The sequence below is a fragment of the Myodes glareolus genome, chromosome 5, assembly GCF_982192425.1.
Source record: "Myodes glareolus chromosome 5, mMyoGla1.1, whole genome shotgun sequence".
Taxonomy (NCBI): domain Eukaryota; kingdom Metazoa; phylum Chordata; class Mammalia; order Rodentia; family Cricetidae; genus Myodes; species Myodes glareolus.
This window is the reverse complement of record NC_142030.1, coordinates 798,668-940,620: the sequence shown is the minus strand read 5'-3', so window position 1 is coordinate 940,620 and position 141,953 is coordinate 798,668. Positions and strand designations below refer to the sequence as shown.

Genomic DNA, 141,953 nt, shown 5'->3' with positions numbered 1-141,953 from the left:
CTACGTGACAAACATTGTGCTGAGTGCTTGATATCCATTTTCTTATTTGCTTCTCACAAACCACTAGGACATGTGACTATGATGTGTTCATTTACTAGGTTAGAAAACTACAAAGCTGCAGTCACAAGTGGCTTGCCAAAGATTACAGATAACAGGTGTTAAAACTGAAATCCATTCCTTGGTGCAAGGAGTCCAAAGACCAAACCATCAACAGTTGGATTGTGTAGTCTTCTTTCATCTTACCTAAGGGTTCTACAGAATACTTTGCCAAAATAACCACATTACAGATTTTGGAAAACCACTAGAGATGGTATAGATACCAGCTGTGGAGGCCTCTCCCCGCCTGGCTAAGATCCCTCCTATCTATGCAAAAAGCTTGACTATAGACACGTCTTCTCACCAGTGGGTTTGGGGAAATGAGCTCAGCAAGTTTCAAACTCGAAAATCAGCAGTTCTGAACATTATACTAAAATGTGGCCCAGATTGAACCCTCTATCATTAGGAAGGGGCACTCCCTCAAGGAGGAGCCAGAAGAACCCACATCTGACCCTTAACTGGAGAAGAGAAAGACAAAACTGAAATAATGGGTACCACAGATAACTGTTTATTCTTTCCCCAGCACAAGCGAATAAACTGCATTGGAGCCTCCAAACTTCATAGAGGGTAATATTCCTTTAATGGAATGCTTTTAGAGAAGAGTCATAAAAATAAATTGAAAAGTGCTTTCTGCTGGCTACAGCTGGCGTAAACAGCATCTGAGCAAACAGGATAACACAAGGCTGAATGCCGCATCGCCATTTTTATTACTCACCCTCGACAGGCCTTATAATAGTATAAATTCACTTAAAAAACGGACTCTTCCCCCATTGGCACCCTCCTCCCAATACCTCACACCCAACAGCCTTCCCTGTTAATTCTAAGCAGCATAATTACAGGTCTTTTTATGATTTAGGTTTGAGACCAATTAGCTGATACTGCAAGCCCTTCAAATGCCAGCTTCCCTCTCGGCAGACACTCCCTGCTCTGCTGGGATTTATCTCTGTGCTTGGAAAAGGCAAATGTTTTGTGAGGCGCTGAGAAATCAGGTTTGTTTGTGGGTGGGTTCCCTCCTCCCCTCTCCTCTCCTGTTCTCATCTGCCTGTGTGTAGGTGCACCTGGTCTCTAAAATTGTCATGGTGTAAAGGCAAACATTGAATATTCATGCAGGGTCCCTGCCTGGTAACAGGTAGTCACTTCCTGGAGCTGGTGGCAGCTTCTCCCCAGGTGAATCTGGGACTACTAGCTGCCACCATTTTGGAACCTGCTCCAAGGTAAGGAGTACTATAGAAAGGGAGTATCCAACAGCCCCATCTCCTCTGTTCTATCCATGTCGATATCTAACATCCCATACTCACCATCGAACAAGAAGAAATGATCCATGAAATCAGATGTTCAGTAACGATCTACAGTCAGCTAACAAGAAGGAATCACAACCTTCCCCAAACACTAGGAGCCTCAGGATGTACAAAATAGCTTCTACTGTGGTATACTTTCAACAACCCATAGGGCTGGAGCTGGAGTAACCACTCAGGGAGCATCTACTCAGTAACCACAAACCCTTTACAGATAGTGTCTTTAATCCTCACACAGTGCTTCAGGGCATTAATCATTGTGATTATTTCCCAACTGAAGCTAACATATTTAAATCACTTAACAAAAGTCAAAAGATCACCAAACTAGTAATGACAAACTGGAAGCACCAAGGCCACAGCTCCACACCCTACCCCTCCCTGCAATCCAGCAGAGGGGGCTAAACTGGACTTCAGCTTGTACAGATGGTTGCAAAGGGAAGCATCAGAACATTTGGGAAAGAAAAACTAGACTAATTTGTGCAGAATAGAAGGATTAGAGTGATCATAAAATATTGGTTCAGAAAAGGATATACAGAGCTAATCCCAGATATATTACTAAATCAACAATTCAACAGTATATTGTGTTATTATGCCGCCATTTAAATAACTGCAAGGCCAAGGCAAAAAAAAATGTAGAAAACACTCGAACTACAATGTTAAGTAAAAATAAAAAATAATCATCTCAAAAAATACAAATGGCCTTCCAATTGCAACTCTGAAAAATCGGTATCAACAGTGGTCTCACATAAAACTTGTAGTTAAAGTAGTTTAAAATGAAAAACAAGTTCATTCTTTCGGCGAAAACCTGACGATATTTACACAGTCCCAAACATATGGTTTTCTCTCCTCTTCCAACAGGTTTTCATGGAAATCCAATATTCCTTAGATCCCTCCACACCCCTCTCCTCAATCCCCACCTCCAGCCACCCCTGTTCCTACAAAGTCACTCTTCTTAAGGCCCCTCACCACCCTCGCAGGGGCGATTCCAGACCACAGGAGGCTTCTGCTTTTCCAAAGAAGAGCGCTGCCAGTCTAACACATTGTAAGCTTTGGAATCCTGAGACAAAGTGTGATCTCATTCTCTCTGCTTTACCACATCCTGCACACCTGCTTGTAATACTTTTGATTTGGTTAAGGGGCGTGATGACTAATAATGACTGTCATCTTCACAAGATCTAGAGTCACCAATAAAACAAACCGATGGACAAGCCTGTGAGGAAATATCTAGATTGGGTTATCTGGGATAAATAGATCCATTGTAGCTGTCAGTGGCGCCATTCTATGGGATAGATGGCGTTCCAGACTGAGTAGAAAGAAGAAAGCACATTGAATACCAGCATTCATCTCTCTCTGGTCCCTCACTGCGGATGCATGTGACCAGCTGTCTCGTACTCCTGCTGCCATGCCTTCCCTACCATGATGAACTGGGCCCTAAAACTGACACCCAGAATAAGCCCTTCCTTCCTTAAGGATTCTCTGGGTAATTTGTCAGAGCAAAAAGAAAAATAACTAATAAAAGAGGCACTGTCTGAAGAAAAATCCAGAGTTACAATTACCAAGCCTACTATTTTCCTGTTTTACACTTCATTTTCATGCTACTCATAATGATTCCAGTTCATCTGCCAATAACATACATATCCAATTATTTGTAGAAGTTCCCAGAACTGTAATCTACACCTCTCCTTACCTATTTAACAGTGTCCCATGTGCCTATTTTCAGATGAAGTTGCTGTTGTGTTCACTTCCCTCCCTATTCTGGCTTGCATGGCCCTGTGTGAGGTATCATCAACCACATTCCACCTTCTGGAGCTCATATCAATGGTCCCTATGACAACAAGCCTTGGTTGGTCCTCTCTTGTATCTGCTTCCAGTATACAAACCAGCATCATCGCACTTGGTTATTGCTCCCAAAAGCAGACTCTTGGCTGAAACAGGATCCAACATGGGGTATAATTAGATCATCACATCTTAAAGGCAAATGAATAAAAGAAGACAGGTCTGAGGTCATGAAGAACCTCAGATATCAAAAGTACCAACCCTGAAAGCAACAAGCATAAGGACTAGAGTTCTGATCCTTACACCCCATGCAAAATTCTGGGTAGGCATGGCAGCCCACCTGCAATCCCAGTGCTTGGAAGGCAGAGAAGAGATTCTCCAGAGCAACCTTGTTAGCTTGGCAAGCTTTATCAACCAGTTCTGGGTTCAACAGAGAAATCCCGCCTCAATGAATAAGCTTGAAAGTGGTCAAGGAAGACTCCTGACATCAACCTTGGGTTCTCACATGCACGCACACACATGTACACAGGCACAAACACACACAAATAAAACAATAAAGAACACAGATCATCTAAATAGAAACAGGAATACTAGAACAAAGTACTAAGTCAAGCTCCTTGGAAGGTCCCACAACTGTGGCAGCAAAGTAGATCAGCAGTCCTGATACAGAAACTTGAGCTGCACATGTTATTGAGAGAGAGAGAGAGAGAGAGAGAGAGAGAGAGAGAGAGAGAGAGAGAGAAAGAGACTGGAAGCCTGCACAAGGTCAGTCAGGTTTACTTGGGGTTTTATCTTCAAAAGGTCCCTTCTGAAGGTCTATGATCTTGCTCTGTCTACCAGGAAGAGGGCACCTTGAGCCCAGTTTTGGTCTCCATTGGGAAGAGTCCTAACACTGTTTTTATTATCCATTCTTGGCTTTCTTCATGACTTTCCTGTCACACTCCACCCTTGTCATTCCTCATGCTTGAGGGCCACAAGCATCTGGGTGAGGGTTTGCTGTCTCTACCCAACACATGTATGACCAGATGCCCACAGGGATCAGCCTTTGCAGTGCTGCTCCCATACTGCCTGGGAATTTATAGTTCCATTGCCTGGCCTGCCATGTCATTTTGTAGCGACTTCTATCAGAGAACAGACCAGTGTGTTTTAATTGCTTGTTCACATGTCTCCCTAGGAGGAGGACAATCTCTGTATCCCCATGCCAGGCACACCAATGGACACATCCTACACCACCGACACCCAGAATATGCTTCCTGAATGAGTGAATCAATGAATCAAATATTCTATTTTAACTCATTCTCTTCAATCTGCTTTAGAATTTTGCAAACTCAGAGAACTCATGTTCTAAAACAGTGTGACACCTATGTGTGCACGAAGAGTCAGCTAAGGCGCTCAGTCAGAAAAAGTGACTAGCATGCCCAGATGCTGGGTAACAGGGTGGCCCCTTGTTCAACAGGGTTATTTGTCTAGGTAAGGGTTTTGTCTCTCTCTAAGCTTGGAAGACAGAAAAAGACATTTTCCAAGACTTGCTCGGTGGTGCAGAGAGACGCTGTAGGATTCAAAACACACCTGGGAAATTCAGACAAGATCTCAATAATAAAAGCTGTAATCAAGAAAGAAACCCTTACTTAAGCAAATAATTTGCCTTGGGAGTAAAAGGCTGAACACGGTGTTCTTTACATGCAAGGACTTTAGCTGGCGTTTCATCTTCTGTCTGAACAGACATTGCTGAACAAATCTCAAAAATAAAATATTTATACTCCTCCCAACCTCACTAGAGATGGCCTTCCAATCAGAAGAGCAGGCAGTGGGGTGTGAATAAAATATGCGAAACCAAATCTGGTGAGGGGAAGACTTGAAAGAGGGAGGTAAAGGAAAGAGGAGAGAAGGAAGGAGAGAGGGAGATAGGAAAGGAAAGAGGGTGGGCAGAAAGGCGGGAGGGAGATTAAAATCAAAGTACTATTCAGGGGATGATAAATCTGACCAGAATCTTCTCCCAGTGAATGTAACAGGAATGGTGATGAATTTCATCTTATCTCTGCAGTTCTGGGAATGACTTTCCATCATTGGATTCTGTTATAAGACGTGTAGTCCCCAACTTGAAAGTAGGAGCAAGTTATGGGGAATTATATATTTGCACTGGATAAACAATAGCCAGACAACTGTATACCACAGGGATATACAGTTTCAGATTTAGAATCATATGTATTTCATCCAATCATGAAAAGACAACTGGAAAGAAGCTGGAAAGGCCCAAGTAGAACGAGACAGTGTGTGGGGACTGTAACAAGTGGACAAGTTAGTTGCTGCTTAGAGAGTGTGGGACTCCTTTCCAGAGGCAAGCAGAAGTCCAGCCTCCTGAACTTACCATCTTGTGCATTGATGGTAAAGACAACACGTAAAGACACGAGGAATCACAGAGGACTGAGTCTAAGAACCATCACAGTGACCTAGAACATTTCCCTTCTATGCTTCCACTCACCTGTTACTCTTCGACTTCTCATTCTCAATGCTAGGGCGGCATTCCTCTTCTCCAGGAACACATCTCTGAGAGACCCCATCAAGTTGGCTGGATTTAGACATCAGAGAACGACAGAACATGAGGACATCCACATTTGTATTCTCTAGGCTTCTCTCTCTGCCACCTGACCTCTCCACACGCTCACCCAAGTGTGCCCGTCTTATCTCCACTTGAATGGCTTACAGGAGTTAAAGATATAACTTGTCAGGACTGGAGTTCTTCACTATTATTGACTCATCAAACATTTCCTAAATTTATTTGAGGAAAACACCTTATCTACCCATTTTTAAGTCAAATGTATGTTGGCAACATCTCCCCTTTCTCCTTTCTCACCCATCCCTCTCTCCTGACTCTTTCTCTTTTGCAAGTCATATCTCACCTATTGACAAGCCAGGCCATTTATTTCTCAGAGACAAAGATATGTCTCCTTTCCATCTTCATAGCCACCGTCTTAACTTCTGTCATTACTGGGTTTCACCTGCCTAAATTTCTAACTATTCCTTCCATCTATTCTTGCTCCCTAAAGTTCACTCGCTACATAGCTGTCAGTATGAACCTTTGAAATGGTCTTCAATAGTAGATGCTTAGAAAGCATTTCTCAATATATGAGAGAAAAAAGTAGGTGGGCAGAACTTTTCTAGTGTGATTGTTGTGAGTGAACTCAGCATCATTCCACAAAATAATTCCAGGGTGGAATTATTGCCTTGTATATACCTTGTATGTCCACTAGACTTCCAACAGTCCTCAGAACCACCCTTTATGAGGACCCAAATTTAACTCCCTGCATCCTTGTGACAAACCTGGGTGCAGTGGTAAAGGGAACAGAGTGTTGTATCGGTCAGTTTATGTTTGGATAATATAACACTGATGTGGATCTTTGGCATTGACCAAAATGGCTATTGCTGGACATCCAGGGAGTGATAGGACAGCCCAAAAGGGCTGACACCAGATGTTGAGAAAATCTAAAATAAACAGTAATATAATCTGTAACATAACTATTTTGGCAAAATTCTACTTTCATATGAATCTGTATAAATATGGTCCTGAGTCAGAGCAAGCACCTTTATCCCCTGCCTTCACCAGCATGCATGTGTATTTCTATCTATAGACCTATGTGCATACCTCTGTGAAAACTGTGTTCTAGTCTACACCTGTTCTTATGCCCACTATGTGCAGCCCATGTGGGTTGGCATGTACCTGCTAGGGGCTGCCTACTTAACAACCTGTGTGCTGGTGAATGAAGTATATCCTTCTGTCTATTACTTCTGCAGTTGCTTTCCATCTCTCAGCCTTCTGCCATCCTCTTTAGCTCCTGCCATTGTCACTTGGACCTCACAAGTGAGCATGGCTTTGTAATCCCAATGCTGGGAGGTAGAAGTAGGAAGAATGCTGGTGACTGAATCTAGATGAATCAACAAGCTCCAAACTCAGCAAGAGCCTAAGGAGGTAGAGGGTGACTAAATAAAATGTTCATTTTCCATCTTCAGCATTGATCTCTGATCTCTACACACATATGCATGACTGTGCACACACATACAAAGAACATTTTCTTCCGTGTCCTCTTCACCTCTCTGTCCTTACTCACAGAAGATTATTTTTGAATCATCATGCAAATGATATCAGAAACCTGAACCTTGGGAAACATGGATGTCTGACCATGCTGCACATTACCTTTTGGACAAGAAATACAACCCAGTTGTAGCTGGAGGCTTAGCTGACTTGCAGTTGAACAGAAAGCAGAGGCAGCTCTAGACTTGGGAGTCATTACTACCATCTCCCAACTGGAGCGTGAGGATCAGGGGTCGTATTCAGAGCTGCATTAAAGCCATTAAACGGGGACAGGATGGGTAGATGAGGAGACTGTGCTTGCTGGCTTGGGAGGAGTGCTAGTGTCGGGTTCCGAAGTGCCCCTAAGGACTCCAGATTCTGAATAATGTAATGGCATGCTCTTCTCTGTACCATCACATCCATTATGCTGTTACTCGGCTCATAATGCCAGCACTTTAGATTTTAAGGTCTGTGCTTTACAGGGGAAGAAACTGAGGCTCAACGGGAAAAGTACCACAACAACAATTTCAGGGCCATGTTGTTTTCTGACAAATCTAGAATGTGTTTTAACATGAGCAGGCAGTGACATCATGCCATATCTCTCTGAATGGGATCCTGTTAGGATGAGAAGCCCAGAGGAGCTCTGTCTCCTTGTCAAGAAAGCACTCTGGCTGATGTAAATACCAGAGGGTTCTGAGTTACTCCATCCTTCACCCCTCGGCATGCTCACTTTCCACTGCAACATTTCCGGGAGGATCTACGGCTTTCCTTCTGTCCTGGCTCCTCACCTCACTGGAACTGCCTCTGTAGGTGTGTGGCGTGGGTGTCCTTGCTGCAGGAACAACCTCACTTTCACACTCCCACCCCTCCAACCCTCTAGGGAGTGACTGCTGATTAAATGCAGCTCTCCCCACCCACAATCCAATCTGAGGCCTGAGGTGTTGTCAGGAGGTCTGCTGTCATCTGCAGAGCTCTCTGCCTTGTGTTACTGTGCAGACAGGGGAAAATGACAGTGTTCATCACTTCCTCTAAATGATTCTGTGCTGATTCAGCCAGTTTCAACTCCAGAGAAAAGCAACAGAAAAAAAAAAAGAAGGAAAAATAACCAGAATAGGAAAGTGAACACTCACCCACTGTTCGGAGGTATTGTTACAGGTGGGCCTTTTCAGAAAAGTCCTTGTCATCTGTTCCAAGGACACACAGCTATATGCTGGAGAGCAGCCTGCTGGGTTTGCCTGTTATCTGTGCTGCTTATTTTCCAGAGGTGTACAGGGGACTTTCTTGGAAAGAGCCCAGTGTTCCTAGCACTGACAACCACACGCAGAACCAGCCCACCAGTAATAGGCCAGTGCTAGCTCAAAATCTAGCCACAGGCTTGGGCAAGCCACTTCCTGTCTCTGAATATCAGCTCCTCTTGTCAAGAATAAAGGTAACCAAACCCTTTGAACATAGGTTTGAATATTTGACAAGCTGCACAGCAGTAATTATTTGACCAGTAGGAAATAAAAGCCCATGGACAGGCTGGCCAACCTTAGTACATTTTATTTACTTATTCTGGGGTGTGGTAGCTCACACATGCCTAAGAGTACCTGCAGACATCAAAGGACAGTTTGCAGGATAGTCTCTCATTTTACCAGGTGTATCCCAGGGATTGAACTCAGGATCTTAGGTCTGACAGCAAGTACCTTTTCCTGTTAAGCTATCTTGTTGGCCCCAAACTAACAACTTTCATGAATGAAGGATTCCTAAGAGAGAGTTCTACTGTATGACAATTCTAGGAAGAAGGCTGGCCTTAGCAACATTTTGCCAGTTTGAGAAAAGTTCATTGTTTGTGCCTCTCTGCCCTGATAGTTCTGAAAACTTCCTGCGTTGCCCTCAAAAGCTCATTAAATTCTCCTCTCACCTGCCCTCAAACCTCCAGGCTTTTATTAACAAAATTCTGCTTGTAAGAAATAACCCCCACTTTTTAATCCCTCCTGGAATACTATAAGCCACATCAAGACGTATTTATTTCTGTTCTGCTTTCCCTACCTGGACTTTTAATTAAATAAAGTTAATTAAGCTGTGTGAGTGAGTGCATGTAAGGTCCTTCCTAAAACTCAGCATTTGTTCTGTCCAGACAGCAAAGCTACAAACCAACTCCCATGTGGGACTCACCATTACTTCCCTCAGTGTTTCCATTCACACTATTCTTCTGCACAGGGACATTTTCCTTCTTTTCCAACACTTCATCTTCTCTGCCTCCTAGGTACATCATAGGTCTACTTTAAAGCCTCTCTGGGAAGTCTGTATTTACTCCAGCAGGAAATTAAGCCACATATGTACTTCATCTAACAAGCTTACATGAACTACAGTCTCTTAAAATAAGATAAAAGTTAAGTAGCCCATGAGAGGACCTTTGTGGGTCCCTCTGAGGATTTGCCACCTACCTAGGACAAGGGACGCTCTGATGTGCACACACTGAAAAAGAATGGCAGTATCTGAACATACTCTACACTTATCACTTTTCACATATACATATGTGTGTTTGTGTATTTGTGTATACTTATGTGTGTATATGTATGCATTGTGTGTACATGTATGTGTGTAGATGTATTTGTATGTACATGTATACATATGTGTGTACTCTTTTTGCATCACTGGCATGTCTTCAAATCTACCAGCACACCCATCACTCATAGATATTCTCTATCCTCCCAAGAAAGTAGTAAATGCTTGAGAGAGGGAGGTGTTTGTGTTGATACTGTCCCTATGGCCCAGCATATAGCAGGGGCTTACTACAAAAATGCTGAATAAATCACAATGAAAAGAAATACATTTTGTGACAACTTAGAAACTAGAAGATCCTCAAGGGTCACATAGGCAGGTTGCTGCACAAACCTGGCATTCCCCACACAGATCCCTGGAGTTAGTGGCTTCCTCATAATCAGGAACGAATACAAGACATTCCTTCTTTCCTTTTGTCTTTCGACTGTTCTTGCCATTAGCCTGATATCATTCATACTAGTACAACACTCCGGTTGCCTCCTTCTGACTCAGATGATGTGCAGCAGCAAGTTTGCAGCATGAGCAACAGCAGCGAGAACCTTCCTGATGGGCATCTCTGAATACTTCTGGAGTCGTGTGCTGAGTCCCATGATGCGGGACCCCTCATGTTACAGTCCCATGTTCCTACTTCCCTCTGCCTGGTTTCTCATTCCTCCTTTCTACCCAGAACGTATTGGTAGAGACTTCAATAGGGCCAGGGTACTTCACGTCCAGATTCATCCCTGACTTCCACATCTCTGACTTGGTCCTCCGTGGTCTACACCAGGTCTAGGTCCTGAACTGCCTGTGGAGTGCAGCATCATTTCGTCTCCTCTGCCTGGTGAAGCAGGATATTGCTTACACAAATATTTGGCTTCTACGATGCAGACATGGGTTCAGTTAGTCCTCTGAAGCCTCTCCCCTCTGACCATTCCTGTCTCCTTGCACTCCTAAAACTGCCCCTTTCTGTGTTAAGTGACCTCAAGTTTTTAGGTTTTTTCTTTGTTTTTCCTGGGGCCAGTGCAGTCAATTCCAGCCCAGCTTCTCTGTAGGATGCAGACTGAGATCATCCGAACCCTGCTCTACAAATCACCAGACCCCAGTCCTGAATTCACCATCCCCTCTGAACTCCCTTGGTATCAAGATAGTGGAGACAGTGGGCAGGTTTTTATATACATGCATCCAACAACAGGCAGGGTGTCCCTCACCGTCAGATAATTATTCTTCATCGCAGGGGTGTATGTTACATTTGGCAAGGCATAGTTGCCCTGGGAAAGGAATAGAATGTATACAGTCTGCTCCATAATTTTAAAAATGAAGAAAAAAAATCCCACGACTTCTCCCTTTTTTGTGCTGTTAAGACAAACATCCTTTTCGTCGGTTACACACACAAACTGATGGGGAATGCGTCTTCCCTCCAGAAATCATTGCTGAAAAGCAGACATTTAACATTTCCAATCTGTCTCTGAAGCCAAGACTAAATTACATTCTGTTTGGAAAGAATCGAAAACACACTTGTTAATACAATAAACGCCTTCCGTTAGTTTGAGAATTTTTCTTTGTTAGGTACATAATTCAAGAATTATCTATTGTGGTTAAAATAAAGAACAAAAGAAAAAATTTGAGCCATCTGGGTCTGTGCTAATATCTGTAAGTGATAAGTCTTCGGTTTCCTTCATTCTTCATTACTGGAGGTACACGGAGAGTGATCGCTCCAAAATCAGAGTTTGTTTTCTGTTGTCTGACTATTGTTCATCAGAATTTATGGAGCAACAAAAAGGCATTTTCTTGATTTTCATACTTTAGCTAACAGTCCAGTGGTGACAACCCATTTAAAACTCCGCGAGTTGAAGGCTTAAGCTATGGAGTTTGATAATGTATCCATCATTTTTACAAATAGGCTCTCTTTCCTCCTCCAACTCTCTGTAAAGTATTTTATAGATGAAAAGGACAGAAAAAATGCTTATTTGCCATTTATCTGTCAGGCCAATGGCTTAGCAGCGCATCCTATCTGACAGTGTGGAGAGGGAGTCGTGCATCATCATCAGACACTCTGATGATGTGGAGCAAGGAGGGAGCAGGCAGAGGGCACTCTGCACATGGACCCTGCCTGTTTGGGCCTTTGCTGATGGATCTCTCTGAAGAGTAGGGTAAGGTTAAAGGTGCAGAGGTGAGGTAAAGAGCAAGTCCTGTTCTAGCAATAGCTTCCGGGTCCTCTGGAAGGGGATGCATGTGGGAAAGAATCTTCATGAAATGGAGATTTCCTGATTTAAAAATCTACATCCAGGAATCTTCCAGGACTAATAAGGGAACCATGGTAGGTGTGTCAGTGTTTCATTCCCTGTCACTCATCCCTTTCTTAGGACGGCCTGTTGTATTTATTACCCATACTTTATCCAAGGCAGAAAGGAATCATGTGTCTTTTAGCTTCATTCCATGTGGAGTCAGCCAGCAAGTTGGTAGTCATGATCTTAGTAGAAGTCTTCAGAGACTCCTGGGCAAACTGCTGGGTTGCAAATATTTCATCACAGGAAGCAAGCTTGCTGAGCCTTGTGAGTTAATGATAAATCTCTTTGGAGTCAAGATGGGCTAAAGCCAGAGTACTGCAAGATCTTGTCTCCAGGCCTGTACATATTACTGTTACTTTAACAAATACAAAAAATAATCAAATTGTAAGGAGGAAATGTCTCTATGTCCATAATACTGCAGGTCCATCCCATGACCAGGAACCCATGGTCTCAGGTCTCAAGGGGGTGTGATATGCCTATGATGGAACCATGCAGCAGGACAAAACTGGTTCCTGCCTACCTTACTGTAAAAGAACCAAAGATGAGAGAAAAAGACCAGAGTTCTACAATGCTCTCTGAGGACTGACATAAAATCTGCCTCTAGCTCCACCTCTTAAAGATCCTACTCTCTCCCATAGAGGCAGGCTCCAGACCAAACTTTTATTACATATGGCTTCACTGTGCTCTTAGAGCCCTACCATAGCAGCATTCTCTATAAGTCTTCTCCTTGGAGATACAGTGAGAAGGGAAGAGGCCAGATTTTGTTGGGACATCATATTCTGTTCAATGTGCAGGCATATTTTGTAGAAGCGTCTTTTAAAGAGTCCAACTCTACAAGGTCCACCTGCAGTGGTGAAACGTGGTGAACCTAGGTCCACTTGAACTCATTTTTGGCCCCATGGAAAGTGACCAATGTAGAACTAGCAAAAATATAAGCACTTGAGACATGACTGACTTCTCAGGACTCTGTTTCTAAGAGTCTTCCTTTGGGATCACCCACAGTTTCAAAATGCCTGAGTTTTGTTTCTTTCTCCATCATTTGTGGCTTGGTGACTAACTCCCTTTCCTGACATGAACACCACAAAAGCAGCTACCAGACATATCTGGCTGGGCTCCTTGGCAGTTGGATCTCCTGTTCACTAATTTGTGCTTTCTGCTCTCAAACCCTGGTGGATGAAGGTTATAAAGTTAATTTCCATTCATTCTAGGATTACCCTTGGGGCACCCAACAGAATATGGAAACACAAGCTTCTTTTTAAAGAGAATATAAAACTGGCTTATAATAAAATAATATTTTAAATGATAGATTAGATCTTAAGTATAGGAACAGATTATATTATCGCTTGCCTAGGAAACTTCACCCTTCTGGAATGGCTTGACTCTGTTTCTGATTAAAGAAAAAAAACTGCTGTTGTGAGCATTTGGCTTCTGATTGTCTGTAATTCTTATTTGTAAGCACTTTTGCATTGGTACCTCCTTATAATTTACTAAGTGCCTTGCTCTTAAACAGCACTTAGAAGGGAGAGGTGCAAAGACATTACATATGGAAATTAGGCCAGTAAATTTACCTCCAAGACCCGAGCCTGCATAGGTCACTCTGCACTTCAGGTTTTGTGCCCCTGTCACTGGCAACAAGTTAACCGTGAGTTGCTCCTGACCATGTCAACAGAAGCCTGGGGTGGCTGTCTCTACTAAGCTGTCACTTAGGGCTCTGAAAGACCTCAGACTACATTATCAGGGCTCATTCATGAGCAAGAACAAAGATAGCACAGTCCAGAGCAAGAAGTCTAGATTCCCACAAGTCATGTGGTCTTATTTTCTGGTGGCGCCAACTAGCACAACCCTCAATAAAATAATGTTACCAGAATTTTTTTTCCCTCTGCCTTAGAGAGTAGGCCAATAATAACCTTGCCCATGACTTTCACTCCTCTCTTGTCTAAACAATTCCCAAGCATCTGTGGGGAGCAACCATATAATTTATCTCTAAACCACATTGTTCTGACATTGAAGGAGAAAAGAAGGTGCAAACAGAAACCCTCCTGGGCATATCAGGGGTGAAGACACCCTAGGTCATGAGTCTCCCATTTCCAGAGTAGAAAGAAACAAAGATATAAACTAATTTCAAAGCATGGTCTAAGTCCTTACTCTAAGTAAACATCTCCACAGTGCTTCTATCTAACAGCCAGGAGTAAGAGCTTTCTGACTGCACAGAGAGGGGGGATACTTGATATCATGTGTATTTTGTCCTCCACGCAGTTGGTATGGCAAGGCATCAAAGTGTGTGGGCTCCAAAGCCAGACTGCCTGGGTTATAGCTTCACTCCCTACTTACCATCTGTGAGACCAACATTCTAGCTGATTTTGTCTGTCTGCCAGTCTGTACGTATGTGTCTGTGTCTTTGTGTGTATCTGTGTGTCTCTGTGCATCTGTCTGTGTTTCTCTGTGTATCTGTCTGTGTTTCTCTGTGTATCTGTCTGTGTATTGTATCTCTCTGCACTGTGGGACAATGGTCTTGTACCCTATAAAGGTTTGTCACTTTTATTAGTTTAATAATACACTGATTGGCTAGTAGCCAGGCAGGAAGGATAGGTGGGGCAACCAGAACAGGAGAATTCTTGGAATAGAAAATGGCTCAGCCTGCAGTCACCCAAATGCAGAGGAAGCAACATGAGAATGCCTCGCTGATGAAAGGTACCAAGCAACATGGCTAACACAGACAAGAATAATGGACTAATGTAAGATGTAAGAGTTAGTTAATAATAAGCCTGAGATAATAGGCCAATCAGTTTATAATTCATGTAAACATCTGTATGTTTCTTTGGGACTGAATGGCTGTAGGACCAGGTAGGACAGAAACTTCTGTCAACATCTCTGTGTCTATTTCTGTGTATATCTGTTTGTATGTCTATATTTGTGCATCTTTCTATCTCTGTATATTATCTGCCTACATCTGTGTGTGTGTGTGTGTGTGTGTGTGTGTGTGTGTGTATGCATGATGTCTCAGTCACTGAGTGAGTAGAGAAGAATGACTTCATCAATGGAAATTCATCCGCCCAGAAGCAAGAGTCAAGAAGAAAGGGGGCCTCCTAGCAAAGATTATCACTTATTTATATATCACCTACTATTTTACTTTGCATACTTTCAATTACTAACAGTCAACTTCAGCTCAAGTAGCTTAAACAGAAAACTTCAGAAATAAACAATAAAGTTTTAAGTTGTATACTGTTGTTAGGGCCAAGTGAACAGAAGCACCGAGATGCAGTGTCTGCTGACTAATGACCAAGATGCCAACTATGTGACTAAGGGTGGACATTGTACACAGTATGAATGTTCTACATAAAGGGGACATTCCTGACTTGGGTGAAGAGAGAGAGCAGGATCATACTTCTTAGAACGGCTCCTTGAGGATGGACAAAGGGGGTTAATAGTAGCCTTATGTTGTCTGCATGATTCTTTTCTTCATTTCATCAGTAGGTGATATATCCCCCGACCAATCACAAGGAGGGGAAATGCTACTAACAGAATATTTGGAAGTAATACTACCTGTATATAATTTATACCAACCCCATGACCATCATCATTATGGCTATATATATTCTACAGATTTGCCAATAGAAGTTTTAAGATAGTGTTTCCCCTAGACTGCATAGCTAGCAAGAACTGTAAGTTCTTTCAGTGGAGATTCTATCATTTCCAGTATACAGAGCCTCTTACCTGCAATAGAGAGAAGTTCTCTCCCTGTTCAGATCTTCATTAGTTGAACTCTCGACCAGAAGCTCTTCCCATTGAGGTATTTTTCCTCCTGGGTCTTTGGTGACATGGACATATGACCTGGAATAATTTTCTCAATTTCTCCTTGCTCCATTTTCTTGTCTATGAAAAGGAATTAATATATAGTGACCTCACTGGAGCTTTGTAAGTACTCAATGTGTTTATCTTTGAAAAGTCCTACATATGTTGCTCAGCATACAGAAAATATATCTAGTAACTGATAGTTGTCAGAATCATGCTTAAAACAGGGAAGGTTAAGTCAAAATCTGGTTTATCACTGGCTACATCTCTGGGCCAAAAGAAACATAGGAATGCTGGGATTCTTTAATTGAACAAGAATGAGTTAGATATGACAGATGGTTTTCTTTTTCTTTTTTAAATCCATTTTCTTTTTCTTTCTTTTTAAGAAAACAAACTTTTTTCAAGAAAACAAACTTTTTTCATTTTACATACCAATCCCAGTTCCCTATCCCTACTCAGTACTCAGTACTCAGTACTACTCAGCTGTATAAAAACGACATCTTAAAATTTGCATGCAAATGGATGGGTCTAGATAAACCATCCTGAGTGAGGTAACCCAGACCCAAAAAGATGACCATGGTATGTACTCACTCATAAGTGGATACTAGCTATAAAGCAAAGGATAATGAGCCTATAGTTCATGATCCTGGAGAAGCTAAGTAACAAGGTGAACCGTAAGAAAAACATACCTAGATCTACCTGGAAAAGGGAAATAGATAAGACTGCCTGACAAAAGTGGGAGCATGCGGGTTTGGGGAGAAAAGAGGGCAAGAGGGGATTAGGAGGGGAGAAGGTGAAGGTTGGGGAGAACTTGAGGGAACGGGATAGTCAAGATGGAGGAAGGACAGAGATGAGAGCAAGGAAAGAGATATTTTGGTTGAGAGAGCCATTATGGGACTAGCAAGAATCCTGGCACTACAGACAGTCCCAGGAATTCACAAGGATGACCCAACTAAGACCCTAAGCCATGAATTTCTTTTTCTACTCAGTAAGGAAAGTCCTCAAAGATGCATCTCAGAAGCAGCTGCCCATCCCCCCAGCTAACACAGCAGGGAGCAGATTTTCCATGTGTAGCTGCACTGGCAACCCAGATCTTCAGTTTCTCCTTTACCTCTTTCCCACAAGCTCAGGATCCTTGCAAGCATGTTAATTATTTCACAGCCTGGCTGCTCTGAGCCTGAAAGAGTCAATGAGAATCTGCCTCCAAGTCTGCAGGGCACACACCTGAAGGAAGCTCCTCATGTGTAAAATGAGGAGGCTGGCCTTGTTTGATGACCTCTAATGTGCTCACCAGCGCTAACACTCTGTGGGTCTATGATTTGGAGGTGCCCCTGGATTACCAGGGCGCCAGAGGGTGAGCTATGTGCATTTCTCATGCATAATGGGCTGGAGAGAAGCAATCGGTGGGAATTCAAGTCTCAAGTCTCCAGCACTGTCGTTTGTCCTTGCTGCTTCTCTGGAGGCCAAGGTCTTGCTTCACTGATGTCTTAAATATTGATCCCAGCTCTAAAGCTTCCTCAGACTGCCTGAAGAGCCAAAGGGTCACTTTTCTGAGGAGAAAACAAGGCAGGGAAAGGACAGGAGATAGTGAACCATTTCAGTAAAGCCTTTGGAGTCCAATGGCCTTGTTTTAAGTTCTCTGCCACTGTCTGCTGCTGGGTTCTATTGCTGCTGGGTTGAAAACTAAACACACTTCACTTTCAAAGTTCCATCATGTATGGAGTTCCCACCAACCAGCTTTCAGGAGGCATCAAGTGACTGCCAAACTTCAATCGCTGGGGCCATGAACTAAAATTACCCAGGGCCACTGGTCCTGGAAACAGAAAATAAATGTCGTTCTGTCCAGCCTTAGAAGTACCAATCTTGGGTAGATGAAGGCCAGGGCATATATCTGGATTCTCTACCAGGCAAGTTAACAGTTTTCTAGTTATCCCATTCTGCATGAAGCTCACAGAAAGAGAGAGATTTCTCCCAGCTCCCATGAGACCTAATGTAATTCCTCTTGCTGATTAGTTTTCACTGGCTGTCATGCCAGTTGTATCTCCAATTTTACAATGCCCTGTTTAACAGCAACCTTCCCAAGGATCTTTTGCCAGGTACTGAGGGGGTTAGCTAACTCCATCCAACCCAGTTGACTCTCTGATTGCATCCCTGACTTTGCTCTGAGAACACACCATCAAGGCTTGTGTATGATTTAGGGAAGTTGAGCCCAGGTATGTGTGACCAGATCCTCAAAAATTAGTGTCACACATGACTAAGCACAAAAGTCACAGTTAATCACCTGATCTAACCTCAATTCAGTCAGACCAGCTGTGATGCATGAACACACTTTCAACTTGTCAGTACCTCCATTAAATATATTTTACCTTGGGACATTGTGGAAAGTATATTGTGAATTTACACCCACATGTGCATGTACACACATATACACATATGCACTAGTTTTTCCTCTTTATCAATAAGCACAGACTTGTGTCTGGCCTTCAGAAAGGAGAGCCACATAAAATATTCCTTCAGCACCTAAAAGATTTATCCTTTTAGCAATTCAAGTTCAATTTCACTTATTGGTGCCACAAACAGAAATGGTTAACAGATAAGTAAAAATATTCTAAATCCTGTCTTGTTTGAAAAGGAAGAAAGAAGAAAATAGAATGAAAGGGCATGCTGAGAGCAAGTGGTGAGGGCACAGAAAGGACAAGTGGCCTAACAGAGCTGGCCAGAGACACAGAAAAATCTCCATGATGTCACAGATTAACTTTTCCTGTTACTGGTTCTCTATCCGTCACCAGAAATTCTATGTCCATGCCTGCTCCTGTTCCTGCTCCCCTGCCTACAACGTAATGCACAGTTCTCTGACTCCTAGGGCTCCTGAGAGTTCAGAAAGAAAATAGGGTGTGACAACATGGTATTCCTATGACTCTGTGGCCACTTTTCTCAGTAGAAAGTCATGCTAGTGATATTTAGAAGTCTCAGAACACTTGAAAATAGGCTAATGTGGACCCAGAAGCTATCCTTCACATAGGGAGAGCAGAGAGGACCTCTGCTATCTTGTTGAGAGAGTTCCCCTCAATGGAAAACACAGTGTTTCCTCTACCATAGTGAAGTTTATTTTAGTTCATGGAAGTTCTAGGGTAATGGGGGGTCATACTGAAAGTATAGCTTACAACTTAAGAAGAAATGCTTTCCTGGAAAAGTTTTGGAGGTCTAGGAGCCTCCTCTTCTGTGCTTCTCTTCCTCCTCTGATTTTTGTTTCTCCTCTCTATGGAGAAAGGGGCACCTGAATATACAAGGGACTTGAACATTCCAACACAGAATGTTGTCGTCAGCATTCTGTGAAACAATACAAGAAATAGCCTACTTAAAAGGAGAAAATATTTATTTTGACTCATGGCTTCAGTCTGTGGTCACCTGACCTATAATTTCTAGCCTGTGATTGGCTAAAAAACATGTGGTCTTGAAAAACTTCTCATTAGACAGCCAGGAGAGACAGAGACAAAGAACCTTCTGGAGCATTTTCCTGCTAACCTCCAGTTATACCACACCTGCCAAAGAAGATTCAACCACCCCCAATAGCACCATTATCTGACAAGCAAGCCCTTTGCATTAGGGAGACAATGCAGGGCCAGGTCATTAAGAGGGAGTAGACTCAGTCATAATATGCTCATCGGTAAACAAATTAAGAATGTATGAAGAAGAGAGACACTTCATCATGTCCCAACCTCTTAATTTCCCCACTCTTGATTGCCTTGTGGATTTCCTTCTAGAGTATTTTCTATGTACAAACATGCATGGGAGAATATATACAGCATTTTTTTCTGAACAAAATAAATTTACATTGTATTTATTGTCTACCACCTGCATTTTACCCAATGATAGATCATCAATGTCTTAGTTTCCAAAGATTGCTATAGCAAAGTACTAAAAACTATGTAGCATGAGCTATGGGAATTTATTTCCACACCGTTTTAGAGAATCAGAGTCAGAAATCAAGTAGGACTGTGTTCTCCCTAAAGCTCTAAGGCTCTTTTGGCTTCTAGTTTGTCAACAACTTTTGGTGTTCCCTTCAGTTATAAGTTACCTTTCCTCTGTCTATCCTTTACTTTTCTGCCTTGGTCTCTAAATTTTCACCTTTTTAGGGCTACTCGTCAGTCACTGGGTTAGGGTCTTAGCTCATCTTGAATGCCCTGGCTTGTAAGACTTTGTATAAATCCCTATTTCCAAATAAAGCTCCCATTAGCTACTTTTCTCTGACATGACCATACTAACTTACTGATTTATTTTTGCTCATGGTTTCAAGGTTTGTTCCTTATTTCATGGCTCCATATGTGTGGGTAGAACACACACAGTGGAAATGTGTGGCAAAGAGTTCCCTTACCTTGGTGTAGACAGGAATTAGAAGTGGGGAGATTGGAAGTAACAAGGATACTACTGCCAAGGACCCAAGTTCAGCTAGGTTCCACCTCGTGAAGTTGTCAGACCCACTCAAAATAGCCCCACCTAATAAAGATCCCGTGTATCACAGACGATCTGATCATATGGGACATTTCATACTCAAACCACAACAGGTCATATGCTGAGGTACTAGGATGTAACTTCAATGTACTTTTGGTGGCAATATAAATTAGTCAATAGCAATATCAAAACAAATGTCCCCTGCTGGATACACTTCAGTTTCTCAGTGTGACATACTATCCCCCACGGCTTTGACTTGACCACCCATCAAATAATATGCATTTAGTCTTCTTCAATGTTCTACTGCACCAACAAGTACTGTAATAAAATTCTTAGTTAGAGGCTGAGGAAATGGCTCAGTCAGTAAGCAAAGTGGTTAACGCACAGGCATGAGGATCTGAATGTGGATTCCAGCACCCATTATAAAAATCAACATATGATGGTACTCACCTGGAATCCCAACATCCAAAAGGTGGAGATAGGAAGATCCCATGGGCTTGCCAGCTACCTAGTCCAGTCACTTAGTGAACTCTAGGTTCAGTGAGAGACCCTATCTCTAAATTTAAAATGGTGAACAATAGAAGAATACACCCTATGCAATCAATCCCTGGCCTATCATACACACACGTAAATACACACACATATAACACATACAGAAATTCATAATCTTGTTATCTATATAGTTACTTACATATTTTTCTGCAATATTTTTAAGTCAAGAGGGCAAAGCCCTGACCTCAGTCTTCTTATAAAACAGTCCAAGGGGCACCCAAGTACCTTCTGCCCCTTCCATCAATGAGGGCAAAGTCTATCCTTGCCGCCTGAAGCAGAGCATAACCCTCCCCAGACATCACATCTGCTATTACTTTCATCTTAAACTTATCTCTAGAATTTGAGCAATGGATTTTTGTTATTTATAAATTGCCCAACCTATGGAATTTTGTTGCTGTATCCCAAAATGACTAAGAGAAGAAGTGAGGAATATGGGTCAAAGGATATGTAGATATTAAATATTGATAAACATTTTAAAGTTGCACAAATTTATATCCATTTTTACAGTCACCAGTGGTATACAAGAGTGCCTATCTTCATTAAAACTGGATGCCTGTTAATACTGTATATTTATGCTAATATGAAAAAGGAAGAAAACTTTACTGTTTCAGAGGCATTTCTCTGATCTCTACTGAAGTTGAACATAATATGTCTATCATCTAATTTCTTTCTTCTTTGGTCACTGAATTACCCAACAATTTAAAGGGCACCCACAATGTGCCAGTCAGAACACTGTTGCTTAAATGGTAATTATTTTCTTATTGGGTTTGAATGAGTCTTAGTTTGCTTTTCTCTTGCTGAGATAAATACCAAACAAAAATCAACTTGAAAAGAGTAATTATTTGACTTACATGTCCTGCTCACAGCACAACAGTGAAAGAAGTCAGGGTAGGATATCAGGCAGGAGGAAAGGCAGGGACCATGAAGGAAAACTGCTTGCTGGTTCCCTCAGAGGTTCATGCTTAGTTAGCATTCCTATACAGTCCAGGCCCTCCTGTCTAGGGATGGTTTGCCCACATTGTACTGGGCCCTCTTACGTCAATTGACAATCAAGAAAATGCCCTATAGATATGCCCAGAGACCAATCTGATCAAGTCAAACATGCTTCAGATGATTCTGGGCTGTGCCAAATTGAGGCTAAGAAAGATGTTTTTATAGGGAATTTTTGATTCTGAAAATTAGTTCACTTCCTATAATATTTTTAAATTCTTTTCTTACATTGCTTTTTATTTTGTGGTGATTTTTTGCTCTATGCAAACTATTAAACTTTAATTATTTCTATCATTTTTTATTTATTTGAAATCTCTACTTAGAAGGCTTTTCATAGGCCAAGATTATAAAAAATTCTGATATTTTATTCTGGTGCTTTTACAGACTTGCATTTAAAAATTGTGATTAAATCTTTAATTCATGTAGAATTTCTATGTGCTTGATGTAAATTTCTTCTTTCCAAAATGGTGTGCTAATATTTAAATGCCACTTATTAATTATTCTCTCCTTTCTCCTTCTAATTAGGAATAGAGACATTCCCTAACATTTTATTCTAAGTCTTGCTTTTAGTCTATATTCTCTGACAGCAGAATCCAAAACAGAAGTCTGAAGCATTTGTAGATATAAATCAGAACCTCTCTCTCTCTCTCCAAGAAGCAGAGATTCCAAAGTGGAGCATGAGACCTGGCAGGAGGGAAAGCCAAGACACGTGTGTGCTTCTAGTCATCTATACCATGAGCAGTTGTTGTCTTGTTCCCTGAATCTTCTGAAAACTTCTCTAAACACTCTAGGAACACCACAAACGCACTGAGAAGCATTTATCCTTGACTCTCACTTTGTATTAATCAAAGAATAACCCACAGACATCACTCTCCCAGGGCTCCAGACTAGACATATTAGAGTATGGAATACTTGCCTGGGCCCCTGGGGAAAAAAAAAGATGTATTAACCCTCTGCAGAAAATGAGAGGTAAGTGGTGGCAACCGAAGGCACCTGAATGTCCCATGTCGTCATTTTTGAGTGCATCAGGCTGGTTGCCATGGGAAACTCCTGGACATGACATCCATCTCTCCTATCATGCAGAGTTTGAAACAGTCCGTATCTGCACTGGCTACTATTTGGAGTCCATAATCCAGGACCCAGGGTCTACCATCCAGGGTCTATCATTCAATGTCTACTATAAAGGGTCAAAAGTCCAGGTTCGTCATTGGTTATGTGTATCTGTGCATATTTTTATAATGCTTATGTGAGACATTTTATAATATTTTTGTGAGCCTTTTAGGATTAAAGATTAATTACCATAGATTACATTTATTACATTTCTTTAATCATGTGTGTCTGTGTGCATTTGTGTGTTTAGGTCAGACATAAGTATTAGGTAGCTTCTTCGACACAATTTTCATCTGTGTATGTGTGCGAGTGTGTGTGTGTGTGTGAGAGAGAGAGAGAGAGAGAGAGAGAGAGAGAGAGAAAGAGAGAGAGAGGAAGAGAGGGAGAGAGAGAGAGAGAGAGAGAGAGAGAGAGAGAGAAATGGGGTTGTTCCTATAACCTGGAACTCACTGATTTGGAAGTCTACATCTCCAGAGGGATTACAGTCATGTTCCATACCACTCTGCCCATTTTTATTTTTAACATGGGTGCTGGGAATCCAAACTCAAATCTTTATGTTTATGCAGCAAGCACTTTACCAGCTGAGCCATCTCTTTAGGCCCACTTTTGCATCTTTTGTAACATAAAATTTAAATGAGGATAAGGACCATATTCCAATGTAAACAAGCAGTTCATAACTTAATCTTCAAATAAAATATTGTCACATCCTCTAAATCACAGCCCAGTCAATACTATAATTTCACTTGTATGTTTTTTACTCATAGTTTAATGTTTCTGCATACATATCCATCCTTTTCCAAGGATAAAGATACTAAATGAAAAGATTTTAACCTTCTTAAAGTAGTTAATTAACTTTTCTACATTATCCTCCGAAAAGGCTGCCCTGACAGACACGGTTCAAAGAGTTACAGGTCAGAGCCTCTGCTTTCCTCCTCTCTGGACTTCACATGAGGTTATCATTCAACATAATTGCAACCAAGTGTGCCAGACTTTGTAACTGTTACACTTGCCCCTGTGACTACAGTTTTACTTATCCCCTTTGTGGCTACCATGAGTTCTTGCCTTGGTCAAGGCCACTTGAGCGTGTCTGGTCTTACCTGGTGACTCTAATGGTGATTCAGAAGAGGATAAAATTCAGAGTAATGTTCCCTGGAGAGACCTGCTCACAGTGGCCTATGAGGAGGGACAGGGGAAGATAGTAACTTCCAGGAGTGCCAACATTTGGGGAGGGATGGCAGCCTTAAGAACTTTTCTCTCTGGCTAGATCCTTCCTGCACTTACACCTCTTGCAGAAGCTCCTTTGAATCTTCTCCCAGTCTGTTGGTGGTGGTCACACAAAGAAAACCCGGGAGCAGACTTCACACACCAGCAGGAGACACTCCGGCGAAGCTTGCTATTAGCGGAGCATCACATTCGCTCCTAAATCAATGCAAACAATGGGGTGCTTTATATCTTTCCACATGAGCTTTAATAACCTAGCCCAGCCATAATGAATTCCGAGGCTGAATTAATGTAAAAGAGTAATGGTGATTAGGTAATTACCAAGTAGAGAGCGTGTTTAACCTTCCCAGTGACAAGACTCAAAGACCACCTGACATCATGTGTGAGTTCTGGAAATAATTAATAATTAAAATTATCCAATCTCTACTGTTAATCAGAAGTTAAGAATCCCAGAGCAGTGCCAGTCAAGCCGAGTTCTTCCCCCACTGATGTCTGCCAATGTGTGCTGGGCTCTTTGGGCTTTGAAGGTGTCAGCCTCTTTGATTTTTATTTCAGGCTGACTAGACTTAAGCTGTTACAAGTCTCTCAGAATATTTCAACAAGCAGAGACATCACCCTCTAAAATTATCCACCCGGAGTGAAATGCCAGGAACTGACCTTTGGCCCCTTCCTTTTTTAATTGCAACTCAAGCCATTTTAAAGCCATGGCTGTGACAGCCCCGTGCTCCATTTCCTGCCACCCACCCTCCCCTCCCTACGTTTCTTTTCAGCTGTTTATATTCTTGAGAGGTTATGTGTATGAATGTGCACTGGTATGTGCATGTGTGTTTATCTGTGCTGTAATTATGTATATGTGTTCATACACATATGTATAATGTGTTGTATTCTGATGAAAAGCCCACAGTTCTCCCTCCAACACATAGTTTGAATTCTATAGTAGAATGCAGTCACACCTAGAAAGTCCTTGCACTCATGGGTGCTCCCACACATAGACCTATACATACCTACATACCGATAACACAGCAGAAACATCCAGTTTGCTAAGTGACAAGGTGCATACTGCATGGAGATTCAAAACAGAAAACTGGAATGAAAGAAACCGAGATACTAAGGGAAAAAAGAGAAGAGACTCTTCCTAATTCACACAACAAATTACAAGTGAAAAGTAAATAATTACTCCGGATGGACAGAAACTCCACCCTAAGTGCAAGAGCTGAATATAAGGGAACTCAGATGAGAGGAGAGAAACTTAGTTGGAAAAGGTTGTTTCTATGTACATCCTGTCCTCCATGTTGATGCCGGTCCAGCTTGGTCTTGTCTGGAAAAAGCAGATCCAGAATGCTTCCCTTGTACTCAGGGTTGATAGAGGTTCTTTGGTGAGCTCTTAGAGCATTTTTTTGCTGATTCTAGCACTAACCATTGCTTGCACTTTTACACAGACTAGCCCATGTTGGTCTTTGTTCCTATTTTCCTTCTTAGCTGATGGGATAAGAAGAATGCAGATTCCTCACTTTGCTGTCCCCAATCGCAGCCCTGTGGTTCCTTAAGTGATGAAAAGTCTTCATGGTTCCTAGAGGCCAACAGGGGCAAACGGTGAGTTGACCGCAACTCAAATGAGGTGACTTGTCAACAGTCTGGGACAAGGAGACAGGGACAAAAGGTCCCTGTGGAAAGGTGTTCTGAAAGGTCAGCACAGCAACCTCGAACCAGCATCAGCCTTCATGAAGCAGAGGCATTTATCAGGATGTAGTCTTCTACTAAGGGCCAAAGAGGACAACAAAAGAAGTCAACTAGCAGGAAGGGATCTCAAACCATGCATAGTTAGCCACCAACTTGACATAAACCTAGAGTCACCTGGAAAGAGAAGAATTCAGTCTCAAAAATTATTAAATGACTGGGATTTCATGACCCAGGATGTTTGCTCCAAATTTATTTGTTCACTTTGGTTTTTTGTTGTTGGTAGTGTTTTTGAAGAGCATTTAGAATTATTTTTTTCCTAATGAAATATCATGGGCAGCTTAATACACACTATATAAAGAAGAACAGCTCTGGACAGACAAGGAGGGTCATATTCCTGCTTCTCTCTTTCCTGTTTTTTCCTCAGGGTCCCTACCTCAAGATGCTTTAAGACCCTGAGAAAAAAAGCTTGTTTGGGAATCACTGATATGTTCTCCCAAGTTTTTTGTTCTACACATGAGGAAACTGAGACTCAGAGTGGAAAGGTCTATTTTAAGCCTTATTAAAGGCAGCAGAGGTAGAAGGACCTTTAGTCTCCTGATTCCCAGTCCTGACCACCGATATCAAATGTCATCCATGAGCTCTTACCAGAGGAAGACCACTCCCAGCTTCCTGCATAGGCTCCCTCTCAGTCTTAAAGGTTATAAACTAAATCAAGGAAAAACAATGGTCATTTAACCCTGTCTGAGCCAAGAAGATATCCTCAAGTAAACAAACTTTCAACTGCAGTGTCTGCCCACTCCAGACCTGTCTGTGGAAGAGACAAAGGCTCAACTATCTCTGTGCATTCCTTCTTTTGCTGTGGCCATTCCTGATCCAGCCTACATCTCTACATCTCCACCTGTCACTCTCTGTCAAGATCCTTAGCTCCAGTCCAGTTTCTCGGCCCTGTCCTGGAGTGTCTCCCCCTTCACCATCAGTCAATAAGGTATTAATACAGTAGCTGCCTCCAAGTGCACCTTTAATGAGGACTGTGGCCATCCATTTAGTGGAATTTGATAGTGACAACACATTGACATTGGTAAGGTTAATGATCCAATGCTTTATTTCATTGAACAAGTTGAACAACACTTAGCACATTGATCCACAGTGTCCTACAATCCATCTCTGCTATTGCTTTAATGGTGCCATGGCATTGGTGCCCTTTAAGTAATTGGCACAGTAGAAATATGGACTTGGCCTTGTCATGTCAAATTAGCACTATGCTGAACTGAGAACGATTTTTGTCATTTCTGTATTCTTTCTTTCCTCTCATTTGATATCTTTCTGATTTAATAAAAATACTGGGGTTCACAGAGGCCAGAAAGGAGTCTCTGGCTACATAGTGAAGAGAAAGAACTAGGCTTGAGATGGTATGCTCCCATTCTCTTTCTAGATCAACTGCCCTACAAGGTCACAGGCAAACTTCCAAGCCCCTCATGTCTCTGTGTCTTCATATGACAAAGAGGGAATTTATGAGACCTGTCTTCCCCATCTGCTTCATTCACGGTGGATCTTGGCCATAAGACGTGATTCTCTGTGAGAGAGGAAAGAGAAAAGAGAAAAGAATGTGTTAGAATTTCACCAAAGTCCTCACCAGAGCTCATAGAGACCCTGGAACACTGCCCCAGAAACCAGCTCTGGAATGACAGGTGGGACAGGTAGACACACAATCTAAGGTCTAGATAAGTTCATGAATTTTCCAGGAGAGGAAAATAAGATCCTGACCAGTCATGCCTCACACCCTGGTGAAGAAGATGGTGCATGATCAGCCATTCGTACTTGGGAATAAGTCCTCACTGAGACACAGTTGTCCAGTGGTACTAAGTTCAGGGCATGTGCCTCGACCTAAAGATGGTCTTGAACAGGTGGAAACTTTGAAAGAGGATTCTGAAAAACAGGGAAGTAATGTGTTGTGTAGCCTATACACTGCCTGAGGTTGCCTTCCATAACAGTAGCCTTCCACAATTCCCATAGTGACCAACTGAACTCAGGTATATTTTAAAATCACAAATTCACTGGATGAATAATTAAGTTCTTCAAGGTTCCTGTCATGGTCAGGATTGTCTGAGAACTTGAGGGGTGAAATAGGAAAAGAGAAAGCTGTAAGTCAGAGTGGAGTGGTCCACAGCACACCGTGGAAGGGTGAGACAGTACTGAATCTGGCTTTTCCACAACTTGCTGGCTGATAAATAACTGTACAGGTGACCAAATAGCTCAGGTTCTTTTTCCCCATGCAGAAGATGAAGGGAAGTCACTTCCAGGGTCACTGTTATATTGCTTTGAAGAGCATACATGGGTGGTATAGAACCTGGAATGCTGAGCAATAACCTTCTGTTTAAAAAGAATGAGATGAGGCAGAAGAAAAAGACACAGAGAGTATGTCTAATGTCAGTAATTCAGCAGACCTGCTATGTACCAGACACGGAACTTGGAGTGGAGCAAACACAGACTGACCATATGGTACTATGCCCCCAAGTTGCCCGGAATCTACCAGAAGAGACAGATTGTATATTTTGATGACAACTCTGAAATATTTAGCCCTAAAGAAAGAAAATGTTACTAAGCTCCTGGATGAAAACGGTAGAGACCTTGTCTCTCCATCATTTCACTCAGTCCCCCGGAACATGCTCTGATCAGTGTGCTGCTGGGTGGGTGAGTCTGACTCTGATGGAAATTATGAGGGATCTGCCCTTGGCTGAAGAGCTGAAACATATTCTACAATAAATTTTGCCAATAAAGTTTACATTTGTATTTCCATGTGTTTGACAACTGTGTCTTATTTCTCAATTGATTCTGCATTCAATAGGGGAAGAAAAGGATGTTATTTATTGTTTTCCACAAAACTAAACATGATACAGGTTACTGTTCAGCAGAAATACATGCAAAGCATAAGAATAGCTTACAGTGTGCAGTCGTGTATTCTATTTGAGGTGTGAGTGTGTGTGTGTGTGTGTGTGTGTACACTCCAGTCCAGAAATGATTTACAGAAGTAGAGATGAGACTGTTATAAGAATAGTGAATCAGAAAAACAGGAAACCTGAAGGTAATAAAGAATGTGTATGAAGCCATTCAGAAAGGGCAAACATTGGGTCACCTGTCAGTAGGAAGAGATCTTTCTTTCCAAGATTGTATTTTGTACCAAAGAACTCACTTCTCCCAATATAGTATTTCCCAGAAGTCTCCCTGCCTCAACTGGCCTAGCCCTAGGCACTGAGTTGACTATGTGCAAATAGACCAGACATAGCTACATCCTTTAAGTACTCACTCCCCTGCTTGGCATGGGTATCAACATATTCATAAGACTCAAGGCGGGGCTTTCCCAAATGTGAAAGGAACATGACTCCATAGTCTCTAAGTTCCTTCCAGCTCTGACATGCTTCTTCCCAAGCAAATCTTCTGCAGCTTTCTGGCTTTTACCAGGGCACTCTGCTCTCAGCATCACTATTTCAGATCTCAGGTTCGAAGACTGGAAGCAGCTTCCCATACAGTATCACCCTCACGAATCCATCATTTCCTTAGAACCCACACAGAAGAAAAGGTGTATGTTTTTTAAAAATGAAGAAGGGTTTGCTGAGCCATTGTTTAAATCAGTACATTTACTGAGGTCTTTCTCTTTTTCTTAAGAACATCGCTGCTCAGTAGTTAACACCTCATAAAAAGACCAATGGCAAGATGTCTGTCCACACTGAATGTATCAAGTGTAAGCCTGTTGACCCCTCAGAGTGGGCCTCTCAACCCAGATATACTGACTTTCAGACTGGATGACTCTTTATCAAGGGAGCTGCACCTTGTAGGATGTTTAAGGCATCTCTGGTCCTTATACATTAGACTCGGCCCCTGTGTTTTCATGTATTGTCTGATTACCCCAGGAGTCATATCACAGAGCATCTGATTTGGATGTCAATTTCTTTTATTTAAGGTGAGTAAATTGATTGTAAACACATGTTCCCTTTCTCAGAAAAGGGGCTAATGCATATGGTTTTCACATTCATTCCTTAGCTCATTTAGCTAGTGAGGTCTTTCTACATATCTGCTATGTTGCCTTGAATTTAAATTCTCATCTCGCCACCTCTTATTCTAGCTATCATAGCCCCCACAGTGTGGGCTTCCTGCTGTATTCCCTCAGCTCTTTCTAAGAGCTATTTCCCAGGCCCAGAAACCTGAGTCTGGTTCCTTCCCTCCTGTAACTTTTTGGCAAACTATGCAGTGATGAAAACCCTCATCCTGAAGGCCAGGTTCTGAATTCTAGTCTCACCTCTACTGCCTCTCTGATGTATGATATTAGACACATATCTGTCTCTCTGTGTAACTATTAAATGGAAATGCTGGTAGCCCTTACATGCTGGTGACCCAGTTGTGATGAAGAGAATAGCAGAGGAGTTGATCTGAATTATAGGAATCATTGTTCAAAAGAAAGAACTTGGTATCACAATGGTCAATGCATATTAAACAAAAGACTCATAACAGAGAAGAGAATTAGTACAGAGTACCTACCCAGCATCAAGCTATCAGGTGAAGGAACAATGCTTCTTAGGGTAGGCTCCAGACAGGATAAGGATATGTTTAAGAAGGATATGTATCTCTGCTCTTCTGGGACACTAATTTATGTCTTTCTGAAGCATAAGCCTACAGGAAAGGGTCCACCAGGAACCTGGCAGGGCAGTTCAGCAAGGCCTGGACTAGACCGGATTCCCAAGGACAACTGAGACAAGTTCAGCTCTTTTCATGTATCAGGTACTTACTATGCTCCAGGCACTGTACCAGGGTTAGAAGATGACCTCCAAGCAATAAGTCTAGATAGAATGGGAAAGTCCAAATCCCCACCCTGCGTGCACGTGCCTGCACACGCATGGTGTGGGAGAATTGTCTGTATTCTGTCAATCATGTATTTTAATAAAATGCTGAATGGCCAGGCAGGAAGTATAGGCGGGTCAACCAGACAGGAAGTAGAGGTGGGGCAATGAGGACAGGAGAAGGCTAGGAAGGAGGAAGCTCCCTCTGCCATTCCTGCCCAGATCACCGAAGACGCAACATGTGAGCTGACAGCTGAAAAAGTACCAAGCCATATGGCTAACATAGATGAGAATAATGGGTTGATATAAGCTATAAGAGTTAACAAGAAACCTGAACTAATGGGCCAATCAGTTTATAATCTTATGGAGTCCTGTGATTGATTTTCTTTGGGGTTTGCCGACTTGTTGGGGTGCCGGGCAGGACAGAAACCCCAACAAACTGGCCCCTCATGTTACACACGCACACACATGCATGTGTGCATGTCGTGTACACACACGCACACACACACACACACACACACACACACACACACACACACACACACAGAGTTGAACTTGTTCTATTTATACCAGACCTGCATCCTAGTAGGCTATCTCCACATTGTGCAAGGAGAAAAATCAGCACCCTTAATTAATGTTTTAAGACCAAGGTATCAGAAAGTCATCTGAGAATCATGTACCAAGTTTCTATTTTTTAGGTATAATGATAGTGATAGATAATTGTGCCAATGATGCGCAGTGAATGTTATTAATCGTGCTACAGGGTGTCAGACACTCCCCCTTTGCACATTAAACCTCATTCATTAACTAAAAGAAACTCAAAGGCAAACATCAACAGCATTGATGAATAGGGACACTTCCTCCCAACCATCCTTCTCTATGTCCTACGTGCTTGGATGTTCAAAGCAAGGAAGAAGACACCCAAAATGGACAAAAGCCCAGGGAATGCCCAGTGAAGGCTCAACCAGCAACGAAAATAACGTCATCATAGTAAACTATGAGTAAAATTAGGTGATATGGTCAAAGTCATGGATGACTCCTGTCCATTGCTAGGCTATAAATAACCATGAGGAGAAGCAAAGGGGTAAATGTGGAATAAAAACCTATGCAGGTGGTTGAAGAAGATGCCAGTTTACAAGACACTCAGGGGTTTTTCCTTTTCCTCTAAGGCTGTAACTTTAGATTTTTAGAGTAGGAAGGAAATGGTTGCACAACTGTCCTGTGCTCTCGTTAATGTTAACATGAATGATTCATGTATCTGGTGCTGTAAAGAGACATTTTCTTTGACAAATAAGCAAACATCCCAACAAGAGCATTATAGTATCCCAGTGACTATGTTCCTCTAGTTTTGACTAAAAAAAATTCCAGTGTCTAGAGAGCTCCACTTTCATTAAAAGAAAAAAGAAAAAGGCCAATACAAGTAATTCTGATACCTGGAAATAGCAGATTTTTATTTACTTTGAGGTCAAGCCCTCTTTTTCCAGCCAGCACACATTTCATTTCTACTGAGGTGAAACAGGAGAGCAAGGCAGTCTTAACTGGGTCCTGGCTGCAGCGTGTGGGAACCCCGTTGGTTCTCTATGGTTTAAATCTGAAAGAAAGTCTCTGGTCACTAAAGGGTGGTCTTTAACCTTTTACCACGACCTGATTTGCACTTGTTTTGTACGTCCAATGAAACACCTTTGGTGCTAAAGATTTTTTTTCTTGACCAATGTTTTGCCTCCTGTGTTTGTTTGTTTGCTTGGTTTTCTGAGACAGGATTTCTCTCTGTGTCACTCTGGCTGTCCTGGAACTTGCTCTGTAAACCAGATTGACTTCAAACTCAGAGATTCACCTGCCTCTGAAGTGCTGTGATTAAAGCAATGAGCCACTACCATCCAATTGCTTCCCGTATTTACATCCATCTGCAAAGTTACCTTGCCCTAGATGGGGCTCCTCAGCTCTTAACTTTATGTATCTTTCCACTTGGAGTTCCCAACAGTCTGAGAAAGCAGGCACTGCTATTACCATCTTTTTCAATGAGGCTTTGAGTGAGCACCTGTTTTCACAACCTGAAGCAGCAAATGTAGACCTGGCCTCCACAAAGCTGTAGTTCTCGGACTCTTATAGCTATGTGTAGTGCATTTCCTTCTTGATTCAGGTTTGGGAACTTGCAGGCCTATTCTGTATGGCCTGGAACTGAAGGGCATTTCTAGTAGCGGTAATTGGATTGTAAGGCATCTGCAGAACCACAGTCACGTGTTTTACATGCATTCACACAGCATCCTATCAAAGAGGTGCCCTGGCTTCTGATACAGCTTCTTAGGACACAAAAGCCACCCAAGTATTTCAGGAAGGGCATAGAAATAACACAAAACCACACGATATGAGACTTTATATCTGTTTTTGCTCTCCTCCCTCCTTATACCGTTTGTGTATTTGCAGCTCTGAGAAACTGTTTTGTGTCACACAGAAGTAAATTGTAACTGCAAACTCAGATGTAGATCTTTGGGAAGAGCAGTAGCTCAGGCTAGCAGACAATGCTGTCTCTGTTGGATGCCTGGAATCCTTCTGATCCTCTAGGTCCCCACAACAAACATCCATCAAGCAATGAGCCACTTTGGCTTCTTTGACTTCTGCCACTAGATGTATCTGGGGACAGCAAAGAAAAAGAGCCTGGACCATCAGGATGGACCCACAAAAACTTGAAAGAGGTAATCAGGATGCACTTGTCTCTGTAAATCTCTGTAAGTCCATCATCTGAACCCCATTCCACCACTGGATGTAGCCATTGACATCTTATGTATTAGGAGGTCCTTATAGGCTCAGGCTCTTTCCCATGCCTCTTGTCTTCTTTTTCTCTTTGCAGACTTAATGTGTGTTGTGCCTCAATACGCAACGATATAAAAAAAAGTATTGGTAGAGTTGTTTTGAGTTCCATGCATACTTTTTCTGTGCTGGTAGTCGTAAGGAAATTCACAACAAAATCAATAGTGGAGAAATAATCCTGCAAGTCAAGGTCCCAAGAGGATCTCATGTGAGGAAAGAAACATTCTGAAAATGGGAGCATAGGTGCTAGAAAACTTGCCTGACATGTACTGGACCTGGGGGCCAATTCCTACCACTGCAAAAGAAAAGAATGGAAACAAGGAGAGAAAAGGAATAAAGGAAAGGAGGATAGACAACCAGCTTGAAATAGCCATTGCAGACACAGGGGGGTCATTGCCGACCCCCTTTCCCTAACAAATTATTCTGGGGAGAAAGTGTCACCCAAAAACCATTCAGCACAGTGTCTCAGAGGCCTCTCCAGCCAGGTGGGATTCTTCTGTCTATGATTTCATTGTCTGGAGCCGGGAGCAATTAGAGAAAACAAGCTGTTACTGCAAGCCAGGAACTTTAAACGGATTATCTTTGTCTTAACAGTTTTATTGAGGTATAATTGACATACAATAAACCATACATACTGAAAGTATGCAATCTGATAAGGCATGACATATGCATACATCCATAAAATTATCACCACAATCAAGATAACAAACATATCTATTTCCCCCAAAATTTTCCTTGTACCCACCACATACTTGCCCTCCCTACTCCCTAGGCCACCAATGTCTGTTTTTCTGTTGCTCCGGGTTTGTTTGCATTTTCTAACATTTTTCAGAGACATGGACTCTGGCCATATGGACCTCATACCATCATATAACCAAGCATCAAATACCAGCCGTGTTTACCTGTCTACTCATTGATGGACATCTGGATTCTGGCCAGTTTTGCACAGTCACAAATAAAACTGCCGAGTGTCTTCATTCCAGTCTTCCTGTGGACATGTTTTCATTTCTGTCAAATGGAATAGCTGGGTCAAGTGGTGGAGGTATACTCAAGAAACTCCAATAAAGTGACTGGGAGCCTAGTACTAGCTGCCCTTCATCGGATTAGGAGCACTTAGTATTCATGTACTCTCCAGCAGCTCTGGGAAGCCAGCCCCTACAACCCCACCATGTCCATCAGCTAGCTGATCACCTGGGTCTCAGTAATTCCCAAGGCAAGTGGTATGCTGATCTAGTTTCATTCCATTCTTTCCTAATACACAAGGATTATTTTTTACTCAGGTGGTTATTATTATGATTATGATTATACTAAGTTAGATTTGACTACTTTGTCTCTGTATGGTATGACCAAGGTCTCAGCTTTGCAGAGCAAGTTCAGAAGAATTCCCTCCAGTGAGGCTTCCTGACTCTGTTATGTAGATTTATTCACTCACTAATCGAGGCCTCTCCATGTGTTTGTTGCCATCTGTGTATCTTCTCTGATATTACTCCAAATCTTTTGCCCGTGTTTAATTGGGCTATTTTTCTTTCATTCTGAGATTTTTTTTAAAAAAATAGACTTCATAGTGAAATAATTTACATACATTTCAATGCGTTTTAGCAAATTTGGTCACCTTAATACCAGCACAATTGACACATAGATTTCAATCTTACCACCTTCCTTCCTCCTTTTGACAGCTGATCCTTCTGTTTCTTTATGTGCATTCATGTGTAAATTTGCTTGTATGAGTGTGTATATTGAGTGTGTATGTGTGTGTGAATGTACATGTGTGTACTGTGTGATGATTTTGTGTGTGTGTGTGCATTTTTGATTGTGTGCATATCCATTGACAGCTTTATTTGTATACATTCACATATAACACAATGCCCCCTTTGGGATCTATGAGTGATGTTTAATATATTCAGCAATCTCATACCCATCACAACTAAGTTTAGGAAATATGATGCCTTCACATGTTAGTCCGTACTTACCATCTCATGTATTACAACTTACCGTTCTAGACCTACCAAGCACTGGACAATCACTAATATACTTTCTGTCCCTAGAGGTTTACTTATTCTAGATATTTCAAATAACTGCAGTCATAAAATAGCCAGCATTTTGAAAATGCCTTCTTTCCTGTAGCCAGAGTTTCCAATGATCATTTGTATTACAATGATTGGTGGTACTTCATTCTTCAGTACCAAATTACATTCCATAGTATTGCTGGAGAGCAAAAGCTTCATTACCTGCTCATGGATGATTTAATGAACAGTTGTATTGTTCCTATTTTTGGATGTTTAGAGAAATATACTGTGAATATTTATTTAGAAGTTTCTGTGCAAATATATTCTTTCATTTCACTTAGGTGTAGACCAAAGAGTAAAATTTTGTGACGTTGATTGGCCGTTTTCTAAAGACTTAAATCATTTCATAATTCACACTCTGAAAAGGACTACTTCTGAATTGCCTGGTTCTGTTTGTCCCTTGTGTTTCCTTTCTCACTGTAGGCACATCAGTGACATGATCTAAGAACTTCTTGCAATGTTGTTTTGTTTTGAAGCAGAGACAAAGGGTTTTTAACAGATTCAAACATGAAGAGAAAGGGAGAAATGAAGGGATGGGAGAGGGAGAGACATAAAAAGTGTACGGTATTTGGAAATGATAGCACACATCTACCCAAGTGGAATTCCCAAGAGAGCTTCTCTGAAGTCTTGATTTGCATTTTCCTGATGGCCAATAGTGTGGAACATCTTTATTTTTCATGTTTACTGATCATTTTAATATAGTCTTAGAAAAGAGTCCTTTGTCCATTGTTAAATTGGGGTGTTTGACTTTCTTTATGGAAATGTACGTGTCCTTTATATTAAATATAAATCCTTCATCAAACATACGATTTGTGAAAATTTCATGCTATTTCAAGAGTTATATCTTAGCTTTCTTTGAAGCACAAATGTTTCCAAGATATTGAGGTCTTACCAAGATTTAAGGCTATATGCATATCCCAGATGAAAGTCCTTTCTCAAATATAAATATACACTTCACAAATATTTTCTCTGAATTTGTGTTTTTTCATTCTCTTAGCAATATCTTTTGGAGAAAAAGATTTTAATTTTCATGAAGAAAACTTAACTATTATATAAAGAATATACTTTCAGTATTTTATCTCTGCAATTTAAAAATTATTTTTATTTTTAATTATGTGTGCGTGTATACATGTATAGGTATGTGCACATGAGGGCAGGTGCCTACAGAGTCCAAAGCAAGGCATCAGGTCCCCTGAAGTTACATGCATTTTTGCATATCTCTCAGTGTGCTGGCAATCAAACTTGGGTCCTCTGTAAGCACAGTACCCACTTTTAACTGCGGCATCATCTCACTAGCCTTGGTAAATTCTGCCTGAGATCACAAATATTTTGTTCTACAGTTTTGTCATGAATTTTGTACATTTTGGCCTGTGATTAATTTGAGTTCAATTTTCAGAATTGTACAGAGCTAAGGTTGAATCTTGCTTCTTTTGCTAAACACAATTTACTAAACTAAAGGTAATCTTTTTTTTTCTTTATTTCTTTCTTCATTGAATAGCCACTTTTTCTTAAAACCAAGTGGTGTCTGCCCTGACTTCATTATAAAATCTGCTTTGGCTGTTTTAGATCTTTGACATTTTCAGCTTGCACTTTAGAAATAGTTGACAATGTTACCAATATGAGTCTTCTAATTCATGATTAATTGTGTTTTTCTATGTATTTAAATCTTCTCTAATGTCTCTCAACAATACATTTGGTTTTCAACATATATATTTTTAGGTTATTTTTTCAAATTTTTTTATGTTCCATACTTTCAAAAATGACAGTTACTTAATTTCAATTTTCTTTCATTACTAGCATATCAAATACAGTAACTTTCCATATTGATCTTCTATCACATAAGCTTGCTATACTAACTTATCAGTCTATGGATTTTATTTTTTATTTTTATTTTATTTTATTTTTGTAGGTTTCATCCAATTCTCTGTTATCAGTAGTTCTCAACTAGGAGAAGATTTTACCCTCATGGGCAGACAAGTCGTATTGCCTGGTGACATTTCTTGCTGTCACCTCTTGGAGAGGTGGTAATACGTTTAGCCAGTGGACAAAGGTCCACGGATGTTGGAGATCTCCTGTCACATACAGAGCAACCACCAAGTCAAGGAGTCCGTGTGTGCAGAGTGGAGTGTGCAGAAAAGGTGGGAAGGTTGTTTTACCAGATCATCACATCTGGGAGAAACAGTTTCAGCCTCTTTTTCTCAAGCTGCTTTGCTTTGGTTCAATTCAGCTTCAGCCTTTTTTTTCCCCTGTGTAGTCAAAATCTGTGATGTTGAACAAAAGAGGCAAGAATGGGCATTTCTGTTAGATTCTGATGGGGGAGCACTCAGTCCTCACTGCTAAGTAGCATGCTGTCAGGGCTTTGGCAGAGGCTCTTTCATCCGGCAGAAGTCACTCCTGTACCTCCAGCTTGTCGAGTTTTCTCAGGAATGCACGGGAGCTTCGTCTCATGCTTTTTCTATCCTTGTCTGCAGGATTATGCACTTTTTTCTCTGAACCTTGGTAACTCATTGATTGACGCCAAATATTAAAACTTTTTGCCTCATAAATTCCTCTTGTTCAGGTATGTCTTAACATATTGTCCAATTGTACTTAACAAAAAATCTGTGTTAATTTTACAAGTATATTCGTATTCGATATTAATCTATTGTTTCCTTTACCTCTTGTACTTTTGTCTAATATTGATACAATTATAAACTTTGTCCTCAGAAAGTGAGCTGGAATTATCTCTTCCTCCGTTGGGGCAGTTTATATGGGTGTGGTGTCCATTCTTCGGTATTTGAGTGAGTCAGTAGTGATCCTCTCTGTGTCAAAAGAACAGAAACTAGAGTAATAGGAAAAAGAATAAACAGTTTTCTTGGTATGGGACTATAAGGGTCATTCATCTCAATTTATTTTGTTTTGTTGTGGAACTGAGGATTGGACTATTCAAGTGCCCTGCTGCTGAGCTGTACCTAGTCTGAGGTTATTTAGATATTTTTGCGTGAGCACCTTTTAAGGAATTCGCTGTTCTCATTTGAGAATAAACTCGTGAAGCTGTTCGCTGTATTCTTTTGTTCTTCTCTCTGTGACTACGTATCTGAGGTAAGTGTTCTCTTACACTGATGCGGGAGCCTGTGTCTTCTCGCTTCCTCATCATGTGGCTCACAGAGATAAAACCCTCTGGTTAGACTCTTCTCGCTTTGCTGGCATTTCTCTGAAACTTAGTGTTTCCCTTTTTGTTGTTGTTGTTGTTCTTTTTTGTTTTTGTTTTCAGCTTACTTGCCTTATTTTTATGTTTTCTACTTCATCCTGCCTTTCATTTTCTCTAGTTTCTCTTTTATTTGACGTGGTGGCCTTTCAATATGCAGACCAGGATGAGCCTTAAACTTCTAAGTTTCCTGTCCCAGCCTCTCGAGTACTGTGAAAAAGAAGGCACCACCACACCCAGCTCTATTCTCTTAACAAGAGAATAAAATCCATTGATTGACAGAGGATTTTGGATGAAAGAGCAGACAGAGGATAGCAGGAGAACAGGCCATCTAAAACAACTGAGCAAAGATCATATGAACTCATGGAGATTGGAGTAGCGATCGCAGGGCCCACACAGGTCTGCACCAAGTCCTCTGCATACATACTATAGCTTTCAGTTTAGTACTTTGATGAGACTCCGGAGTGTGTGAATGAGTGGGTCTCTGATTCTTGTGCCTTCTCTTGAGACTCTTATTTTTCTGTTGGTTTGACTTCTCCAACTTCAATATGATGATTATTGTTTTGATTTGTTATATTTTATTTTGTTATGTTTTAGTATCTCCTAGAAGTCTATTCTTTTCTAATGAGGGCTAGAAAGAGAGTAGGTCTAGATGGAAGAGTAAGTGAGGAGGAACTGGGAGAAGTAGAGGGAGGAGAAACTGTATTCAGATTATGTTGTATGAGAAAGGAATCTAGGTTTAATAAAAGGGGTTTAAAATAAAAATATTGTTGATTGAAGACTACTCCTTCTTAATTAAAGGGTTTAGCTATAATATCCCCCATACTACTGTAGGCAGCATCCTATAAATCCAATGTGCCTATTTTTACTCTATTAAAAATACTTTTGGCATATGGCTGGACCCAATGCACTATTTAGAAGTAGAGTTTTTAGTTTCTAAAGGTTTGGTAATTTTCCAGATATTTTTATGTTATTGATTTCAGGTTAAATCTATTGTAATCAAAGACACGTTTTCTAGGATACAAAACCTTTTAAAGTAACTGAGCCATGTTCTAGGTTCTGTAACTAGGTTTTAGCAATCTTCAGTAGTAAGCTCCCCATCCATAAGGCTTCTGTTTGAGGACTGTCTTTAATCTCAGAGAGAAACCTGGTGATGTCCTGTGGACAACAGGGAAGAGCCTATATCTTGCTGCTATTGGGTGGAATTGTTCTATGTTTTCAAGCCAAGGTGGTCAATAGCACTGTTCAAGCCTACTAGATACTTGAGGGTGTTCTGCTTAGAATCAATCTACGGTTCCCTAATTGTCATCTTACTAAGAAAATAAATTAACAAAATGCCTCCAAACATTTTGTTTACGACTCCCTTCTATCTGTTCTTTAGGATCTCCAACTGTGAAAGCACCCAAGTGTTCCTTCTGGGTATGACCTAAAACCTTTAGTGAGTCTCAATTCCCCATCTTTCCTTGTGTCGAGTCTACACACCTTTTAATCCATCCACTTCTCATATCAGATATTCTTTAATTGGTTTTTAAATCAAGACATGATTATTTTCTAACATAATTTATAGAGTTGTAATTTGAACCCAAGATAAAGGAAAGACTCTATTCTCAAAAAACATGTGTGCCATTAATAAAGGGATGACAGTTAGAAGAGACAGAGAAGTCAAAAAGGAGAATCAGGGACCAAATCCTTAGGTAAAAGTCAGAGGAAGAATGGTTCATCACTGTGCTTACAGTATGCTGGGAACCTTGGAAGATTCAGGCTAGTAAGAATGGATAGACCCAAACAGATGTACAGAACTAAAGGGTTTTAAGAACCTCCTTGACCCAGACAAACTGCCGTGGTTACATTACAGCCATTGGTGGAGAGAGTCATTTTACTTAAAGAGCTTGGGGAAAATAGAGTCAGTAATGGACAAGCAGACAGTCCAGGCATTAAAAAAAAATAGTCCATGAAGATGCGATGAGTTAACACCCATTGAACTTCTCACAAAACTGTAAGCTTTTATGGCTTCTCCATTCAACAGACCAGGGCCCTTTACCCCAGCTTTTTTGTGTCTGTGGGTCCAGCTTTTCTTCATTTCCTCTCTTTCTTCCAAAATTAGGTGAATCCTTGGAGCTGGGGCAGCTGAGAAGCCCAAGTCATCACCATTGTATGGCTATTAAGCTTGAAGGTGTCTGTGGAAGCAGAATCTGATACCAACTTCATTCACAGATAGAATAAAGGACTAACAGGTCAGTTCCCAGGATCCCCTTCTTGCAGGAGTTATGAACAAAAGGCAATTCCTAGGGATAATCAGGAATGGCAACCCATGGGATATGTGTTCTGTACCCTAAGAATGAGAGTCCTGGGTGTCCTCATAGGCTTGAGAGTGATTGACTGAGACTAGCTGCACTTCTCAGGGTCATTTCAAAGCTAGATCACTATCATCCTTGAGGTCTTGGCTCAAATGTCTTTCTTTGAGAGCCCTTTCCACAACACACATTCTAAAAGACTACCCCCCTTATCCCATGTGGCTGATCTGATGGTGAAGAGCATGGACTAATTGAAATTGATTAGCTCCCAAACTTGTTCTGCGAATTCAGGCAATGTTTTTGTTTGTTTGCACTCCCTGCCAATTACAGGGCTAGAATGATAGCTTTCTCTAAGGTTGCTAGATTAACCAGCTGATAGAATTGTCTTTTACAGTCATGTGTGGTCAGTCTCCAACAGTTTTTTAAGGATCAACTTGAAATATATGTACTACCTCAAAAGAAGGTATAAGAGGTAACAGTGTACTTGTTCTGCTGGTTGATACATTTATTGTCTATGTCCTTGTTAGAATGCCAACCCTACACAGGCATGCCATTTGGTCTGTCACTGCTGGTATTCCTCTGGAAATGAATATGACTCAATGCAATGAAGAACCAGAACAACAATCTTACACTCTTTGCCTAGCAGCAGCCTCATTCTCCAGCAATGTGTTTCGATAGGGAGTAAGGGAAAATGGGTCTTCTGGTTCTGAATTAAACCTTTGCAACTTTTTTTTTCTCTTGTTCACAGCCTTCTTCAGTCTAGCGAGGTCTGGAAAAAAGCAGATTAGAGTGTTGCCTCTGACCTTTAGCACAGTCGTGGGCAACCAAACTAAATACAACAATCTCTACTTTTCCAAAGGAAGTGGGATTGAAAAATGAACAAATAAACACACCCTTACATCTATGTTTGTTTGATGGTGCAGATTTGTGTTTCATTCTATAATGATAGGCCTGCATTGGGCTTTGGAGCCACATTCCTCTCTATGGGGTTAGTATGGGAGCCAGTCTGATGAAACTTGTCCAAGGCAGGAGGGCTTCTTGTCAAAATGTGGCTCAGTATGCAGGGGCTTCTTTTTCTAACTTAAAAATGATCTTGTTGCAGGGTTCTGGAGAGAGATTTCAGTCACTAAAGTATTTTCCATGCAATCATAAGGACCTGAGCTCAATCTTTAGGGCCCAGGTAAAAGTGTGATGTGGTGCTATGCAATATAGTTAGTCTCTACATTGAGGGGATAGATAAGTGGGTCATTTGTGGACCACCCAGCCTGGCGTAATTCATGAGATTTGGGTTCCAATGAGAGACCTTATCTCTAAAAGTAAATGAGCATCTCCGTAAGAACAATACAATAGTCAAGGTTTTCTTCTGGTTTCAATACGTGGCTGTATACATGCACTTGTGCTACATGTGCGTGCATGCACGCGCACACACACACACACACACACACACACACACACACACACACACACACATCATTTCAGTCTCCTCTGTGTTAATAAGGTGATTTCCTTTACTACTTCAAGTCCTGCCACAGGACTGCCAAGAACTGTGCTCCAGGCAGGTCTTCATCTCAGAACTGAACTGTCCTCTAAGGACAGGGACTGAGGGGAGAGTAGAGACTGCTTTCCTGGGTTTTAAAACTGGAGGTTAAAGTACAGAAAGCCATTCTCTCCATATACTAGAATGTTCCTGGAGGTCATCTATGCCCCGGGCCAGTTTCTTCATGCAGGCTTTGTGGTGTTTTGTGCAAGCATCTGTGCTGAATCCTGTTAGCCCCAGAGGCCTCATCTAATTCTAACCACAGAACTAAAGAAGACCGTACACCTATTGGGGCAGACGTCTCTGCACTGCCTCTGCATGTGGCTATTTTCTTACTAGGTTGTTAGTTCCCTAGATTCCACTTTTCACTTTGGGGGTTCCTAAGGTTCATCTTATTTTGGTGATCACTTAGATAACTGGCCATTGCAAGAAGCCAGAATGAACTTTCTGCCGTTCCTTCCTTCTCTGCACTGGGCCCTTCCACCTTGTTGTCTGCTCTTTTCCTAAGCAGCCCACACCTTTGCTGTAATTTTTTCTCCACCTTACATAGAATTGTCAAATTCTAACACACTTTATAAGCACGGGCCCTAAATATCACCTCCCTAACTCCTCTGGGCATATTATTCCTTTCCATTTCAACAATGTAATATTACTGAGTAATTTCTTTAACCATTTCTACTGGATTTAACAATCCTCCACATTATATATCTTGCTTACTATATATATCATTTGTTCCAAGTTTGGTACCCATATATAATAAGTACTTAGTTTCTACAAACTGTTAATGGTAAATGGATGGATAGCTGGATGAATGATGGATAAAGTAGGTGGATGATAGATGGGTGATAAATGGATAAACGTATATATTGTTTGATCCGATATTGGTCTGGAAAGCCTTTCTGTATGTATTGCTTTCATTGGTCAATGGATAAAAAAGCTGCTTTCAGCCAATGGTTTAACAGAATATAACCAGGCTTGAAAAGATGTATAGAGAGAGTAGACAGAGTCAGGGAGAAGCCAAGGATCCACCACAGGAGAAAGATGCAAAGACGTGATCCAACGGCTGGAACCTTGACGGTAGGCCACGAGCCTCAAGGTAAAATATAAAATAATAGAAATTGGTTAATTTAAGATGCAAGAGCTAGCTAGAAATACACTTAAGCTATTGGAAAAACAATATTACAAATAATGTGGTGGTTATTTCGGTTCTGGGCAGCTGGGAATGAATCAGCAGCCTTCGTGAACACGTTATCTTCTGATTCTAAAAGTTTTCTTCCAATAATTTAATAATGTTCTTCCCCCATTTCAAGTAGCCTTTAAAAAATACCCCACAGACATTTTTAGAATGTTTGTTATCTTACTTTATTACATCTAATACCCATTTTATTGACAGAATACACAGAGCAGAAAATACAGGAGTGTCCCTCAAATGTTGCAACCCTTCCATTTATGAGTCTTCTACCAGAATTCTCTGCACACCCTGCCCTCCAACCTTGAACACAATAATCCTAGGCAGCTTCTATTTAATGTGGATTGCCTACTCCTGACAGGTGTCAAGTGTAGGGAACTTTGCCTTTCAGAGCGATGAAAAGATTTCCACGGGGTAAGAAGACTGTTACTGGCCTTCAAAAGGAACAAACAGCCTTATGCCCTAGATTGAAGCAGGCCAACATGGTTCTAACCTCCCTAGCAGAATTCCTGCTAGTTCTTGTTGGCCTTTAAGTCAGTCTGACCATGGAAGGCTTCAATGCTCTGCCTTTTTGGGCTTTTTTGTACTTTTCCCTATCTTATAGCAGTGTACAATGTTGGCCTTGCTCCAGCCTTCATTAGTAGGAAGACTGGCTGCTCTTCTCCTGGCATTCTGACACACAGCCTTTCCCTGGGCTCACTCTTCATTCCAGATTGCATGAGACAGCCTCCAAATACACATGTTGTCCCAGCGTAATTATTAACAGCCTCCCTTTCATTCTCATAGTGTCCTGGTATAGATGATAAATTATATGGTCATCCACCCCTCTCTGGGTTTGCTAGTTCTGTCTCTGAGCTGACAGCTCACTCGCTTGTCACACCTACCTTATAATGTGCTGAGATAGGACAATTCCCACCCTGACCTACTTCTGTCTGTTCTGCAGTTTTCAGGTTGCTGGACAGAGTCAGTAAATGCATTAGAATGAAATTCCAGCCCCCCATCTGTGTTCTACAGACAATTCCATCCCTATACACACATATATAAATAGCCACACACACACACATACAATAAAAACATTAGCATTCTTGTTTTTAATGTTTTTAACAGAGTCTTCCCTGTGGTAGAAAGGGAGAGAGGAAATATTCTGATAGCTTTGTAATGATATGTGTCTAACAGTGACATAGAAAAGATTTACAAAGGACCAAAAAAGATGGGGCCAGACACTGATCAGACCCCTTTTACTCCAATGGAATGCAGTCTATTTTTCTTTCAAGCCCCACACCATCAAGGGAGGGACTTTTATTTTTGTACAGACGTTGGTACAAACAATGCACACAAGGTGTTCCCAGCAGAGGCTCATTACCCAGCCAGCCACCAAAGCATTCTCTCCCTAGTCAGACCCTGGGAGCTGCTCACCTCATGGCGAAAGAGAACATTTGCCTGTGAGCCGTGTTTCATCAGCATGGCTTTCCATTCTGCCTCCTCTGAAACCTGCAGAAGCCTGGATGTATTTGATCTCTTACACACTTTATACTGGAAATATCTATTTAAAACGGCTTCATTATGCCTCCAGATGGGCCCCAAATGGCACCCCAGGGTCATGGGCTTAAACAGGATGGGTATCCATTTCAACTCTCTAAACAATTCTGGAAATCTGACTCTTTCAAAAAGACATCCTGAGTCTCAAGTGAGGGGAAATGATGTTTTTCCTCTTAATACTCAAATCCAATCCACATTTCTAAGTATTCAAATCAGTGCAGATAAATATGGATATAATTCTGTACCCAATTCTTCCAGGCAGGAAAAGAACCTATATCTAGCTCTGGGTTCTTCCCAGATAGTCATGTCTTTTTTTCCAGAATGCATAGCAGTCTGATGACTGTATGCTAAGGCACTAGCACTGAGCGTGTGGGTAGCCAGACTGGGACCCGAGGCAGATGGAGCTTGCGACTAAGCAGCTCAGTAGACTTACTCTGGCACACTGCTCAATACTGGCATTTTCCATGAACCCAACATGAAAATCCTAGAAGCAAAGGCATGTTTCTATATACATTCAAGGCTCTAGACCCAACCACAAACTTTGAAGTGAACCAAGAAGAAAGAGCTACCATTAATATTACAGTAAATATTTCAGAAGCAATGGCATCAGGTGGAGCAAGAATAAATGATGGGAAATGTGTTACTTCCCTCGGAACAATGAACGCCCTGGGTGCTGAGGCTAAATGTGCTCTTACAACTTCTGTTCCACCTTTGGTCTTCATAGCTTCCTTTTCACTTTTGTTCTGGTCAAATTTTCACTATATTACCATCTAAAACCAATCCAGTAACAGAAAATTTCTGTGACACCATGGGAAGAGAACTAGCCCCAACAATGACCTGTCTCAGAAGATGATAGGTAGATAGGTAACCTACCACCAAGATTGGTCTGTTTTCCTAGTCTTTCAATGAAGAGATGATTTAATGTCTTTGATATTGAAAAGGTTTGACTCTATTTGTAGATACACTATATCTTCAAGTGTTCTCATAGAATAAATAATATATTGATTTATTTTAAGCCTGAAGGTGTATTACCACACCACGAGGGCCTACTCACTAGGCCAAGCAACAGAAGACAGAAAAAAAACTTGTTGAAACTTCTATAGCTCACCTACAGTCAATTCTCCCCATCTTGGGGCAAAGAAGACTATACTGCTCTGAATCTGTACAGTTATGAAGACCAAATGACTGGTTCTGGCCAGTAGACTGCGAATTCAAAGAATTTCTTTCCCTTTGGAGTCAAAGAACCTCACTCTAGTGGGAGATGTCTCTGCACACTCTTGTCAGACTGATGAGATATGTGCTATTTAGTGTAGTCATAAAGATGCATTCTGCCCTCCTGGGCTGCCAGGTGGCCATGTGCTCTGAGCCCTCACCAGCTTCCATGAGATGGACGCCTTTCATTTGGGGAGATGCAGGGTTGTTCACTTCTGCGGCACATGCCAGCTTATTCCAACTCAGACTTCAGCTCACCCATTCTCCCTTCTTTGAACCTCGCTATGGCTGCTGCCAGTTGTTTATTTAGAGAGCTCACATATCTGCATAAAATGAAAAGGGAAAGAGAAGGCAGATCATTTGGATCTTTTTTTTTACTCTGGGTATTTCGAGTTGAGCAGCATTGTAGAATGAAATTGAAGCTACCATCTCCATGTGAGCCAGTGATTCCAATAACAACAGGAAACTCATTTTTCAAACTAAGAGCACCAGAAGCAAAAAATATAAGGGGAAGTGAACAACTACATTGTTGTTTTGTTTTCTTTATTTCAGTATGTTCGTCTTAGGTCCCTGTCATCCAGTGTCATGTATATTTTGACCTCTTTCTCAGTAGCAACCTAAGTGTCCCTAATTCATCAGTCTTTTGCTTCCCTGCACTTCCATTATGATGTGGAATTCTAATGCCAGGGCCCCCATCAGCACCTCTGCTCAGTGGCTCGAAGTGGGTTGAATTGTAGCCGGCGGCAGGGGGTGATAAATGTAGCGTGAGCTGCCTTTCCCCCAGAAAACTGCAAATTGCCTGAGAAGTACAACCCACAGAAGGTTCCCGTGGAGTGAATTTATCTTGCATTGTCGAATGGAGAGGGGAAGAGAAGAGACCAGGCATTCTATTTTTGCAAAGTCACATTCGATCTCGTCCAATGTGCAGTCTACACATCTTTGAATGGGGGGTTCCAATGGAGAAGAAGACAAGCCCAGGAATGTATGACAGATAAATGGAATTTCTTTACTCTTTTGGAGTTTACAACCATGTGAGCATTTCAAGTTCAGATCACTCACTGCTGAATAAGATAATATGTACTGTTGGATACATGCCATGCATGGTATATAACATGGTAATTCAGGATAGAAAAGACGGTGCCTCAGACATGGAGACAAAGAAAGAGCCACTTTCCATGACATCACTTCACTCAAAAGGAGAGAACTGTGCTCCTGTCCATGGCCCAGGCTCTTCTGGAGTCTCCCTTCCAAGTTAGTTTGCCCAATGTGGTTACTCCTTTTAAATAAAAATGCATTGGTGTCATAGGTCAAAAAGCTGCTATTTTGGAATTTTTCCAAATGTTGCAAGATAAAAATAACCTAGGCATATGACTACTTTCAGTGCAACAAGCTATAGGATGAGGACTTAGAGACAAATCTTTCAAAGACATAACCGTCTCTGCCTTCTGACATAAATGATAACATCAGCTTTTTCAAGAAAGAATGAGACAGCACAGGGCCCCCTAATGCTACTCTAGCCACAGTTCCAAAGAAACTCCACAAGACACTTGTCATATCTGTGATTTCAGGTAAGTCTTGGGCAATTTTTTTTCAGTCTTACTTATTATATAGGAAACAGTCTCCAACCAAAAAGACAGGTCTCAACCCTCTTCATGATTCTGAGGCTTACCTTCTCCATAACAGCTTCTCTAAAAACGTCGTCCACAGAGTTGTCCCTTCCTATAAACACAGCGTACCGAGAATCCACCCTCTATTCTCATGGCAGACAGCTGTTACTAACCCTTGGCATCTCTCACACATCTGATGCCTGGGCCCTCTCAGCTATGGCAGCAGTTACAATAGTGATGGTTGGTATCTTGAGCCCAGGAATCTTGCACAATTGAGCTCAATTGCAGCCTCTTAAACCGGCAAGTTGATGCTCCTCTCCACATTTTCAATTCCTTCGTTGTGAAATGGAAACGATTACTGTGAGACATACTCCATGGGTCACTGGGAAGGTGAAGTGAGATGATGCATATACATAATACAGAGTTCTAATGTGTGTGTTACCCAGCAAGCATTGGCTGTGCCTGTCGTTCTTGCTTATAATTTATAATCACACCTGCTGTTGCTTTGTTGCTGCTCCCTCCGGTCCTTTCAACTGGAGCTTTCAGGGATGCATCAGTCACTCCTCTTCCAGGATATGTTGTGGAAAATAAAGGCAGACATTTTCTGTTACCATAATTTAGGAGAACTGGTTAGAAAAATGCCTCTGGTAAAATGGGAGCATTTTTTTATTGTATCTGAAGATCATATTAAGACAGAAGTCAAGTCAAGTACTTGACTGTAGGAGAAGTTCTCAGATGTTCCTTATCAGAAAAGGACTCCTTAGTCAAGTTGCACTGGTGAACTGGAAAAGTCACACCGATTATAAGGTCTATATAGTGATATGAATAAGAATGGCCCATATAGGCTCATAGATTTGAATGCTTGGTTACCAGGGTTTGGCACTATTTGAAAAGATTAGGAAATATGACTTTGTTGGAAGAAGTGTGTCACCGGGGGTGGGCTTTGGGGTTTCAAAACCTCATGCCAAGGCCTAGATTCTCCCTCAGTCAGGAGAACAGGATGTATCTACCAGTCACTTCTCCAACACCATTTCCGCCTGTGTACTGTCATGTGTCCCACCGTGATGATAATGAACTAAACCTCTAAAATTGTAAGTAAGTCCTCAATTAAATGCTTTCTTCATAAGAGTTGCCTTGGTCACGGTCTCTTGTCACAGCAACAGAACAGTGAACAAGATAATCAACTACCATGGGTTTTAAGCATGGATTAAGAATCAAGAGCTCTCATCAGCCACCAACCTGATTGAGGTTCAAGTCTTCAGGGGAATCCTGAGGCAGAACCTACCAGACCTGTTTCCTCTCTCACTATGGCATTAGGAAGAAAGAGGACACTGACCCTCCACAGTGTTCAATGCTTATATTTGCTTGTGTACATGTGCCCTAACCAGTAGCTAGAGATATCTTTTCCTGGTTATTCAAGTATAGGAGGAAAACTATTTTTATGTTGCCAGAAGCCAGGAAGATTTCAGACAATTCTGGCTGTTAACCTGTGGCCAGAAGCAGTTTTGTGAAAACCCTCTAGAGCCTGGACTGTGTTGTGTTGCCCATATGGATGAGGCACTCTGTGCCCACTCCCTGTACACGGCAGCAGGCCTGCTTTAAGGGACAGGTGGTCTGGTGGAATTTGCTCCACTCTAAACACAGCGGATCTTTCCTCCTCCACCCTTTCAAACCACAGCCCCCAACTCCCAGCCCATCCCACACTATCCCATCATCTGCACCACCATCATCCAACCTTGGGTCTCTAGGAAACTTGTCCGTTGTGCCAGGCAGTCATTCTTTGTTTGATTATCTTTAATCTTTTTTTATTTCTGTTTTTGCAGTACTAGGGATCAAACCCAGGTCCTCATGCACTGAGCTATACCCCCAGCTTTTTTAGGTAGTCATTTTTAATTTAAAAATTTCCAAAACAGTAAACATTAACCGTAGAAACTATAATGAATTGGAAAGAATGCTGAACACTAAGAATACCTGCCCTTGGACATTTCACAAGCCACAGACTATAACCGATTTGTAAATTTTCAAAAGCAGTATTTCAACTACCTTTGTAATGAACAGAGTTAAAAACTAAAATATAATAGTCCAATTGAGTTAAGAATTGAGACTATTTAATTATTTTAATGGTGTTTGAATTAACTGATCTCAAGCTCCATAAAATGCTTTACTAAATTAAATTCCTCTGCTTTTTTTTCAGCCATGAATCTTGTCTTCTCTGCCCATTGGAAAGTCCCATTTATCAATTTTTAGGTTGGCTAGCTTGTTTATAATGATCTTGCCCTGGTTTGTTTGTTTTTTTTTAATGTGCTTCTCACTTGTGACTTTTATATAGTTTTCTAGTCATTAGAACAGAATTAAAAGATTAGAGCTCCAACATTTTATCTTTTGGAAATAATAAATGACAGGTGTAGTAGACTTGTCCCCAAATCCCAGACTAAAAAGAAACTAAGATGCACCAGACAAGAAATAAATGCACACCCCTAACTATGATAAACACTGGCCATGTAAGAGTAGAACATATTATTCGCTAAATGAAATTGGTAAGTCACAAGAAAAAAAATAAATAGCAAGACAGTATCCTCATAATAATTGGAAAGTTCAAATTAAAACAGAGTGCTATCTTTTATCTATGATATCATAAGCCGTTGAAAATAAGTTATAATGCTGCCCACACCTACAAAATGTAGGTTAGCAAAATTTATTTTAGCTCATTTAATCCCAACAAGACTTAGTGAAGAGAATCTAGGCTCTGCCATTTGCAAATAACCAGGGGAAGCAGCGCTGAGTATCTTAGCCTAAGATGCAGAGTTACAATTCAGTTCCATGTACCCAAAGGATGTGGTGAGAAGTCATATCTGTGGATAACTCACTGGAAGTCAGTCTGGTGTTGGCAGTGTCGTGTACACCAGGACATACTAAGGAGAGTCAGATGAGCTTCCCCAACAACCACCCAGCAATCAGAATTCCAGGTGTGCATCCAGACTTATAAGCAGACACACAGGTCTTCTCTATGCTCTGCCTGCTGTGTTTACTAGTTGGGACTGTAGGTGCTAGTCAGCATCCATGAGTGGTATGTATGTCAATCTAGAGTTTTGAGTAAGCAAAAGTTCAAAGTCACAAGATATAGCCATCTTGTGATGGCTTTTTAGGTTATATAACTTTTTAGGTTATACCAACAACATTTAGTTTAAAAAAATTATTCCTGTGGATGAGGAAATGAAATAAGCACATGGAAGTTGGGTCATTGCATAGGCATGGACTTCCAAGAAACTTCTATGCTCTAGTCCCAGAACTGTATGCTGATTCATATAGCCATAATTACAGGTGCAATTAAGATAATGAACAATTTGACCTTATAATAGGAAAGATTAATGTGTATTACTAGAATGAATCCATGATCCTGTCTTAATCATCCTACTATTTGTTGTGAAGAGACACCATGACCAAGGCAACACCAATAATAAAAGAAAGCATTTATTTGGGTGTTTGCTTACAGTTTCAGAGTCCATTGTCATCATGGTGGTAGCATGGTGGCAGGCAGGCGGACATGGGACTGGAGAAGTAGTTGACGGTTCTACATTCAAATCCACAGACAGCAGGAAAAGAGAAGTCACTGGGCCTGGCTTGGACTTTTAAAACCATGAAGCCCACCCCTAGTGACACACTTCCTCCAAAAAGGACACATCTCCTCCAACAGAGTCACACTCCTAATCCTTCTCAAGTAGTGCCAATTCCTGATATCTAAGCATTAAAATATATGAACCTCTGAGAGCTATTCTTAATTAAACCACCACATCCTTGAAAGCAGAGAAGAAAAGTTTGTCTCCCAGGCCCTTCAGGGAGAGCCAGTGCCAACCCACACCTTAACTTCACTGGGGTGAGGGAATCTCTTTGGGCTACACAGACAATTTTGGGGGTGAGGAGAGGGGAGAATTTCCTTGAACAACACAGACAAGCCTGCTGGTCTTCGGAACTGCAGAACTCTATGAGTTGATTTTGAGTGCTCAAAGCTACTTTGGTTTTTTATGAGTACACAGGAAATGCATGGAGAAAAGGCCATGGACACCAAGATCAGAAGAGAATTGTGAAAAGTAACAGAACTTGCAAGACATGCTTCTTGCAAGGACGTAGTTAATTTTCCAACATGAACTGAAGACTCTGACTAACCCAACTCATGAATATGAGGCTAACTATGTTCAGAAAAGGAGAATTTGTTAATTATATATTTAGAAACTTAGCTTGACAGTCTGATCTAGGTGTTGTGTAATTTTGTGTGGGATAATGGAGACTGATCCATTTCTGGACAGGCTTAACATTCTGGGCAGTAAGACTGACAATTTGTGTCTACTGGAAGCTGACTTTCCCAAAGTGGTGGGATCTCCCAGTGAGAGATTTTCTACACTGACCTGTGTTAGCTTCCCTCTACTGGTTCAACATCTGTGCTTCACTATTTCACAACAACCTATCCTTTCATTCCATGCAGATTTAATTACTCTTTCTAGCATTATCCCCAGCTACATGCAGTCTCAAAAGGCTATTCCTCAGCTATCTAAATAAGTAGCATACTTCTGCTCACCATATACATGTGGACTATTGGAGTGTAGCTTGAGCAATTGGGAATCAAGTCTCTTTATTTCAAAGATTATAAGATATAATCTATTAGAAATCTCATGCTAGAGCCAGCACTCAGTGTTTTGTTAGTGAGAGAAGGGCCCGAAACATCCATTGAGCAATGGTCCTGCAGAAGTGTGCATGTGTATGATGTATGTGCATGTGAGTGTGTGTGTGTGTGTGTGTGTGTGTATACTCACTAGTCTGGCCAGACAGAAGCCCTAGTGAGGGGTAAAATCTGTTGGGGTTTTCAGCATCTCCACCATGTCACTCTCAAGGTAGTTTTCATCTATTACCACCAGGAAACCCCCACAATTTTGAAGCCCTCTATTGATATGCCTGATCCCTGATAATGACAGCTACCGAAACATCCGTCTGATCGCATCGGTGACAGTAATTATCCAGGAATTGGATACCAAGTCATTACCAATGAATGAGTTATTACTGGCAACGGTGTCCAATAATGAAGTTAATGGGAGATAATATGACAGTCATTAGATGGACATGGCGCTCTTCATTGTTGAAGAAAGAGGAACAGCTATCAAAGGCTGGCAACAGGGAAGAAGGATTAATCTATGTCAGCAGTGTTTACGACCTCCCTGGACTCTATTCTTGAGGCTGAGCTATGATTGGAGGATTTCCTGTTGGGGGTTGGTATCAGCATGAAATAAAAAGAGCCTTGGACTTGAAAAATGTTCTGTGATTCTCGGGTAGTGGAGCCCTAGTGCCAGGCCCTGTATGTGCACAGCTCTGCTCTGCCTGGAAAATGCTTCTCTTCTTTTACCCACAAACCTCTATCCTGGTTTCATTTTGTCAACTTGAGACAAACTGAGACATCTAAGAGACGAGGGAAAGACAACTGAGAAAATTCTTCCATAAGATTGGCTTATAGGCAAGCCTGTGGAACATTTTCTTAATTAGTGGTTAATGCTGGAGGGCCCAGACCATTTTGAGAGATGTCTTCCCTGGGCTGGTAATCCTGGATGGTGTAAGAAAGCAGGCTGAGCAAGCCATGGAGATCAAGCCAGTAAACAACATTCCACCATTGCCTCTGCTTTAGTTCGCGACTTCAGGTTGCTGCACTGACTTCTTCAATGATGAACTGCAATGTGGACGTAAGCCAAATCAACCCTTTTCTTCCACATTCCTCCTCACTTCAAGGACTCGGAGAAAATAGTGGCAGTAAAGCCAATATAGAATAGCTCTTAGGGTAAGATGAAAAGAATGTATAAATACTTGGGAATTTTATCTCCTTGCTGCATCAAATAGAGACCACAACTTTGGCAATGTATGGAAATACCATTTTATATGGTTTCATGCCTCTCTGTGTGACATAGGGATGTGCATGGGTAGGGCTGAGACTCTCTATAGAAACTCCAGAGCAGGTAGCCAACCAGGGACATTCTGTACCCTGAAAAGTCTTCTTTCCCTCTAGCTTCATTGACTATGGTTGATAGGATTTTTCTTTTTTTGGAAAACAATATTAAGAAAATGAGTGGTGTTCTTCTCATCATGGCATCGTTTGTGGTGAGGGAAAGCTGACAGTGAGCCCCACAATCCCCCTAAGCTGCCTTTCCATGACTACTGACTGTGCCCTGGAATTTAATCTGTATTATGATCTTCCCTCTGAAGGAGGCTGAAACCTGAAGGTTCTGGAGGTTGAGAGTCAAAAATGGCAAACGCATATCCCATCTCTGTTGTTAGTGGTTTCTGTTGACCCACGTCCCACAGCCATTTAGTACCAAAGAAACACACAGGGGTCTACATTAATTATAAACTGATTTGCCTAGTAGCTCAGGCTTCTTATTAACTCTTATAACTTATATTAGCCCATAATACTTGTCTGTGTTAGTCATGAGGCTTGGTACCCTTTTTGGCGATGCAGTCACATCTTGATTGTTCTGTGTCTGGCTTCCTCTGTATCTGGGTGACCACTGCAGACTGACTTTTCCTCTTCCCAGAATTCTCCTGTTCTCATTGCCCCACCTAGACTTCCTGCCTAATCACCCTGCCTCTACTTCCTGGTCTACAGAGTTAGTTCCAGGAAGTATAGGTGGGGCTATCAGGCAGGAAGTAGAGGCGGGGCAATGAAAATTCTGGGAAGAGGGAAGTTTCAGTCTGCAGTCATCAGCCAGACATGGAGGAAGCCAGACACACAGCAAACAAGATGTAACTGCCTCACCATAAAAGGTAAGAAGCCACGTGGCTAACATAGACAAGAATTATGGACTAATATAAGTTCTAAAAGTTATTTAGAAGCCTAAGATACTAGGCCAATCAGTTTATAATTAATGTAGATGTGATTTCTTTGGGATTGAACGGCTGCAGAACCGAGTGGGACAGAAACCCCGGTCAGCACCCCTCCCATCTTCCTCTCTCCCTACAGCAGGAACTTCCTGACTGACAGGACACATCAAGGATGAAATGATAATGTTTTAAACTGCTTAGGACTGAGGATTCCTGTACTGATGAATTTGAAAGTGGAGGCTGCTGGGTGCATATTGACTGGGCTTCCGTATGGTCGACCTTCTTGGGAGGAAGAGAGGAAGTGGAACAGTATAGCTACAATGAGAAATCGGCTTATGTAGTTTTAAGTACCCAAAGGTTTAGTATTTGCAGTCAGTAACCTGGAGACCAAGGAGTACCTATGTGAAAGTCAAGTTCAAGTTTAAATACTTGATAATCAGGAGAACCAATTATTTAAATTTTAGGGCAAAATCCAGCAAGCTAGATACCAATGAAAATCCAAGTTTTCCATCAAAAGCCCCTTCCCTCGGTCCCTCCACAGTGTCGGTATCAGGCTCCACACTAGGAATTCCAGAGCCTGGAGGCACAGGTGTCCCAGCCATGATATGCACAGCTTTTCTTCTAGACACAATGTACCAAGTGTCCTGGTTAGTTTTTACTGTCAACTTGACATAGCCTAGTGGTGTGGGAGAATTATCTGTATTCTGTCAATCATATTTTAATAAAACGCTGATTGGCCAGACAGGCAGTATAGGTGGGAAAGTTAGACAGGAAGTAGAGGTGGAGTAAAGAGACTGGGAGTATTCTGGAAAGCAGGAAAGCTCCCTTTGGCAGTTCTGCCCAGACCACCAGAGAGGAAAGATGTAAGCCGTCCCGCTGGAAAAGGTACTGAGCCATGTGGCTAACATAGTCAGAATAATGGGTTAATATAAGCTATAAGAGTTAACAAGAAGCCTGAGCTAATGGGTCAATCAGCTTTATAACTTATAGAGATCTCTGTGTGATTGATTTTCTCTGGGACTTGCCGGTTGTGGGGTACCGGACAGGGACAGAAACCCTAACAAGCTGGCCCCTCATGTTACAGCCTAGAGTCACTAGAGAGAAGAACCTCTAGTTCTTCTAGAGAATTGCTTAGACCAGATTGTCCTGTAAACATATCTGTGAGGACCCAGATCACTGTAGGAGTCACCATTCCCTAGGCAAGTAGTCTTGAACTACGTAAAATGTTAGATGAGGATAAGCCTGTCTACAAGCTTGTAAGCAGCATCCAACATGATCCTGCCACAGTTTCAGAGCTGTGAGGCAAGTTCCCTTGTTGATGGTAATGCTTTTGGAATTGCAATAAGGCTGTGCTGACTTCAAAGCCCTGATTAAACCTCCCAATTTTCCTCTTTTCCATGGTGGACTATGACCTGGAGTTGGATACCATATAAACTACTTTTCCTCCAAAGTTACTTTTTGTCATAGCAAAAGAAATGAAACCTGAATAGCCAGTGATACCAACTGCCTCAGCAAACAGTAGTTACTGCGATATGGCCATGTAGGAAATCCTGTGACCCATGAGCTCCTTGAAAATAGAGGCTGCACCCCTTTTATCTTTTCAGGGTCCCTGTTCTCTCAATGTCTTTCATAGCATCAAAGACCTGACACACAGTGGATTCTATCTTTAAAGATATTTTCAACTCCTCTTGACATGCAACCCCTGTGTCTGGATGAACCGCCAGCTATGGTTGAGTGGTTTCTCTTGCTTCTCTACTTTTGCCCAAGTTGAGCCCTGTGTTCCACACTTGTTTTTTCAGTGTTTTCACAACCCAGCTTCAATGTTCCTTGGTAACAAATGGTGTCTACTACTTGTTAATGAGTGGATCTCATCTCCACAGACAGCACTAAGTATGAATTGTGTCCCATAAATAGGCTGGCACTGCTGTTGGTAGGGCTGACTATTGAGGGTGTCCTGCACCAGGACCCCATCGTCAGGTGCAGCATTAGTATCAGGCATGCCCCGAGCCAGATTTATCCCTTCATCTGGGCTATTTGACTTTGAAAACTCTATTACTTTTTGCCCAGTTAGTTAGCTTTGTCTTGAGTTCTAAGAATGCAGATACCCACAGGGCCTAGTGACTACCCCCAAATACCAACTTTACCAATGGAGGGTAACATAGGTAAAGTAAAACCAGAGTAGAAATTCAGGAAGACACACTCTTCCTGAGTCCAATACAAAGCCTTTTGAAGAAAGCAATCACTCTGGTCCTTAACCTGTTCAATGCCGATCTAGCTCTAGATTGAAGCTTCCATGCAATCAGCACAAGTTTCTTATAAAATCAGTTAATTCAAGGCCAAAATGGCCCTCCCTCGACTCTTATAGGATGAAGACAGTTTCAGTTAGTGTGTGGACAAGGCTTGGCATTGACAAGACACTCCCACACTTGCACAGCCAGGTGTTGGTGTTATCCCTTCAAAGGAATTCACGTATGAGCTTTGGAACTACTGTAGTGAGCTGTATATTCTTAGAATAGTGTCAATGTCTATACTGTATGTTTGGTTAATTTCTCAAACTATGAAACACCACCATTTACATCAAGTCACATATGACTTTAGCAGTAGGTACAAACATGATTCTATGCAGTAATTCCACCCTCCTGGGGGACTGGGGTGACAGTGACCTCACTTTGACTGTGAAGTCTGCTCAGACCATTGAGTAAGGGATTGGAGTCAGCCTGAGACTGTCTATTTGTAATGACTAGAGCATTAATTAGAAGTAATTTGGAAAACATCTTACTGACTATGCATGCATTGAGCGTAACCAATTAAACCAATGAAGCCAAATACTTAGGCAGCCAGGCAGCTGTTCACAGAGGTCTCAGGTAAGAAGGGTACTGAGCTCTGCTTACCCAAGACTTGGCAGTTCTGTATTATCAAGTAGTATCCTCTCGCAGAGGCTTCCTCAGGTTGTGCCGGTGGTAAGCAGAGTAAGGCAGGGAATAGGTTCTAAGAGAGGAAGAAAACCCTCATTATTTTTGCAAAATTATACACATTTCTAGAAGTACCAAAGCTATTATTGGCAATTATCTGACATCAATATACAGGAGCTGAGGGTGATTAACAGGGGTTAATGATCTCTTAGGTTAAATCAGCACATACTTAAGCATATACTTAAGATGAAGACAAGACTGTTAGAGGAATCAGGGCACTTGTTAACACATTAAAGCTAACCCATAATGGAACATTTTCTTCTAGTTCACAATTCACTGAGTTCTATCAGTGGGGAAAAGCAAGCAATCCAGGGTTGGCTCTTATACCAACATTATAGCTATACATCAGCCTTACGAAGTTCATTGCTGATCCCCACAGATCTCTAGATACCTAAGTTCTATCTCAACTAAATTCCTATTTATTTTATCTTATATCTGATGTTTAGAAATAATTAATATCATATTTAAAATATTTTGTTTCAAACCTATCCTATTCCTGTATCCTATACACTTTCATATTGTTTGTTCTTTGCTGTTTTCCAGTGTGAGCAAGCACTTCATTTGAAGAGGCTCAGGTAGAAAATGCTTCAGGCTTTGAATAGGCAGGGACTCTACATCAGCTCCTAGGTTCTGCTAGTGTAACACAGAGACAGCCAGAGGTAACTGTAGATAGGCAAGAGCAGCTCTGTTCCAATAAAGCTGTGTTTGCAAAGACGGATGAGGGCAAGTCAAACTTTCAGACACTAGCTTTCCAGCCCTAGCCCTATAGGATCTGAAAGGAAGAGAATTCCACTAAGCAAGATGCTGTCCCTCCAGTGTGGGATTTCCACATGAAGTGACATTCCTGGCCACTTTCCCTGTTCAAGTAGAAGGGAATAATAGCTCACTTGTACTTTACACTAGCAATGTCACTAACCCAGAGACATCCCATCACAGTATGGTGCAAACACATCATTTATCTGCAAAGGCTCCCAGTGGCTCTCCATAGCATGTGAAACCTTAACTTCATCTGCACTCAGAATCACTCACATCATACTACTCTGTCTTCTCATTCTCCTCTCCTTCCTCCAAGAAGCCAACAGTTCTCTGCTTTGCACCTCTGTCTTCTGTAGCCCTCTTCTTAGAACAGTTCTCCCAAAATCTGTATAACATCTCCTTTCTTCACTTTTAATTCAAAGCCCTCATGGTAAAGGCTTCTGGGATGTACAACCTCATACTGTGCCTGAGATTCCAGGCCTTCCTTAGCTTCAAATACTTCCTTACAACTTACCTCTGTTTAGCATTTTATATACACATGCATCATATACAAGCATATATTTATTTACTTTCCCTTCCAATTGGAACTCAGGCTTCTTAAGGTCTTTAAGAATAATTTAATCTGTTTTGTTTGATGTAGCACCCCCACTGTCTGGAACAGTGACTAGGCCACAATCAGTACAAATTAACTAGATGTGTGCATTTAAGTATGTTTGTTAAACTGAAATGCTACGTAATGACTGTGGGCAATCTTCTGACGGGATGGACACTTTCCATACCTTAGCTTTATTCTATACCCTAAGCATCTTCCTACATAGGAAAGAGTAGAAATTATTATAGATTGAATGTAAAACAAAACAAGGTAATATTCCATTGAAAGTATACATACATATATACATATGTACACGCATATACATACATACATACATACAGCCAGCAAGCCAACTTTCTGTCTCATAAGAGGATTCTTCAAATCTGTCTATTTTCTTCTTTAGCATCTCAGAACCTGCTCTAGGTCAACACTCAACCTTGGCCACAGGTAGTTTCTATAGTGCAAAGGTCTGTCCTATGATGCATAGTTGAGTGGGAGGACTCAGTCCTCAATGGATCCTGTGTATGGTGGGAAGGATTGTGATGAGACACAGAAATCAACAGAGCCAACCCTCTTCTCCTCTCTGGTCTTAAAATTGGAAATAGAAGGCTAAGAAGAACATTAACAGGAGGGGTTTCTGTCCCTTTAGTTTGGGAGTATATGAGATGAATCTTGTTAACACACATCCTGCCTCCTACCAGCCTGGGCTTGGCCAAGGAGAATGTGGTGTGACAAAGGGTAACCCAATGTTTAGGATGACTGATTCATGTGTGTTCCTAGATAGATATAAGTACTGAGTTGAGAATCATTAGGTTCTGCAAAGAAGCAAGATGAGACTATAGTAGGACCTAGGAGTGAACTTCCTGACCAGCAGACAGATTCAGACATGTGTGAGGCCAGGTCACAGACTGTGAGCCTGGCTCTCACCAGCCTTCTACGGAAGCTTCAGAAACACACTAAACCAAGCAGACAAGAGGGCTGACTATCAGTTACTGCTGGGAGAACCTTCAAGAAGGCTGTAGCGAAATTCCTCTAGCAGATCCTGGCTAGATGCCAGCAATGCTCTTCCCCTTCTCAAGCACATGGGAAAACTCTATTCACTGATGGATCAATTAGGATTTCTGTTGCTTAATGAAACACCATGACCTAAAGCAACTTGGGGGAAGAAAAGCGTCTATTTCAGCTTATACTTCCACATCATATTCCATCACTGAAGGAACTCAGGGCAGGGAGCTCAAGGAGGGCAGGAATCTAGAAGCAGAACTGAAGCAGAAGCCATGGAAGGGTATTGCTGACTGGCCTGCTCCACATGGCTTGATTAGCCTGCTTTCTTATACACCCTAGACCACCATCCAGAGGTTTTACTGCCCACTATGAGCTGGGCCCTCCCACATCAATCATCAATCAAGGAAACGCAACACAAGCTTTCCCACGGGTCAATCTAGTAGGAGTAATTTTCTCACTTAACATTTCCTCTTTCAAAATGACTCGAGCTTGTGTCAGGTTGACATAAAAACAATCCAGCACAACTAGGTCAGGACCAAGTCACCAGATCCTTGTAAGTGGAATATGAGCAGTATTACAGTATTGCTCCCTACCACTTCAGGGTATGTCCAAAGACCCAGAAATCATACACACCCAGGAACTTCGACAGGATCAGTCAGCCTAAACACCAAACACATACATAATTCTGGAACTTTTTTTTCCTCACAGCAAAGCACCCATATTGTCTACTGAAGTTGGGGGTGTTTAGAAGGCGGGGGAAGTATAGAAACAGCTTTGACCTTTTTTTGCGTACAGAAAAGTCATCTTTCCCACATTGTACAGTGAGATGAAAAAAAATCACTTTTCCTTAGGTTAAGCTCCTGGGGTTGGGGAGATGTTTGTTATAGAAGATAGCATGGTGTATCCTGACTTAATGCCATCACAATGCCAAGCCAGACACCTCTTTTCCATATTCCTATGTGTCAAAAATGAAACTCACTATTTTCTATAAAGAGACTGAACATTACCGGAAGGGATTATTTAACTTTTCAACTGTTAAAATTGGACTATAGATATATCTTACCAGATAATAAGTTCATTTATTCCACTCACTAAGTGGAATTTTGGGGGGAAAATCAAGTTAATTATAGACAAAAATAAAACCTCATATTTTATTCTTTTGCATATCTGTGCTAGGTTTGAAGTAAATTGCGATCCAATTATGCAATTTAGGAGAAAGGTTTGGACAAGACTTCTAAGACTGTAATTCTTGCCTCTAATATGTAAGTAAGGTTGGGCTTGGGAAACAAAGGAATAAGGAAATGTATTCCGGGGCTATACACACATACTTTGAAACCAGTTCAAACGTGGTTTACCATTTGTTCAGCTTCCTTCGAATTTGTGGCTTGAAAGGGATTTGTGAGATTAAGTCATGTTTTATTCATCTTTAACATGGATGACACCCCCTTTTGTTCACCCAGGTGTTATATAATATTTAAACCACCTCATCCAGAGCTGGCAAAACATATGTGCATAGTGACTTGCAACTAAAAACAGATGGAGACTATTAGAGAGATCTACAACTGACCAAAATGCAGAGATCAGGTGACTATGGAATGCCCAGTCCCACCAATACATCTGCAATGATACCTACACATAAGGTTCAGGGGGGATTGCATAAGAAGGTGGAAAGATAGCAAAAGTCACAGGGTCAGGACATCTTCTGTTAGATCAGTACAAAGAAAATGCACCCTTGAACTCTCAACATTATGGCAGCCTAAACAAGACCAGCCATAGTGACAGCTGTTGACTTACAAACACAGAAAGGGGAAACTACACAAGGCTCTGCTCCTGGATGACAAGAAAAAGGTGGACAATGGACGTTGAGAGGGGGAAAAACAGTTTCCTCCAGGGATGAGCTCCCACATAGATTGTCCAGTCCTAAGTACTTACCCCTAGACACATGTATGTAAATTGATTCAGTAGGTTAAATAAACACACACACACATATACTTATACATATATAATGATAGTATTTATATAATACTGATTAAAGAATATGTAAATTGATTCAGTAGGTTAAATAAACATATATATATACTTATACATATATAATGCTAGTATTTATACAACAATGATTAAAGAAGTGATCAAAAATTTGGGGAACTGAAAGAGGAGAGAAAGAAGAGGAATATAAATTCAAGAACAATAAAATAAAAATAAACATACCAAAAAATAAATAAAGCACCATTAAATGTACTAAATTTTAAAATACTAAAAACAGACAAAAGGAAGAGTAAGAAAATTCCAGGATGGAGTCAAAACAGACTTATTTACTCTGGACTTTGCCTCCTAAGGGATACCATATTTTGAGATACTTAAAAATAAATTTCTTTACCCTCTAGTCTGAGTCAGTCTTCCTCTTCCTCTCCCCCTTCTTCCCACCCCCACACTATGAAACTGTTTTATCCACATACTTATGTGCTGTTAAAATCCACAAAAATTACCAGATCCTAACTCAGAACATTTGACATCTTCTTGCCTTCTTCCAAGTGACCATCAAAGAAACACTGCTACATGTTCCTGAGGTCCAGCTCCAGTTTTAAAAAGGCTTCTTTTCCTGAGTGGAATCTGACCTCACTCCATGCCTTGAAGGAGACTCATATCACGAGAGACTGGATGCAGACAATGGGTGATCACTGCATAGCGTACTGAGAAGAGAAATCATCTGTTCTTTTCAACTGGTCTTGAGTGGCTCAACTATGAAAAGTGATATCTTATTCCCTGCAGATCAAGAACCATTCATTTCTGAAATAGCAAGCTCTTTTGATGTTCTACAGAAGCTCACAGTGAGCTGCTGCCAGGAACCCCTGGGCACTGGGCAAATCCTTGATGTGTACTGTGTAGCTCTTCATCTTCTGGATACAGTCCTTAATTATTCCTTCCTTCCAGTACCTCCATAGAGGTATTCAAACTATCCCTCATCCTGCCGCAAGTTCTGCCCCTTAGTTCAACTCTAGTATTTGGAGTTAGACCTGATTTGACAGCTTCCATCCCAGTTTAACAGATTTTATTGCAAATGACCATACATAGGCACGTAGGCATGTCCCTCTACAGTGCTGTGACACTGCAACCCAGGATTTGACCTCAGTGCACAGAGGCTCAACAGGATTCCTGTCATCAACTTATGGTCTCAGCCACTCACTTTTAAAGACAAGATCTCCCAGGACGGGTTACCACCTTGAGAAAAGGACAGAATCAGCCATTCTGTAAGTATCACTCTTCTCAACATCGGTGAGCAAGAGTTGCTGATATTTTTCAGCATTCTGTACCCTTTTTAATATTAGGAAAAAATTTCCATTTCCCCAATCATCCTTTAGTATTGGCTGATTAAGAAATGAATGACAAGAAATGAGTATGAATTCAGTTATGCATTCATATGATCTTACAAAGCCCAATAGTGTATTTATGAATGGATGTGTATACAGAAATATGTATGACTGTATTCACTATATATGTATATGCATCCATATATGTTTGTAGATGGGCTTTAACATATACTTGTATCCATTTGTATATATGTTTGAAAATAAGGTGTATGGATAACAGCAAGACATACCAACAGTGCTGAACAATGCTAGAGATTAACCTCCCTTCTTCCAAAGTGACCACCACTCACAAGTAGATTCTCTACCTCTAACACAAGAAACCAGAAGAGTACCAAGAACCTCTACTTAGCTTCCCTCCATTTTGTAGTCAACACCAATACTTTCTTCCTTCCTTTAGGTTGTACAAAATCTCTCCTCATCGATCAGTTTAACTCTTTCTTTCCTCCTTAAGACACATAGGGACTCAAAGCAGAAGTGGCAGAAAAACAATTTATTACAAAACAGGAGCTGCAATGTAGTAACATTCATATTCTCATGATTCGTTAGAGGGAACTGATGACAGCAAGAGTGGCTGTGGGATACCATTATACCATGAGAACAAGTTTGGAACCACTAGCTACATGGGTTTATAATGCTAAATTCTTGTGCAGTGTGTATGATCCTTGCCAGGCACATTTTATATTCTACCAAAGAAAAAAAAATAAAATTGAAACGTTAGCTTGAGTCAGTGTTTTCAATTCAAGTGTGGCCTGTATCCAACCCCAAGCACCTGTTTCACTGGAGTAAAACTCTAGAATAATTGAAAACAAACTGTGGGCATTAGTATATTATATGATATTTTTGTCAGCGGTCTCATGATTAATATAGAATATGCTACAAGATCAGCTGTGAAGATTCTTCCACTGACTAAAACAACGTCAAAATAGACCTGGATTCCAGCTGGGCTCCTCAGTAAGAAGATATGTTACTCTGCTTGTTTATGTCAATAACTTGAATGCACCCTTCATGGTGATTAGGATCTCAAAACCATGAGTGAGACTACCTAAATTTCAACTCTGATACTTCTCTGATAAACTAGCAAAGCATTTCTACTCATTTGTTAAATGGATAAGTGTGCCAGAACTAATGCATGTAAGAATTTACATTGATTCACACACAGTAGGATAGAGAATAGAGGATAGAAGGATGCATGGATGGGTGGATGTATGTATGTATGTATGGATGGATGGATGGGTGGGTGGGTGAGTGGATGGATGGATGGATGGATGGATGGATGGATGGATGGGTGGGTGGGTGGGTGGATGGATGGATGGATGGATGGATGGATGGATGGATGGATAGGTGGGTGGATGGATGGATGGATGGATGGATGGATGGATGGATGGATGGGTAAATGGGTGGATGGGTGGATGGATGGGTGGATGGATGGGTGGGTGGATGAATGGATGGGTGGGTGGGTGGATGGAGGGATGGGTAGATGGGTGGGTGGATGGGTGGATGGATGGGTGGATGGGTGAATGGGTGGGTGGGTGGGTGGATGGATGGATGGATGGATGGATGGATGGATGGATGGATGGATAGATGGGTGGGTGGATAGATGGATGGATGGGTGGATGGACAGATATAAAACTACACTTTGCATTGCATATATTCCCATCTTTCACCTTAAAACAAAACAAAATAAAACAAAGTAAAAATACCTAGGGAGTAAAGACAGCAAACAAAAATTTGCAGTACTTACAATACATGGCAGGTCTCATTGGACCATCTGTCTGTTTTTTCCCATCTATAACTTACTGCTCCCACTGATGAAGTCATCATGTGTGTGCATGCCAAGCTTTAATGGTATTCACTATTGATTGTATTCATGGCTGTATGAGAACTATGTGGTACAGTAAGAATAAAAAAACAGTTGAAAGAATTCTAAAGCCCGATTTGGACTCACAATGGCAGATGATTTTCTATAATTTTAACCAAAATGCAGTGACATTTGTAGAGAGACTGAAGAGAAAAACCTCCTGGGAAAAACGTTGCTCTTTGGCATTTAAAAATACCAAAATGAGTACATTGCCTAAGCATTTACATTGGACTTGAACTATTCTCTCAGAATGGATAATGTGTGGAATGAATTACAAATGAGAACATTACAAAATATTCTACTCTGAGTCAGCTGTGGCTGAGCATGAATGAGCTACCTCAAGTAATAGACAGGCTAGATGAGAGTAAAACCTGGCATTCACACAATGATGGACCTGGTGGATGAGTATGAAAGAGATATCCCAGCTGGATTCTGAGCTAAGTTATGCAAGAAGGAGAAATGTAGAGGGTGGTAAATGGTTTTACTCACAAGCTTTCCCACTGAAATTTCTAAAGTTCTGGTGGGAACTTAGGTAGAAAGGAAAACAGAAGACTTTTCCCCATGCTGAGTCCCAGACCCCAGTTCACAGCTAAGGTAAGTGACTTGCTGACTTTCCACAAATTAGTTCTTCTGAATCTGAAAATCCCTAAAATTAGTGTCTACTGAACCTCACTAATTTCTCCCTGAATGCTTCCAAGATACAGAGGAGCTGGATTTTCATCCATGTAGGAGTTAACCAGCTACCATTTATAGAAACTAAAGGAGGCTCTTTAGCTCCTTAGGGATGCTGTGTTACCAAGCACTACTAACTAGTACTATAAAACAATGGAAATGTATTCTTGCACAGCTCTGAAGGCTAAAATATGAGATAAAGGTGTCTCCAGGGTCAAGATCTTCCTAAATGTCACTAAGACTCCCTTGTTTCTTCAAGCTTCCTGGGCCTCTGGGTATCTCTTGGCTTATAAAGGCATCACACATATCTGTTTTCAGGTTTCCTATAGTTTTCTTTTCTCTATCTCAACATGCATTCCTTTCTTCCCGTAAGGGCACAAGTCACTGAAGTTGGAGACTCTCCAAAATTTAATATGATTTCATTTTCAGATTTCTAATTAATACACATGCAAAGACCCTATTTTCAAATCAGGTCACATGAATATTTAGGCAACACTATTGAACTCAGTTCAGCAGTCATGAGCAAACATGCAAGGATTAAAATGCCAGATTCAGAAATGCCAGCTCATCTTATACCTCTACTTCACATGCCAGGCATAACCAGTACAAACCACAGGCTCTCACTGCAGACCCTTCACCCTTAGCTTATTTCTGCTGGTCTTGGTACTATCTGTGGATTAAGCAGAGCATTACAAAGGTCACACTTTTGAAGGGAGAATAAAATTTATTTTGAATGCATGCTCCATTGGGCAAGAGTCTGAGGAGACAGCCTGTGCTTCCCACTTCCCAGAGGGCTGGCCTCAACTGTGGTAAAACACTCAGAGGAAACTGCAGAGCTACAGAACCATGACCTCCCATTAGATGCGCTGGTAGAAAACATGACACACAGAGATAAGGAGCAGGGAACCCACAGGGGAACGAGCCTTCGGGGCAGCAGCTCAGCCACACAGCTGCTTAAATGACACAGAGTACAGGGCCAAGGAAATGCATATTTCCTACCAGCGACCAAACTAATGCAGGTGGCTGGGCAGCTCCAGAACTGTCTCTAGAGGGTGGACAGGCTCAGAAAGCTCTGGCTCTCCCATGACAACCACAGAGTTTCTCCAATTGTTTAAAACAGAACACCTGAAACTGAGGACATGGTTTGACATTGGGGAGAGTGTAAAACACTGTACATTGCTCTGTTAAGTTTTCCTGGGGAAACACAGCAAATGTGTTTACCCCAGATAAGGCACCAGTGACAGACCAAAGTATGATTTCACCAAAGTCCAGCTTGGCAGAACAATGAATTTATGCAGGTTCCTTACAGAACACAGAGAAGGAGTTACTTACAGATATTTCCAGTGTTCTCTAAACAGCGGCATTGCTGTAAAGACCTACCTCATGATATATCATGAAGCTCCACTTCTAGCTGAATTTTTACTTCCTGTGTACCTTAGTATATCCCAAGATCACACTCAGCTAGGATGGTGGGTAGAAGAGAGGAATAGCTGAAATTCCAAGTGAAGATCTTTTGACCTTCCCTTCTCTCTCTGCTACTCCATCATCATCACAGACTTGGATATCACTGTATTGTTCTGCTTATTAGTAGCCATGGCTACGAGGCCAAGTTAATGTCTGCTCCAAGGTGACGTTGTGCTCTATGACACGAGTGTCTTCACCAAGCAATTTGCAATTAAGGGGACTTGTATTAGTGGCCTTTGCATCCTTATGACCACAGTATCTAGAAGAAATCACGTAAGGAAGAAAGATTTATTTTGGCTCATGTTTCAGAAGATTGCAGTCTATCACAGCAGGGAAATAAAATTGGTCCACTTCAGTTTTTGGCAGAAAGATTCCTAGCAATAGTGGGTATGTATCCTGAACTGGCCATCACCTGTGACCAGGCAAGCTTTAAGTGGGGAGAGTGGGAAACCAATCAAGCCACATAACCTTATACCTACACACAATCTGTTCTGACTATGAGATGCGCCTAGGTAAGGGTGGCCTAGAGATTGAGGGAGTGGTCAGCCAATGACTGGTCTAGTCTAAAACCCATGCCAGGGAAGTAAGCCCACCCCTGACACTGTCTGGAGCACCAGGACCCACAGGCTGGATGACCCAGAGACCTAGAACAGAGCCAAACATACCTAGAGGGGGACAATATCTATGTAACGATGGCTAATGATGGTCTGCTACAAGCATAGGTTTGTGCCTAGCCCATTTGTCCTAAGAGAGGCTTCTTCCAGCGACTGATGGAAACAGATGCAGAGTCACAGCCAAACATTAGGTGGAGCTCAGGGAATCTTACAGTAGATGGAATAAAGGATTGTAGGGCCCAGAGGAGTCAGGACACAAGGAAACCCACAGAATCAACTAATCTAGGCTCATAGGGGCTCACAGAGACTGAACTAACAATCAGGGATCCTGCATGGGACTGACCACCTAAGTATTCTGCATATATGTTACAGTTGTGTAGCTCAGTTCTCTTGTGGGACTCCTAATAGTGAAAGCAGGGCTATTTCTGACTATTTTGCTGGCTTTTGGGACTCTGCTCTTCATATTGGGTCACCTTGCCCAGCCCGAGTACATGGGGAGGTGCTTAATCTTACTGCAACTTGATATGTCATGTTTTGTTGATATCCATGGGAGACCGGCCCTTTCATGAACAGAAAAAGAGGTGGAGTATCAGATTGGAGGGGTAGAAATGGAGGGGTGGTGGAGGGGAGAGACTGGGAGTAGAGGAAAGAAGGAAAACTGCTGCCAGGATTGTAAATATAAACAAATAAATAAATAAATTCCAAATTCTCTATAAACTTACAAATCTCTTTTTTGAAAAGTTTAAAGTCTCTCAACTGTGTGTTCCTACAAAATCAAAAATAAATTAAGTACTGACTTTTTTACTCTAAAGGTCTGAACAAAGCAAAATCAGGCTCCAGCAGTGTAAATAACTCAAAGTCCAATGTCTGGGATTCATATACTGAGCTTCTGAACTCCTCCAAAGGGCTTGGGTCACTTCTCCAGTTCCATGCTCTGCAACACACACAGAATTCTGCATATATGTTACAGTTGTGTAGCTTGGTTCACATCTACAGATGGAGTCTTGTCTTCTAGAGTCCAGCTGGCTCCACTCCACTGCTGCTGTTCTTGGTGGTCCGCCATGGTACTGGTGTCTCCAAAACGCTGGGGTCTTCTGCTGCAACTGAGATGCACTTCCACCAATAGCCTCTCATAGGCTCTCCTCATGGTGCCAAGCCTCAATTTCTCTGCACAACTCCTTCAATCCTGGGCCTTCAGCTGCTACTGAGGCTGTAGATTCACCAACGACCTCTTAGTTCCAAGTCTCAGCTGCTTTCCATGACTCCTTCAAGCCTTCAAAACCAGCATCACCTGGGTGACTCCTGACACAACCAACTTCTGCCGCCAGTGTGAGTACAACCCTGGCTAGCTCTGGAACACAGTTCATGTGTGCCGACTCTCAGGAAACACTTCCCAGAAGTCTTCATCGTACAATGTTGGTCTCTTCTTAATCACCACTGACTTCTCAGCTCCAGCTGACTGGCATCAAGTACCCCAGCAAAGCAAAGGTTTCACTTTAGTAGTTCCTATATCTTGGAAATTATAGCTGATTCTTCAACCCTAGCTAACCAGAACCACAGAATCTTAATTTAAAATACCCAATGTCCCTGACAGAGTGTTTGAACTTCCCTCAGAAAACACCACAACAAGCCTCTATCTTCTGCATTGTCTTCGACATTCTTACCTTCCAAGCTCCTATGGAACAGTTCACCCAACACTGAACACTGTGGTGGCATTTCAATTGTATTTTAATAAATAAAGTTTGCCTGGGGATGGATAAGTAAAACAGCCACACCAGCTAGCCTTACAGACCAGACAGCTATGACACACACCTGCAATCCCAGTAGCCACACTAGTTTGCCATAGAAACCAGGCGGTGTATGCCCTTAATTCCAGTGGTGCATGCCTTTAATCCCAGCCCTAGAGAGGATTATAAAATGGGAGGAAACAGCTCTCAGACACAGTTTCATTCTGAGATTCCTGGAGGCAGGGTCGCAGTTTTCAGACTGAGGTTGAGGTAAGAGACAGAGACTGACTGCTTTGCTTTTCGGATCTTCAGGTTGAATCTCCAGTTTATCTCCCTGAGATTTATTAATCGTGCATCATAACACTGGCTTTTCTTGCACAAATTTCCAAAGTATTTCCACAATTCTCCCCCAAATATGGTCAGATATGTCACAGCAATACCCTATAACTTATTAATATCTTACAACTAAGTTAATGTTAATACCTTAACTTAGTTAAGGTTTGTATTGCTGTGATGAAGCACCATGACCAAAAGTAAGTTGTGGAGGAAAGGATTTATTTGGCTTACACTTCCACATCATAGTTCATCAAATAAACACTGGATTGCCTTTCTCTATGTGAATTGTAATTTTATTTACAGAGCCTTCAATCTATGCTATTCCAAATGTGATGATAGAGGTTAGATATCAAATAAATTCATTGTTTTAGATTAATTAAATGAACTCATTGTTTTAAATTGAAGACCAAACATTCAAAGATCTTAGGTCCCTTCCCCTACTCTATCAGTTCACATACATGACTAAAGCCAAACTACAGAAGATGCCTATCCCCCACCCCCCACAGTACCTCCTGTTTTATGGGAAAGAATTTTCCATGGAGCAGACATGTACATTATGAGCCTCAACAGCCAGCATTTCATGAAATCTTTGCAGGCTGGTACAAGAGAGACTAGGGTGGTCAATTTGCTGTAGAACTGCAGCGCTGAGTCTATCTGCTAGGAATTATTAGCACATCTCATTTCATGTATTTCATCAATGCTCTAATGAAATAGCTTCCTGACTATGTAATTTCAGTCAGAAAGAAAAAAGCCAATCCCAACAAGTACAAAGCCATTTATCACAAACACACATGCACACACACGCACACAGGCATACACACGTATGCACACACACACATACACACATGCACACACGCACACACGTGTACACGCACATGCACACGCACATGTGCCTGCGCACACACATGTATGCACATACACGTACACACACAAGCACGCAAACACACACGCACATGCATGCGCACGCACACACGCACATGCACACATGTGCATGCACACATATACACAAACACACACACAGAGTCTGTGTATGAACTGAGCTCCTCATTCCCTCTTTAATTCCACTACCGTCCTGTCAGTCATCCACTCCAGCAGCTGGAAGCATTGCTTCCTTAGGATGCTGCTCTCCACATTTATTTCTTATAGCTCTTTGTTTAATGGTTTGAAGTGAGGGCTGCGGGCAGGCCTGCTTTTCATCCTGCCCAGCTCCCGCGCGGCTAGCTTAGCCCCAAAAATAATAACACATAAGTTGTATTCAGTTAAATACTGCCTGGCCCATTATCTCTAGAGAGTTAGTTACTGACTAACTCTCACATCTTGATTAACCCATTTCTAATAATCTGTAAAGCACCACGAGGTGTGGCTTACCGGGAAAGATTCAGCATGTCTGACCTGGTGGCTGGCTCCATGGCATCTGCCTCATAGCCCTCTTCCCAGCATTCTGTTCTGTTTTCTCCGCCTACCTAATTTTCTGTCCTATCAAGGGGCCAAGGCAGTCTCTTTATTGACCAATGAAAATAACACAATAGACAGATAACCCTCCTCCATCAATGGTTTCAGTTCCAACATTCAGGGGACGACTGGGGAGTCTGAAGCAATTATTTTACTTCTCTGTATTTCGGCTTACTGTTCTATTGCATGGCAGTCGGGTACCCCTCAAAGGCTCATTATAGAAATTAAATAATTAAAGCATCCAGAAGCACTGTAACTATACTAAGTGTTCTACAAGAAGAAAGTTGAATTTAAAAATATTAATTATTCCTTCCTATTGCATTATTTTTATTGAATAAATAACTGCATGGTTAATTTTTTAAACTTCTGATACTTCCATCTGAATACAACAATGTGAACATGTGGGGTAGTCTGTCTCTTTCCATGTTCTAAGGGTGTAATAGGAACTGAGACATCTGGAATATTGTGGAGAAAATGAATTTATTTGAACAGGAATGCCATGGAGTCTAGAAAAACAAAGATGGTGCTCCAAAGAGACCAGACTAAGGAAGAAGTGAAGTTGGAAGGATTCTTGATAACTTTGAAGAGCAATGTAGCACAAAGAGCAACAAGTTCAAATACTATAAGAATTTGTCAGAGATTTTATTCAAAATAAGAAAGAAACACATTTTTCCAATAGTAACATGATAGTAGAAGTATACCTTCCTCGCATGTACCCATCTCGGCAGACACAGAGAGTGCCTTGTTTCTTCAGTTCTAAAGTGAGGATGAGACTTCCTTGCCAAGGTTTGATGGATAAATTAAAATGCTCATATAAAGTTTGAGGTACACAGTAAGCATTCAGTAAATGGTGCCTGCCCTTCCTGTAGTGGTGATTATTCATGCAGAGTAGATGCATTTCAGTGTGATTATGCACAAACCAGTCAATTGCTGAGAGACACTGCTGTGTCTTCTCTCTGAAAGGATCTGATGCTGAAGCTTCATAATACAAAAGACATGAAGTTGGCTTGTGCAACAGTGATCCCTGTACATGCACACATGTATACACACACACACACACACACACACACACACACACACACACACACACCTCTTAACTGCACGAGTCCTTTACTATGTCAGCTTTGGTAACTCACACTAATGTTGCTATACAGCTGGAACCAGGGGCAAAACTGTACCCTGGTTGCAGGGTTCCAGATGACTTCTGGGAATGCTACCAGGAGAAAAGTCCTATCACTCATTCTAGAGAAAATAATTGGGAGGAGGACCCTGAAAGGCTGCAGAATGTGAGCATCTCAGGTTGTCCAAGATGGCCCCATCACTGGCGCATTATAAAACCTGGCCCCTTTGGGAACTGTATCCATCACTGTCTTTCCAGACCCCTCAGTATTCTTGGTCAAATAAATTCAATTTTCTCCACAAATATTCTTTAATGGCTTAGTTCCTACAGTGCCCTCAGAACACAATGCAGAAAGAGAAAGAGACAGAGTTCCACATGCTCAGACTATTGTATTCAGTTGGAGATATCAGGAGTTAAAGAATTAATTACGTGGTTATTTATTTGATTCTGATAGTGATAAATGCTACTATTGGGAGATACAATTTTTTAATAAAACTGATTCCACTACTTACCAGTTTGTGTGACCTTGACCTAGTTAATTTATTTGAGCTTTAGTTTCTTTATCTGTAGAATGGGGTTAATACCCACCACACAGGATTATTGGGAAGAGGAAATGAAATAATGTATGCATCCCACCGTGTTGAGTGTCTGGTGTGCAACAGAGGTTAATAGAGGGCAGGCATGTCATTTTAATCCATTTGCAAACCTCTCATGCTGATGAGGATTGAGGCATAAGAGTTAAGAATCCAGGCAAGGGGCCATTGGAATTTGCAAGAACTTTAGTAATAAACAGCAAACCTTGGTCTTCAGAGCAGAAAAGATTGGGAGCATCAGGAACCCACACAGGAAGTGATCAAGGATATTTCAGATATTTTAATTCTCTAGGCTTCCTGCACTCCTCTTTCCTCTTGACACTGAAGAAAATCTTCCCAAAAATCCATTTTGTCTCATTGAAGGTAGGAACCCAAGGAAGGAACTGGGTCTATCTTGAGCCAAAGAAGGAACAGAGAGTGAGCTCCCTGTGTGGGCCTGTGTCCTGGAACACCTCAAAGCAAGAGTTGTCAAGGATGGGGGAGCACTTGATCTGAGGTTCTCCCACATGGGATTCCACCAGGGCTTATGTCAGGGTTAGTTTTAAACTTACTTGTCAGGACTCTCTGCACCTTTCCAGCTCCCTTCTGAAAGCATACTTTAGAGACATGGTTCATGAAAGAAAGAGACTCAAATCTGCTGAAGTTTCCTTGTCTCATCCCTCATCACTGGGAGAATAAACAGAAGAGAAAGAGGAGTCCAACCTGTGTCTACAGGAGGCAGGCAGGATAGGCGCTGCTCAGTCATTGCGCTCTCTCTCTCTCTCTCTCTCTCTCTCTCTCTCTCTCTTATTAGCAACATCAATCCTTCAAATGCAAATGCATCTTCTGAAATACCAACCTGGGCTCCTTTCAGGGCACATTATCCAGTCCTTCCAAGGGGCTACCTCTGCAGTGGCCCACTGACCAGAGCTATCTCGCTTGCTGGAAGATTACCCAGCCAGAACCTAGGCAACACATTCCAGCTATCCCTGCCTACTCCCCAGGTTTAATTTTATTTTAATTAGAAGTATAGAGAAGAACATTTTCAGCAGATCAAAAGAATTAAGTAAGACTGTCTGTAACAGTGCAAAAGCAAGCAAGGTGACACTCAGAAAGACAAGCTGACCCTGAGATGTGCTGCACTTTGGGAAAAGCACAGCCTCCAGCCATCTCTGGGAGGGGCAAAGCCTGCAAACAGAGCCTGTATATTCTAGAAGTTGGAACAGTGCTACCAGTTTGAGCTACACAGAAAGCCCCCAAAGGCTGGGTTGCCAGTCTGTGGCTCTATTGACAAGATGGGGAAAATTTAGGTCATTGGAAGTGTGCATGTGAAGAGGACATTGGGGCCCTCCACCTCCCCTGTTTACACTACTTCATAGCCACCAGGTCAATAGCTGTGTTCCTTTTTCCCCCTCACTGCCTCCCTAAGGGGAACATGACCATGTGAAATATCTGAAACCATGAGCCAGCCATGGTAAGGTTTTCTATCATATAAGGTGATTCTTAGGTATCTTTCCATAGGATCAATAAACTGAACAACAGAGACAATCTCTCTATAATCATCATTTATCATCAAATGATGTCCTTAGTTTAGAGAAGGATAGTGGTATATTCCATTAGTAACAAAAGTCTGGCATAACAGAGGCAGTTGAGGAAGTAAAGAGGGAAACCCCAACATAAAGATTAGACCTATGAAGACACAGAATGGAGCCACTGTGGGCTCACTAGCAAGAGCAGGCAATCTTCTTAAACTCTGAGAACATGAAAATCTGGCTACATGGCCTCTCCCCTCTCTAATATTCTCATTCAAAATGGAATTAGTAAGCTTGAAATGGTGGGGCACATCTTTAATCCCAGCACATAAGAGGCAGAGGCAAGTGGATCGTTGTGAGTTTGAGGCCAGCCTGGCCTACATGGTGAGCTCCAGGTCAGCCAGAGTTACATGATAAGACTCAAATATGTGTATATATAAAGCTTCTTTAGCCTTACTGTTTTGAAGATGAAATATTAAATTTTCCTGTGGAACAACACTCACATTTGAGAAGTTTCTAGAACTAAGTCACCATTCTAATGGTGAATAAAAACTTGATGAACTACCTAAAATACTGTGGTAGAGCCCCTGGGAGACAACAAGAACAAAACATGTCCTGGTTTCCTGGAGACCCACAGTCCAGGGCTCAGTGGCTCTTTGAGGAAGTCTATGCATCTTTGAGTACTTATACCATCTTTTCAAGTCTCTCTCTTTAGTGTTACTTAAATCAATGTTAAATTTTTTTGATTCTATACCTTTTTATTATCTATATGATTTAAGTAAGGAAGCTAGGACACAGAGAAGTTAAGCAGCTTACCTAAGGTCCCTTAATAAGGGAGAGCGGCTGGATTCAGGCTGGCATCATTAACTGCAAAGGGAAAATGCTCATGATATCATGTTAGGAAGAGAAGAGCAGACAAAAGTGGTGACTCTGACGCTGTGTATCAGAATGGGGTTCAGTACTTTTCCTGTTGTCCCACTATGGCAGTTAAGGTCACAAAGATGCAGAGAAGGTCTGCTCGGAGTCTCCTTGAGCAGATGCTAAAGAAGGGACAGTCCAATTCCACTTTGTGTTAGGCACTAGCTAAGCATGAAATCCAGAGAATCAGCTCAGAAATTCTTGAGGTAAGAGGAGTCTTGTGATGGGGCAGGCACTGTTCCAGAGTTTTGTACTCCCGGAATCTGAGTAGAGTGATTGCCTTGCATGCATGGGACGTTGAATTTTCTCCAAGTCAAGTCAGACTATTGAACATTTTGAAAATGGTAGTCTGTAGGACACAGGGAGACTTGGAGTGGATCAGTAGTAGAGCATATATTTGTCACGCAAAGGTCCTGGGTACAATTCCAGGGCACACACGTTCATGTGTACACAATGTATATAATACTTATAGAATCCTAAACAGTGAAGTCAGCATTTTACATTTAAACCATATTTGTTCTCCCTGACAACACACTTACCCTAATCTGCTGTTCATTCTTACATCGAACAGCTAAGAAGATGGAAGCATGGACAGTAAATGATCCCCAAATGTAAGCAGCAGCGCCCTCAGTCTACTCAGTCCTGCTGAAGAGTTTGGGCTATGAGATATTTATCTCATCTCAGCTAGCAAACACTGCAGTAGACAGAGTTTTAATTTATTGAAGATAAAGAAATAAACTGTGTTTCTGAGCGACGGTAGGGGAAGTACTGGGTGAGTTAATGCAGAGATCACAGGCAGTAAGATGTTTTTACTTAGCAATCAGTTTTCCTGCAGTATAATTTTTACATAGCAAAATACAGCCATTTTAGCTACATACCTTCGTGAGCTTTGAGAAATTATATTATCCTTGGCTAACTACAATCCAAAAAGAAAAAAAGAAGAAGAAAGAAAAGATAGAGGGTAATTTCATCAGCCTCAAATCCTCACGTTCTTTTGAAAGATAATATTCCTGCTTTCCTCAGAATCAGGTAAACACCATTTTCTTAGGTCCAAAAAGACACTAATTCTGTCCATTCTAGAATTTCATATCAATGGACTCTATGCTGGTTAGTATCTGTCGACACAAAATGCCATTACCTGGAATGAGTGACTGGCAAATGCAGAATTGCCTCCATCAGACTGGCCTGAGGGCAAACTTTTGGAGCATTTTCTTGATTAATAATTGATGAGGAGGGACCTCGGCTACAGAGGGCCTAACCCATGGGTGCCACCTTAGGCAGGTGGTTCTAGATTGCATAGCCAGGTGGAAGAGTAAGCCAAGGGAGCAAGCTAGTAAGCATTGTTCCCCCATGGCTTCTACTCCAGCTCCTGACCCCAGGACCTCGTCTTGAGCATCTGCCCTGACTACCTTCAGTGACAATGTGAACCTGGGAGTGGCTAGTAAAGTTCTGTTGGATACAAACAAGCTCTTGAACATATAAATGCAGTGTGAACGCCCTCTGTGTCTGGGGCTTGTAGGCAAATAATATTGTGTACTCAGTTTTCCCCTCAGTAAAGCACCTAAAATTGTACCTTTAGAGGGGTGCAGAATCTAAGCAATTGGGAAACACATAAGAAAGCAGACAGGCAGGTTGGAGCCAGAGAAAGAGGGTGATGATTCTGAGGTTTGGAATTCATTCTTTTGGCCTCTGGAAGCTGTGAAGTGCTCCTAATATGTAATGAGTGGAACCAAAGTCCTGCTTTAGGGAAACACTTTAAAAACAAAGCTGCAGAAAACTAAGTTTCCTTAGTTATTTTCTGGTTGCTGTAATGGAATGTCTAGACTAACAACTCATAGGGAAGGATTCTTCTAGAACAGGTTTCAGAGGGTTCAGTTCATGTTGCCTAGCCTTGGGCTCTTGGGCAGAACACAGTGACGGGGCCAAGGAGTATGAAGTTTCCTTACCTCATGCTAGACAGGAAACAGAAGGCAAAGGGAATGTGGACTAGATACGATCTTCAAGACAGAACCGTAGTAATCTAATTCCTCCAGGTACTCCCACTTTCCAAAGTCTGTAGCCCCTTCCAAAATAGCAGTACCAGACTTTAAAAATACATGCCTCTGAGATACATTTCACATCCAAATCTTACCAGAGGTCCTAAGACAGGGTATTAAAAATTATAATTTATACAATGTAATAATCAGCAGCTCTTGAAAATGCCTGGCAGTCAGTTATGAAGGAGCAGAAATAGATGATGAGGACCCCAAGGGTCTAAGCAGGATAACTGGCAGACAGATAATAACGCTGTAACAGCTGAGGAAGGCAGAAGTAGGAGCACTGACAAGAAACGTGAGAATGAGGTTTCTTGGGCTGATAATGCCTTCCCCTTGGCCCCTCTGGGCTACCATAAAGAGCTTCTCTACCCAGACTAGAGAACGTATTTGAGACAGTGGTAGCACAGTTACCGGAAGTCATTCGGTATGAGTTCAGCAGGGAAGTGAACTAACATAGGAAGCCAACGTATCTCTTTCCCCTGGGAGAATGAGCTCAGAGATACAAAATTGGGGGCTATCTGTCATCTTCAAGGGAAGAGGCAGTCAACAGGCATTGTATGAGGAAGAGGCATTATTCTGGCAGACAATGAAAGAGAAAAAGTGGATATTTTCAGTAAAAAAAAAAAAAACTGTGGGAAAAAGAACAAACACAGGTTAGGGAACTGGAAGGAAAGTGGTTTCAAAAGTCAAACCCCAAAGACGGCTGTAAATGTCTAAGGAAGTCCCAGACTGGTGCTCTGTGCTTCAGAGAAGTTGGATATCAAAACCACTTTTAAAAAAGCCTGAATAATGGTCAATATACTCTGTACTCAGCAATTTCAATTTAAAGAGAAGTTAATCGTATTTTTAATTTCTCCTTTTTATATTCTATATATTTTATAGCATTGTCAATTTAATGTAAAGCTCAAATCAACTTGTAAAATTATTTACATAGGGAAAAACACACAATTCCCTAAGACAGATGAATATGTGGAGGGGTTTTCAAATGACTTTAACTACGTAAATAACCTTCCCTTAAAACCAAACTTTACTTAGAAGTCCAACTTCTGAATAAAATGGAATAAAAACTGATCTGATTATAGCTACAATGTTGAGAGCACAATCTCACGGCGCTGTCACCACACCACAGTTGACAACAGTTGATGGATAAAGACGGATAGACAAGGATGGATGATGGACATTGAAACACTTGTCTACCATGTACATGACCTTCAGTTCAATCCCCAACACTATTAAAAAATACTAATAGGTGAAAATAAGTGGCTAGACAGACAGACTCAGATATGGGACCTTCTGACACCTTCTGACACCCTGCAGAATATACTCTGTCCATGAGAGCATAGACAGTTTGGCCACATTACTGGAGCTTGAATTAGTGCCTAGCACTTGGTAGTACTAAATAAACATAGGTGAAGAAATGGATCTGAGCCTCTAAATAGTGTTAGAAAAAAACTACAATACAGTTGACATACGTTAGCTAGTTTATAATACTGAGCTGTTCAAAGTTATGTGAATTTACTGAATGTGACATTAGTCTCAGAATTGTGTATTGTTAGCCAGTTGTTGACACAAGGAGGTGATTTTGGGACCTTCACTCAAGACACATGAATCCCTAGTTGTGCAAACCCAATTCAGAAGTGTTTAGTACTACATAATAACCTCACTTTTCTGTCCCAACATGTTGGCCCACTCTCCTCATTAGATTCAGGGCTAATAGCCTGGCATCAGATGGTTACTCTAGCAACTCAAATAAATTATCTGGTCCCAGTGGAGAATCTCTTTATGCCAGAGAGATGGTGGGAAACATCAGAACTGCAGCCATGTCTCAGTTGTTTATGCTGATGGTGTTGGAACTTGGAATAGAAGACCACAAGACTAACTCAAGTCAGCATGTATTCTGCCCTCATAAACATCCATTCATACCCTCAGCCACATACTGGACAGTAAGAAGTGACAGAAGTTCTGAGGATAGGTCAACACTTACACATTTTCAATAGAATATCTATAGATTCTTCACCATTGTCCCAAGTATCCATTAATACATGAAAAGTTACCACCAACACCTAGAGAATTAAAAGAAAGATCATTTTCCAATATTACTGTGCTATGGATTGGAAGCTTGGGATGCTATCTATTGGTTGGTTCTGCTCATCTCAGCAGTGGACTTGGCTGACCTTAGCACAGCTTAGATGTGGATGTCTGACTTACTGCTAAGTAGCTGGGATCACATGCACATTTGGAGTAACTTAAGCAATGAAATTTCATTTTCTGCTAATTACATTCTGTAAGTCAGAAGCAAAGCTGATTTCATCTAAGGTTTCTCTCCTTGGAAGCTATGTGGTTACCTTCCCCTTTGTTAGCTACATTTTTAAAGACCTTGCTCTTAATTACAGTGGCATTCTGAGGCTTCATGAGTAAAGACTTCAGCATAAGTTTTGACAGGACACAACAGAGCAGCCAAATGCACCTGATGCTCTCAGAACTATTGGCTAATGAGCCAGCTGTGTTCCACACAGTGTGTCACCCTCCACTTGACTACCAGGGTTTGCTCACCTGGCAGTAGTCTTAGGGACATGTATGGAAGAGAGGAGGAGCAATACAGGATCCTTCTAGGCTTAAGCTCAAAACTAGAGCATTACTTACAGCATACTCTATTGGTCACAGCAACTCACAACCTGCCTAGACTCAAGGGGTAGACAATTGTGGTCATTGTTGCAACCAACTTCAGCCATTCACTTTTCTCCTTATTCTTGCACACCCAAGATTCGGTGTTTACCACTAAGCTAAAAAGCTGAAAGCCTTTTTGATTCAGTGAAATTTGTTTTTCAACCCCAACAACCTACTTTTGATGCCTTTCCTCTCTCCAGGCTTGTTGGGATTCCTTAATGCCTCTTTCTACAACAGAAAGGGCTGTGGGGAAAGCATTTATCCTGAGAGAAAATGATTAGGTGGCAGTTACCACCTCTTCTGAAGATAACTTTATTCTGATAGATGCATATGTCTGAAACTAAATGATGGAGCACTGTGTCAGCATTTCTGGCAGTTCCAAAGAGTAGAAGAAACTTCAGAAAGATGGTGGAAATTGCTTCTCTACATGCAGTAAGAGAAATCTTTTGTTGGTTAGCTTTTTAGTTGTTTCCAACAAGTAAAGCGCATAGCCCCACTTCCCGTAGCCACTCGATAAACACTTATGGAGTGTTCTACAATCTATGTGAGAGTGAAGTTTGAAGTTCTTTTCCACGTGTGTGATCATGGAAGGATAGTAGAATAAAATAGGAATGAGAGAGCTGAGCCCCAGGCCATTCTTAGCTCCCACCTGATGGTTTGACCTTAGACAGACTATTCTTAGCTTATCTGAATCTCAGTTGTTTTCTCATTTGCAAAATGAGAGATTTGGTAAGACAATCTCTGGAACTGCTTTCAGATCTGATTTACTATGAATTCTGACAAATCTACAGCAGAAGAGAGTGATGGCTCACCCTCCTCCCTCTACAGTAGAGCAGCCCATTACTGTGTTATTCAACATGCGCAAGCCAGAATGCAAGTACATGCACAAGTGAAGGTCTGCATCTGTGTAAGCCCCATGCATCTTTGTGTGTCTGTGCACTTGCTCAAACCCATGTGCCTATGTAAGGCTGTGTGTATGTGCAAGTGCATGCATTTGGCTATTCCAGAGTCTATGCTTACAAGTCTGCTGCATGTATGTGAAAACTTATACGTATATGCATGTGCAAATCAATGTGCATGAAAACTTTGTGAATGTGTGCACAAGCCTGTTGGCAAACACAAGTCCATACAAATATATGTGAGCCTGTGTGTGGAAATACAAGCCCATAAATCTGTGTGTAGAAGTTATGCATGCAAACCATGTACATCTTATGCAGGCCTGTATGCATGTGCAAGCCTTATTATACATTTGTTTGCAAGCCCCCTTGAGTGTGCTTGCAAGCCTGAATACATGCTCAAATCTGTGTATGTAAGCTCTGTCATATGTGTGAAATCTTGTGTATATGCATATGTAAGTCTGTGTGTATATCTGTGAGGCTATATGTGTGCAAGTCTTGTGTGTAAGAACCTATTTATACATGCAAGCTCATATACATATGTATGTAAGCCATGTACATATTTGTGCAAGACTGTATATGTATATGCAAGCTCATATATGTATGATCCCTCTGTGTGTGTGTGCGCGCGCACGCACGTGCGTGTGTGCACACAAACCTATGTGCACATATATATGCAACCCCATACCCAGCTGGAATTTTATCTGATCCCCTGCACTGTGATTATTTCAACAATGACCAGCCCAAATGGGTCACAATCTGTCCTAGATTTTCTATATTCTTATAAGCAACTCAGTGGAGATAATAAGACTGTTAAGTTTAGGAGGAATTGCTGATAGATTTTTATTCACCAAATATTTTCCTCCCCTCAGAATAGCTCGGTAATGAGGCTCTAAAATGTCATGGTCTTTCATTCTCTGACACTCAGCCCAGTTCCTCCAAGGAGCAACTATGCAGTGTGTATTTCTCTGTGTATACATTGAAATGTAGCCCATTGTATACATTTTCTTTATCCACACAGTGCATCTAACTTCCCTGGATATACACAGACAGACTCTACCTTTAAACATTAATCTATATATACAATGTGGGTGGCTTGTATTTGAACCTGGCTGGGACAAGGCCATGCACCTATACATTTCATGGACCTGTCTTAACAATCTGCCATAACATAAGATGAGAAAAAATAAACAAGGACTGGACTCTCAACATCAAAAGTCACTCAGTGACTCTGCTGTGCAACAGCAGTTAAGTTCAGGAGAAGCAGCTCTGGGTTTTGTGTGCTGGAGAGAATGGGATTCAACGCTTCATCTTCTCCTGGACTCTGTCAAGCCCTATCACCTATGTAGACATGGTTTGCCTCAAACAGAATTCACTATTCATTTGTTTTGCAAACACACTACACCTTCTTTGGAAAGTTACTCCCAAGGGACAAAATGTATGGGGGTTGATTTGAAGCTTAGCAAGTTGTCTACTTTTTAAATCAGGCCTCTGAAAGAAAAAAAAAACAAAACAGAAACTAAATTCAAAGGTGGATTACTTACTGGAGCAAACTTAAGCTTTAGTTAAGCTTCTGCTCAACATTAACTGAAAGTGATTCCTACACACACACACACACACACACACACACACACACACACACACACACACACAATTTATGCAGAGAAGTTATCCCTGTTCAGAAATAAAGCTATTTCTCCAGTTACCTTGAGGCTCCAAAATTCAGTATCTCTAATCTACAGGAGTACTTTGACTGGAGCTCACAGAGATATCATGTGGCATAGAATTCCAGCGGGTTTCCCTAAGGCCTGGAAAATTCCTCCACAGCAAGGTCATTGCTCTGAGTATTATTAGCATGGCAATAAAGACCATATGCATAAAAAAGTTCAGTGCGAGACCAAAGGTGAACCAGTGATTATCTTAAAGTTCCCTGCCTGCCCAGCACTGAGTGAGGGTGCAGGGTGGGAGTGGGGTGGAGGCATAAATGTCATGAAGAAGTAGAGAAAAGAGTGAGAAGAGAAGAGGAGGGGAAGGAAGGGAAGAAGAAAAGAGAGGAACAGGACAGAAAAGATTCTATCTTCCAGCTCCAGTCGGTAAAGAATGAGTCTGCAGCCACTCAAGTCTAATAGGCAGCACGTGATTAAGTGCTTTTGCGGAGTAGCTGATAACAGACCACACCGGGACTTTAGGAATTTCAAGAAAGTAAATTACTTTAGGATAGTGAGGGAAGTTGTACAATCAGAATTTTAAGACCATCCCTTTTGTGTGTGTGCCCTGTGGAATACCTTGTCCTTCAGTGTGGGTGAGCCTCACCTCATCCGATGAGTTCTTTTCCCAGATGGCCTTATAAATCAGAAAGAGAAGAAACAGATTATAAGTTCCCATACATGTTCTCCTCCTCTGCTGCAGAGGGGACCATGTGGCAGGACGTTATGGGCAGCTGCTCCTACAGGAGTGGGGTGGGGGCTCCACACTGTTAACCTGTAAGAAAGCAAAGGCCTCCATCTTGCAACTACCAAGGACTAGAACACACTGACAAAGTGATGCACCCGAGGACCTTGAGTACAGATGGGGACATGGCAAGATCTCACTATGCCCCTGCTCGTGTACAGAAAGGAACACAACCAGGCCCCACCAGGCCCCTGCTTTGAAAGACCCTGAACCAAAGACACACATAAACTATGCAAAGACTTCTGATTCCCTACCTTTCAAGGCTTAGACATAATATAATGGCCTATTTAAGTCACTAAATTTATCGTAAATTACTGCTAAACAAAAGAAAACTTTTTTAGAATGCTAAAAGCCTCTCAAAGCTGAAGTATTTTGAGTTTGGACCAGAAGAAGTTGAAAACAGAAAGAAAATCACAAGAGGAATAAGCTGTCCTGAGGCGAGAGAAAGAGGCATGGAGTATAAGCAAAGTCCCTCAGGTCATGAGATGTTATATGATACATTTAAGATAGTGTTGTGAAAGGGCGTTCCTTAACAATGAGGGGCACACAACATTCTGACTTCAGGAGCAGGTCATGGGCTATACATTCATTAGATATGACAGCTTTGAAGTCAAGAATGCTCATCAGTCATGCACTGACAGGTGAGTTACCATGGCAGAGTCAGCTTCTGAAAATGAAAATCTGAAATATATGAAATGCTGTTTGTCCCTGTCACAAAGGGAATGCAATCCAGATTCATCAACTAATATCTGAGACCCTACATTACTTCCCATCACTTAACTTGCAACATTCTAGCCAAGATTCATCCCCCATCACTCCTCTCCCGACAACACACATGCCACACATACCTTAATTTAATTAATATTAAATACTAATATTGACAGCAAGTGCAATGCTAAACCTACATCAGATAAACAACTGGTCAATGATGGTATACAGAATAAGAAACACGGGAGTGTTCAGCCTTAAATTGGATGTCTGTGTCATACTCCAACCCTCATGAGTCGGAAATCTATGTGGAAGATGGGAGGAGATTGTAAGAGCCAGACGTGGCAGATGATTTAAAGGAAACAGTGTTTTCTAACATAACAGGGCAGATGCATGCATGAACTCACAGGGATTAAATCAACGTACACAAGACCTGTACAAGCTCAAACTAGAAAACATTCCAGCATGGAAGAGGGGAGCTGGCATGAAATCCTTCCCTTAGCTGAGGAGCTATTGACATCTGTTTGTTACTGAGAGAGGGAAATGTTTGGTTTTTTTTATTTATTTAAAAGTTTCCATAATAAAGTTTATAAAAATAATGGTGTGACACCTGATCTATCAACCACACTTCAGAGTAGGCCCCATCCATGCCCAAGAGGGAGAGGGGAAGAAAAAAAGAGAAAATGTGTGAGTCTAAGTGGGTGAGGGACCTAGGAGGAGTTGGGAGAAGACAACAGATGTGATCAAAATACATTGTATGCCACTCTCAAAGAATGAATAAAAATCATTGTTATTAAGTCCAAAACCAAAATAATAAAATAGAAAATTATTGAAAGCAATATCAAGACAGAAAATTAGTACTCACTCATATTTCCTACATGATACCTAAAATTCAAACCTTTTGGGGCACATTATCCTGCCATGTCTTTAAAACACGCTTTACGTATTTCCCTACTAAATGTTGACTCTCTCAAAGGTCAAGAAGGATACAATGGTTTTTTAATCTCCGTGTCACCCTAGGCCTTGCACAGGGTCAGAGTCTCTCAAAACATTTAATACACAAGTTAAAAGAACTGAATACAAAAGCCAGGCTTGAATTCAAGTTCATGGATCATAGAGCAGAAATCTTGCTCCCATACATCATGATACAATGAATGCTGAGGGCTTTGTAGAAGCACAAAACAGCCCATGACTGGGAGATGGGAGATCCAGGTTCCATCCTGTGTCCCTCTCCCATCTTCCTCCTGCCTCCTGCTGCCAAAACAATTTAGATTATGTGCATTTATTTCATCTCGTCCAGAAACCAGAAAGCTCAAAGAAGGGTGTGTCTCGTTGCTTAGTAAAAATACGGTCTGGGCTGATGAAAGGAGAGGGGAATGCAGTGAACAGGGCATGGCCATCTGGATGCAAGTATAGGATCTCTAATCTTTGAGTATGCAGACAGACAAGCGAGTAAGGCCATGAAACTTCCAGGTGAAGCACCGGCAGCTATCCTAAGAATTCTGTGCTGAATTCTAAGCATTCCCTTGGTAAATACACCGACTAAAAGCTATAACAAACTCTCAGTCCCCAGGGTTAGAGAATGCTTCTCATTCAAATATGTCACCCACTGGTCGGCAGCAAAGCCATTTTTAGGGCTCTCCCCTTGCCTTTGTCTCTTGCTCCAGTATTTAACAAGATCTGAACGGAGAATCTCCCCAGGTAAAACTGGGTTCTGCTCTGCTTTTTCAAACACTCAGCCAGAAAATCAGAGAAAGCAATATTTCCCCTCAGTTTAATAGTACAAATTCTATCAAGATTCAAAATTCTTTTCTTTTCTTTTTGAGTCTACAAGGTATACACATGATTCCCTCTTTCTTCTTTGCCTATAATTTCTATTCGCCCCTCCCCTTCTCACTTCTCCGTGCTCACACCAATCATGGAAAACACAGATAGTGATAACACTTCTAACTGTGGCCTGCACCCTGGAAGGGAAAAAGCATCAGCATGCAACCTGCAGAGTCAGCACGGTACTCAAAAGGAGCAAATTAAGGCCAATTAAAGGTATAACCCTTAGGAATGGTTAGCAAACAGAGGAAAGGAAAATCATTCGTACAGTTGTTTTTGGTTTTTTTTTTTAATCCAAGGAGTGGAGGAAAATAGCCTATTTTATATTGTGTTAATGTTAATTCTTGCTTTTACCCAGGTCAATTCAGAGATGTTTATTTCCAGCAGAACCAGAGACCAGAAGAAAGTCAAAGATAAGAAAGAAAAAGTTGTTGCCCTGCAGGAACTGACAATGTAGCAGCTGACTGTAACAAATAAATAAACAAATCAAGCTGAGGTGCAGCTCAGGGGTAGAGTGTGTGCCTGGCCTGCACAGGGCCTTGTTTCAATCCTCAGGAGTGCAAATAAATAAACGAGTTCGTCAGTAAATACGTAAAACAGCAGAATTGTGATAAATAGTTCAAGAGAGATGCAGACAAGGCCATGTGTGGATAGAGACTATGGAATTTGTAGAAATGGGTTTTTGAAGCTTCCCAATTTCTCTTTCTGATCCGTGGGACAACCCTAAGCTATTTCGAATTATATTTCTGAAAAATAAGAAGTGAAAAAGCACTCTTATCTACTATAAAACTGTGCATTCCTAAGAAATATCACGTTATCAAGAACAGCATTACAAAAGCAATTATTCAAATGGGGAATAAAAGGCTTGGTTCTAGAGATTTTTAGATATGAAGTACCATTATTTTTTCCTACAGAAATTTTAGTAGCAAAATTGTTTCCACTGTACCTAGGCAGTATTTTTTATCATATTTTAGTTAATAGATCGGTTCATCAAAACTGATAAACCTAAACATTCCCAGAAAATCTGAGGAGCACATAAGATGAGACCAATATCAGTTAGTAATCATCAAAATCAACCTGGCTCCATTTAGAATTCGGGTAGATTATCTTACTCATTATTTATTCTGATTCCAGCTCCCTCCATTTGAGAGGCTCTTAGATCAGCAAATGTTAAGCTTGGGAGCAACCACCTAGCCTGGTGTGATGGTGAATGCTTCTAATCTGAACGTTGTGAGGCAGAGGCTGGCACATCTAGAGTTTGAAGCCAGACTGTGCTATATAGCAAATTCAAAGCCAGTCTAAACTACAGAGTGAGATCTCAATTTAAAAAACAAAACAGAATGTGTTCCTCTGAAGTTCACATGTTGAAATCCTAACCCCGAGGTGACGATATTTGGATATTGGACTTTGGAAGGGATTTATGTCATGAAGATTAGGTTTCCATGAGTGAGATTAATTCCCTTTCAAAAAGGACCCCCAGATATTTGCCATGCCTCTTCTTCTACGTATGGGCACAGATGTCCTCCATGAACCAGGAAGTAGGCCCAACACCAAACCTATTGTAACCTCAGAATTAGGCTTCCCAGTCTCCCAAGCTGTAGGAAATAAATGTGTGTTGCTTTGTTGTTTACTTCCCAGCATGTGGCATGCTGTATAACAGCACAAGACACACAGCACAAGGCAGGAGATGAGCTTTTACAGTTGCAAGCTCGTAACATTTGAGACTTTGTTATTGTGATGACACTCATCATTTTTTTTTTCTTATTGATCGCAAATACAAAAGTAAAGAAACATGAACGGTGCAAGCCACAGGCAGTCACCTCCTGCAAGCCCAGTAGTTCTTCCCAATTGTGATCCTTAAGGGCAGGTGAATGCACAAGATGCTACTCTTTATTTTAAAGACTTTGCACTGGGCACTTTTATGCATTACCTCACTTCATCCACAATAGGAATAAGGGAGATATCAATCTAAATGGTACAGACAAAAGGCTGAAAGCCAACAGAATTTACCAACTAGAATTTATTAAGAGTGTAAAGCAAGAATTTTGCTTTGTTGCATTCCAAAACCCGATCTTTGCATCACTCTTTCACAGTACTGATTAAGAGCTAAATCAGTTAGCCACACAGGCAATCTTATATTCTGAGGATGATATGAGGTCATATTCACATGATCTGAGTTACTTAACCTCCCTACGCTTAGATTTCTGCATGTGAATTGGAGATGAGTATCTCCAATTTGAGGACACACAAGTGGTTCCAGACTACTGCCTGGCACGTGCCATCATTCTTTAGTGGTCAGTTTCAGCATGACGAGAGTAAGTTCTCCATGATCAGCATATATGCAGAAGAAAATCTCACAATTTTAGGATACTAGAGAAAGATCACTTCCTCGGTCTTTATGAGACCCAGGCAGCAGAGGAACCTAAGCCCACGGAGGTGTAGCCAGTCATAGGCTAGGAAGAGATTCAAAGTCATAGATACAAACAGACACAGAACTGCGTTTGCAGGGCAGCAACAGCAGGGTCTGGCTCTCACTGTAGCTGGGGAAGCACAAATAGCCAGAGGCAGCGCAGGCAGGCTCCAAACAGATGGATCCATCAAATGTAGGAACAGGTTGGGTCCCAATGGCCAGAGCAAAGGGGTTTAGAGGAATTGGGCCTGGCCCGATATGAAGGCAGAGAGCGATAGCTGCAAACAAGAGGGAGCCTGCGACACCATGGCCCCTGACTAGCAATGAGCTGATGGGAGCAGCTGATGGGACCGACAGCGAGGTGAAGATGACGAAAAGCACTTAAGCAACAGCTTCCCGTGCCTGTTGTTGTTGAAAGCCTCCTGCCACAGTACAAAGCAATCAGTCAGTCACCCTGCCACCAGCCCCTCCTCCGCCCGCCCCCCTTTTCCCACCTTTGTACACCCTGGACCATTCATTCCTTTGTCTCTCCAGTCCAGACTGTGGCAGCCCAGACCCAGCCAACAGAAACACACCAGCTGGAACCAAGCCTTTAATGGCTGTCTCTCAAACCAGAGGCTCCTAGGGCTGTCTGGGCTAATAGAGAAGCCTGGCCACGGGAGTGGGAGTTATAAAGACAGTGTAGCTGCAGAGGGACCTTCCTGTCTCCACAGCTTGTCATGAATTTTACATTAAGAAGTTACCTGTATGTTGATCATTCCAGTCCACAGCACTGGCCACTCCCCAGATCACAGAGTAGGCCCGCTGCCTGTTGAAGACCAAAGTGTGACTTTGAATTGCAAATTTAAAATGGTTTTGAGTTTGGGAATTTTCCACAAAAGAAATAGCATTGGGCTTGAAGTTGAAGATTTCTGGGCCCTTGCCCTGTTCCTTCTCACCCTTTATTTCACGTACCATGGCTGTTGCTGAACTCTGTCCTTCATCCTCCCAGACCATGCCTTTCTAGAGCATGAATGGACAAGTATAACAACTGATACCACATGGTAGCACTATCGTTTTTGACTGCTTGTCTGTCTGCCTTCCACTACACACTGTCACTTCCCTCACAGACAGCAAAGGCTTCTATTGTTGGTCCCTTCGGTATTCAACATGCGGTTGTTAAGCAGTTCACTGATCACGTTTATGAAATATGCAACCTAAAATATATAAAATGGGGATAAAGTGTGTAAGTGTCATTTGTTTCAGGTTAGTGGTTGGGATCAAAGGTGAGAAAAGAACTAGAAAGCATCTAGAAATATCTAGGGGCAAATGAACTACAAATGGAAGAGCCACACATCTTGGGTGTTCTTGATTCTTCAGCCAGCATTGATGATGCACATCTTGTATGCCAGGCTGCATGCCAGTACAGATGGGACCCTTCCTGGAAGGGCACAGATTCCCACTGCATTCATTTCCTCCCTCAGCCCTGTACTTAACCTCTGGCTGTGGTCCAAACCGGTGAGTTCCAGCCCCATAACAGCCTTCGTTTTGTTGCTGGATACAGAAAAGGCCCACACTACCTACCCATGGGTTGATCACCATATCACATCTTGAACATCAGCTTTGAGTAGAGCAGAGGCCCTGGTGGGAGGAACAGAAGGTATAGAACACAGAATGCACAAGGTGTAGGTTTTCCCCTAAAAACAAGACTCAAAGTGAAATAAGCAGAAAATGACAGAGGACGTGCAATGTTCCCTGATCCTTGGGTGTGTAAGCTGTTTTGTGTATGTGTTTATTTTTCTCTGTACCTCATGGTCTGTTGTTCTTTGCCTTTTGACCAGTTGTAGATCTCTCTCTCTCTCTGCTGCACAAATAAGTTTCTTTGATGATGGATGAGAACTACACCTATCTGTGAGTATAAGGATAAATATTTAGAATGCATTTGAGAATGAGACTGGTTGGGGAAAGAGACAGTAGTGGGTTTTCCTTTAGAGCCCATATGTCACCCTCTAGGGGCAGTTAGGAAGAAGGGTTAGAAAGATTCTAAGTGCCAGAGGACCAAGATGTCCTGCTGTGAGCTAGTGTCTTCTATACATGACAGGAATTTACGTCCATGAAACTTTAACAAAATGTCATCCAAACAAGATCTACACAATAACAACATCATGTGATACACCAATGTAAAGGAGGGAAATCTCAGAAGACCCCACCCCTAGATAAAGGGCTACAGGCAAACTATGGCTGCTGAGAGAGGGAGAGTCGGTCTTCATCAGGAAGGAGCCTCCTACGAGGTCATCCAATCCCAGATTTTCAGCCTTACACACACATACATACGAGCAACAGTAAACTGACTCAGGAGGGTATGTGTGTAACAGTAATAAATAAGAAGAGGTGGATATTTTGAGAGGAAATGGGGGATACAGGAGAAGATGAAGGAGAGAGGAAATGAAGATAATTTAAATACAGTGCTCATGTCGACATTCTCTAAAACTAAAAATTTAAATAAAAAAAATAAACAAAAATTATCTTTTTCAAAAAAATAAAACAACAATATGCACAAAAGGGATATGTCCGTTCGGAGAAGAGAAGGACTTCATTACCTGTGCATCAGGAAGAGATGGCATTTCAGATTGGCCATGAAGAATTAGCAGGCATGACAGTGGGGAAACTTCCACAGAGACTCGGAGCAGTGAGGAACCTTGAAAGGTCAAACATCCAGTGCTCCATTACACTCACAGGGAAACCAAAGTAAAGATTTGGAAACTTGACCAAGAGTGCTAGGCTTGGCACGGCAAACACGAAAGTGTGGAGCAGCGCAGCTTGCATGTTTGTCTAGAGAAACACCTTCACATATAACTGCCTTTTCAGGAAATGATTAGGGTATGAGGGCAGTGCACTGTCATCTTAAAATAATATAATAATAATAGTAATAATAATAATAATAATAGCTCTGTCTCTGGAGCGGTCTGAGCATAAGAAGCAGCAGTCATCTCCTTCTTCCTCTCTGTCCAATGTGTCCCTTCTCTTGTGATGTCTTCTGCCTTGTCATGGTCCTGGAAGAAGACATATAAGATGCAGCCTCTGGTTCTTTGAGTTCCCAGCTTCCAGAACTACTGGCAGAATGATTTAGCTGGTCTTTGGAATTATGTGAAAGTATCAATTACTGAGTACACAAAGACTCAAGCTTACAGCCCATACATTAACCAAGAAATGACCCGACTATAGTCTCCTATAGGTAGAAGACTAATGAAAAAATGAAAAGGACAAGCAAGAGAAATGAGAGAAGGAAAGACATGTGGAGAAAAAACACATTTAAAGCAAAAACCTTTTGCACACAGAGAAGCCCATGCTTTAAAAATATACCTCAAATTCCTAAAAGCAAAATAATGAAAGCCCATGTTGAGGAAGCAGTTGCAAAAATAGGAGAAATCCAGACACTTCTGAAAAAGTGAAGTAAGTAAGATGCCAAGATTTTAGGAAATCTGTTTTTCAGAGCACACTGCCATCTTCCCCAACAGGGCTATAGATTTCCTAGCAGGTATCCAAATGGCAATGCGTTGGGCGTGAGTTTACTCACTATATGCAGTGTTCCTATATCACAGCAGCAATATTAAGTTAGTGAATAACTGATCCCAGACAAAGTGGGGTTTAGAGTTGAACAATGCACAACACCTCTCCCAAGGGTGGCCAGTGCTGAACTGCACCGTGACAGCTACTCACAGAGGAACTGTGATGTGCAAAACTCTATAAACTCCATCTCCAATCAGAAGCCACTAGCTTTGTTGAAATTTAATGATGTTCAAAGATAGGATGTGCCCAAACATGACAGAGGCATTGTTTTCTCTCCGTCAGCCTACCGTATGTTAAAAGCATCTATTAAAATGTGTCTGCAGTGGAAGACACCCAACACACTGTCATTAATTTAAGGAAATAAAATTGCACCATATGAAGGGTTATCATAAGGAAGATGGTGACCAGCTGCTCACCATCTCCTCTGGGTTAGAATAAGAGAAAGTGGGAGGGAGTTCAATTTGAAATTGAATCCAAGTGGGAACTTGACAGAAGGAAGGAAGCATTATCTCCAAGACAGAGAAACGGTGGAGCCATCTAAGTGCCTAAGAGCCTGGTGAGGGGTAGGGAGGGAAGGCTTCTGTCAGTCCACGATACAATGAGGCTTTACTGCTTCTTCCAGTAAATTAGTGAAGCAGGATGTGGGTTATCAGAGATCCCTTCTCTGAAGCAGCCCACAGACTCCTGTAACATCCAGCCTACCTCTGTCTGGTCACTCAGGACTTACATAGTCTTAACAAATGGGCAGAATCATCTGAAATTCTGTCTGTTGAAAAACTAACTTAGACCCTAAATGATGAGAAATCTAGTTTATATTAGTGACTCTCAGATTCTGCTTTCTCTCAGACACCTCTGTTTCACTCTCGTTTTTTAAGCACCCAGAGCCACTGTCTCCATTACAATGTGTTCTTAACAAATAATTTATATGGGCCATTTGCTGCCTAGTATGAATTTAAATCACTTCTTATCTCCCTTCCAGTTGCATTCTTACAGGAGCTGCAAATCCCACAGGGAAACCAAGAACCTGCTTTTTTGGCCGAGAAATTCTAAACCATCAGCAAAGGTTGAGGGATATATTTTCTGGCTGAAAAATATGTAGACCCTGAAACTGCCCCAAATAGGAGGCAACTGGGGCTATGCTCCAGGTTAGATCAAATACCCTGCAAGGCCATGTGTCAAAGGTTTGGTCACCTGCCTTCAATTCTATTAAAAGATGCCAGAATCATTAGGAGGTGAGACTAAAGATTTAGAGCGACGGAGTTAAGTCAGTGTAGATGTGCCCTTGTGGGAGGAGCCCTGGCTCTGCTCTCTTCCCTCTCTTTCTCTTTCCTAGCCACTGGATGGTGAGTAGGTGAATAATTCTCCTCTCTCTCTCTCTCTCTCTCTCTCTCTCTCTCTCTCTCTCTCTCTCTCTTTCTCTCTCCTCTCTCTCTTCCTTTCCCCCTCCCCCAGCCCCTGTGGAGTGAGCAGCTCTACTTCCCCAGGCTCCCCCATGGTTTCTCTGCTAAACTATTCTCTCTCACAAAAGGCAGCTCCCAAATGAGAAGGCCAAGAGTCTATGGACTGAAATTTCTGAAACCATGAGCCAAAACCTTTCTTCTCTAGAAGCTGTATATCCCAGATACTTTGACACAGTGGGGGAAAACAGATGGACACACTCTACCTTTCTCTTGGGGTTCTTTGATTATATTAATCCTCCGTTTCAACGGGAATATCATTAAAAATGAAAGGAAATCAGAACTTGCCCTGAATGAGCAAAAAATGAATTGGTCTACAACACTAACATAGCAGGAAAAGTCTTGGGAATTAAGTATTTCTGATTATGCAAATGTTAGTCAAAATCCTAGAAGGCTATAAGGAAAATATGCAAATATACAAACTGTTAGTGGAAGAAGGATAATGTGATAGAGTTTTTCAGAGGAAGGAGAGAGGTTAGAGTTGATTGAATTAGGAAAGAATACTCAAGGAGGGTGAACTTTGGCAAATACTGGGATGGTTGGTGATAAGGGCTATTTAAAATTTAACAGAGCCTGACTGGTTATGGAAAAGACAAAAGCATCAAGGAAGACAGTATGTGTAAAGCATGGGTAAGGAAAGTTGGCCCAGGGAGCAAGAGAGAGAGAGAGTTAAGGGGTTCACACACAAGGGGAAGCAGGGTGAAAAACTTGCCAAAGCCATTCCTTAGTTGGTTCCGAATACCCACCAGAGTCAGGGCTTCATACAACACTCAGTAAACAAGGGCAACTAGAAATTTTTAAAAAGGAAGCCACTCGGGTCTCACAGAACAGAGAGCTCACAGTCTCTGTTTTATCTTTGTACGGTGTGCTTGCTCCCACTGTCCCCTCAGAGCCTCACCTCCATGACTGGGTTCCACATAAGCCTGGGTGACCACAGTGACACCCCTCTGCCCCTGCCACACACACACCCTTTTCTTTTCTTTTTTTAAAATCACACGCTCCCTTTGGGTCTGGAACAGAAGCAATTCCAATAGAAAAGACAGACGGAGAAATGCTCTGAATAATAATCCTTGGCATATAGACTGACTTTTTTCTTAAATTGGGGAATGTTTGGCCTGAAAACCTGGCATGGTACTCATGTTGAGGATGCTGGTAACAAATGAAAGAAATGGCAGTGTAGTGAAAGAAAAGGGGGTGAATAAATTAGTTCCTCAGTTAGGCACAAACCTGGAGGACTGCTTTCCTGATACCTGCAAGCAGGACACCAAGTGCCCTCTGTCCTTCCTAGCAACTTTGCGGTAAGCATGAACCCAGACTCCAGACCAGTACACGCTGAATGCAGTCAGAGTTGTAGCGACAATTTGGTTCCCCTCCCATTCAAAGCAGCATTTCTTTCATCTTCAAGTATTATAAAGTTGGTTGGCAATAATTTTACTCCCCCGCTGACAATCCATGTCCAGATTTCAGCCTCACTGGAAATGGCTGTGATCTATATCACAGGGAAAAGAAAGAAAAATGAAAGAAAGCAAACACAGGCCATCCCCACCGAACTCCAGCTCTTTTAATGGACAAGTTGACAGAGTCTTTAACCAGCCTCTCTCCAGGGCCATGCCATAATTGCAGGCTGGGAAGTAGAGTTGTGTTTCATGTGATTAGAGAGTGTTTGTGCTTCTGTCCATTAGGAACAAAGAGGAGGAAGCGTTTTTGAAGAACTGGATGCCAAACATCATTCACCAGGGAATTCTACTCAATTACTTGCAAAATAATCTCCAAGATGGTCATTTCATCATTAAAATATTCTTGGTCGGAGCTGATTTTGAGAGGTGGCACTTTGGAAATTACGTGGTTGGTTTAACATCATCCTCTCCTAAAATGGTGCCCACCTCTCCCCCCTCCCAACGTGTTCCACATCATCAACTCAGGCGTTCACTGTTTTTTGCTTGCCCAGACACTGATAAAGACACACTGTGAGATTTTCTAGTAGCTCCTTTCCCTCTTACATCAGATAAATCCTTCAACTAAGGGGTGAGGGGCAAAAGTGAAGCAAAAAGGAGAGGGGTGGGAGTCAGTGGAGCTGCTCAGTGTTGGTAGACTTTCCAAGGGGACTGCCTACAGGGGTGAGTTCTCTTTGCTGAAAGCAATGTCTCTGTCGCTTGACATTGATGGTGCACTCACTCAGAAAATCCAAAAGGCTGTGGGAAACTGGAGAAATCAACCTCCATCATGCATGCAAAGCTCAGTGTGTCTGAGCCAGGAGCTGTCCAGTCAAACATCCTGACCAAGGCTGACCCCTTTAAGGATTATGTCTTCATTGATCCCTTCACCAAAGCCCCTTTAAACATCCCATCTCCTCTTCAACAGCTAATCCAAAATCTTCACCTGGGAAATGAAACTGGGATTTGACTTCCCCAGTTAGCTTTGTGTCTCTCCCCTCTCCAAAGCCTGTCTTTATTTGTGGGACCACCAGAGTCCAGATTCTCTTCAATGGTGTTTCTTTTGAGAGGAAAACTTGGGGTTGCAGGACTCAATGAGACCAATAACAGATAACTTCAGAAAATGAGCCTGGGGTACGTCATGGGAGTCCAGTGGAGGGAGGGCATATGAGGTACTTTTTAATCACAATAATAAATGCCATGACAAAAAGAGTTTGGCTTATGGTGCCAGAGGGTTAGAGTCCATAATAGCAGAGCAAAAACTTGGTGGCAGGAGCAAGAGCTGAAAGTTCACGTCTTAAACTGCAAATTCAAAGCAGAGAAAGCAAACTAGAAATGACTCAATTCTTTTAAGTCTCTAAAGCTGCCTCCATTGACACACTTCCTTCAACAAGGCTACACTTCCTAAGCCTCCCCAGACAGTGCTACCACTGGGAGCCAAGCATTTACTTGCCCAAGACGATAGGGGATATCCATCTAAACCACCATAAATGGGCATGTTACTCCTTAGATAAGGGCTGTCAGGTATTTTATCTCTATATACGGAAATGAATAAGGGCTTTTCGTTACAGGAGAATTAAAATTAGTATATGAACTAGAAAAGGAAATAGAGTCCTAAGGCCCAAAGAAGGGACTGTGTTCCCATACATCCTAAAAATCATCAAGGAGAGACATAGATGAGGAGGTGGGCCTTGTGGGGGGGAGGGGTGCACATGCGCACATGTTTGTATGTTGGAAAGATCCTATACTGAAAGGTGCTCATGAATCAAATTAATACAGCCTTTTCTGTGTCTGGGAATTGGTATATAAATAAAAAGCTTCTGTGGAATTTATGTTCTCTCTAAGCATGGAAATTAGATTAGCAGCCCATAGATGTCCCAGACAGGTCAGATAGGAAAAATATGAAACAGTCTTTATTTTATAGATATTAGGAAAATATGGATTTTTCTGGTATATTTATACATACACCCCTCAATTCTCATCAAATTCATGTATATGCACGTACACACTTCATTCTACCCAACAACTTTGCTTTGCTCTTTCCCAATTATCATGAAGAGCCTGTAGTATTTATTTCCTTCTTTCAATTTTTTTGTAAAACTGTGCCATCTCTGCATTTAACATTACCTGATATCCCTGACAAAACCACATACCTCCTCTCAGGCTTATTACTGCATGTCTTTCAGGTCTTGGTTCCTTTACCTATGATGGAAGAAGATTCTGGGGCAGAGGAACCTCCTTTGTAATGCTGAGGGGGGCAAGAGTCTGGGCCAGAATGACCCAATCACGTTTATTGTTCCCACTAAAACCTGAGTTTCTCAAGGCTACAGGGTGTTGTAGAATATTAAAGATGTGATACATTTGTTTATGCCATGGAATATTTGTTTAATGATACAAAGATGTATTGCATTCTTTTAAGTTGTGTTTGCTTAACTCTATGAAGCTGTGTTACTGTGTCTGTCTAAAACACCTATGATAATGACACCGGATTTTGATTCTACTGCATGTACTGTTTTTTTGAGAGCCTAGTCTGTTTTGATGCACACCTTCCTAGACCTGGATAGGGGGGCTTGGACTTCCCACAGGGCAGGCCACCCTGACTTCTCTTGGGACTGGAGAGCGAGGGGGAGGGGGTGAGTGGGAGAGAAGTGGGAGGATGGGAGGAGGTGGAAATTTTTAATAAATAAATAAAATAAAAAATAAAAAAACCCATGTAATTGGTATAATAGGGAGCTGAACAGTTAATAGCTAGGCAGAAGAAAGGATAGCTGGGGTTGGAAGGCAGAAAGAACAAAAGAGAGGAGAAATCAGGGAAAAGAAGATCAAGGAATGAGAAAAGGAGGAGAGGAGGATGTCAGGGACCAGCCTCACAGCCACACAGCCACACAGTCACACAGCCATGCAGCCACGCAGCCACACAGCCAGACAGAATAAGAAGGAAAGAAAAGATACACAGACATAGTGATAGTTAAATCCCAGAGGCAAAAGGTAGACAGAATAATTTAAGAAAAACTGGCTAGAAATAAGCCAATATAAGGCCAGGTATTTAAAAGAAAGAAGAAATCTTATTTAGGAGCTAGGTAGTGGGCCCCCAAAGAGCAAAGAGTAGTATGATCTTGTTGGAAGAAGTATGCCAGTGTGAGGGTGGGTTTTGAGATGTCCTATGCTCAAGCTATGCCCAGTACACAGTTTACTTCCTGTTGTACGCTGGATCAATATGTAGAACTCTCAGCTCCTTCTTTAGCACCATATCTACCTGTATGCCACCATGTCCTGCCATGACGATAATGGACTAAACCTCTGAAACTGTAAGACTTCCCCAATTAAATGTTTTCCTTTATGAGTTGCCATGGTCATGGCATCTCTTCAAAGCAGCAGAAGCCCTAACTAAGACAGCATCCTCAAGTTTCTATCTTGATCCCAAAATAATGAGTTCCAGATATTCTGGGTTTAGCAAAATTGCTTTTGTTTTTCCTTCCATATCATCAGTGTGTTGCAAAGTGAATGGCTGGTCTAATGGTGATGGTTAGCCCAGTGTTATACTTTCATTTTGCTGTTTTGATAAAGCACCCTGTCAAAATGCAACTTAGGAGGGAAAGGATTTATGTGGTTTATAATTTTAGGTAATAGTCCATCATTACGAGGAAGTCAAGGCAGGAACTGGAGGCAGCTAGTTCCATGATATCCAAGAGTAGAAGATAAGAAATGAATGCATATATGCTCCCTTGATTGCCTACTTGTGCTCAGCTCCATGTCTCTATTATTACACAGTTTAGGAACCCCTGCCTAGGGAATGATACCACCCTTGGTGGACTGGGTCTTCCCACATCAATCTACTTAAGACAACCCTCCACAGACCAATCCAATGCAAACAGTCTGTGAAGCTTTCTTCCCAGTTGGTTCTAAAGCTGTGTCAACTTGACAATTGAAGTTAATCTTCATACCCAGATTTTTCACTGGGCAGCCCTGGGTGATTAGAACAGTCTGCCCATAGATTGGTGGCTCTCCGTTCCACCTCTAAAGGAGAACAGGAAGTCAGGTGGTCTCACAGAAGGAGGTTCTAGCAGTTCATGTCTCTGTGCTCTAATTATCAGAAATTAACAGGAAAGACAGCAATTTCAGCCAAGTCTGACAATAAGTTCAAACCACACATTCTAAACTCCAATATTACCAGTAAGAACTGACATTTTTACCTGTACTTTATTCTTCAGTCGGCTTCTCCACTGATTCCAAACTCAGTGGGAACTTACGGAGTGAGAGCAATCACAAGCCAAAACCCCAGCAATTAAGACATTGATTGAGGAGCCAGATGTCCTAGCCAGAGCTGGAGTGCAAGCAGCACAGGGGTATCTGATGCTCATGAGCTCTGGGGACAGGCTCTGCACTCCCACACCCCTCTAGCCTTTGACCACTGGGAGAGAGCTCAGCTTTTGTGGCTCTGTGCAAATTGTTCCTTTACATTTTAATGTGTTTGGCTGCTCATGAGGCTCGGGCTTATGCTTCAAAAACACTAGCATTTGCAGAAACACACCGTGTTTGAGAAACAGGCCTGGGTGACTCTGGCTTCTTCCAGCATTTCATCACCAAGGAAAAGTCACACATACTAAAAAGGATGGTCATATTGCAGGGCTGAGAGACTGTGCTATGAGGTAGGTGGCACGTCCAATAATATTTTGCTTCCTTTTATGAGTAGATATAAATATAGTAATTTCATTTCTTCACTTTTCATTTGTTGTTATAATTTTTCAGTTTTGTCTGCTATTATTATATATCGATCAAATGAACCATTTAAATCTATCGATATGTAGCCAGGGGGAAAACAAACAGGTATTACCTAGTTATTGACAGTGATCATATAAAGTGGCCTTTTTTACATCAACTCTGGATGCAATGGCAGGCTAAGACATCACACTCTCAGCTAATGAGAAGAGGCTGAGAAAATGTATGTCTGTGTGTATAATATGAGTAGAACAGCTTCCCTTCCCAGTGCCCACCATCTGATACATTCTTAATATTACATGGTATTATGATATACCTCTTTCATGATTTGTTTATTACCCCATGCCATGGACAAGACATTGAGGAATAGAATTGCATAAGTAGCTTCCATAAAGACAGAATGAAACTGGGATGTAGAAGCAAGATTCGGACCTATGCAGTCTAGCTCTAAGTCTATGCACTCCCTGTGAAACTTTGGACAGAGATGATTGTTTCGTCAGTTGTTTTGTGTGAGAAGAAGACAACCTGGGATCTTACTGCCAATTCCCTTGGCTATAGCAGGTTGAGTCATAGATGTATCAATGGCCCAGTAGTATGGATACAGAGATTTGTGAGTGCCCTTCGCCTACTATCTAAAAGCTGCTCTGTCTAACTCTCTACAAGGATTTAAATTGAGATCCACAAAGACCCTTGCCAATGCTGAGAGTGGGTGCTGCAGCCCTGTGTTTGTAGCCTTGGATTCATGGTAGACTTTTGAGACCATGTGGAAAATGCATGGAAAAACCTGGTTGGCAGAAAAGAGAATAAAGCAGATGTCTTAAGAAGCTCTGAGGTAATAACGACATCTTGAATTTTGCAGGAAAATGGATGGAGCTTGAAAATATTATTTTGAGTGAGGTAACCCAGACACAGAAAAACAATTATCACATGTACTCACTTACATGTGGTTTTTAAACAGAAAGCAATAAAGCCAGCCTACAAACCACAATCCCAGAGAACTTAGACAACAATGAAGACACTAAGAGAGACTTACATATATCTAATATACAAGGGAAGTAGAAAAAGACAAGATCTTCTGGGATCATTGGGAGCATGGGAACCTTGGGGAGGGCCGAAGAGGGAAGGAGAAAGGCAGGGAGGGGAACAGAGAAAAATGTAGAGCTCAATAAAAATCAATTAAAAATAAAAAATAAATAAAAAAGAAAGCATGCTAGTCAAAATGCAAAGGAAAAGCGGGGGAAGAAGCTCTGAGGTAAACATGCAATATCTGAAAGACAGATTTTCTTGGGCATTTCTCTCCTTTTTCTTTTTAATCCAAGAACTCCAACTAACAGCACTACAACTGGCTTTCTTCCTTCGTTATCCAAGGACCATCCCATCCTTGGACCATAGTAAACACTCAATAAACATTCTCACCACAAAGAAATTACAAATATTTGACTCAATGACTATGCTAGGCTGTATTGATAACACCACAACGTACACACGTATTAAAACATTGCATTGTGCTCTGTAAATATATATAATTGTTTTTGTCAGTAATAATGTAGGACAATATTTGACTTTCTTTTCTTCTAGTTTCAGTGTTGATCAATCTTAGCATCACCAGCTTTATTCAGCCTGTTTCCAACGATCACTGAATTGTTTCAAAATGTTTCCCCGTGTCCTACTCAAATGTATCGTTCAGGGTACTCGAGAGGAATGTAACCTATGGCACACATACACACATCAGAAGGATTCATTCAGGTGGTTTACGCTATATAGCTGGGGCAGTCCAGTTATGGTTGTCTGAAACTAAAAAGGTTGAGAATCTGGTAGTTGTTCAGTATACAAGGTTGGTATCTCAGCAGTTACAGTCTGATAATGAAGAACTGAAAGATTCGCAAAGAGCTAGTGGTCTTCAATTCTTATTGAAATCCCAAAAAAGCCGGTTCATATAGCAGCAAAGGAATCAGCAGAGGCAACAACAGCATAGATGAAGTGATCAGTAAGAGTAAAGAACAAACAAGAAAAAAATTAAAAAGCTTTCCTCTTTCTATGTCCTTTTGTGCGGACTGATACCAGAAGGTACCACCCACATTTAGGATGGGTTATCCCATGCCAGTTAAGGAAGTTAAGACAACCTCTGCAGACAAGCCCACAGGCTGCAGGCCAATCCAATATTGACAAGCTTTCACTAAGACTTTTTCCAGCCGACTCTATGTTGTGTCCAGTTGACAATTAAAGCTAGCCATTATATCCCTTGATTGAGACTTCAGGCTAAATTATGAACATGAGTGCATACCCCCTGATCTCCATAGGATGCTGAAGACATCATTTCTAGTCGGAGGCTACTCATTCATTCCCTGCTGCTCAGACGTGAAATAACCTGAAATAACCACACAGAAACTATATTATTTGCAATACTGTTTGGCCAATAACTTAAGAATATTTATAGCTAGCTCTTATATCCTAAACTAGCCCATATCCATTAATCTGTGTATCACCACAAAGTCGTGGCCTACCAGCAAGGTTCTGGCATCTGTCCCCTCTGGCAGCGGCTATATGGTGTCTCTCTGACTCTGCCTTCTTTCTCCCAGCGTTCAGTTTATTTTTCCCCTCCTATCTCTGTTCTGTCCTGCCATAGGCCCAAGAAGCTTCTTTATTCATTAACTAATAAAAGCAACACATATACAGAAGGGAATTCTACATCAATCATTGACTTCAGGCAGCTAAGGTTGTCTTCTGGTCTCCAAACACTGTGCACACAGATAAACATGCACACACACACACATATACCCACATTATATATATGCATATGGATATGCACCTGCACACACCTGAAAACACACACGAATAAGCTGGCCCAAGTCTCCATTAAGGTATGCGAGTCAGGCAATCAGCCTCTGGCTTTGCTGTTCCTACCCAGAGTTCCTCGTCAGGCCCCCACACCTGGATCAGGAAGGTACTCACAAGCTATGTGAGAATGAGGGTTATAAGGTCCACTGTCTCTGTGAAAGGTCAGGAATTGACTCCCTTAGGTACCCAGGAAAGCATGGACAATTAAAATCACGTTCCCCAAGCAAGTGAGAAAAGCTCACTGGGCAAAGGATGGCAGGAGTTTATAGGCGCACAGCCCCTAAATAGGAATCTTTCAGAGCTGAGAGCAGAAGGTTCCTCCTGTCAGTCATATGGGGCTCCAGATCGGTACAGAGGGCATCTCGCTTCACTAAATGTTAAATGAAGTGATTAAAGACAAAGAGAACATTTTAATTGCCGGGCCTGGCCAGCTCTGAAGGGGCTCAAGTTTTAACTGAATGTGAAGGCTTAATTATGCTTGAGGGAAGTCACCTGGCATCATAGGCTGATTATAGGGAAGCTTAGTGTGAAATAAAGGATGCCAAAAAAGTAAGACAAAGGAGGAAAGAAATGCCATGTGCCAGAGAGTAAGGCAGCAACAGCATGGGGAGACCTAATGTCCTGAAGGGTACAGTCTGCCAGACAGGGGAACCTGGACAAATTGGTTCCATGCATATCTTAAGATTTTTCTCTTTCCTCTAATTCAGATACGATCTTTTCTGTTTCAGATTCAAAAGTCTGGGTGACTTTTCTCCTTTGTATCTCCCAAGGTAAGATTTCTGTTTGTCTCCCTTGCCCTTGCTCAAGGACAGATACCACATCAGTGCCGCAGCCAGCCTGGTCCCGTGGGAAATTCCATATAGGACTTTGTAGAGGCAGTTCAGGAAGGAAGGGAGAAACAGCCGGCATTGGACGTCACTTTTTCATTCTTTAGGAATATTCCCTCACCGAAACTACAGTTGACACAGAATTAAAATCTTGTTCTATGTTTTCTTTCTTCCTGATCTATTATAATATAAATTGGAATCTCATACTTGTGAGATATGTGTCTAGGGAATTTCACAGCCTCATAGATTGTTGCTGTATAAAACCCTCCACATCCATGAGGAGGTGTGTTTCTAAGCACACACCTTACAGAGATCGGTGAGGCTTCCCTCTAGCTAGTGTATTTACCAGCATTCGCTACCCTGCAGCATATTGAATTTAGATAAGCTAATTGGTTAACTCCTAAATTGAAAACAGGACCTAAATATCAGGACTTTTAGCCCATATATTTTCTCCCAGCAAGTAACCTCACATAATAATATTGGGGACTTGCCTAACTTCCGAAAATCTGCATGGTTGAAGCGATCTTAAATGGATTTTTCTTTTTATCACATTTCACTTTCTTCCACTTTGAGGCTGACATATATAGGCTACTGTTAGCTCTACCCTAAAAGTGTTTAGAAATATGGAAATTCATTAATTTACTGATCTTCATATTTCTTTATTTCCGTGTGGTGAAGGTCAGCTGAAATCACTAGATAGTGTTGGGATAACTCAACTTATAGCTACAGTTATAAGGCTCCATCTTCTTCATTTGCCCAATACATTGGAAGCTCTCACAGTGATGTGGCTAAGGGATAAAGCTGCCCTCACACAGAGCTTCCTTCTTTCCCTTACACATACTTTCTGTCAGCAGACTGATTTGTAAACGCAGTCCAACCACAGACCACAATGCTTCTAGGAGAACTTTGCTTTCATCTTGACCTACGTGAAAACCAAGGAAGAAGTCATTGGGTAAGGGGCTTCAAGGACCACTGCCGGGTGGGCAGCCTATCTTCCCCACCTCACTTTGACACGAGAAGAAGAATGGATGTTCTCTTTTCCTTTCTCTCCCTAAATTGAATCTGTGACCGCTTCAGTAGGAACAACATTTGTTTAGGAAGAAAAAGGAGCGGTGGCTCCAATGTACGGTGCTGCCTTCCCTTTGAGTAGTCCTGACAGGAGCAGCACCAGCCTATGTGTGCCCAGAGGCTCCCCTGTGTCGTACAAACCATTTATCAACACCTGCCTTCAGGGGCAGCTGAGTGGAGGGCTGCAAAGGGGGAAAAATGACACAAGCTTCCGAACCCACAGTGGTTTTCCTCTTTATTTTACCTTTTCAGTTAAAACTCCAGCCTGTAAAGTGCAGGCCTCGTGTAATCAGAGGTAATGCTTTCCATTTCAAAGCTCCTTTAATCCGAGGGCACATTCCACAAACAGCTCTTCTCCAGGCAGCCCCGCTCCCGTCCTATTAATAATACACTAATGCTGACTTAAACAGAATGAACTGGAGGGAATTGGAGTGGCACTTGCAAATTCTCTCATGTGTCCTCACAGGTCTGAATTCTGAGCCACCACTACAGCTGCGGTGATCCACGAAGCTCTCTTTTCCAGATGCGTACTACAATCCTGCTGTTTTGATAAAGTATAATATACTGTACAAAGCACTTGGCAACCAAGTCCTGCCATGACCCCCATTGCAAACAGGTCAGGGGAAAAGAACACAACTAACAGATGTTTAGCCTTACAAGCTGAGAAGTCTGGATTCACCTTCACTCGTGCCCATTAGGACAATGAACTCTATGGGGAACACATCCTCTATTCCAGACCCTTGCTACGGGCTGAGGTTGAAAGGTGAGTGGAGCACCCTCCCTCATGCATTATAGGCCCAAAGCAGTTACTGATCATCTGTGTCCTTGAGTGAGTTGCTCAGGCAATATGGGTCTCGCATCTCCTTTTTGAAGAAGAGAAATAATAGCTGGCTTCTCTCTCTCCCTTGCAGACTGAGAAGGTAGTAAACCTGAGCATTTAAGTGTTTCTTCACAGATCATTAACTATGATAGGGAATGGAGGGTCATACAAGAAATGGAATTTTTGAGCTAGAAGGAACTAAAGAAATCAACCATTCTAACCTTTTTATATAAGAAGAGAGTCATAGAACAAAAATGTTAGGAGCTTCTGTCAAAAATCCATCAGGAATGAAAGCAAAACATCTTTGAAAGACTGTAGCCAGTAGATTAGCGAGACCCATTTATGCCAGAGCTGTAGAGACAATGCCCAGGGACAGCAATGAGGAAGCCTGGATTCTCATCCCGGTCCATCAGTGAATAGCATCTCCTAAACCCTAGTTGTGTCGGTCACCTCTAAAATGACAATTAAGGGGAGGAAAGCAGCACAGCGGCAGGCACTGTGGTTCGGAGTCCTGCAAAACTGTATTTGAGTCTTGTCCCATATTTTCACTGTGTGTCATGGAAGAGGTTACCTGGGAATAACTGGGAGCCTCAGTTTCCACTTCTGTAAACTGGGGAAACTCTACCCTAGCAAGGCTGTTAGGATTAAATATGACAAAGTACAAGAATAGTTGTACATTTAATTAATTTCCTCCCTTCCTGGATAGCCCTTCCAGCTTTAAAATTCGAGAACTGTGAAATGTCTCCTTAAAATTAGATCTTACCTAGTCGGCCGTCTTTACTGCCTTTCTTTATACCCTATAGGACAGGGAGGAGCCAGACACTTCTGAAAGTAGATGATAGAATGCAGATCTGGAAATGTGACAGCTCACTCAAGGTCATAGCCAGTTATCAGCATTAAACAAGTATCTGCTTCTAGCCTGGGGACATAGCTCAAAGCAGCCATCTGTACGCCAGAGAGAGAGGGGCCCCTTGCCTCCCACCAGCCACCCGGCACTAAGACAAATGGTTTTAAAATACCAGTAGAAAGAAGAGGGAGAACTAGGGTTTCAGAGTAATGGGTACCTCCCTTCACCTTAACCTGTTAAGACCCTGTTAAGACAATCCTCATACCCTAGACGATAAAATAGAGGATCAGAGAAATAAAGATCCTGTTCACTAACAATTTCCAAAGCAGGTGGGCACTGGAGCCCCAGTCCATTGACCCTGTATATTGCAACCCAAGGTCCTTACTAGTGTGCAAATGTGCAGGTGACTCCTGATCATCAACAGAGATAGCTGCACCATCAAAGAGGGACCACGGCCCTGCAAAGTACTCTCCTTTCCACACCACACTCCTGTTGATGACCTTTGGTGTAAATGCCAAAACTGCCTTTTCCAACCTGAGCATGTCTTATATTTTCCTGCTATACACTTCTTCAATGCCAAACAGGGATTCCAGAAGCTTCTGGGGACAATAGCCCCCATCTCTGGGCTTGAGATTTCACAGGCTCCAAAGAGTTCCAGGACTTGGGAGCATGTGGCATGCTTTAAGGCTAAAGCCCGCAGCTGGTGATAAATGAAAAAAAAGACTTCTCAAATGGAATGAATGTAAATGAGAAAAGAAGCCCCTGGTTAGGGAAGTTATTCTAGCAAGTGGCTATATAAATGTCTTTATATTGTTATTTCCAATATTAGTTTGTTGTTCCTCCATGAAAGCTGATTTATTTGAAATGTTATTACTAGAAACACCCTAATCTTTTGGTAATAATTCATATACTGGAAGATTACAGTTTTGGAAGGCAGCCCAGTGCTGTCTGGAATCCTATTTATGGATTAAAGGATTTGAACAGCATTGCAAGCAAGATCTCTAAAGAGTAGGATAATGTAAACCTGGTTCCGTATAAAATGCTTTACCCTACTGTAGTAACCCCATTAGAATCAGATTGTTGGAGGACATTGGGTGTGAGTATTCTTGCTACACTAAACCAAGATATCACTGCCTCAGAAGAGCAAGGATTTTCCAGTCAAATTGCCCTTTGTTTTGACAGGTTGCGCTCAGCTCTGCAGCTACCCTTTCTCAAGGATATACCAACCTCACACGACAGGAATTGACCCTTCAAAAACCTATATCCAGGTGAGGGATGAAACCATCACCTATCACAGGGAGACATCAATGAAGCCAATGTGATTCATCCACCAAGCTCAAGTGATGGATATATCCATGTGCTTTTTGTCCTTGGAAACATGCAGGTCAATATTGACCACTCCCCTATCAAAAGTGTCCTTTTAATAGTAGTAATTTAATAATGAGTAGTCCAAGCTTTGAAGCTATGAGAAATGAAGACTAAACAGATATGTCCAGAGGGAAAAGGGTCCTGATGGCCACCATGAAGACAAAGCACCTAAAAGACCAAGAGCCTGGCACACCTTCCCCTTGTGTTCCAGGGAAACTAGAGCTCTGACACAAACTATAAAAGCCCTGCAAGTTAGACTCAGGGTCACCTGACTCCACTCATTATTGAGTGTGCTGTAGGCTACACATCTGACTACATATCTGGTTATATCTGACATATAACCATCCTTATATCTTTGCATGTATAAAAATGAAATAGATTCTCCTCTGAAAGTCTGTTGTTAGACTTGGGTGAGGTTATTCACAACATGTTGGAAATGGTCCAGGGACAGCAGCACCACCAACTGTCATAGTATAGGAAAAGGGTGACACTCTCCAAACCAACTGTTACACTTCACTTTTCTGTCCAGTCCTACAAAGTTCTAAACCAAAAGTGCCATTAGCTGAAGCTCAACAGAACAAAGACAGGAGGGGGAAGCGAGGGAGGGAGAGAGGGAAGGGAAAGAAAGATGGCCCAATGTCATGTTCTCCTTCAGCACAACCACTAGCTATTAACAGAGTCCCAAGTACATCATGAATATCATCTGCCACATAAATAATAGATAATAATTCTAATTATACCACTACCTAAAACTTGACTCAGGAAATCTTTTTTCCCCTTCAACTTATTTTAGTCACCTCAACCACATCCTATTTTATATTATGATTTCCAGCCTCTGTTCTTAGTTCTTACTTTAGCCATAGCACAATACAGAAGGGGAGTGAGATTTCTCCTCAGACTAAGTGTGAACAAGGGAACTATACCGGGAAAGTTGACACCAACTGGAGAGCAGACAGGAGTTTGTGCTGTGGGGTGGGGGCGTGTGTGTGTGGTGTGTATGCCCGCATGCACTTGTGTGTATAAGCCTTGTGTTGAAGAAAAAGAGGTACTTATTTTAAGATGCATATTCTGGATTCCACTCAAAGTTTATTGAATCAAAATATACCCTGGAAATCTGCACTTCTAGCAAGCTGCTCCAAGGAAGAGCATTGTTTATAGGAAACGTTGAACAGTTCTTTTCAAGTGCCTGGGAGGCAAAAGTCCATGGATGTCAGTGTCACTTAACTTCCCACCCAAACATGAAGACAGAGAATATTTGAATTGTATTTTAGTGTTTACAAAAGTATTATATACGACTAACGAGTGTACATATCAGCAAAATAAACAGTACAGAACACCTCATCCACCCAGCACTGGGGAACACATTCCGTTCTACTTCAATAGACTTTTCTAAAAATACATTTGGATTTAGCCCTTTGAACATTAACAACAATTAATTATATTTTCTATTTTCAAGTGAATTAGACATCACTGACTCGAGAAGCCAAAGATCACAAAGATACTTCAACACTAAGTTTACTTGGGATCGTCATTAATAGCATCTCCTTGTGGGTAAAGCCCTAAAGTCAGTGGTAAGCTACATGCGCCTGTGGGGTCCAGTGATGCGAGTCAACATTCCTCTGACTTTTTATGGCCCAACCATGAGGCAATTTTACCTTCAGTTGGTGATTTTTCTGATTCCTCTTAGAGTTGGCTATCAAAGGCAATTCTTGCAAATAAGACCTAAGGCACCTTACCTCACCCTTTCTAATTAACTTCTTCTAAGGTAGAGAGAGGTTGAGAAAGCACTGTAATTGCAAACACAGTGAGAAGAAATTAACTCTGAGGTTGCCTGAATAGAGGATCTTCAGGGTAACGTTTATGAGGTTGGGTGTGAGCTGTGTTGGTTGCTTGTTATTCTTCACTCTCTTCTCACTGCAGCTGTCCTCAGGATGCTGAGGTGGGCTTGTGCTTGACACCTGGCCAAAGGAGGGATATGGCTACATCACTCTGGGCTGGATATCTGTTCACCAAGACAGTCACGACTCAAGACTACCACAACTTAGTGAGAAAAATCACAGGGAAAGAGGGCCAGTCCGGAAAGGAAAATCCAAGGTCACTGGGTGAATCTTTAAGAATTCTGCCTCTTTACAACTTTTAGATAAACAATTCCGATTTAAAGCAATTTTTTAATTGCTTTAAGAACCAAGGGAGATGGCTTCAAGGATGATATTCCAGGAAGGAGGGAATGCGCTCACTTATCAGCTCACAAAACTGGCAGCACAGTTATCCCCATCACTCTTGTCCCAGTCCTCTGTGTGCCAGAAAGCTCCCACTTATTATAGATGCCCAAGGGAACACACTCTACATTGCAGTGGTCATGGGCCAGATGTTGTTCCCCAGAGGAAGCAGAACTGGAACTCAAAAGAGGGAGGAGAAAGGGTGTTCCTATGTGGTCTTCCTAGGTAGCATCTACTTTGGAGAAGCCATGTCAGCTCCTAATGGTGACGCCATGGACAAACAAGGGGAGGCTAATAGTGAACCTCGCCTGTCAGACAGTACGGGTTGGTGAGAGAGGATCATGCCCTTTGCTCTGTAACCAATTTGACAGAGCAGTTACCACTAGAGGTCGGTGCGTCACACCTTAGATTTTTCTGGAAACTACCTTTCCCTTCCAGGAAAACTAGCCCAATCTCAAGTACCTAGGAAATATTTTATGGGCAATGCTGATGACTCCCTGCTCAGAAAGAATTTGGAAACGGAGAGCCAAAAGCTTAAATAATGGAACCGTGCCCAAACCTGACCATGACTGCAGCAAACCTTCATCCACTAGTCTCATGACCTACTACTCCCCAGGAATGGGGCAAAGGATAATATGACCATTTTGATTATAACATACATTTATGTATATATGTACATTTATAGATGACATTAAATACTATATATGTGGATAGTAAATATACTTGTATGTTAAATTGGTGATTTGATGATCCGTGTTGGTTACGCCAGAGAGATAATAGCAATAATAGTTGCCATAAAAAAGTCTCTTGCTAAATCCAGTGAAGTACTACATATAACAAGAAAAAATTATCTGAAATTAGAAGAAAGACAAAAACAAAAATAGGAAGAAAAGAAGGGAAATGGAAGGAGAAGAAGGAAGAGAAAATGAAGGAAGCTGACAGGAATAACAATAGAAATAGTGAAAGGAAAGATAAGAAGAAAAGGAAGGCATGAAGAACAGGAAGAACCCTTTAGCATTTATTTGTCACGCATTTATTTGTATCCAGTATTTGTTAAATGCCAACTCTATTGATCAAGTACCAAAGTTAAAAAGATTACTAAGTCACAATCTCGATCTCACTTAAGGCAAATAGGAAATCAAACAGAACCATAAACATGTGGAAATTCTGCTACCCTGAAAGCAAGCCCCAAAGCTAAGGTTCACCCACCAACCAAGCACTTAGCTGTAGCATTCTCCTTGTAAGTCATCATATATGTGTATCAGGGTAAAGAAATTCTCCCAGATGAATCCCAAAGGATACACAGAAGCTAGGCAAGTAGGAAGGGGTTATTTTAGATAGGATTGCAGGAAGAAGGAGACTCTGTGAAGGCCTCCCCAGAGAGACATAGAAGGCTGCCTGGGTAGGGACACATATTGCCTAGTGAAGGATATATGCCTCCTGGTTTCAATTTGGAAAAGAGGATGAGAAACAGTAAAATCAGAAGTTACATATTATCCTATAAGCGATAAAAAGAATTTCGACTAAGGAAGTGAAAGGAACAGATTTTCATTTGAAAACAGCTCTGTACCTAAATGGTGGTGGTCAGAGTAAGAATGTGTGAGACTGGAAGTTGCAGTGGGGGCAGGAATGCAGAGGGAAAGAATGTACTGAAATTATGCCCTGAGTATGGGAGATGAGAGAGACAGGTATCAACTATACTAAGTCAAGTCGTTGAAGAAAGAGGACCTAGATTGAGTTCCTTGACAGACTTAAGAGAAGCTATCACATTTATTTACTCCTGTGAGCTTTGCTACCGAAATAGATTTTCTGAGAACCTGGGGTTTACCCTCTTGGTTTATTGGCGATCATATTCTTGTATCTGATAACATCACTCCCCAGAAGTCATTGAGGGAATGGTTTGGGAAGGCAAAGACAGAGCTCCAAGCTGCATCTCAATAAAGAACTGTGAAATAACTCTAACAGGGTCTGTCTGAATACATCCATAGAGCCACAGCAGACTTGGTGGTGGAACACAAGGCATGGAGAAAGACTTTTTGGTTCTATCTTGAAGACAGACTAACTTCAGACTCAGGTTATGAGTCAGTAGAAAGGAATACGTAGAATTTCCCAAACCATAGCAAGTAGTGATGTTTTTATTCTCTTAAACAGTGAACTAGAATGATGAGCAGTCCTCAGCATGGCAGTCTTTCCAAGACATCTTCAAATTGGTCCATTGCTGAGAAAATAGCACCATCAAACAGCAGGCTGGGAACTACAGTCCCTGCAGGAGATGCCCAGACCAGCCAAAAAGAAGATGACCTGGCCTTTCTCCCACCAAACTCACTATAAGGGGCAGGAAGAGAAAGAACAAAAATTGGACTGTTAGTAATGGGGAGAATTTCAAAGACAATATGGTCATGGTACCCCTGTGCTCAGTTCATAAGTCCTATTTTTTAACCTAGAGATAAACGACATTGAAGAATAAGATAGAGGACAGCCAGTCGGGTCTAACAAAATGTATGGTTTAAACATCCCTTTTTCCCACTTTCCAAATCTTAAATTTGTATTTCAGAAATAGGTCTACACTGATTTTGATGAGGTCCTGTGCTGTGTGAATAGTTTACAGAGCCAGCGAACATCCCTTCACCAGACTGCCAGCTCGAGTGTTCAGTGGATAGTTCATATTTAGGCAAAGAATTCCTAACAATACCTGAAGAGCGCAATCAGCCAGCCTTCCCATGACCCCCTCTCTGCTCTAACCCTGTCTAAGGGGACATCACTTTGAAGTCTTGGATGACCAGGCTGGGACAGCCGACATGTGCTTTTCATTCCAGGACCACATATGTTGCTGAAAGCACATGGAGTCCTTCTGTGTAGACATAACACATCCAACTCTGCATGGCCAAGGTTTGGCATTTTTGCCCTTGTCTTGTGCTTAATACGTTGCTAAGACAGAGAAGCTTCTGGGATGCAGGACAGAAGAAGGGAAGGATCATCTGGAAATGCTGCTCTGGGATCCTGGCAGAAGAATCTGTGCCCCTTTGTTTCCCATCAGGTTCTCTGACATGACATCTACATTCCTACCCGAGGATTATTCACTGTAATGACAAGGCTGCATTTCAACGTGTTGCTATGAAAACACAACCGGTTTCAGTTCTCAAGGATGAAGAAAAGAGAGAAAGCTGTCGCTCTTGGTATCCAGGTGATCACTGGTGGAGTGAGATGAAGCAGTCTACAATGCAAAAGGATCATCTGGAGAAAGGAAAGAACTCTGTTATCTCTGTTATTTGTTCATGAGTGAGATAACCAGGATTCTAGGTGCTCTTCTGGAGTTTAGGTGACAGAAACTTCCAGAGAAATTCAGAATCCTGCTTCATTCTCAAGCCCAGTTGAACCCCATCACCGTGTAACAAAGTGAAATGTGAGCTGATTTTTTTTATGTCAATCTGTCAATGTAAAGACATCTCTATTTTTCATAAGGAGAGTACAGGAATTTTATTAAACATGCACTGAACATGACTTTTCTGCCTGGCACTTTAATTTTATTTTCTCTGCTCTTATATCTATCAATTCCAACCAGTAAAAAATAAAAAGCTTTCTATCTAGTCATTAATGATGTATACAGTTACTTAAAAATGAGAGGGTTCATTTTGTGAAGAAGTATCAGTTCAGAGGTCCTCTCTCTCTCACAGACTCTCTCTCTCTCTCTCTCTCTCTCACTCACTCACTCACTCATTCTCTCATTCTGTCTCTGTCTCTCTGTGTCTCCATAAATACTTGGCTCCAAGTGTGTACATTATTTATATTTTTCCCACAAAGATCTAAGATCTCAATAGAATGCCACATTTGTAGTGAACTAGAAATTTGTCTAATTCATGAGTCGAGGCATCTCAGAAGGGAAATTTTACGAGTTACCAGAAACAATTATACACAAGAACAGTCTTCAGAGTTTCTGCTGAAACTTAATAGTCAAAGTGAATGTCATGCCTGAAGAGAGGGAACTGGGCAGATGACCCCAGGTGCCCTCCATCTGGGCTCATACACCAGAATCCCACAGCCTGGTCCTTCCCCTTTGGCATCTCTGACAAAGCAAGAAAGCAGAACATCTTGTTCATCCTGTCCCCATTTCGTGCTGAAAAATCTAATGAGATAAAAGCCTAGGTCTGCATAGGAAGTAAATCAGGAATGTCTGTCTCCACGAATTCTGAGCAGAGCCCATCCTGCTAAATAAAATGTGACATTCATAACAAACAAACCAAAAAGCAGATAAAGGACAAGAGCCCTCAGATTTAATGCTGGAAAACCTTTGGCGATAAATAAGTAATGTTATAATAAAAGATATTATAATGCATTGTCATTTGTAGAGAGAAATGTAATATAGTCAGAGGAAGAAGATAGATGGCTCAAGTTGTTTCTCTGACAGTGGAAGTAATAGCTATTGAATGTTATGTTTAGCATATCATAAAATCAGTGTTAGCAGGCAAGACAGCCCTCCAACCATCCTGAAGTCCGCAGTCAGCCTTCTGACATCAACAAGCAAAAAGCCTGGAAAGCAGCTTGCCTGTATGGATGGCCTCCATGCACATAAATTGGAAGAGACAGCACTCCCTCTCCGCCTTCAGCCTGCAGTGAAGATAAACTTGAGGCGGACTGGACTATGTCTTTCTTCAGCCTCCTCTGTACTTCCCATTCCCAAGTGGCTCCTGCCTATCAGAACCTCAGCCAGAAAGCTTAAACTTGAGAGGCATGGTAAAAATTCTGACTGTGTAGAGGCTGGATCTCATCATATATTGAATAGTCATGGGCCAGTCTGGGCTTCCTTCAAACGTGCTGGAATGCCTCCTTCTGCAAGTGGCTCTGTCACAAGGCTAGGAATTCATCCACTGAGAAATGGGAGGGAGACATAGCATCAATGCCATGGAGCTCAGACTTCCTCATTCACTAAATTCAGCTGAGCAATGGTAGGCACGTCGGGAAAGCCAGGAGACAGAGATACTTCATCCAAGCGCTCACACAGGAGGGGGTCTTCACTTGTGCCAAATGCACGCAAAAAGAACACTGTTTGTTTTATCTTCAGGTTATTATTTGCCAGGAAAGCCCACTAATAAGTATCCTGGGCAAAATGTCATTTTTAGAACTAAAAATATCAAATGAGTAACTAAGGAAAATTCACATGCATCCAAATGGATTTCTTCACTCCAAGGCAGCCTGTGAGGTGGATGTGAATGAGTAAGAGAACTGGTCTCTCAGAAACTATGACAGGGTCCTGGGACACTTTGGTGAAACTGGCTCAGAATAAAAGAGCTGAGAGGGAAAGAAACCCAGTTTACTTTCTGAGAGGACCTATCCCAGTGGGAACTGTGCTTCATGTCTGTATTATCCTTAAATTGGAAATTCCACCAGTGACTTCTCTCCTAGTTTCATCACTCCCAGAGATGTAAACAATAGTCCTTCACTTACAAAGGATACTAGGACCCGTAGAGAAGAGCACCAGATGGAGTAGTTTGGCAGAGGGTAAGGGATGGGGGTTGTGCTTAAACTGACCAGTAGAGGCAGATGGACTCTTGCATTCCTTTCTTTGGTTCTAGTTCTTTGGTTCTAGTTTCTTTTGGGGGAAGAATTGATACATTTACTGAGAATCTTCCATGGAAGCTCTGTGTGCTAAGACTTCTGGGAGCAACGTGCACAGCTCATTCCCCTCTATTAGTGACTTGAAAACAAGGATAGACCTAGACAGTAAGCACGGATAAGCTATAAAATTAGCCAACCCAGCCCTGACGCCAACAGTCAATGTCCATTTCATGTAAAGAGCACAAACAGCAGTGGTAGCTTGGAGCAGTGGGTAGAAGGATGGGTTCTGAAGTCTCCACTTGGATGCACTGCTTTGACTACTTGCTAATTCTGCAACCAACATGTTGTCCTGAGCTGTCTCAAGCACTGGGTTTCAAGAAGTAAAAAGACTATAAATATTGCTACTCCTTAAGACAATTGAATAAGCTCATGGGTATGAAGCACTTAACACAGTCTAGATAAAAGCTCAGTAACTGCAGACTGGAAGAAAAGATGAAGATGTTCTAGGTCCCAAGTTCTAGGTTAGAAGGCCCAATTGTTCATACATTAATCAGGAACCTGGAATCTAGACCAGAGAAAGGTAACAGTCACACACCTGATATGCCTGTTTGTATTCAGACACTGGAGATGAAATAACTTCCTGGGTTGTATTGTTTCTTGAAAGATTTTTGAGATTAGAAGATTATGTCTTCCAAATATATATATATATATATATATATATATATATATATATGCACAAATAAGGTAACATCATTTAATGAGACGCCCCTTGATGGAGAAGTAGCAATGACAATTTGCAGCCATCTTAGTTCTACATACAACTAAGTGAGTTATCTGTTTAGAGTTCATTGACTGAAATATTTATCAAGACTATGAGCCAGCCATAATGACTAGTGATCACATTTTAAAGTGCTAATGTTTACCAATATCTGTTTTCTTTGCTTCCTGGTGACACAGCTGGGCTACATCTACAATCTTCCCTTGCAGTTAAGTAAGACCACGTGACTTGGGTTGAAGCCAGTGAACAAGAATGTTAGTAAATAAAGAGCTCCATGGTCTCATCTGGCTCATAGAAACCTCCCCAAAGAGACCATTTTCTCTCTGCAGATCCAGAGCTACACTAAGACACCTTCAAAGAACCAGCTACCAAGTTTAGACCTTAAATTCTGAACCCACATTGGACTGTGATAGGAATGAGAGTTCTCCCTGATTTCATCATTACTGTAATTTAGAGGTTTATCTGTTTTTATTTCCCATATCAAATAAAGCAGTGAACATGGCAGACATCCCTGGCATTATGGAGTCAGCAGACTTTTACAAAAGTAATTCAATAAGGAACTATGATGCCATGTGATGGCTACTGGAGCGTCACTGAGACACAAAAGTGGGAATAGATAGCAGGGCAGCCCAGGATAATAAAAGCACTGAGTGATTCCTCTTGTCAAATGTGCATTTATGGTGAGAGCTGACAGAGGATGTGCCGTCAGCTTCCCCTGCCACAACTGCCACAAGCCAAGTGGCCCAAATAGCATCAATTTATTTTTTTTTTCAGTACTGGGAGCTGAAAGGCCAAGTCCAAGGCATTGGAAGAGTTGGTTTCATTCAAGGTGAGAAATTTTCTTCTTCCAATACTACCCTCGACACATGTCCGTCACCAGAAGCTCCTTTGCTTCTAAGAACACCTGCCATCTTATATCAGGACCTACTCTTATTACTTCTTTGCTTTACTTGGCACTTTCATTGCCCTAAACACAAATATAGCCATATTCTGAATTACTGGTTATTAAGACTGTGTGACTTGGAAGAATACCCAGAATCAGTAAATTAAAGAGTTAAAGTAAGCTTGACTGTCTGGTCCAGTGTTGGTAGCAGACACAAGGAAGGTACAAAGATGAAAAAGAAGATCATACTTCCAAGGGACTGTGTCTATTCCACTTAGGACTCCAATCACAGTCACATGATACTGTTTTGATTGCAGGGTTTAAATTTAGGATAATAGAAATGAGATGATAGGATAACAAGAAGCAGCAGAATGTCATGGTTGTCTGGAGACAGAATGAAATTGACTGCAGTTTTATAGACCTGGAGTCTGCACGGGGCCTGCCATGCCTATGAAGAAATCGCAGAGGGGCTTTCAGAGTAAGCTTGGCCTCAGAAAGATCACAAGAATGATAGCCACCTGGCCGCGTGCACATGAAGAGACTGATGATCAATGGGTAAAAGATCAATCTGAATAAATGATCTATTAATACAGACAACAGATCCCAACAATTAATCTTCAAGACGATGACAGAAGCCAGTTACAGTGAGCTGCTGATGGTGATTGACATAATGGGACCATCCTCAGCTGCCAGATTGCTGAGTTAGTGATTTTCACATTCATTTTCCTGCTTGGATTGATTGAACTGGGGAAGCTCTGGAGCTTGGTGCTGAAAACTTACAGCTCAGAAGACCAAGAGCGTCTTCTCTGGAAGTAGGTATATACAAGCAGAGCCAAAACTGATATCTGATCTACTAAAAAGAAAAGGAGTAGCCTTCCCAAGAGGCCAAACGTTTGTAATATGGATGCAGTAGAAGGATTTGGAGAGTCCTGCTCAGAAATAAGAATATTACTACCCATTGGACGTCTGGCACTGTAAATAAAAAGTTTGTATTAGGAGAGAAGTACATATAATGTATTCTTTTGTTAATGCTGACATCATTGTTGGTTATTTCTGAACACCATGATTTTGTTCATCCAAAACATGTAACTTGGGGCCTTCTATTCCTGGAATTTTGAACATCTCGTGGATCCCTGGTTATCGTCAAAGTTTATTACATCATACCCTTTAAAACATCCCTAGGATTTTGGCAGAGCCTGGGATGGAGAGTAGGGTTTTTGTTGTTTTAATAAATTCTACTATAAAAATCAACCCTAAATCTCTTCATTCTTCTTTGTGTTCATTGATGCCTTTGTTCACATCACCCGTTTCATTTGCTGGCATCTTTTTGAGGACCTCTTTCTAGTCTTATTCTCTGTAGCCTAACATTACAGAGACAAATGCAGTTGCCCTGAACATAATCAGGACATTTGCTGCAGCTACACTTTTTGTGCACACCCCAGTGTAAAACAACTTCTGTTAACCCATAAAACTGTCCTGTTCTACCAGAAGCCATCCTTGTCCACTCTACAGAGCCTTTCTGTCCTCCTTCCCTCTAGCCCTTGTCCCCAAAGCCCCAAAGCCAGGCCTTCCAAGAACCATGCCCTTACCATGTAGATCTCAGCTCTCCAAGAGGCAAACCACCAAACATAGCTCCCAGCCACCACCAGCTCTGTTTATCCTTTACACAGTGCTCACCAACACCTGACATTATTCATGTGCTATGAATATAATTCAATTGGTAGAGTGCTTGCATAGCATGCCAAGGTCTGAATTCAAACTCCAATGTTGCATAAAATTATGCATAGTGGTTCCTGCCTATATTCCCAGTACTGCAGAAGGTCAAAGAAGGGGAAAATCACAAGTTCAAAAGCATTCTTTGCTAAATAGCAAGTTTGAGATCAGTCTGAGATATACGAAACCCTGTCTCAAAAACAAAAACAAACAAATAAGCTATTCATTACCTATCTTCCATACTACAGAGTAAACAGTACCTCCATAAAATTATTTTCCTGCGACAACAGGAATGTTCAATGGCTAAAGGTGTCTGCCGTCCAGTTTGAAAACCTGAATTTTATTATCTGGGGAACCCATATAATCTGGATCCCAAAGGTTGTTCTCTGACTTCCACATTTATACTGTGACAGGCATAGTCTCTCTCTCTCTCTCTCTCTCTCTCTCTCTCTCTCTCTCTCTCTCTCACACACACACACACACACACACACACACACACACACACACACACATACACACACACACACACACACAAAGAGAGAGAAAGTAAATAAATAAATAAATAAATAAATGAAATTTAGAATTGTCGATACTTTTATTTTAGGTTTACTTGTGTCTCACTAGCCTGTAGGAGAGTTCCAGACATACAGTAAATATTCAAGCATTTCTTGACTGAATGGTACAATCCATGGTTGACTGTTCTAACTTTCCATAGCATCCTGTTCCTGCCTCTTCAAAGACACTCAGGACTTTGTAGAGTCAGAGTCAAAATCTTCCTCTCATCCCTGACAGTGAGCTTCTGGAGGGAAAGGATGCTTGCCAGAGACAGTATGTGTAAAAAGTGAGGAAGAAACACCACCTGTGGAATTAGTGCTTCTCAGCCCTTCAGGGAGGAACTCAAATCACCCAGGGGATCTTGTTAAGATGTCACTTCTGATTGGTGGCCTGAAGTGGGACCCAAGACTTGGAATTTCTAACGAGCATCCTGATGACATCAGTGCTATCAGTTTTTTTCCATAGTCTGAATAGAAAGACTGTTCAGGAGGATGTTCGACAAACTTGTTTTCATTTCCTTTGTGTTTGCTACAAAACCCTGAAGCTTCTTTTTAGTGGATGTGAGCTATAAATTAAATTAGTATATATTAAACACATGAAAAAAGTTAATGAATGAATCCAAGACCCTTAGAGTTTTAGGAAAAGAAACTGAGTCATAAACAGTTAGGTAACCTGATTGCCAACTACCCAAGTCTGCTCTAGAATACTGTCTCTGACCCTCTTGAGCCATGAGTGTTTTGATTTTAGTTGTCATTTGGGATTGGGGCTTAAATATTCAAGGTGTCAGATGCAAACTGCTTAGCCTGGCATGGTGGTGCAGGCCTGTAATCCCAGCACGTGAGAGACTAAATCAGTAAAATTGCTTTAAGTACAAAGCTAGCCTGGGCTACACAGACCAGACAGACTCTGTCTCAAAAACAAAATGGAACAAATGAACAGAAAGGTAATATATTGTATGCAGGGTCGTTATCAAGCCTACTAACTAGGGTCAAAGAAAGTAGAGAGGCAACCCCAGGAGTAGGACATACTTGTGAATCTTATGCCTTTTTAACTTTGCAGTTGACCTGGGCCATCTCTTATTTACCCTAAAAGACACGAGTCTCAGAAAGATACTTCTTTCGGGTCATGTTTACAGGATCGATCTGCCAGTGGCTGAGAACAGGCAGATGTGGTCTTGCTGAAGCCTGTGAGGAGGGGGAAGATATACAGCTTTGTGGGGTTGAAGGGAGTATCGGCGAATCAATCCCACACCAGTTATGTTTTAAGGGGTTATTTATTTTGGGGGGTAAAACTTACATTCACCATAAACTGTCAGGAAGGGAGCCTAGTCGCTGGAGCAGGAGCCGGGAGCAGGAGCCTGGAGCAGGAGCCGGGAGCAAGCACCGGAACCAAGAGAGCCTGATCCGGATCTGTTTCTCTTTTTAAAAGAGAAATATACCACGCCCCAGTGGGCTGGTATTTCAGCAGCTATTGGCTGACGGAGCGGAAGTCGCTCCCCACTGCACTGTGGGCTCGTATTTCAGCGACTATTGGTTGAGGCAGCGGAAGTTACTCCCACAACACCTCCCCCTTTTGTTTAAGTAAGAGAGTTCTAAGCCTACTACGAAATTATATACAGTAAGTACAAACCTACACAATTATATACAATAAACACAAATATCCTATTCTAACTAGCTTAAGTCTTGTATAAGAAATAACTTGGCCACGTCATGAAAGGAAAGTAACTACGTTTATATAATCTTCAATCCCATTAAAGATCTGAGAAGGGAAATAATGTTACCTGAGTAATAGGAAGTGCAATCAAACTTCCAGAACATGTAACAAATCACATAGACAACTGGCTACCTGGGCAAACACCCAAAATCACGTTTGCAGCGTTGAAGCAACCAACTTTGGCTAAGGCCTAACGTAACTGACATACCATTTTCAAAGGCAAGGAACTTTTCAAAACTATCTTATCCTGTCTTGGCAGGATATGACAGTCCTGTTTTATCCATTTACGGATACTCTGTAACTCTGTCAGTAGTTGAGGTATGGGCATTTCTTTACCCAAAGGCCAGTTCTGCCAAGAAGAAAGGCTCCAGGTGGAGTGTCTTTGGTGCTTAACATTTTTTCGGGAATAGATCAGTGTTGCCAGGAGCGATTGTTTCTCCCTACCACAGAACTCTGAGTTAGATTAAAGGCCATTTTCTACAGCTCTTTGAAGAGGTTGAAGATTATCTATCTATACTGAATATAATGTCTATGTATCTAAAGAACCTGATTAGTCTAATTATAAATGACAAACTTAGATGACTATTGATCTATATTATTCTCAATATCTATCTAACTTAAAGACTGAAATAGTAAACAACTGTGCAATAGATGGGGACAATATGACCTCCAAATATAAACAATGTGCAAGTATACATTGTAATATGGTAAATATATATATCAATACATAAACAATATATAAGTATCTTAATCAGAGGTAGAAGTGTACAATGTAATATGGTAAAATATACATATATCAATACAATATATATATGTCAATACATAAAAATGTTTTAAACAGAGGTAGAAGCATGTATGCATAAAATAGTCAACATAATTTAAGTTTGTATCAGTATATAAGAATCAATACCAATATATTTGTCTAAAAACAATAACTCACAAGTACAAAGCTATTATCCCATAATCCAATTATCCCTCTTTTTTTTTTTTAAGGAAAAATTTAAAAATCCGTGCCGAACAGGGCAAAGTAAGCCGGCAGAGACTGTCCGGACCTGTGTATCCTGGGAGGCCGAGCTGGGGGTGGGGGGATGGGCGGTTCTTAAACCAAACGTTGGGCGTCAATTATCGGCGAATCAATCCCACACCAGTTATGTTTTAATGGGTTATTTATTTTGGGGGGTAAAACTTACATACACCATAAACCGTCAGGAAGGGAGCCTAGTCGCTGGAGCAGGAGCCGGGAGCAGGAGCCTGAAACAAGAGCCGGAAACAAACACCAAAACCAAGAGCCAAAACCAAGAGAGCCTGATCCGGATCTGTTTCTCTTTTTAAAAGAGAAATATACCACGCCCCAGTGGGCTGGTATTTCAACAGCTATTGGCTGACCGAGCGGAAGTCGCTCCCCACTGCACTGTGGGCTCATATTTCAGCAACTATTGGTTGAGGCAGCGGAAGTTACTCCCACAACAAGGGAGGAGCCCTCAACAACGCGCTATCATGAGGTGAGTGGCAGAAGACCCGAAGAGGGCCGTCCTGTATTTCCCCAAAGCTTGGAAAGCGGGGCTGCACCACACTAATAAGCACAAGATAGCTCTGTGTGGCAGATGGCCCTTTGCTCAGAGCCATCTGACAGCAAATGAGCGTGCCTGGGATTCTTCATGCAGAAGCACACGTCAAGCTCTCGTTCCCAAGATTAGCCTGTGAACACTCCACTCTGGTCAGCAGGCAAGCTCAGGCAGCTTAGCACAAAGTGTGGTCAGGGGGCGGATGCCCACAGCTGCTTATGCAACCAGTCTTAGGGGAGAGCATGGAACCCCCAAAGAGACAGATACAGAAGAACCTTGACTCAATATGTAGACTTCTTTTAGATTCTTACTTCCATTATTATTTCTACCAGTGTTGGCAGTGGCTGTTACACTGGTCCTTCCAATCCATCATTTATTAGTATGGCTGATGGTGCAGCTCAGGGACTAGTCTGTGTTAGCCTGTCAAGAACTGTGTTGTTTCTGCAGTCAGATGACCCTGTAAGCACTAAGAAAATGTAAACATCTCAAAGGGTTGGCATGAAGAGAAAGTCTGACAGCTATTTTCCCCTTTGCTGTGAGCAGAACAAGAGCTAGTTTTTCACAGTACACTTTGGGCAGATAGACAGCCTTCTTGACTAGAGGGACAGTAAGATCTTGGAACACAACCTCCTTCCTCGAGATCTGACAGATACCTGCTTCCTGACAGTTTGGTCCTAAACCAACAGCCAAAACAGCAACTGAGGAGACTGAGAAGGAAAATCTCCAAGGATAGATGCTCCTCTGGTCCAGGTGACAGCTGGAACCTGGTCGCATACCAGGATGTGGAGGTGAGGATGCCAGTTCCCTAAGATCTAGTCGCTGAAGCCCTTCCCTCCTTCCGTTTGGACAATGAGACCATGCTAACTGGGCAAAACTTGTATTTATATTTTACCCAAGAGACACAGAAAAAAATAAATTCTTATTTAACTTTAAACACATAACTAGCCCATATCAGAGGTGTTTGTATCACTGAGAGTTCTGCTGAGTATTAAGACCAGAAAGAAACTCTCCTTTCTTTATTTCTCCTGATGTTTTTTGGTTGGTTGGTTGGTTGGTTGGTTGGTTGGTTGGTTGGTTGGTTGGTTGGTTGGTTGGTTTTGCTCCTCTTATCAAAACAGGGTTTCTCTGTGTAGCCCTGGCTCTCCTAGAACTCACTCTGCAGACCAGGCTGGCCTCAAACTCACAGAGATTCACCTGCCTCTGCCTCCCTGAGTGCTGGGATTGAAGATCTGTGCCACCATTGCCTGGTTCTTATGATCTTATAAGATCTTATGACCATGTTTTAGACAATGGTCCCTCATTCTTTTGTGATCCTGGGCATGGCTCTTCTGCCCTTCACTCCACACAAGCTCCGAACTATAGGAGAGTGTCCCTACTTTCCCTGTGAGCAGCTCCTCTCTAACATACTGCTGGCTTTAGCCCCTCCTTTTCCAGGTTACATGTCACTACTCCTCCTTGAAGAACCTCGAATGGCAGATGGAAGCTTAGTGTTCAAAACATTTTCACAGGTGAATGCATAAGCCCCGATCTATAAGGAGGCCTGCTGACCACTCCTTCATGAAATGAAAACAGAAACCCATATAGGCTGTGTGGTACAGTGAGGACCCGCTACACTAGGGTTAAATCTCAACACTACCATTTAATTTGTGTAACTTAGAATGAATGTTAGCTGTGATTTTACTTTAGGTTCTTCAGCTTGGAATTTTGAGTAATAAACCTAGTTTCTAGCATGACACCTGCAATTCAACCAAGTCCATTTTCCTTCAACAGAACTCCCCTTGCCAACATAACAGCATAATTATTACTGATTCTGGACCCACAGCCTCAATGTCCCACTCTTGACTCCTCACTCAAATCCTAGCCTTTGTTTCACACATTAGAAGCCAGAACATCTTCTTGTAGGATCTGTCTCTCTCTGTATCTGATCACTTTGGAAATTTTAAGACTTTGCAAATGAATTACCCACTGTTACTATTGCTGGAGCTTTAGACAGGACATCAGGAACTGGAGATATATTTCCCTCTGCCAGGTAACTTGCCAGGGGGAATCTATCTCCTGTTCAAATTTCACCCACTACAGGATATCTTCATGGCTACAAATAAAATCTGAAAACATTAATTGAGATTGAATTAATATTCTTCAATTACTGTAAATAATTTTTAGTCTTTTAATTAAGAATTCATTCTGAAAAAAATAAAATAAAACTCGTAAGAATAGTGATATGCCAGTTTCTCACCCCAAGGAGAGTTTTTAGCTTGATGTTCTCTGGAGATGTGAACTCAACATAACAATTTTATTAGCTCTTATTAGAGCTTTGATTCATGTACTTCAAAGGAGTGGCCGCTCGCCTTCTCATTTGAAGTTCAGAAATCTTTTCTGGCATCTGAACTGTCTGGAGGGGTAACTGCTTTCTGGAAGTCTTAGAGCTGAATTGCTAAAACAGATTCTGCCTAAAGACATTTATTTTCCTTCTTTCTAGCTGTTCCTGCAAGGGGATGGGTGGAGAAAGGAAGAGTGGCTACTATATCCACACCATAGTAATGACCAAAGCCCACTTAGGTAGAGAGTCAGTCAGTGCAGGCCCAGTCTCACTGAGTTGGAAGCATGTTGTACACATGTATCTGTGTGTGCACCTATCTATCATTATTTATCAATATCTACAATCTATCCATCATTTATCTCTCCTCTATCTTCATTCATTTATCACCTACCATTTATCCTCTACTATCCCTCCATCACTCATCTATCATTTACTTATAATCCATACATTGATCCTTTATCAACATCTATAAATTATCTTCTATCACTATGACACATATATCCATCATCTATCTTCTATATATAATATATACCAATCATCTATAAATCTATCATTCATTCATCTAGTATTTCTCTTCTACATTCACTATCACCTACATTCACTATCACCTGTATATCCTCTATTATTCATCCACCCATCACCTTTCTGAATTTGAAGTAGCCACAAAGATCCTTTGGTCCACTGGCATTTTACTCAGAAACCTCTCAGTAGCAGCCCCAATTCTCCAGTGTTTGTACAACTTCTACTGTCAGAACTATCAATGATCTAAGTTGCCCAATGCAGGACTCATCATGTTCATGTTCAGATACATGTAACGATTCTTAAATCCATTTTACATAATTCTACATATATTTCTGTTCACATCATCTATCGCCCCACCATCTCTGTATTAGGGAGCAACAGAAGCATCTAATTCATCTTCTTCAGAAGACTTTTAAATATCAGATGGTAGTTGTCATTGCCCCACAAATATGTTGTTAATGCTCTTCTCCAGCAGCATTTGGTTGAAGGGATGCTCAGGCACACTTCGCAGTAGTATTCACTTTTCTGGTTTTGAGTGTTGCTCCAGAGCAAGGAGCCCAGAACTGACTACAGCATTCTTAAAGACTTCTACCTGGTATATAGTAGAGCAACTTACTCTCTATACAAATGTAATATATATGTTTGTGTGTGTATTTATGTATGCATATATCATCTATAGGTAGAATATAGATAGTAGATTATATATAATTGGTTATTGATTGATTATAGAGATGATAGATGATAGACAGCTTATAGATGATTGATATAGGAATGATTATTTATTGATTATAGAGATTGATAGATAGTATGTAAATAGTTACATAGACAGTTAATATATATACATATATATGTTTGATAGATAAATGATTAATGATTAATTATAGAGACAGATTACAGTAAGTAAATAATTAGATAAACAGATTATAGATAAATATTGATACATATGATGAATATATTAAGATAGATGATTAATAGGCATATGGATTAATATTTGACTTATAGATGACAGATAAATAGCAGATGGCAAATAGATTAAAGATAGGTACCACTGTGTGTGATATGAAAAACACCTTTTTGCCCACTGTGGTAGAGTCTATGGTTAGCCAAAATGCAGTCACCTCTTACAAGGTCTACACTCAGACCAGTTCTCTCCTGTTCTCTATTTGTGAACTCAAGCTCTCTTTCAAGCCTAAAGCCAAGACTGAACTTTTATCATTCTCATATTTATCTTGTTAATATAAGCCCATTTTATGACTATTGGATCTTTTGAAACTTATTCGTATTGCTTGTCACTTAGTTGACCTCTGCCCTGTGTCATCGCAGATCTAATCAGCACAGGACTGATGTTCCATTGAGAAACACATGGAACATTGCAGGAAAAGACCTCTAGCAGTTGGTAAGAGATGTGTCTGTCCCATTAATATCATGTTAAAGATAGACTCCCTCATCATCATCATCATCATCATCATCATCATCGTCGTCGTCGTCGTGGCCTCTGTAAAACACACATACACACCCTGTACTTCCAGTCCTCAGTCAGCCATTAAACTCACTACATCATTCTGTGTCTACACTATCCTTACCCATTGTCAGCCAGTGTATAAAGATGCCAAAAAGGAAACTGAAGGGAAGGCTTGACCAGCTTTCAGGAACTCATCCTTATGTGATCGCTATCACCTTAATAACATTATTGTTTTCTGAGAATAAACATGAAAACCAACATCGATGATTTTTATCAGTTTCCATTTTTCTCTTTTGTGAAAACAAGGACAGCACTTGTAGATTAGTTTAGCTCGTGCATTCATAGGATAATGTCAATCAAGGTTGCACAAAACTGTATAAAACATACTAACTTGAGACGTAAGTAACTGAGAAATCTTCATTTATTAAATATATTTACTCTTACCATATCTGTGGCCCACACATACAGTTCTAGTACTCTGGAGGCAGAAGCTGCATAGTCAGTTTAATATCAGGCTATCTTATGAGAACGACCTTGTCTAAAAATAAATCAAGGGCCAGGAATGTAACTCAGCAGTCAAGTATTTGCTCAACATGTACATGGTCCTGAGTTTGATCCCAATACTGAAAACCAAGCACAAACAAACAAGCAAATATTCACTGGTCAGATGGAAAAGCAGAGCCCTAAGCTTAGTATTCTCTGAAATACTCCAAGGATTTATTAGATCAACTTGACTAAACCATAAAAGAACCTATAAACCTGATAAAGGTGGAAACCCAGCTCTGACCCCATCTGTTTCCTTGTGTGTATAAAGTGATGGAGGAAAACACTTGCTCAATGAGTGACTGGATTTATCTCCCAAATTTTTGGAGGATTCAAACATCCATGAAGTCTTTATCATTAATCTTCTGGATATCACCCTGTGCAACACTACCATGCACCACACACACACACACACACACACACACACCCCTCCATCTACAGTCAGGAGCATTTCTCTGCTAATATGTGAACTTGCTGAGACCAAAATCTTCTAATTCCAGTACTGGTTATAATGAATGGGCTCCAGGAGCAGCACATTCCAATATCATCTGTCAAGAATGTGTTGGTGATAATTTTAAAGCATTGTATTTATCATCTATTGCTACATAAGAGCTTCAGGGAGAGGGTCACATTTGTTAAATGTTAGAAATGTCATATGACTTCACACAGGTAAGGGTTTAGGAGTTTGTGTGTATCAACATGTGTGTATTTTTAGGACAATGTGAATCCTGTATTAGCAGAACTACTCTGTGATATTGTATCAACTCCCATAAGCCCTGTTTATACCTCCTGAGTCATTCCATGCTGTATCTATTCACTTAAACAGAAATGCAATAAGATAAACAAATAAGTCAGAAAGACCCCCAAAGGAATAGCAAACCTTCCTTCATTTTCTGATCTTAGGAAGGTGAGAAAAAATCCAGAGCTCCAAGACGGAAAGCGAGTCATACCTGGGCTTTGGAATTTGTCACAGCAGTATAGCCTCTCACCAGTTCACACTTACCCCACCTTTGGCCAATTCTTCAAATTGTGTGCAGCTGTTTTAGGACCTTCTCATCTCAGAGATGCTATGAGAGACCTCAAGACCTTGCTCTAAGCTTCTCTGACCAAGATAGAGGAAGGTCATTGCTTTTATCTTCTGAAGTCCTAATTGAGAGCACATATTCATTCTTCTATCTCACAGACATGTACATACATACACACATGCAAAGGACTACTGCCAAAGACTCAGAGAGGCTGTAAAATAGAAAGAACACTCATTTTCCCCCTAAAAAGAAAGCTGGGGATTCTACCCCGTCTTCACTGTCTGACTTCTAGAGTTAGATGGAAAATTCATGGATCAGAATCGCCTGTAGAACATGCTCAACCTGTCTGTATCCGACCAATATCCACTTCCAGGCAGAGCTTAATTCCTAGGCACTTGCACAGAAAAGCCTATGGGGAAAGGTGCAGAGGACTTGACATTTTCTATGTCCTTTCATCATAGCTGTGTCACCTGTGACAAACATGCAAGGCATAGCTAATATCCAAAAACATTTTGAGAACTGAATGTCAACATAATGAAACAGTTTAGTAGACACATTCCTAAGGTAAACTCTTTGCGTTCATTGCCTTAACTACCTTAAGTACATCTGTCTTTCCCTCACACCTGGCCTGAAGCAGATCTGTTTATAGCATCATCATGGAGAACAAGCTAGCTCATACTCTCATGGGAAAGACAACAACCCTTAGTTTACAGTTAGTATTCCCAGTGTGGATTTTTTTCACGAGAATGTGCTCATCTTTTCTAGGTTCAAGGCTGGCACACGTTTGCTACTGTTGCAACAGCCAAACTGACCATGTCCTCACTGTCTGGTCTTTGCTTGTCTCTCTACCCATCTCAGTTCCTCTCCTATCTTGATCTTAATTCACTAGACGCAAGATTCCATTTCCAAATACACAAATGATGACATTTGCCACAGTTTTGCATTAAGTTATTTTCCAGGAAAGTGTTTTAATTTGCCAAAGCAATACTTTGGGATATGATCTTAAAGAGGGTTTTTAAACTTGTATTTTATTATTTTGCATGTCTCCCTCTCTCTCTCTCTCTCTCTCTCTCTCTCTCTCTCTCTGTGTGTGTGTGTGTGTGTGTGTGTGTGTGTGTGTGTGTGTGTGTGTGTTTGCCCATGTGTATAAATGCCCACAGAATCCAGAAAAACGTATCAGACTTAGTTACAGGAGGTTTGGAGCAGTCCATCATGCATTCTGAGAAGTAAACTTTAGCCTTCTGCATGAGCAACAAAGACTCTCTACCTCTGAGCTATCTCTTCAGCTGCTGGAAGCTTTTAATAGAAGGCAAAAACACCCACAGTTAGAGTCATAACAGCCACCAAAAATAGTAATTGGTAAGGTTTGTCTTACTCGGGACCAGCAGGAAGGAGTCTACATCCACTCTCCTTGCCTCATGCCCCACATCAAAACTGCCAGGATAAGTTTAGTTCAAGTTCAAAACCAGCTTTTATCCTGTTGACAGACCCTTAGTAAAAGTGAGGCTGAGCTCAGGGAAGTCTCAGCTTAGGCTGAAGCCTGCCCTGTGGATCAAATTCATGTTGGATACAGAGAGACAGTTTACAGAGTGGGGCTTTTCACAAGCCCCCCAGAGATGGTTCCTAGGTCTCAGTATTGAAGATTCACCTAGAAGAGAGCCTGGAAAAACTGAACTCTATACAGGTGGACCTTTGACCCAAGATCACGTCGTGTGAATTCTACTCCCAATTCAACATAAGCCAAAAAAACAAAAAACAAAAAACAAAAAACAAAAACCTGCCAAGGGCCCTGAAATTGACCCAGTAACTAAAATGGGAGCCCTCTCTAGATAAACCATCCAGAAGGGAGGAGTAAGAGAGTGACTAACTGCTGGATGAAGTGTGTAGCCATAAAATCACCCAGCCCTTTAATGTCACGTTCGTGTGTACTAGTCTAAGTTCATCATGACAAGGCATTAACCATGGGCAATGCTGAAGAGAAACCAAGAGAGACACAGCTTGCAGAGTTTGTGAAAGTCGACAGCCTGCTGGGTGGTAGCATTTTCCCTTGCCTCCTCTTTAGTCTCATTCAGCCTGAGGCAAGTTCTTCTCACAGCCTCTTGCTACACATTCCTGACCATCCTGCTCCTGCCCACAGAGAAAGAACACAGAGTCCAGAATCGAAACCCAAGCTTGCCTCAGCAACCTGATGAAGTTTTATTAATGCCACCACACGTCCTTACCTCTTGTATTTCTACCTTCTGTGTCCAAGTTCTTAGCTATGGGGATGGACTTAGCCATTAGTACACCTAGATCTTTTGTTAACATACCATGATTTTGATTGACCTCCTCCTAGGCACAAGCACGTTACTTCCCGTTCTGTCACTACATAACCCTAACTGCCCGCTCCTGCCACCCACCCACACAATGTTCCAGAGTGACTAAAGATACATTTTGTGACAGGGTTTTAAAAAGAAACAAAAATAATTCTATTTGTGAGGTTCCAGACTTAGCCTATAGTCTCCATCACAGGGGCACTGAGCTATACTGGGGACCATAGCAATAACTTGTAGCTCTCACTTCTCTGGTGAGAGACCTGAACAGTGTCCTGAGACTCTGCTGGGGCCACGGCAATTTATCCCCAGCTTCCTCTGCTGCATTACCCAGACTTTTAGAGACTTCATCTTGCCATTGACAATAAAGAAAGGAGTGGTGCTTGGAAGTGAGTGAAATCTGCTTAGGGAATACAAATCAAAGCTGTCTCAAGGCTCCATTTGTACTAGACCCACTGTCTTCCTCTACATCTAAGCCCTTCTGTCTCAGTAGGCAGATTCTCACTGATGAGGCAGGACATCATTTCTAGAGCTGCCAAATTCACATTACTTAAGCAAGATTGAGCTGTTTAAAATTTCAGTGTTGTCCAACCAAAATAATAATAATAATAATAACAATGGGAAGTTGCATAGAGTGGAATGTGCTGACAGCAGTAATGCTTCTGCAATAATTCATGGGCAGCGTGCAACACTCTGGAAGTCAGCCCAGTCTGCTAATGCAGACTGGTACTCAAGGCCAATGGTCAGACACATGAAGTCAACTCCTAATGAGGAGGAAGGGGCTCCAAAGCAGGAAAGAATAAAAGAAGGAGGGAGATATGGGCAGATGGAAGGAGGGAAACAGTAAATGTGTGTTGAACAGTAATGCCCAGAAAAGCTTTAATAAAAAGAACAAGGAGAATATTACCAATTCACAGTCCCAACCTGTGCCTTCATAATCTGAGAACACTGACCTCAAAATGAAGAAGGTGAAGTTCACTTATTCATTATGTCTTCCACTCAGTGCCAGATCTCTTCCCCCAAAGAGACCAGTTCCCCATGTCCAGTTGTCCTGATGGTAGCACCCATCTAAACAGTTTGCCCTGTCCTTGGTGTACAAAGAATAGAAAGGCTACCTTCTGCTGTCCTCATTGGCAGATGCTTTATGTTTAAATTAATTGCCCCTCTATGCCCCTAGAATCACCCTATCATCTACCACTGAGGGTGCTTTAAGCCTCCATTTCTATGGTCATGAGGGAAAAAAGAAAAACTTCTGAATTATGCTCAAAAAAGGCATAATTACATAAGAAAATATTCAGCCCTTCAACTATACAAAGCACAACAAAGCAATATGGAAATAAGATATTACATCCTGTGTACAAAGTTTCCTGAATGTGATATGAATAATAGGAAGATCAGAGTCATAAGTAGCTATCTTCCATATGTGGAGACTTAAGGGCAAGAATCCAAGAGAGAATTTACAAAGGGTCTGACAGCTGCCAAGTACAAAAGTAGCTATTTTATATATGTTTTCTCAATTTCCACAACTTGTAAAAGTCAACAATACTACTTTAAACAGGTTTCAGTTAAATCTGCTTCCCACAATTCAGTAGCCATCACCACATATGCCTACTGAGTGTCTGAATAGGGTTAGTTCAAATTTAAAACATTGTAAGTATATAAAAAATAGTCTGTACTCAGATATAATAATAAAAAGGAATGTAAAATTGTTTATTGACAATTTTATATCGGCTATATGTTAAAATGGTATTTTGGAAATATGGATTAAAGAGGATATAGGATCAGGGTCAGTAAGATGGCTCAGTGGGTAAAGGCCACAGTTAATGAACTGAGTTTGATGCCCACCAAGAAACCACATTGTGGAAGGAATCACATGAATCATTCTCTGATTGCCACATATGAGCTGTGGCATAAATAAACAAAAGCTCAGACACACATAATAAATGATTGATTGATAGATAGATAGATAGATAGATAGATAGATAGATCATGATTAAAATTGATTTTTACCCATTTTTCTTATTTGCTATTGAAATGGCCTGACTTCAAGTACACAATAATTTAGGGTAATTTAATCTCAGGTTCTCATCACCTGGGGTGCCAGAGAGCAAAGAGACTCACAACCAGGTCCACAACAAATAAGACATTTAGCTGCACTGGGCCTTAATTATCTCACCCATAAAATGGACATTATTATAAAAAAATTGTAGATCATTATAAAGATTTTAAAAAATGATATGTGTAAAGCCATGGCTCATGGCTGTTTGACTCTGCTATAAAGTGCTTGCATGCCTCCTGCCAGAAAAAGAAATTGCTGGCTCCCCTGGACACGTTCTTACCTCTGTGGATCCAAGAGATTCCCTGGGATAGAAGGGCATCTCAACCCTGAGCAAGTCCTCTGCTTCTCGTTCTGTGTCTTCACTCTGCCACCTGCCACAGGCAACCGTCTGCATCCAGGCCTGGATAGGAAGCTCCCATCAGCTGTCAGTCTGTGGTGTCCAGAGCCTGAAGCCAAGAGTGATGGGGTCAGGGGAGCAGCCCTTGCTGTCCCCTCCCTTCTGTAACCCTTTAGCTGACAAAGTCTTCTGGAACCAGGTAAATAAATGTAACAGAGGGCAAGTTCTCTTGCCATTCTCCTTTCATCAGTGTTCTATTGTTCTTAGAAATAAGTCTAAAGTCTTTAACAGAACATTGTGACTGGATGTGATCAGGTCTTTATTTGCCTCACCAGCAATTTCTCCCCCTGGTTCCTCTGTCACTGTCTCCAGGCAAGCTGTTCTTTTCTAGTCTCCAACAAGCCAAGGTCTTACCTTCCTCGATGACTGTGTGTTCCATTTTCCTTTGTCCAAACGTACCCTGGTTGACTCATCTCATCTCTGTTCTGATGTACTGCAACAGAATGGTTTACACTGTTCCTTCTCATACCTCTCTGCTCCTCCTTCAAGCCCCTATGGACCTCACTACATTTTGCTCCTTCTTCTTATGATGCATCTCATACCTCTAGCATCCCTAGTATCAAACATAATATGTGCAGAAGGGCAAGAAGCACCACACAGGGGCTCAACAACATTCAGGGTACTGCAGATGACGTCACTCCTACAACTCCTGAGACTTCAGCGGTGTGTGTACCGTTAGTGGTGTGTGTATCATTAGTGGTGTGTGTATCATTAGTGGTGTGTGTGTATTGCTCCACTCAGCGCTCACAGCAGTTCACATCCACTGTCTCTGTTTTGTTTAGGCACACCAGATTAGGCACCTGGACAGTACCGAGACCACCCTGCAGCAGATCGCAGAGTGGAAATTTGAAACTCCAGTACTCACAGACTTCAGCCATCTCCAGAGACTGTCCTGCCTTTCTCAGCCTTGGCCTTCAGTTTTGCCAGGGAAAAGTCTTCTGACCTTGCCTGTGTAACATGAGAGGGCTGGCTTGTTGGGGTATCTGTCCCGCCCGGTACCCCACGCCGACATGCCCCAAAGAGAAAATCAATCACACAGAGATCTCTATAAGGTTATAAACTGATTGGTCCATTAGGTCAGGCTTCTTGTTAACTCTTATAACTTATATTAACCCATTATTCTGATCTATGTTAGCCACATGGGCTCAGTACCTTTCTCAGTGTGACAGCTTACATGTTGCCTCTTCGGTGTTCTGCGCAGGAGTGGTGGGAGAGTTTCTACTTCCAGAATACTCCCAGTCTCTTTGCTCCACCCCTACTTCCTGTCTGGCTTTCCCGCCTATACTGCCTGCCTGGCCAATCAGCATTTTATTAAAATATGATTGACAGAATACAGACAATTCTCCCACACCATTTCCCTCTTTTTTTTTTTTTAATATAGGAAAATACCCATAGTCCCTTTGTTGGGAATGTGGGCGTAGTATTTCAGGCTACTTCCTGCTGGTTGGGGGCGCTGATAATCTTATGGGACTTAAAGAAAATTTAGAGTTATAATCAAGTCCTGACTGGAGTATCCTGTGAGTCTTGATCATCTCAGGCAGCAGTCTTGAATCAGTTCTGGATGTAGAACTCTGTCATCTGGGCCATCTGTTCCTGTCGATTTCTCAGGTGGCCTCCCTTGGTCAAAGATGATTTTTCTTAACTCTGAATAAATCCAGAGTCTCTCGTTTTCTGTGGAAACAAAAGCAAAATCTCTTCTCCAAAGTAACATACCTTTTGACTTCAGTTTTGAAGCCAAGGTATTTTCAAAATTCCTATCTTGGGTTAGTTCAGCAGCATTTATAAACAAAAGTCTTTTAGCAGTTGTTGCTCCTTCCTCAGCAATCAAACAATTTAAAGAGAGCATAATAGCATACAGTATGAAGATTCTCTGTGCATTTTCCATCTTTATGTGGCTTTATTTTAACCTCTATTTCTTTTATTTTTACTTTTACTTTTTGAGACAGGATCTTTGTATATCTTTGTCCTGGAATAACACTGTAGACCAGGCTGTCTTTGAACTCACAGAGATCCTCCTGTCTCTGCCTCCCCAGTGCTGGGATTAAAGGCGTGTACTACCACACCTTGAGGTCACAGAGGTCAATCTACCTCTACCCCTTGAAGTCACAGAGGTCAATATGCCTCTGCCTCCCAGGCATTGGGATTAAAGGTGTGTACCACCACACCCAACTTCTCTTTCTTTCCTTTTAACTTTAAGAACTTTAACTTTTAGCCTGCATATACACACTGTAAACCATTTAGAGGTTGTCTTCCTCTTTGAATCTCTCTTTACTGTATATTTTTCTTTTTCTGACCATATGAGTCTTTAATTTACTAAGCAATATGGAGAGCTGTGGCTTTGACGGCTAGATCCAGCTCATTCCTTAGCTTTTCAGACTCAAGGCTGAGGTACCAGTCAGAGCTGTGTTCACTGCCACAACTCTATGGCGTTTCAAGGTCCTTGCCAGCAAGCAAGCTGCAGCATTCTGCTCACAGACCACGCTCAGTCGGATTGCCTGCCTGAAAGAGTCAGAGTTTGCTCTGGCAGGACAGGCCAGAAAGCCAGCATTTTAAAACAGTGCAGCTTTTTTCCTGCTATGGCTAAAGACCGAAAAGCATGCGTTCAGCTTTTCGTCAACACCATTTAAGTGTTTTGTAACAGGACCTTTAAAAAGAGCTGCAAGGTTTTGCAGCTGAAGCTGAGTCAGGAAGCCTCTCTTAGATGAAAGTCTTGCTTGCCTCTAGCAAGCAGAGCAGACCCGAGAAATTGCTGCTACCAAGAAGCCATGCTTTACTCTATTCTTTCCCAAGCTTTCTCAAGCTTTCTGTGAATTCAGTTATCCACGTCTGGGCGCCATATGTAACACGAGGGCCGGCTTGTTGGGGTTTCTGTCCCGCCCGGTACCCCACGCCGACATGCCCCAAAGAGAAAATCAATCACACAGAGATCTCTATAAGGTTATAAACTGATTGGTCCATTAGGTCAGGCTTCTTGTTAACTCTTATAAATTATATTAACCCATTATTCTGATCTATGTTAGCCACATGGGCTCAGTACCTTTCTCAGTGTGACAGCTTACATGTTGCCTCTTCGGTGTTCTGCGCAGGAGTGGTGGGAGAGTTTCTACTTCCAGAATACTCCCAGTCTCTTTGCTCCACCCCTACTTCCTGTCTGGCTTTCCCGCCTATACTGCCTGCCTGGCCAATCAGCATTTTATTAAAATATGATTGACAGAATACAGACAATTCTCCCACACCATGCCTGGATCCCACTTCTCCTGTAATGGGAGAATAGGCTTCTTATGGAGCAAGATCTAAATGACAATTTACAGAAACATTCCCAAAGTCAGGCACACATTATCTTCTCCTCCACACTCTGATACTATGAAACTTTGCCAGGATAGGATTTGATTTGGTGTGGAACGCTGATACTTTTCTTTATTGTTCTCACATCTAACATGTCCTCCATATCCACCACCACCCCTCTCATTTAGCCTAAGGGCATTGCGACTCTTGAGGTTGAATGGGGGCCATATGAAGACAAAGCTGCGTTTCTCCAGTTTTTTTTTTTTACTCAGCAGCCATGGTTCTTGGGTTTCTGTGTAGACCATCTTGTCCAATTTCCCAAAAACCCATCACTGATATTCCCATAAGATGCAAGATAATCACACAGAGCCACAGAGAGGGAAAACACTAAACACAGCTACTATTTGCTGGACCAATCCTCCATTACTGGTTTCTGTGATCCCAAAGCCATACTTTTCTTTACATTTCTTTCGTCTGAAACCCCAAATATTTCTGACTCCTCTAAGCAGCTTTCTCCAGTGCATTTTCTGCTTGTTTCTTTCATGTTCTTATGGCAGACTTCTTCCTCTGGACAGTGGGCTCCCTTCTCACCTCTCAGCCTCCCATCTACATAATTTTATTTCTCTCTTTCCTTCCCTAAGCAATAGTTCACCCTACCTAGGTTGGTGTTTGCATGTGTGTGTCTTCTGTTTACATTTACCCAGCAACTGCTTTGCATATCTCCTTTCCACAGACTCATTTCTGGAATGTTAACCAAGACAAAGTTTCACACAGGGGCACAAGCATTTTATTTAGGAGCTGGTTTTGTTTGAATGCAAATGTGTTGTCCTGTATCATCACATTAGCAGCAAGCAGAACCTGAAGGGGATGCAACCTGAAGGAGAGCCGCTTTGATAGGATAAGTGGAAGCCATGTAGGTCCCAGGCAGGACTTGTGACAAGCAGCTAATGGATGGATGGAAAGAACACATCTCTGAATGCAGGTGGATGGAGCAAAGGTTCTCCAGGAACCTTAAACATGGTAGAAGGATGGCAGGAAGTCCAGTAAAGGAGTATGCATATTTGTGAAAATGAATAATGAACTTCAAATATTTATTCATTCTGCTGCTAACAATGCTATCACCATTAACTTATCCTAAAAGTAAAAAGCAAAGAGACCAGGAGGAGGGATATGTCATTCTATGAGATTCTTTTAGGAAATGCTACTGATCAGAGGCTCTGGTCACTCTGAATCTAGCAGGACTACATACACAGAGAGTATCTGTGGAATGTCATGGAACCACCCCAAACAGATATACCTGGCATTGGCATTGATTAGCAAACACAGAAGGGCTCTGTTCATGTTATAAATGATGCCAGGGAGATGTGACTTATGGGGTACTTATCCTCTAAGAAAATGCTAGCAGCAAAGACATCTCTCCTGGGAATTGCCAGCTTCCCCTTGTCCTGGGAAAGGCGTGTGTCCTTTAAGTTGTAAGCAATATATTGAAATTTACTTATAAATACCATGGTTTGCATTTAGGTAAATTTCTGGTTTTGAATGACAAATACAAAAGGGGATTTTAGAGACAAAAGTTTGAGAGAACCAATGGGTTGTATATGTGCTGGTGGCCCAGGCTCGTATGCCCGACTCATCCTGGTAAGAGTCATGACTACATCCATTTCATCCCCTCCAGAAAGGAGTCATTTGGCTCCTTTCCTGGAACTGTCTGAGGTACAAAGAAGACACTCCGATTGAACCACTGCTGTAACAGTGCTGCAGACCCCATCAAGTGGATGCTGTTAAAGCTGCCGAGGTTTCTTCACCTGTAGTCACAGCCATCACTACTAATGATCACCCCTAATCACTACATGGCCAGACATTGCTCACCCACAGTTGTATAACAACCTGTGACTATTAAGCAGCAGCCTCGCTTATCCTGAGGTATCTTCTCCACCACCTCCAGAGGTACAAAAACAGACAGAGCTGCTCTCAAAGTTAATCCTATTTATGCTCCTAATTTGAGGTCTAATGCCTCCCATGGGTGCTTGCCTGACGCTAGTTCCTCAGAAAGGTGTCATATTCTCACCATGGCTTTCCCCCTGTCTTCTCCCTTTTCCCTTATTTTTCTTCTTAAAGAGCTATCCCACAAAAATAATTCGAACAAGAGCTCCTATCTCAGGCTCTGCCTCAAGAACAACTCTAAAAATTACTCTCCTGCCCCAAACTGGACAAAGCTGTTCTGACTTCCAGCTTGGGCAGCATCTAGAGCTTTTCTATCCGCTCTCTGGCTCCCAACATCCTATAAGTCAAATGATATTCTCTATCCTAGCTAGGGATACTGCTTTGGTACCCAGAAGAGATTTGCTTTTTATTCCACCAGATTTGCCTCTCTTTAGTTTGTTTTCCAAACTGAAAAAGGAGTCTTTAACCTGATTAAACGGTTGTAACTCCCCACACAACTGGACTCAGAGAGTGCCTACAAGGAAGAGCAGAGATCTTGAGTCTTCTTGAGATACAGGTTGGGCCCAGCCTTCATCGTGTGTACTTATCACGAAGTTGTGCTGATGTCTCTTTGAAAAGGCCTTCCCAGTAGTCACAATGATGGTAGTGAGCCGCTCCTTTCCATTGCCTTCTTCTATCAACCACGTGGTAAAAATAGATTTGAGCAGAAAGCTGGAAAAGGGGAACCTGGTCATCATTTGACAAATTGTCACCAAGGTTCCAGAGTCTCAGGAAATAACTCATTTTCCCTCCCCCTCTCAAGTTCAGGATAAAGAAGAACTAGGATGCCACCCTTTTAATAAGCATTAAAAATAAGTTCTTTCCCAAAAAATTGTCTGCTAACCTCCATTCCTGTCCACCTTACATGTTTTCTCCACCAAGATGCTATAAGACTACCCTGGTCTCTTGTGAAGTTTACCAGTCCAAAAACCCTGAGCCAGCTCTGCAAACAGAAAAGTCTGAGAATGAGAGGTGAAGGGTTGAACACAGCCTCCATTCAGAGTCTTCATCTAATTTCTTCGATCAAATTTTCCAATGAAATAAAGTCCCATCTCTCTGTTGGGAAAAAGTATCAGGGAGAGAGAAAGCCCCATTCTGTCCTTGGTGGTAAATCTCTTCAGTCATTGTTAGATTTCCTGGAACAAGGGACATATGATAGCATGTGGGCTATCATCAACATGTAGTGGGCTGAAGCAGGAATGATGGCTTCTCAGCATCCTACCACACAACACAAGAAAAAGCCACTCTGTATGTCACTACCATCCAACTGAGAAAAATAAGTGTCTATATATGGAACACAAGCAAGAGATATGGAGCTCCTGCCTTCATCTATATATCACAAGATATAATCCAGCAGCAGAGATGACAGGGGGAGGCCAGGACAGCTTTGCAACCTTGAAAGGCCATGACACACAGACATCTACACAGTGAGCCCTTCTGTGCTTTTCATGGAGGTCTCAACTCCAGAATCAGATCAGAAGTCACCTTGCCTGTAGCCTTTCCAACAAGAAAACAATACAAAGGGTTACTTCGTAAGAGATAGGATTTCTGCCCTGAACTGTGATTAACAACCTCACAGACCCCACTTGCCTTTCTTCCTTCCCTTTTCTCTTTCTCTCAATTTGAGGACTGTGGTCCTTATCTGCAAGGTTAACTACTTGACTCTCACAGTGCCAATGTCTCTATCTGCATAAAGAGCTGTGGTGTGGAGAAGAGAGTCTCTACTCAAGGGAGGCTCACATACCCATTCTTTGCCCATTTGTTACTTTAACAGAAGGCTGATCTCCCCTTGAAACTCTCTTTAAGGGGAGCAGGTAACATCAGTAGGCCTTCCCAGAACCATTAAACTGCACACACAATGTGTCTGGCCTCATGAACCAGGTTGTGAGTCTGTCTGCTATGAGTCTCAAATATAGAATTGATGAATATGATCAACACACTATTCAAATAAATATGTTTATTACTGAAACCCCAAGAGCTCATAGCAGCAGGCAGAGAGAGCAAGCATCACACTCTCCTTCATTTTCTAATTGTATCTACTTTTATTTCATGCTACATGAAATATGGCTGGGAATCTACTTGCTATATTTGATGAATTTTCTCTTTGAGCATTCTCCATGACCTGTGGCTTCGTTGAGAGAAATATCAGTGTTCTTAGAAATACAAACTATTCCAATCCATTTCAACCAGACCAAACCAGCCAGAAGGCAAAAACACCTACAGTCCAGGAGAAATGGGACTCCTACCTCTCCTGGAAATATGGAATATGGAATGGGACTACATGAAGTTAGCAAAACTGAACCAATCAGCCTTTCACAGGATTTTAGTGGTTCACTAGCACATGACAGTTTGTAGATAAACAAAATCCTAGGAACCTGCTGGATTCAGGTATTCATTTGTTTAGAAATGTTCCCTAATGGTTCCCTGTGTTCACCCTTGTGTTTTATGATTAACATGTTTCATAATAATGTTAAAAAACACCACACTTGATCTTACCCTGAAAATATTGACTAACTATCTCAAGATCATTTGTGAACAGATAAAGAATTCCTAAGTGTTACATTAAAAAGTAAAGCTAATCTCAGTGTCCGCTAAACTACCATTGATTATTCAGGACATGCCTGGCAGTATCCTCTGCTCTCAGGGGCACTGACTCATTTAGTGCTCCCAGGAACATGACCCTTCTGCTGAGGAGGAAGTTGAGGCATCTGAACAAATATGCAGCACAACAAGCAGAGTCAGAATGAGGATCAAGTCTGGCAGAATCTCTGGAGCCTGGCCTCATCCTCAAAATACCATGCTACACCTTATATGCTTGTTTATCTAGATCCTAACACAGCTGAGTTTAGTAGATCAATGGAGTCAGATGCTGTGGCCTTGTTGTCCCCTGAAGTGGAGATCAAACTCCAAACCTTTTCACATACTTGGCAAAAGTTCTACCACTGATGTGCACCCCACCCTAGGTTGGGGTATTTCCAATAAAACCTACCCATTTGTCCCTGTTTCAGTTGCCTGGGTAAGTGAGCAGAAACCAAACAAGGTAGAGCACGGCCTAAAAAGTGCTGTGGGAGAGGCATCTACTAATATATTTGGTAGAAGTTGCTTTTTAGTTACTGTTTAAACAGCAGCTACATGTCCTATTGAGTGAGGCCAGAAATCTGCTTGTTAGATGCCAGTGTGGAAGTTTAGATTCTCATGAAAAAAATTTACAGAC

General features: G+C 41.6%; 1 long non-coding RNA gene across 1 annotated transcript; it reads right to left on the bottom strand.

Moving 5' to 3' along the window:
- Positions 1-26,926: 26,926 nt before the first annotated feature.
- On the bottom strand, positions 26,927-122,590 carry LOC146894774 (uncharacterized). The gene is made up of 3 exons (XR_015737787.1): positions 122,457-122,590; positions 57,865-57,961; positions 26,927-27,420 (listed from the first exon to the last, which is right to left on the bottom strand). It is a non-coding gene; the product is annotated as an uncharacterized LOC146894774 (long non-coding RNA).
- Positions 122,591-141,953: the final 19,363 nt, after the last annotated feature.